This window comes from Epinephelus fuscoguttatus, linkage group LG14 (genome assembly GCF_011397635.1).
Source record: "Epinephelus fuscoguttatus linkage group LG14, E.fuscoguttatus.final_Chr_v1".
NCBI classification, from domain to species: Eukaryota; Metazoa; Chordata; class Actinopteri; order Perciformes; family Serranidae; genus Epinephelus; species Epinephelus fuscoguttatus.
The window spans coordinates 15751008-15895186 of record NC_064765.1 but is presented as its reverse complement, the minus strand read 5'-3'; the positions used below and the strand labels follow the sequence as shown (position 1 = coordinate 15895186).

At 41.1% G+C, this 144179-nt stretch overlaps 1 protein-coding gene across 1 annotated transcript; it reads right to left on the bottom strand.

The window, feature by feature from the left end:
• Positions 1–30708: 30708 nt before the first annotated feature.
• stxbp6 (syntaxin binding protein 6 (amisyn)) lies at positions 30709–125168 on the bottom strand. Its single transcript, XM_049595804.1, has 6 exons — positions 124877–125168; positions 108730–108949; positions 50994–51124; positions 49327–49492; positions 35448–35605; positions 30709–33752 (listed from the first exon to the last, which is right to left on the bottom strand). The coding sequence occupies exons 2-6, from the start codon at positions 108881–108883 to the stop codon at positions 33729–33731; spliced, it is 633 nt and encodes a 210-aa protein (XP_049451761.1). The 5' UTR covers positions 108884–108949; positions 124877–125168; the 3' UTR covers positions 30709–33728.
• Positions 125169–144179: the final 19011 nt, after the last annotated feature.

Here is a 144179-nt window from a genome sequence, read left to right as displayed (position 1 = left end):
TGTGAGCGTGTGAGCATATGTGGTGTGAGATCTATGTGTGTTCCTGTGTGTGTTTGTGACATCCTACCGGCCTCCCGGCATCAGACACAAATCCTCAAGGTCACAAATCAGGCCAGGTGGCCATTTGGAAAGATTAAGGACACATTCCTAAAAAGGAGACACCTTTGATTTATCATATCTCGCCGATAGCCATGGTGATCTCTGCTACAGGGGGGCAGCTGTTAGAGGTTATGAAGCGGGGCTTTCGGCAGACACCTGAGAGGTTTTAGACTAGACTCCTAAACCCTTCTACGTGTTACATCCCAAAATGATGGTGGTGAAAGCGAAGGAGGGGATACAGGGATGGGAGAGGGAAAGAGAAGGGGGGATGGAGTAGAGAGGCAGAGTGTAAGTGAGACGGAGACATTAAACCCCCACTAGTCCCCTCTGACAGATGCTAGCTAGGGCGGCATGCCAGGGAGGCGCAGTCTTAAGGTGACAGGCTCTGCCATAGTGAACAAAATTGATAATACCATGTGGCTAGAGAAGAGCGGCTGTGGATTCCAGTCACGAAGCCATGAACGAGGAATAATCCTCCTGCCGCTGTTGTAGGACATGGTTTTATTGCCCTGTGAGGCTGGAAGGAGGGGAGAGGAAGAGAAGAACAGGGAAAGAGATGAAGGAGGAGGGGCATGCTGCAGGGAAGGCCGCACTGATGACCCCCCTCCTCTCCTCCTCCTCTTGTTGAGTGCAACCCTCTCACTGAACAAGCAAAAACATCTCCTCACTGGCGGTTTCCTAGATAGTTACACAAGAGCTGACATAACTATTCCTTGCGTTACTAAAAATCGGATAGAAACGCGCTTGGATTTTACAAGAAAGGAAGGCGGCTGGCACTGAGCGCTGACACACACACACACTGCAGAGCAGCGATTGTGTATTGTCACAGTTGACACAGGCACTTTATAGAGATTGGAATTGTGCGAAATGCAGACTCACAGTTACCTTTTCCCCAGGTACACAGAGACACCAGAGGGGAGTTGGTGCGCCTATTCTGTGGCAAGAAGCAATTAATTTGGAATGTGCAGCACCGGGAGCAGGGAGGTTAGACTTAAATGGAGCACAGCCAGCTACAGAGACTAGGCTTAATTGTTTGATTGATTGGCCGCGACTGCAAGGCATATTTCTGAAGCCCCTCTGCGCCGATCAATGAGTCAATGAGCGCCTCGGCAAACCTCGCAGCTTCCCGGCCTCGCAATTCAATTACTGTGGAGGCCTTGGTGGCCCTTGCCTGCGATCGTGTTACAACCCTGGAGACAAACCTCTACTGCTCCCCCTCTTTGTTTCTCACTGAACTGGGAGCTTATTGCGGCAGATACAGGCTGGGAGGCAGGGTGTGTGGATGGGAGGAGGGGCTGGGATGAAGATGCAGAGGAGGCGGGGAGGCTGACTTTATTAGATTGGTAACAGACACTACATACTGCATCGGACACAAATCGAGTTAGCCTCCTAATCTGTCATTTAAACAAATTATCTTGGGGTGGTGATGCATCAGCAGTATCGCTCCTCTCCGGGGGGTTGAGGTGAGGGGTGGAGGAATGGAGAGGGGGAGCGGCAGTGATGGAGGGCCGGGACTAATAGAGACACAGGAGAGACTGACACTTTGTCAGGAGAGCAATCGAGGGAGGAAGAGATGGTGAAGGGTGACTGGGAGCAACACTTTAGAATTCAGGATACAATCTAGGGCCATTTTGAGAGTGCTGTTTGCATTCACCTCAGTCCTGATGAAAAAACATCCTAAATACTGTGATCGCTCGCGGCCTAAAATAATAAAGTACACACTATTTGCGTGCAGCAACTGTTAAACAAAATATCTGACAATCTAAAGAATAGCAGAATGTAGTAATGTAAAACATTGTCTTTAAAAAATTGTTACAGGAAATCACAATGTTAGAATAAGGTTTTAAATTTCCAATAATTGAATTTTCTGCACCGAGACATACTCTTTCAAGAGAGAACTGCCATGTATCTGAGGCAAACAAGAGGAAAGGAAAGAGGATTCTGAACAAAAGTGCATTCAGAAAAAAAGGGATAAATCATGAAAAAATGTATGTAGGGCGGAGAAGCTGAATAATTTTCCTTTTTCGAAACCATCTGAGTCCAAAGGAGAGAGAGGTTCAAGCTGGACTGGAGGTTGTGTGTGCTGTCTTTTAAAATGGCAGACAGCTCTGACATGACGTTTGGTCCGGGTCAGGGTCAAGGCTGAAGCAACCATTACTGAAGATTGACAGGTTCATTGAGGGGAAGACATACTGATAAAATAGACCAACAGAGACACCTGCGACTCAGGGGCTGTCACTGCATTACGTTCAATGTCTTGCAATGCAAACATGCATTAAGGTAGCTGCAGTCACAGTGACTATGTCTACATGCACAAAATATTCAGGTTTTGCCCTTATCCGAAAAAGACAGTACTCTTTCTAAGATATTTCCATGGCTAATGAAAATAAGTATTCCACTAATATTACCGTTTACATGCAGCCACGCAAACTTGGTTTGACGTGTCCGATTGAAGTGGAGCAGCTGGAGCTGCTTGCGCCATTTTGCTTCTTTGCATCAAGAAGAAACTTTTCTACTGGTGGCGGACCAGTTGCGCAAACACAGTCTCCCTCTTCAAAAGGTCAGCATGATTTTTGCACATATCCAAAAATGTTGATATCCAAGTCTTTCATAATGTTTAGAAGTAGGTGCCTTTCTTCTTCTGACCAGAAATGTTGGCGTTTCTTTTATGTATACATCTATACCCTAGTGTTGCAACAACCCGGTCTCACTCTGAAGTTGTCGAAATCGTGCACTTGGGCAATGACTTGCAGTATCAGAAACCGTTGAAAACCGTCAAAATGGTGGCGTCAGGGGGAAATGCAGTGGGACTAGAGCGAAAGTTAAGGCAGCGAAAGTCCAAGTGGGGTGGGCGATGGGTCCACCAAACATGGACTTTCACCCGGGAGAGTGGTGTTTGTGTCCTGTAAGATTCTAAAACCAAACCCTGTTCTTTTTTCCTAAACCGAACCACATGTTTTTGTTGCCAAAACACAACCAGGTGTGTTAGTTGTTGAAGGAAAACAACGTTATTTCCTAGTGCGTTTATTTTGAAAAAGACTGTATGTAAACTGATTTCCTGTGAAAACAGAAGTGTATTTTGAAAGAAGACAATGCATGTAACAGGCAGAACTTGACACGGTGTCCTCGGGCGTCAACATCCAATGCAGCCAGGGTACCTTGCACCTCGTATCTGGACGTGGAAAGTCCATGACCAAGCGTTGATATGTGTCAAGGTCTGAGTGAGAATGTGTTGGTTGCAAACTGCTGGCTAAGTGGTGTACGACGTATCCATGAAAACACAGAGCTAACCACAAACAGGCAAGAGGCAGTGGTAAAAACCCCAAATGAAACATATATTCCAAATGCACTATACATGTCCATAAAATGCTCCTAAAACCCAAATATCCTATGTGTCCTAATCAGAAAATGCTGCATTTGGAAAAATTCCTAATTTGGGATGTCCAAAGAGAATATGTCATATTTGAATGAATATTTATACTATAATATATTTGGAATAATGGTGGAATATTGCTGTGCATTTAAACATAGTCAGCACTGTGTATTATGTACATTACAAAAGAGAAAAACAATCTAATACTCTTGCCAAAACTCCAGCTACTGAGGTGGAAAAAAATAGAGTGCTATATTTTAATTATCTTTGCAAGACTTAAAAGGAAAGTAACCAACATTTGCACTGCTTCCAAGCTCATAATGACATTATAGACTGTAACAACAAGGGTTTGATAAGGTTGTTAATTGCAATTAGTTATTAAGCTCAGAAAAAAGATAAAAAGCTAGAACAAACATCCTGATGATACATTACTAAAAAGCATAATTCATAAACCAAATCCCCCGTTCATTACAGGATTTCTGATCTAATCAGCGCACCAGCTTCTGTTTGCTATGACAATTTCAAACCCTGGGAGCTCCAGGGGAGTGCGTGGGGTGACAGTGCTACAGGCTCAGATAAGTAAGGTGTAAACTGAAGTGAGTCGTGTGAGGTTACATCATTCCCTACTGGTTCCTGATAAGGGTCATAAATTACTGTAATACAAACTTAGGCATGCTGCACTTGTCAGGGTGAATGACATTCAGAATAACCAATGCAAATAATGCGTGCCTGTGCTCACTCTGGCACACGTCAGTGCATTTACACATTAGAGAAAAGTGCCATGTGGATAATGATTTACTTTAGGACTACATGCCCTGTTCTTTATGATAACTCCTGGCTCGATATACAAGATGTCAAATATACTTGAGAATGGTTAATGGAGCTTGCCAAGACCCGGAGGAAAATGTTCCTTAATCTGAATAATACTTCAGCAAGTACAAGAAATATGAAAGCTTATCAGAGGAGATTCATATACCTGCCAAGTTTTGCAATTCCCACCTAGATGTCTAGATTACAGTGTGTATATATAACAGGCTCTGCAGGTAGTGGTTACAATATTACTGATTACAGAAAATAATGTGTGTAGTGACCTGTGCATGTGAAGAGTCCAAAATAAATCTTCACATGGCATGTGGTAATAATCTGATATGATGCAACCTCCATTATTCTGATGCTTGTTTCACAATAATCTATGTTGTCTTCCCCATCAATTCATTCCACTAAAGCTACAGCCTAGTGCATTGCAAAAATGCTAACATGGGACAATCTGCTGATCAGAGAAGCGCACACACATCGCACCACAAAGTAAAGCGGTGTGAGAGCATTGACCACGAGATCAAGGCAGGTCTCAGGGGCCAACTGGCTCCCTTTGACCCTCCAACCTCTGCAGCTCCACTTAAAGAGTCCCAACTCCTCCCACATCCTACTGTACATCTCCTGCCCCCTCAGCTCCCTCTGTGCCCGGCCGCGGGATGCTGAGTGCACACTATCCGACTCTGATGACTCAGAGAGGCAACGGGTCAAGGTGCAGAGGTCAGCTTTAAATCTACGACCCATGCCATTTACACATGACACCAGCTTCCTCTGCAGAGCTTCGCCTCCTGCTGGCTTTTTCATCAAGTATTAATTCAAACAGCCCCTCAACTGTATTTTTCGCAGCGAGGTGCATTTGCTGTAACCTCATCTTCCTGTGCTGTACTGCGCCTCCCAGGGTGCGACATGTTATGTAAAACAAGAAACAAAGCCTTTTGCATAAAACGCATTTATACAGTGAATGTACACATGCACGCACACAATCATAAAGCAAAACCATGATTTACATTTACTGTGCCTTCAGTGTATTTTGTAGGGTTCCCTGCTAATAGTCGACTAAACGTTATTCGACCAGAAAGGTCATAAGTTGGCAAGATTTCATTGGTTGCTTAGTTGCAGAAAAAAACGTAAAACAATTTGCAGCTAGCACCCACCCATTTTTAGCACCCAGGCCACACAGGCTAGTTAATAACATGTCGGGCAGGAAATCCAAAGTGTGGGATCATTTTGAGAAGGTGAAGGATGAACCCAAGGTGATATGTAAACTCATCTTCATTGGTCGACTACAAACATGACGCATCATCTGAAACATGGAAGTAGCTACATGCCCATTAGCCATTAACAGGCCGCTTGCTCAGTGTGTGACGTACTATGAATTCAAAATTATTACAACCAAAAGGTGTCACATACACAGAAATTGAGTAAAGAGAAATGTATCTTCCTCTCAGTGAGATTTCCATGCTTTTTGCTTCAACATACAGGGACATGCACGCTCTGCAGTGACCTTTTTTTAACAAGAAGTTGCACCTGGGAGAGCTGTCCTCATTAGGGCTCCTACACTTACAATCTTTTTCAGTCGCACACTCACTCGCACATTCATGCAAACAAAGACACACTAATTGGCTGTTTGTGGAGGCTGGCCATGTTTCTCAGGTTCCTCTGAATCATAACCAGGAACTCAGGGAAACAGGTACTTACTGTACACAACACACGGTACTGAATTTGCACATGGGACCACTTACTGTGCCACATGTGTAGCTTTAGTGTCTGTCTTCTTTCTTTTGCTGTTCCTTGAAGTATGAATTACCCATCAGGCAACACTGACAATGTGTAATGCTATGGTAAAATTAAATTCTCAACATGATTCAATACATGGTTTTGTACTTTAACTTTCACTGGCGAGCATGTTCACAAACAGTAACCAACAATCCTCAAAACTGACCTCGTTAATCACTACCTCGCAGCCACTTTTATTTGTTATAGTGTACCGTGCTCCTGGCCCGTATTCTGAATTTTTATCTGAATTCTCAGAGTTTTTATCCAGTTTAGTTCTTAAATCAGATAAAGTTATTATTGTAGGCGATTTTAACATTCATGTCGACGTTGATAATGACTCCCTGGCTACCGCGTTTATCTCATTATTAGACTCCATTGGCTTCAGTCAGGGTGTACATGAACCTACTCATTGTTTTAACCATACCCTTGATCTAGTTCTGACGTATGGAATTGAAATTGATAACCTAAAAGTCTTTCCACAGAATCCCTCGCTATCGGATCATTATCTGATTACTTTTGATTTCTTTTTACTCGATTACACGCCACTCAGCAACAGTTACTATACTAGATGTTTATCAGATAGTGCTGTCGCAAAACTTAAGGAAAAGATTACTTCGTCGTTAAATTCAATACCAATACCTTCAGTAACAGAGGTTCCGACTTTAACCTCTCCCGAATTGATCATTTTGTTGATAGCACCGTAGGCTCGCTACGAACAACGCTCGACTCTGTAGCTCCTCTTAAAAAGAAGTTAAAAAAGCAAAGAAAGTTCGCTCCTTGGTATAACTCTCAAACCCGTAAGTTAAAACAAATATCGCGAAAATTTGAAAGGAATTGGCGATTAACCAAACTGGAAGAATCTCGTTTAATCTGGACAGACAGTCTCAAAACTTATAAGAGGGGCCTCCGCAATGCCAGAGCAAACTATTACTCAGCTCTAATAGAAGACAATAAGAACAACCCCAGGTTTCTTTTCAGCACTGTAGCCAGGCTGACTGAGAGTCAGAGCTCTATTGAGCCTCGTATTCCCTTAGCCCTTAGCAGTAATGATTTTATGAGCTTTTTTAATGACAAAATTCTAACTATTAGAGGCAAAATTCATGACCTCCTGCCCTCAGATAGTACCTATCTAACCTCAAACACAGCTGTAAAATCTAATATATATTTAGATTGCTTCTCCCCAATTTCTCTTCAAGAATTGACTGCAGTGATTTCTTCATCCAAATCATCAACGTGTCTCTTAGACCCCATCCCAACTAGGCTACTTAAGGAGGTCTTACCTATAGTTAACACTCATATATTAGATATGATCAATATATCCTTATTAACAGGTTATGTACCACAGTCTTTTAAGGTAGCTGTAATTAAACCTCTACTAAAAAAGCCCACCCTGGATCCAGAGGTGTTAGCCAACTATAGACCAATATCTAATCTTCCCTTTATGTCAAAGATCCTTGAGAAAGTAGTCGCAGACCAGCTGTGTGATTTTCTCCAGGATAATAATTTATTTGAGGAATTTCAGTCAGGATTTAGAGTGCATCATAGCACTGAGACAGCTCTAGTTAAAATTACAAATGACCTTCTGATTGCTTCAGACAAAGGACTCGTCTCTGTACTTGTTTTATTAGATCTTAGTGCGGCGTTTGACATAATTGACCATCAAATTCTGCTGCAGAGACTGGATCACTTAATTGGCTTAAAAGGTTCAGCACTAAGCTGGTTTAAATCTTATTTATCTGATCGTTTTCAATTTGTTGACGTTCGCAATGAACCATCCTTACGTACTAAAGTTTGTTTTGGAGTTCCGCAAGGTTCTGTGCTCGGACCAATCCTGTTTACTCTATATATGCTTCCGTTAGGTAACATCATTAGAAATCACTCTATAAATTTCCATTGTTATGCGGATGATACTCAGTTGTATTTATCAATGAAGCCAGAAGAAAGCAATCAATTAACTAAACTCCATAATTGCCTTAAAGACATAAAAACTTGGATGAGCACCAATTTCCTGATGTTAAATTCAGACAAAACTGAAGTTATTGTTCTTGGCCCCAAACAACTCAGAGACTCTTTATCTGATGACATAGTTTCTCTAGATGGCATTGCTCTGGCCCCTGCCACTACCGTAAGAAACCTCGGAGTAACATTTGATCAAGATTTGTCTTTTAATTCTCATTTAAAGCAAACCTCACGGACTGCATTTTTTCATCTGCGTAATATTGCGAAAATTAGGCCTATCCTGACCCGAAAAGATGCAGAAAAATTGGTCCACGCTTTTGTTACCTCAAGGCTGGATTATTGTAACTCTCTATTATCAGGTAGCTCTAGTAAGTCCTTAAAAACTCTCCAGCTAATTCAGAATGCAGCAGCACGTGTACTAACAGGAACTAATAAACGCGATCATATCTCTCCTGTTTTAGCTTCTCTGCACTGGCTCCCTGTAAAATCCAGAATTGAATTTAAAATCCTACTGTTAACTTATAAAGCTCTAAATGGTCAAGCTCCATCATATCTTAGAGAGCTCATAGTGCCATATTATCCCACCAGAACACTGCGCTCTGAGAACGCAGGGTTACTCGTGGTCCCTAAAGTCTCCAAAAGTAGATCAGGAGCCAGAGCCTTTAGCTATCAGGCTCCTCTCCTGTGGAATCATCTTCCTGTTACGGTCCGGGAGGCAGACACCGTCTCCACATTTAAGACTAGACTTAAGACTTTCCTCTTTGATAAAGCTTATAGTTAGGGCTGGCTCAGGCTTGTCCTGTACCAGCCCTTAGTTAGGCTGACTTAGGCCTAGTCTGCCGGAGGACCCCCTATAATACACCGGGCCCCTTCTCTCCTTCTCTCTCTCTCTCTCTCTCGTATCCTATTACTGCATCTAGCTAACCCGGCCATTCTGGATGTCACTAACTCGGCTTCTTCTCCGGAGCCTTTGTGCTCCACTGTCTCTCAGATTAACTCATATCACAGCGGTGCCTGGACAGCGTGACGTGTGTGGTTGTGCTGCTGCCGTGGTCCCGCCAGATGCCTCCTGCTGCTGCTGCCATCATTAGTCATTAGTCATACTTCTTCTGTTATTATACACATATGATTATTGTCACACATGTATACTGCCAGGTATTAATACATACTTTCAACATATTGTACCGCAGTAACCAGAACTATAACTATAATATTATTACTTCCATTAATGTTGTTGTAAGATACTGTCATTACCTGCATATCTCTCTCTCGCTCTCTCTCTCTCTCTCTCTCTCTCTCTCTCTCTCTCTCTCACTGTGTCATATGGATTACTGTTAATTTATCATGTTGATCTGTTCTGTACAACATCTATTGCACGTCTGTCCGTCCTGGAAGAGGGATCCCTCCTCAGTTGCTCTTCCTGAGGTTTCTACCGTTTTTTTTCCCCCGTTAAAAGGGTTTTTTTGGGGAGTTTTTCCTTATCCGCTGTGAGGGTCTTAAGGACAGAGGGATGTCGTATGCTGTAAAGCCCTGTGAGGCAAATTGTGATTTGTGATATTGGGCTTTATAAATAAAATTGATTGATTGATTGATTGACTACTGTATAAAACTTAGATTACTGTATTCAAATATCATGTTTCTGTTTGGAGAAATATACCAATACTTGCCTGTAAACAGAAACCGACCTAAAATAATTATACACTGAATAATTTCTGTGTCACTAAATTAATCATTTTGTCTATTAAGATAAACAGAAATAATTTGAATTACTGAATATTTAAAAAAGGAAAACTGATGTGTGGAGCAAAGACTGCATGACATTGCATCACAAGTATTGCTGACTATTTAAGTCATTTGCTACTTGTTATATTTTATTTTTAAGTAGACAAACCAATGTAGTTTTTTAATATTTATTTCCATGTTTCATTAAGTGGAAACTAATGGCTCCTTAATTTGAGGTTGGCTTCAGGTTAATAGGCTTAAATTATGGTTAATTAGTGGTGTGTGAATATCATTAAGCAATTTCACAGTTCCAACAGTAACTTTAATGGATTTTTTTTTCTTCAAATATGTGAACTGATGAATGTTAAATTAGGCAAAATGTGCAGTATAATAACTCAGTTCTCCAGTGTCTGCAAAATTGTTCCTTAAACTGATGGTTGACAGAGCAGGTGTTTCTAAAAATTATCCTTAATCCACTACCCTGAACCTGACTACAATGTATATACACTCACTGACCACTTTGTTAAGTTCACCTTGCTAGTACCAGGTTGGACCTTTTTGCCTTCAGAACTGCCTTAATTCTCGATGGCACAGATTCAACAAGGTGCTGGAAATATTCCTCAGAGATTTTGGTCCATATTGACATTACAGCATCACACAGTTGTTGCAGATTTGTCAGCTGCACATCCATGATGTGAATCTCCCGTCCCACCACATCCCAAAGGGGCTCTATTGGATTGAGATCTGGTGACTGTGGAGGCCATTGGAGTACAGTGAACCCATTGTCATGTCCAAGAAACCAGTTTGAGATGATTTGAGCTTTGTGACATGGTGCGTTATCCTGCTGGAAGTAGCCATCAGAAGATGGGTACACTGTGGTCATAAAGGGATGGACACGGTCAGCAACAATACTCAGGTAGGCTGTGGTGTTTAAACCATGCTCAGTTGGTACTAAGGGGCCCAAAGTGTGCCAAGAAAATATCCCCACACCATTACACCACCACCAGCAGCCTGAACCGCTGATACAAGGCAGGATGGATCCATGCTTTCATGTTGTTTACACCAAATTCTGACCCTACCATCTGAATGTGGCAGCAGAAATCCAGACTCATCAGACCAGGCAACGTTTTTCCAATCTTCTATTGTCCAGTTTTGGTGAGCCTGTGTGAACTGTAGCCTCAGTTTCCTGTTGTTAGCTGACAGGAGTGGCACCTGGTGTGGTCTCCTGCTGCTGTAGCCCATCTGCTTCAAGGTTGGACGTGTTGTTGGTTCAGAGATGGTCTTCTGCAGACCTTGGTTGTAACCAGTGGTTATTTGAGTTACTGTTGCCTTTCTGTCATCTTGAACCAGTATCATTTTCACTCAGAGAACTGCCGCTCACTGGATATTCTCTTTTTTGGACCATCCTCTGTACCATGCCTTATAAAAGGTAGGTTCAGACTACAATATATTCATTTTAACAGATGAGGAATACAGGCACACACGCAGACATATGGCAGCATGAATCACATCTTCTCATTGAATTTTACTCACTCTCATTTCCAGTAACACAGGGGCGATGGTTAATGAAAGTAAAAGGCTGAACATGTTACATCAACCACTGTGACGTTAATCCATACTGCAGGTTCACTGTAGTCGCTGTGACCAGCACCCAGTTCCAAGCTTACCAAAGACACCCAAGTGCACATTAACATCTCAGTTCACTGATAATAAACTGAGAAAAACAAATTATTTTCCTCAAGATATTTGACGCTTGGGACTCTTTTTTTTTCTGGCTGTGAGGGTGCCAGCACTTAAAAATAATCAGCTCCACAGCCGGAGCAATAAACTCTCCACACGAATGGGGAGATTTCATTTTCTCCTAATTGCTTCTGTGCATTGAATAAGTGAGTAGTTTTTAGGCATGCTGTGGCAGAGTGCATCTCGACTCTGAATATGACATTCAGCTTTTTTCATTCCTTCATCAAGTGGGTAAAAAAAACTGTGCTGAATAAAATTGAGGCTCATCGTAACACACAGACATAGCGTGAAATGGCGAGTGTGCGTTTGATGCGGAAGGACTCGTTTTCTAAGTGCTATGGTTAGTATTTATGTGTGCGTATATGTGCACAAGAGTGTGCCCCTCTCTCTAAGTCAGTCTCGGCCCAAGTGGCTGTTGAAATATGAATGCATGGTGTAACTGCCCTGCTATCCCACTTGCAGTACTTCTGCGGTCACTGTCTTATCGCAACGAGCTGTGACAAGGGAATTCAGGGGGAATGGGTGTGCTTCAAAAGCCACTTCTGCTGCCACTAATTGTCTGTCATCCTGAGCTGATGGCCAGCAGGACACTGACAGACAGCGCTGATCACTGAGACGGGACACAATTGGATTCTGTGAGAAGGAGTCCGTCTAAGTGCCTGGACTGAGTGAAAGTCGGACTTTCATTACACAAGATTTTTATATACGTCTACACCTAAAGCAAGTCATTGGCAGTGGTGAAAGAAGTATTCAGATGTTTTATTTAAGTATAATGAAAGTATCATAACGTATCATGAGGAAAATGTACTTTAAGATCAGAAAGTACTCACTATACAGAAAAAGGGCTCCTGTGACTGATATTTAAAATCAGAATATTGATACTGATGCATCACTGCATACTGTAAGTACTGTAAAAAAAAAAAAAAAAAAAAATTCGTTATAGCTTTCATCAACAAAATGAACACTGTCCTTATCTTATGGCATCAACCCAAAAACTGACTGCAACATGAGGTGTACAATACATAGAGCTGAAATAAATAGTCAGTTAACTGATTAGTTTAGTAGCAGAAAATTAATCTGCAGCTACTTTGACAACTGATGCTGAATTGAAGTCATTTTTCGATCTCTGGTTCCAACTCATCAAAGAATTTGCTGCAACGGTTTTTGCTATTTGAAGTCATCAACATGGAGTTACGTGTAGCTTTTCTGCATTGTTTTATGTAGAAACTAGGGCTGGGCAATATGGAGAAAATCAAATATGCCTACATTTTTTATCAAAAACCTCAAAATCGATATTGTGACAATATTGTAGGGTTGACTATTGGTGCATTCACAAAATATTTACACAATATTTTTGATAAATAATCATCAGTAATGTGGATATAATTACTAAGATGGGGAAAGCAAATAAATATAATGACATCGATATATCGATAAATTCTCCAGCTCTTTTAGAAACATTTTTCATCGCGCCCTTCAAATATGTAAAGACATGTCACACTACCACCGACATATGTTCACACATGCTTTGTTGTCCTGTCATTCCCGCCCCGTCTTTCCACCCTCTATATCCAGTCTGAGGTATGGATGACACAGTGGTCCCTGTGCATTTAACTTAACTCTAAAGCCCCAAAGTCAGGGTTATATTTACCTCTCTGACGCAGGGTGGGCATGGGATGACACTGATTCACCTGCTGTGCTGACGTGCATGGGGCCTGGCTGAGGTGTGAGAGCGATACTGAACAAAAGGATCACGCAGAATGGAAAACACCTGTCTTGGGTTGCTTACACAAACCACGGGAGGCTGAGTCGACACCGGGAGGCACTCAGGTCAGTGTGAGGCAGCTGGAAATACTGCAGACATGCCTAATGATAGCAGGTTCACATCCGGTGGAAAATGTGTGTGCTGTCAATACTATGAATAATTCTGTTTGGGAATATGAAGGTCTACCTTTAAAGCGGGTAGACTTATTACTTTAGTCCACTTTTTCTTTTTTATTTCTCACTCTCTGGTTCTTTTTATCTCTTGTTTTATCTCAGTCTCTCTGTAGTGGTGTACCCATGCTGAGACGAGAGCGACTAGTTTTTCTTCTCCCCGTCTTTGAGGATCTGTTGGCCAGGCAGATGGCCTGCCACTGTCGGCTCGGCCGGCCCAGCCCAGTCCAGATCCAGAAAGCACGGGGGACTCTTTTAGTCTCCACGCAGGCCTGGATGACAGGCCACCCTCCCTTTTGTCTGATCCTGGGAGTAAGACAGTCGCTGTTGTTTCAGCTGCATTGCAGTCATCCCGAACACGTCCATATTTCACTAGGGGGAAAGAATATAGATCGAAGAAGAGAAGGCAGCTGAGGACAGCGCTGGAGCTGAGGAAGATAAAGTACTGAGGAGAGATGACAAAAAGTAACAAGAAAGAGAACAGGACTGATGAACAAACTCAGTCTGAGGGTTTTTAACATGTCTGATCCATCCATGAGTCAGTAATGGGTCATGATACGTCTGAACTGCCATTACACACAGAGAGAACACATCAGGGTGCTGCTCATCTTCAATCAGCACTCACAAATTCAACAATTCACTCACTGACTCACTCAACTACTCATTAGATACCTCCCTCTTACTATTCATGACATTCAGAGTTCAGAGCCGCACAATTTACATCTCTGCAGTCCATCAGTTGAGCAGACAGCAGGCAGTAACTTACTGTAGTCCTGAGAACTGAGCTGCAGCAGGTAACTCATTTTCCTGACACCCCATTGGGAGGGAATTAAATAAGATGGACCTGAAATCGTCAGACAGTTGACCTATAAATCCACAAGTGGGCCACGTGTACCGAGGGGAACGGACAGGGAGAAACGGCTTAAGGAGGAGAGGGATAGAGAGGTAGGATCAAAAGTTAGGTCCGAAGAGAGGGTGGAAAAATACCAAGAGATAGAAGAGGGGAAAAAAAGGACAGACACATAAGAATATTATGTGCTTTTTTCCCTTCAGCTGTCAGGTAGGACAAACACATCCAGATGGTGAGATATGACACAAGGGTGCGTCCCGTTCGGCCCACTTTCCCCCAGCAGTTCCCGCGAATGTCTGGTTGGTCTGGCCCTAATCCTCTCTGTGAGACTGACACCGTTCCTGCTGCTGCATTTTTCTCCCCCCCCTCTCTCTTCTGTACTTTTTCATGATAACAGGTTAAGAAGAGGATTTTCCATGCGGATAAACACTTCATTCTTTTGACAATCACTGCAGAGATTTGCCGCAGCGAGGAGCCACGGATAGACGGGGGGAAAGTGAGTGAAAGGGGGAGACAAAGTAGAGTGGCAGCAGAGGAGCGTGATGAAACAAGTGGCGTTTGTGATGCTGAGAGCCAAGTGTTGAAACGGACAGCAAGATGCAAATAACACCGAGCTTATCTGTGAATGTGATTAAAAAGCGATTGTTGGGACACATAATGTTTAACCTACATACCCCATCTCCAGCGAGTTCCACCGCGAAAGTCCCTCTTATCTGCTAATAGACCTTGGTAATCCCTCAAACACGCATGTACTGCACACTAGCAGCTTCTAATGAATACTAAATGAGAGACGAGTCTGCTAGGAACCAAAAGATAGTTCATGCTGCTGTATGTGCAGCCTGTTAGACATCATGGAAAGACAAGCTTGCCTCAGTCAGGACTTACTATGGCAAATCAAATGGTTTATCAATGACTCCTTGCCATTGAAGAATACTGACAACACGGAAACAGATCTGAGCCTCAGGGTGCAGGACTGCTCTGGCCCAATCATATGCCTCCTTGCTCAATAACGGCTGACTTGCAAAATGTTGATTAAATCAGTTATCATCAGCAAACAAAGAGCAACATAAGGATGGATCATCCAGGGCTCGTTTCAAATCACCAAGAGGAGAGTCATGCATAATACAAACTAAATGTGAACCTACACGCTTACATATAATATTCAAGTTGTCAACTTAACTTTAATTGCATCTCCCCTTTAAAATGAGCCACTGATATCTTACTTTGTACACTCTCATCAGATCAAATTAGTGCCAATCAGTTACTTTTTTATTAGTAATGTGGAGGAGAAGTAGGAAAGCGCAGGCTCCGGGGGATTTGGGCAGAAAATCAGAGTGCGGAAAGAGAGATTGTAGAGGACCAGTAGTGGAGATCAGCAGTGTGACCATATCCAGAAAATTAGATTAACTGAATTAGAGGGATTAGATTGACTACAGCTGGATTGGACCTGATGCCTCTAAGAAAGGAGGAAGATAGAGCGAGTGAGGGAGCGCGGCGCACAACAGAGGAGGAAAGGAGGATCGCCGGAAGAGTAAGATATAAAGAAGTTTCTTTGGGAGTTGGGTGGAAAAAGTCGTATTGCGGTAGAGAGAGAGAGGAAGGAGGAGACAGCTCAGCAGATTTAGGTATCCTGGGTAACTTTTAGGCTGGCAGTGAAGTGAGCAGCCAACACTGTCGTGGCCGCCCCTCGCTCCTGAAAGGTTCAGCTGGGTTCTTGTGCTCCACAGGACTCTGCTTAAGCTGCAGTGCCCCTCAGTGGTTAAATATGGGCATGTATGCTCAGCAGGATACAGTCAAAAGAGGGCATGGAGAGGACAGGAGCCACAGAACTTAATAAAAGTGATATTACAGGTATCATCTTTGGCTTAAAATGTCAAAGCTATGTGGTGATTACTCTTCTCTGAATAGATAAAATGTCTCACTTCACATTTGTACATTTAAATTTTGATCATTTTCATATTTTGGTTGTTTGGTTACATTCTCTTCTTTTCATTATTTGGCCTGTTTTAACCTCCTCTAATGTAACAATGCTTGGAGAGTGATAAAAAGCCGTCATCAGCCCATTAACATGCACAGAACTAGTGTCATTTCTGAATAACAGGTTAGGTGTGTGTGTGTGTGTGTGTGTGTGTGTGTGTGTGGGAATGTGCAGCAGAGAAAGACAGAGCTCTAACCAGGGGAGATGAAGCCTAAATCAATGTGATTAATTCATGTTAATTGCTGCCCCCTGGTGTCAGTGCCGCAGTTGTTACTTTGCTGATACACACACTTTTGGGCGCCGCCTCTTTGCCCACAAGATAAATCTCCCACGTCGATGGAGAGACAGATACAAACTCCTGCTGCTTCACAGCTTCACACTGCGGTTACCTCTGGCCCAGACACAGCAAAAAAAAAAAAAAAAAAAAACTAGACTTACAATAACTCGCCTTGTTACACCCCCAGTCCTCAGGTGGACACTGGCGAATATTAACAAGGCTTCGCTGATGTATCATAGACAAACAGGAAGTGACAGATTTTGTTATGAATTCTCCCTCCTGCATATTCCACCGTGATTTAGAGGCTTCACGCAGCCTGCGCTGCAAAACTGTAGGGCGTTGTCTGCATACTGATGTCCTGCTCACTCCGAGGATCAGAGGCCTCCTACGAGCGTTTTAACAGGACCATCCGTCACACAGCAAACAGAGATGTTACAGGAAAACATTTTGCACATAAACATTCCCTTAAAAAGTAAACTGACCCATCAAAGGCACAATATCTGCAACACGCAGACTGAGACCGAGGCGAGGATTCAGGCTAGGATCAAATCAAGGGTGACCAAGTCTGAGCTGATTCTGCCCCCTCCTTTCAAAACAAACACACGCCACATGGGGTGTGAATTTGAATCAGCCCACAGCGCCTCTGGTCACAGATCAATGGAAAAGGAGACTAACCAGAGCTGATGATGTAAGGATGATTAATGGCCTGCAATCAGTCAAACCCAATGACTTTTATTACTCTGCTCAACCTCTTTCAGATACATGAGTTAAGCTTGGCTTCGATTAAACCCTCCAAAAAACCCAAAACCAAAGGCCTCATTCATTTAGTGTTTTGGGATCAATAGATAAACATTATATTACAATCATTTCATATGTGAGTCACTAAAAATTGCACAAAAATTATGCTTTGGCAGACAAAGTAGGAATCAAAATCAAATTTGTACAGTCAGGGCTTGGCATGATACAGTGTGTCAGTAACCAGATCAGCACAAACCCACAAGTTATGGACATTTTTAATATATATGTTTATCATCCTGTTTTTGTTTTTTTTTTCAAATTTAAAACACCGATTGATGCCATTTATTTTAACTCTGCAGAGATTTGCCGCAGTGAGGAGCCACGGATAGCTGAGCCAACTCAAACTTCAGTGAACTTCAGTTGTGTCTGGTCTATACTTTGCAAAAAGGTACAATAGCGATTCCATGTAAGGTTAAAAAAAAATGACTTGATGGGTTTCTGCCTCAGCTATAAAGTAAAGGTCCAGTGTATAAGATTTAGGGAAATTAAGGAGAGTTGTCTTGCTTTGGCCTGAATCAGAGACTAATTTTGTTACAAAGTTGTATAATTGCCTAGAGTTGGTTCGTGTTCTCACAGCAGCATTTACAAGCGGACCAGATCAAATGCCTTGCGTGAGAAAGCTGCTCTTGATTGGTCAGAATTCCCATGTGGGAAAAATCCAGGAAGTAAACAAAACGTTGAAGAAGAGTACACTTGCAAGATAAATGTGACACTTTCTAATGTCTCAATGGAGGGACAACTACGCAGGTTGATTTTAGCGCTGCTCATCGTGGACTATATTGCTGTCGTTCAGTTGTAACCGCACCAAGACCACCTCTTCAAGAAGGTCTCGGTCTGGTTGTTTTGGTGCTCACCTGAGTGCTATTGCTGTGTTCACACCTGCCCAAATGAACCACACTTAGGGTGCAAACGAACTTGAGTTTGTTTGAACTGAACCAAGTGCCCATCGTCCAAGGTTTTTACTGGCGGCCAAATTATCTGCAGAGGTCTCCTCCTCTCAAAAACAAGCAGACCAGGTGATTAAAACCAGTTAAAACACTGAATAAAGCAGTAAAGCAGCAGACGCAAATGGTCCTATCTAGAGTGTTTGGTTTGTGTGTTCTAGGCCACTGTTGAAACATGGCGATGTCCGAGGAGGACCCGCTCCCTATGTAGATATTAACCTCTAATAATGAGGTAATAAAAACACAAAGATTCTTCTTTTAAGGCGGTAATATACTAAGAAAATATACTTATTATATTATATTCCATTTCTGCCAATACATCCCACACTGACTCTTTAAATTTGATATTACAATCATTTTGTCAACGAGGTCCTGGTTCATTTTATGCTATTCTGAGGTCTACATGAATCTCCTTCTTAAGCTACCAGAGAGAAAGTATGAGAAGAAACCCAAATTCAGGGTTCATCGGGTCCACAGCTTCAGTGTAAAACAGCTGCATCTGCACTGAACCAGAGAAACACCCTGTTTGATGTATGTCTTCAAAAGGGGCAGACTGACTCACATGATCACCTCGTCCATGCGATGGTGCAAAGCACTGAGTGTTCCCAGAGGAGGGAAAGATTGCATGTCACTGCTTGTTTGAAGCCAATCTGTTTCTTCAGTCAAGTCAATATTGTAACAGCTGGATACACTGAAGGAGTGGGCTGCTAGATCAATAATGATGCCACTTCATACCATGAGACTCAGGCTTGGTATATGCACACACACACACACACACACACACACACACACACACACACACACACACACACAAACAAACAAACAAACAAGCAACTGCATACAAAAGCATTTCCTTTTTTTATACTGCATGTTCTCAAGGCTTAAAGCTGGTACAGACATCAATAGAGACCGTGTTCTCCAGGCTCTATCGCACACCAGCAGTACATTTGTTTCCTCTTTCAATTTCACATCAACAGCAAGCATCCCTAATGTTTTGTACCTTGTGTAACAACAACAATCCTGTGTTTTCTGTATTGTGAACATAAATGGCATAAAAGGTCCACAAGGAAGTGGGTCACTGCAGATCTTTTGCCTCCACCCCCATTTGTCTTCTGAAACTAGTCTCATTTCCAAGCAGGAGCTTAAGGTGGTATTTATACTCGGTAAGCAGAGAAGACGCATCTCTGCGCTTTTCCTTTCAGCTCAAAAATATCCCTTTAGGTTTATTAATAAACACAACAAACAATATTAGGTGTTTTTTCTCGCCTGGTGCAGAATTACACAAAGCTAAGCATAAAAAACAACTCGGCGTACAAAGGCAGTAAAGTTAGTAAATTCCTGACCCACTTCCACAAAGAGATGTCCAATACTAGAAAAGAGGAAGTGTGAGGGAAGAAGTGTGCGAGGTAGATACGTATCAGGATAATGAATGATGATTCCAACACGGCTGACATTGCACTCCACAGGAACTCAAAGGCAGAGGAGAGAATGGGAGGCCGGATTTAGAGCAAGCAGCTGTTGTGCACTTCGCCTCGCTACACATCTGCCAAGTCACTGTGGGCAGGGCGCTGAGGTGACTTCCTGAGCTCCAGCAGTCACTCTCTGCCTCTTCCTTACATAGAGCTCAAACTCTCTCTGTTAACACATGAACGTCATGAACACGCTGGTCATACCGCGGCGATTTGCATAATTGAGGGAGAGCACTGTTTATTAGCATGCCTGGACTGCAGTATGAAGAACGTTCTGACTCCTCCTTCTTCGCTGGGTTAGCTCAGGAAGCTGCATCACATGTGCTGACTCTGTGCCTGTCTGTGTGGCTCTTGCCTGTTGGTGCCATGTGACGACACATAGCTCAGCTCAGCCAAGGTAAACAGTGTGTCATTACTCTGCCTTAGTGGCTGCTACATTGCATGAAATGAAGCCGTGGTCTTTGCCGTGCTGCTATTTAACCTATCGTCTGTTTTAAACTGTGCTTTGCTATTGTTTTTGTATTTTAGTGTTTACAATTAATTTCAATATGGAAGCAACTGGTACTGTCATTGTCCTCCTGTGACTGTTGGTGTACACATGCAACAAACTATTTTCATCCTGTTTAATCTATTTATTGTATTTTTTGTTTGTTGTTTGTTTGATAATTAACTATTTAGTCAAAAAAATGTCAAAAAGTAATGGAAAATGCTTCTTCTTAAAACCTTTACCAAAGGTAATCAACTTATAGATATATCCACCTGAGACCCAAACTTTTGTTTGGTATACATTTTATAATTTCTCCTAGCTATTTAAGATCAGTGGGACCCAATAAGTATGAAAAACTAAACACTGTCAACAATAATAAAGTCCCAATGTCCTCAAACAAGTTCTAATTAACAGCGTCTTATCTTGTTACTGTTGCTAAAATTGGTCAAATGTGTTGCTACATCAAACTACAAACATTATTAATCATAAATAAACAAGTTTCAACCATAAAATGTGATCAGGTTTTGGACCTTGTCCACTTTTGTGTCGGGATCGACTGCAGACTGACTTGGCAGAGATGGCTGCCATCTTGTTTTTAAATGGATTAGTGTATTGTGCTCTTACTACCACTAGATGGCACAAAAAAGTGTCCACGAATGAGGACAACAGGTCTAAGCCCCAAATTCCATCAGATGCGTGGGGGTTGCATCTCCGCTCCGGAACAGCAGCGGAGCCGATACATTTCAATTCTAGTCAATGTGTGTGCTTCCACCGGCTGCGGCTGTACTGCGTTCCGGCTCCGTCACAGCTGTGGCACTCCGGAGCCCTCCGCAACAGATACACAGGACTTCTATTTTTGCCGGACGCCGGAGCACAACACAGCAATTCAGCACGGAGCAGATCGTGCAGGGCAAGAAGTCGTGCACAGAAACAAAATAAAACATCCGGTTAATTTTAAAATAAAATACACAGTGTTCACAGTGGATCATATTTCCCTGCACTAAACCTTGAAAACGTCATAATGGGCGGAGGCAGGCCTGAAGTCAACAGGTCAGAGGTTTTCAGACATCATTTCATCCCGTTGACACCACGGACGAGGAGATATTAATCATGGAGGTGCACCGAGATGTCTTCCTACTACTCCTCTGGTTTTGTGGTTCTGTTTATAGAAACTACATCTTGTTACATCGCGCGATTATGTATGAATTTGCGAGATCTCGTGGGTCCTCGTGACTCCGGTTGTCCGGCGGAGCTGCACCACTCTGCAGAGCAAACGCAGCCGGTTGGTGTTGACGGACGGCGAAGCACGCAGTGGATAACCAGCGCAGCCGTTCGCAATGGACATGCATCCAGTGGAATTCCGGCGTAAGTGCAGTACAAGGTTGAGTAAACCCGAAATGTGATGTCCTCATATGAGGACACAGGGTCTGAGGAGGATGTAAAACTGAAATGTTTCATTTCTTCACATTTGAGAAGCTGCAAACCGAATGTTTTGAGTTTTTCCCTAACAAATAACTAACAATCAATTATGAAAATTGTTTGGGTTTTTTTTTGATGATCAACTCTCAACTCAATTAATTGACTAACCATTTCAACAATGCATTGAAACAGTAACACTTGTTTGCTGTTGATTGCATGTTTGTTGGACACCTCCTTGTCTGTCTCTCCAAAGCGAGCTTGAATGTACTCTTTCACACCTCTTGGTTTATACAGTTTTGTTTTAATTTTTTCTTGATAACATCTCTTTTTATACCTATATGTAATTTTGAACATGCCTTCACATGTGGCACAGATTTATTACGCGTATATTTATATTTATACACGTGAATATAAAGAAAAATAGACTTACAGCAGACAGATATTTGGCTTTTAGCTTCTGACCTCGTCACTCCCAGTGCAATAATTTGGGTAGCTCAGATCCGATTTGTTTGTCTGGCTGTTCATATTACTTCTTAAATGTGGCCTATCAGATTCCAGCTTGAAATGGTCATGATCCTGAACTGATTTGCCTGTGGAAAATACCAATAACACAGACGTCACATGCAGCACGCTGTCATATGGAAGAAAACACAGCATTTACAGTTTCATTTATAAGCTGATGTGCAGTGGAAGCCAGTGAAATTGTGAGCATGTGATTAAAAGGACAAGGAGAAGAAGAAAGAGAGCCATATTTTTAATTCTGGCTTTTTGTAGAGCAATGGCTGCTACTTCTGTACTGAGGTGCGTGTGGATGCAAAGTTGGTGCCAGGAGTGGCGAGATCGTGATGTGAATGACTTCAATGAAGCAGATTTCATCCAAATTTCAGAAGGTCAAGGTCTTTCTTTAACTACACCTGTTAGCACCTCCCCACAGTGACATAAAAGTCACATTAATGCCATTATCACTGTTCAGATTGAGGCTTCATTGCAAAAATCAGACCTGTATGTGATTTAGGACCACATATGAAAATGGCCCAACAAGATTGAAAAGATCAGATTCCATGTGTCCAGCAGCACATCAGCAAGCGTTTGCAGCACCGTTAAAGTAGAACTGGCCAAAAAGTAAACTAATAGAATTCAATACTGTAAAAGCATCAAAATGCACATGCACTAGAACGACTAAAGATAAAAAATATGGACAGCCACTAGGCTACAAGAAAGAAATCAAATAAATATTGGACAAAGGCAAAAAGCAGCAGCAGCATAATAGCAGGAATTTCCAGCAGACACCACGTACCACATCAACCACAAACAGATCAGCAGGAGAGCAATGAAACAGCAGCTCCAGCAGCCTCATAATGTTAGCTTACTGTTATTGGCAAGCACAAAAATGCTTCCAAACCAGAGCAAAGACATCAAAAAACACTCTACTCCTGAGTTTAAGAACACACTGGAGAGTAACAGACAGGCATTTCTTCCACAAAGCCGACTTGAGGCGACATGATCAGAGAGTTGGCGTGTTAGCTTGCATATGAAATGTTACATGAGCAGAAGCAGTGTTTGAAGATGTGATACAGCTGAGTTGGCAAGTTAGCAGTGCAACAGCACAGCAGACCTTTAACAGTTTAAATAAAATGGCTTTTCAACAACGGGTGCAGTGGATGGACAGTGTGTTGCAGAGTATGTGTTGCTCTCAGACTTTGCTTCAGACTCCAGTTTTTAGTTTTTCCCATTACTGTATTACACCTAAATACACAAGTGCAAAGAGAAAATAGATGTCTTTAAATTGCATATTTTTTGCATACACTGATTAACTTAAAGGATTATTGGAAGGAATACTCTTATATTTTAACAATGGTTATACAGGTTTAATTTATCACATAGCACACACAGCCACACTGAGGGAGGGCTGTTCTTACCATGTGAAAAAGTTTTGTAGCACTTTCTCTTACAGTTTGTAGAACTCCTATCAACAAGCATTTCTCTGAATCTCAATTTCCAGAATACCCGAGGGACACAGGCAATATCCTGCTGCAGTTATTAAACTTTGACTTTGGGGTGAAATCCAGTGCTGACTAATAGGACTACTCAGGAATCATTGCAGAGATTTGTATGTGATAATGAGAAATAGAGGTGCAGTCCCAATTCATTCGGCCCTCTCACCTCTGGGTGTAACTTGTAATTACTCCAGTGGAGCATTGGGGAGGTTGACAGATTAAAAAGGAGTCGCCCCGAGGCTGGTTGGGCAGCCAGTCAGGTAGTCAGGCAGCCACTGAGCCTCTCCTGGAGTGACACCGGCTTTCTGGCTGACAGGAATGTCAGTGCACCTCTCAAGGTGACATCTGACCAGACACATTCTCCAGTTTGTGCTGAGATACTTCAAGAAATAAGTATCAATAGCATGTCACCCACACCAGTGTTTCCTCTGTGTGTGAAATAAATGATAAGTGTTCAGATAAATCTTAAAGTTGTAAAGTATAGTATGCAGTGGTGGATTGTAACTAAGGACATTAACCTGATAGTGTAAACCTTTTAGGTTTTTGTACTTAAAGTAATTTAAGCATTTCCAAATTTCCAAAATTTGCTCCACTTTAACCAGTTTGAACTTTACAACAATTTATACATCTTAAACAATATGATATACAAGCAATTAATGCTAATGTTAATGGTCTTCAGGTGCTCAAAAACATATGGAAATTTACATCTGATATGGGTCTGGCCACAAAATGGCTCTGTAGCGCCCCCTACAAAAGCTCTACGAAGCTGCCCCCGAATCTGGTTTCACTGACACAAAACTTGGTAGGAACATGTCACACCCCAAGACATACAAAAAAGTCTCTTGGAGCCATACCCTAAACCCAACAGGAAGTCAGCCATTTTGAATTAAAAGTGTAATTTTGTTGCATTTATTTTTTTGCCATATCCAGAGGTCACATTTTAACGAACTCCTCCTACAGTTTAGATCCGATTAACTTCAGGTTTTGTCTGTACCATCTAAAGACATTTCGCATCAAAAGTTGCTTAAAACTGGAGTGTTCGTCGAACCATGCAACCATGGCGAGACATCAAATTTACATGTGTCGCCACCAAACAGGAAGTAGTTTGTAACTCCAGAGTACAGTTCACGTTTTATAAGGCTCGAGGCCCAGAGCCAACAACATGCACAATGGGTGTCATGGAAGTTGCGCCACGTTCTGGCGACAGGAAGTACATCTTTTCAGACACTTATCTTTTGATTTACCTGATATGAACATAGTCTGGTCTACAACTGATTCACAGGAACATAACCTATAGTAAGTGAGCTCTGAAGAACCACATAGTGGACACAGAAAGTGGTACTAATTGTGAAATAGGTCATTTCAGCACCCACGCTTGAGAGGGATATACGATCTCATTCCTGCGTGCAGTGTCTGACTTTCACAGAAATGAACTGTGGCATCAGCCAGCATCCTGCCAGTACTTTTGGTTTTCATCTGTAATTTGTTAAATTTGTTTCCTTTTTCTACATGTTTTGTTCATGCAAGACGGGAAGATGGTTATGAAACAACAATGTTGTGTAATCCCATGTGGGATGGGCCTAAAAAAGGGCAAAGAAAGTGATCACAAAACACTGAGATGTATTTCTATGGAAAAGAAGGCAACTGAGAAATCTCTACTGTCAAAGCTGTTCCTGGTACAGTTTGTGTTGTGCTCCGTCTGCAGGTTGGGTAACTCATTGCTTAACTGCCCACTTGCTCTGTCCTGCTCTAACTCAAGCCCCTGTCAAGACAGTCACTGTAGCAATTACTGACATTGAACAGCTTTCAATCAGCCCCTAACTCACCCCTTCAACCTGCGATCAATGTGTACATTACACTGAAATCAGTTTTACTAATCAATAAGCCACTGGGCAATAAAACAAGCTGACAGAGGCGTTAGGTCTTTGTACGAGGCTAGTGCACCCTCCAGTGGTGAGCCAAGGTAACTTCACTGTGATTGTTAAGCATGTAAAAGAACATTTTTATTCCTAATCAGGTTGCAATCTCAGAGACAAAGAATCACATAGAGGTGTAGAGACATAAGCTGGGATGTGTGTGCTCAAGTGGAGGATAAAAGTAGACATTTTTTGGGACTTAGGTGTTGTTAAAGCTGGGAGGGAAAGAGAGAGGAGAGCTGAATGATTAGAGGTGGGTTTTAAGGTGGAGCCAGGAATGATTCACAGGAGTTGGCAGAGTGAGTAATGGCAACAGAGTCCTGCACCAGGGCGTTTATGAGGTACTTACTTCCTCCCCTCTGCAGTACTAAAATCTATAGATCATGTATTTCAGTGCTGCTGCCACGCTCACTATCCTTCCGCTTGTCAGACTGGTCCGCACCATTAATTGGGAGATTAAAACACTATTAGAGGTGGCGAGGAGGGAGAAGATAACATAGATGTTTTGATAAGATTGATTGCTGCTCACTTGACTGTGCTGTACCGGTGTTAAGTCTTTATCAACCATCAGGATTACATCTTTCTTCCATGAAAGCAGTGAATGGGTTCAGAGCTCAGGCTGCTTGTGACTAAGCTCTACAAAATGCATTATTTATGTGAGTCAGTGCCACATGTACAAGATTTTAATTGCTGGCTATGCTGGGGATGTGATCATATGATGGATTATCTTAGATATCTGTATCCTTATTGGCAAAAACAAATCAAAATAACAAGGACAAACTGATGCAGGGTGTTTTATCTAAGCCAGATGCATTAACCAAATCTGGCTTGAAACCTTAAAATGTTATCAGTGCCTATTTCTACCAATTTCTTATGACTACACTTCACTCATTGGTCCCAAGCTGCAAAACTCAACCTGAAATCAAACAAGATGTCAAAAAGCCACAGCTGTTAAATATATTTATTGGAAGCGGGGGGAAAAACAGGGAGACTCACTAGATTTTCCTCATAAAGGTCAGTTTACTGGCGACGCCAAGTACTACTCAGCCTATGAAAACAGTTGTTTAATGTCCTCTGTGGCTTTGGAGGAGAACCCTAGCGATACTATTAAGACTTTGATTTGGAAACTTCATGTTTTTAAAGTGTAACTTCACACCCAGGTCTGAGGATAACCCAAGTCTGGTTGACTCTGTCAGCATTGGCCTTGTGAGGTCCAGGGCTGATATAAAGCAGTAGATAACCTGTTGCCAGTTTTTTATAACTTTGGTAAGAAATCAATATCAACACCAGCATTATTGTGTTTTATCACAATAGTAAAATAATTTTGTTTACAGCCAGTGTCACGGTGTGTCTTAGCTGGTCTTTGTATCCATGTGCATTTTTATGGTTTATTTCTAGTATATATTAACATACGTTTTGGTTTTTCTGTGTAATAATCTTATTTGTGTTTTATATTGCTTGTTTTAAAGCTTTAAATTTTTATTCTATGTCTTTTGTCTGTAACTTATGTTGCTGCCTGTCTTGGCCAGGACACTTTTGTAAAGAGATTTTTAATCTCAAGAGGTTTTTCTGGTTAAATAAAGGTGAAAGAAATAAATATAGAGCTCAGTATACATGTTGAAGTGTGCAGTATCTCTTAAAAAGCTGGCATCACAAGGTGGGGACATGGAGGTTAGATGACACAGACAGCAAAAGAGAGATGTACAGTACTTGACAATGACAGCACTCTAAGACTATACTGTACCTGGTTATGGACACCGTCATGTATTTTAGATTTACACAACTTAGTGAAACAGCACAACTGGTTAGATACTCCTTACAATATAATGACAGGCTATTTTCCTGTCATTTTTACAAGCATCACTGACGGAGAAAAACTTATTTGTATCATAAAAAACTAAAATCCAGTCTTTCTTTAATGTTAATTTCATTTTTATTTAACCCATGTTTAACCAGGTAAGTCCCGTTTGGATCGACAACCTCTTTCACATGTGAGACCTGGCCAAGAAAGCAGCATACAAAATGTTACAGCCAAACAACCACACGATGAAAACATAAAAGATACACAGTAACTTGTAGAAAGAACACCTACGCACAATGACAAGATCTAACCGACTCATTCACCCCTGTACTTATGAGAGCTTTAAAATCGTGCAGAGATTAAAGGACCTCTTTGTGTTTAAGGACCTAACAATTAATGTGGGAGAGTAACAGGTTCTGATCCTTCGTTGTTGGTTTTTGTGGTGGGACACGGTACATGGTGCGTGATGGTGTGTCACTGGGGCTAAGGCAAAAGTGAATAGTAAGCTATCGAGACATACTGTTGCGCTGACATTGCCCTCTCCTGGGCAAACAGGACAATCTCATGTACAGCAGTGAGATGAGCGCAACTATGTGTTTCATTATGTTCTGAATATTTGTCAGTAAAACAAACGAGCCAAATGAGAGAAAAAAGTTTACTGTATGAGTAATTATTAATCGTGCAATTTACCTTTTTAGAGAGGAAATATCATCAGTGTTGGGGAAACAATATGCATGTTTATTACTTTTTTAGTGATAGTGTTCTCTTTAAAAAAATGTATTAATCTACAAAAAATTAATTTAATACACACGATGTAGAATCACTAACTTTACCAACATACTGCATCTTGTGCTCAACTCTTCTCTACTATAAACAAAATAGCCCCGACACACTATTTAATTCAACTGTAACTAAAACCTAAAAACACTGTAACTGACCCTCTGAGGCAGTGAAACCCTCAGCTGCCATATTAAGTAAAAACATATTCACGTCAATTTACAAACTGAGGTGAGACATTAAAGCAAAAGGCACAAACTAAAAAAACACTTTATTTTAATTGTGGATCGGACTTTATTTTACATCTTATAGTGCTGTAGAGAATTGAGATCACTGTGATAGAAGCGTTGTTGAGTTATGGAGTGAGACAGAGAAAATTACATAACAACCTCTTAGACACTTAAAAGGGGAACTACACTCTTTATTTAATAAAAAAAAAAAAAAAAAAAAAAAAGGTAGTTATTTTAATGGTCTAAGACAGTCCAAAAACATTAGTGAACATGAACAACTCTGATAAACAAAAACTGGAGTGCTAAAAATCAAATTTATGATGTCATCATGACTATAGTCTGGACTGCTCAACAGACAGTGAATTAGGAAAGACATTATACATGCCCACCAGAATGTTCTGAGTATAGACCAAATTACATTTGTTTTCAGTAACTTTCAGGTAAAAAAATCCCTGAGTTATGTGCCTTAAATGAAATGGCGCTGAGAAAATACTGCCTCAAATGAACTTGATTTTTTAGGTGGTGGCTACAACACAATTTGCTGTGTACTCCATCCAACGTGGTAGATTTGGTTTCTCAAAGACACTACTAAAGCAACATCGTGCATTACATTTGTTTCCTGTCTGTCACAGAATTCATTTTACAATTGCCTTATAGGTTTTTAAACCACTGAATGGTCTTGCCCCAAATTATCTGTCTAGCTTGGTCAACATATATGAGCCTCCAAGGTCCCTGAGATCATCTGACTCAAACCTTTTGATTGTTCCTGAGGTCAGAACTAAAGAGCACGGTGAGGAAGCCTTTATCTATCATGCCCCTAAACTCTGGAGCAGTTAACCTAGGGGGCTCTACAACAATAAAAAAATTTAAACGTAACCTTAAGACACATCTTTGTACCATTGAAATGTATTTTTAATTGACGGCTGTTTTATCTTAGCCTGTAATTTGAACTCATTTTATGCATGAATTGTAATATTCAAATAAAATTATTATTATTATTATTATTTAAAAAAAACACAGCAGGAAAGACAGATAGGTCAGAACACTGTGTTTAACTATACATCTTTAAACGTTACAGGTACAGCTGAAAATGACAACAGAAATTAACAAGCATGCTGATTTTACATACCTCCATAACTCAAATCATTTGGCAGTTGTCTACCTGGAAGTGAGTGAGCTAAGTGTTCTTAGTATGACGTCACTGCGATTCAGTCGATGTGGGGACATTTTCTGTTTTAAAACTGAGAATACTACAATAGAATAAAGCTAATTTGGGTATAGCAAAGAAAATAAACATTGTGGATTCACAAAATCAGGCTCCTATCCATTGTTGATGGAGCAGCTCCAGATATCAGGTAACAGACAGTTACATTTAACGCTTTTTATGACCTGTTGAAGACATCATTTAGCCAAATTTAGGGCAGATTTTGGACAAATCATGTTTCACTTATTTAAGCATCACAGGTAAACATTGCAGGCTAGTAGTATCTATGTAGTCTTGTGAGTCAGTGCACCTGACTCAGCAAAAAGGTCACAGTGACCTTTGATCTCTGACCACTAAAATCTAATCAGACCATTCTTGAGTTTATCTGGACATTTGTGCCTAATTCAATGAAACTCCCTCAAGGCGTTCTTGAGATACTGCTATCACGGGAAAGGGACAGACAAGGTCACCATGATCTTTGACCACCAAAATCTAATCAATTTAATCTTAGGTCCAATTGGGCGTTTGTGCCAAATTTGAAGAAAATATCCAAAACACAATGCCTCTAGTCATGGCTATCACTAGTGCAGTGGCCTAATGAATCAAAACAGGTCAGTGCAAATGTGAAAGAAAATGACAGTATTGTAGTTTTTTTTAAAGATTTGGACTTTTACATAGAGAGGCTTCACTCATTTTCACAAAAAGAAATTAAAAAATGGATAAATGAAATTTGATAAAATGTTTGTAGTAGTTAAGACCTCACAAATTCAAATCTAAGACTATTTAATGCCTTTTAAGGCCTTAGTGTTGTTACATTGGATTAAGGACATGCTAAGACATTTTAAAGACCTGTAGACACCCTGGTTATACTTGATGACACCACAAGTTTGAGACTTACTTCTCTGGTTTCTGGCTTTGAGAGAAACAGCTCATGTTCACTTTTATTGATTCAACTTTTCTAGGCCAAGGAAGTAACATTGGAATTCGTAATAATGGCTGTGTTTCCCTCTCAGCTTGTTTATGAGTAGAGAAAATCTATGTGAGTAAAACACACAAATATCACAATGATAAAGAACACCCCACAAAATAAATGAGTATCCTCTGACTGTTAAAGCTTGTCATAAAAAAGGACACTGACAAGAAGTTTTGTTATATATATTTCTTTATTAAAACAATAAACATCCAAAGTGTTAGAGAGAGGAATAAAAGCACACCAAGAGTTAGGCAACTGGAACGTTTCAGTATGAACTCAACAGTGCTCTGCGAGATAAGGTTATCAGTGCATTGTAACATTGTGAATTATAAAATTCAAAATACGAAAAGAATCAAATACATCTCGATTGTGAGGGCGATATCTGCCAGTGAGGAAGCCATAGTTACAGTCAGTGTGAGAGCACTGACACAAAATTTAAACTACTACACACTGCTGCTGCTATTTGAGACATTGTGTCCTTTATCTATCAGTATACACATCTTTATAATTAATGACCCAAATTATACAAAAAGCGTAAGGTATGACTACTAAATGTTCAAAGTTGAAATACAGCTGGGAGTCATTTTAAAACATCCCGTGTTAATGGGACAGATTAGCTCTACAGACACTGAGATAATAGTACTAGAAGAATTACATTTTGCTTTTTACAATGCAGAAGCTGGTTTACTGAATTTAACATAAATTATTATACTTAAAAAGCTTATTTTTAAAACAGAGTTCTTCAAGTACACTTCAAAAAATGTTGGCAACTGTATTCCATGTAGTTTTGGTTGTTTTTTAATGATAGACAAATCTAACAGAGGACTCAAATATTTCACGGTTGATATATATTGTGTCACACTAACCACTCTGTTCAGTCTCATATGCAGTTTATGAAATGATGTGCTGAAAACATTTTGACTAACACTGTTGGATACATTTTGAAATGATGGACAGAACAACAGACTGTAAGACTGCATGTCCAAGAATCAAAGGATGGAAACATTGAACTGAAACTTCTGGATTTATTGATGTTTAGGGGTAGAGATAAAGGGTTACTTGAGTATCTATCAACCTGGGGCCGTATTCACAAACACTCTCAGAGAGCTCCTAACTTAGATGAAAAATTTTTAGTATGGACTCCTAGCTTAGGAGTGATTTAGGAAAGCTCTTAGAGCAACTCGGAGCGAGGAAGGGACAGAAACTTTGAGGAGGTGTGGTTGACCCTGTTGCTAGGTGTGATGCATTCTTTTAACAGATGTGATTGGTTGTCACATACACACCCTTCTGTGATCCTGCAAGGTGTGGACACCCAGTGGAAATGAAATGAACTGCTGACTGTGAAAGTGTTCTCATTGTTAGTGCGATCACTTTGCTGATGGAAGGTTGAGACAGACTCAAGTCATCACTGCTGCACTGTTGCATTTTTCCAGTTTTCCAAATATCTTAGCGTTGTGATCATTTTATTTCTGGCATTAAAACGTTATGTGGGAAATACGTGCACAACGCTAATGACATCAACCACACATAATATCCCTGCATGATCTAATCTGTAACATTTACTCACTGTCATACAGTGTTTGGAGAATATTTCTCCGAACTCTTTGTGTTTCCACTATTTTCTCCTCTCATTCAGAAACTCTTTAGTTTCGTAAAAAGTCCCTCTCCCTGCTCCTAACAGTCCTTCATCTTAGGAGCTCTTTTAAGGGCTAACCTGCTCTGTGAGTAACTTGTATCTTAGAATTTCATCACTAGGAGCAACTCTTAGTACTAGGAAGCTTTGTGAATACGGCCCCTGGACCCTTGTTGTTTTGTGTCTAAGTGACTAATCAGATGAACAGTTTTTGAAACTGGTGTAGTTTTGAGCAAGACAGCTGCAGCCAGCAGTGACGACATAAGCTGCAATTTACAAACACTGAAAGTGCCTGTTATTGCCACTGACAGGCAGATTGTGATTTTAAGTGTCTGACAACATTATGGAGAGGATCCCTACAGAGATGGACCTTCTTGTTAAAGAGCAAGATCATTTTTGTTTAACCAGAAACAGCCCCAAATAGCTATCATCAAACCCACCAGACTCCATTTAAAAAAACAGCAGTTTTATAATCATAAAATACACTTCATTGAAACAAAACTCACAAAAGATGTCGTGGTTCATTTTTCCACTGTTCCAACAATCATCACCTCTATTCTATTTTGAATAAACCCTTAATTCACCCAGTAAGGTGTGAAGATATGCCGCCTCTATACACAGCAAAATTACTGTTTATTTAAATGGAGTCTGGTGTATTTGCTAATGGGATTTTGGGGCTGTTTCTGGTGAACAAAAAGATCCTACTCTTTAACAAAAATGTAAAGTTCTATAGTGACTCTTTCCATATGTTGTCAGACACACTTTTAATAACAATCTGAGCCTGTCAGTGACAAACACAAGCACTTTTAGTGGGCGTAAATTGGCGATGCTTAGTTGCTCCACTCCTGGCTGCAGCGCTGTCGCTCAGTACTGGATTAATTTAAAAAAAAAAAAAAAAAAAATCAGTCACATAGACACAAAAACATGGAAAAATAAGGTCCAGGTTAAAAAATACAAGGTACCCTTTAATGTTCTCCCCCTCAAACAAATGTGTTTCTAAAATATTTACCTGGGTAAATATCAGGTAAGAAAATCTTGGCCATCTTTACAATGCAAAGTCACACCTGTGAAACCTATGAGAGGCACCATCCCTCATAAATCAGACTGTTTAATCACTGCAGTGCTCATAAATAACTCTCCACAATTAATAACCGGCGAGACAAGCTGTTCCTTGTCTTGGAGTGATTGCTGATAATGACTTGTTGGCATGAGCACTCTCACATTAGTATCTGAGCATATGAAAAGTGTGTTGAGTGGTCGTGGTTATCTGATACCGTCATGGCTGTGTGGCTTGTGACTTTATTTTTTTGGCAAACAGAAGCATGAAACATTCTGCTGACAGTCTGAAGTAGCGTCGGTTACCTCTCTTCCCCCCCCGTGCTCGATGCGTCACCATCAGAGGATGCACCAGAATACAACAACTCAAAACATTAAAATGTTAACATTGTTAACAAATAGTAATCATATTAAATCTTTTAAAAAGAATAAAATCTGGAATCCTTCTCCTGTACAGCGACTGGTAACAACCCCCCCCAGCCCAGTTGGTTTTGGCAGTGGTCTAGCACTTGTGCTTCATGGCAAGCTGAAAAAAAATGGGGTGGGGGTTGCAGAATAATATCATGAGCATTTTGAAACCAATCATTGAAAATGCTATCTAATGAGAAACGAGAACTACAGATGCGGCACTACATGCAATAGCAAGATTAGGGAGTAAAATTAGTAAAGCAGAGATCTGACTACTTAAGTACTGTTCCACAAGGGAGGAAGAGCTCTTAGGGAAGGTTTATTATTCAAGTGGTGGCAGGCAGCCAGGGGTCATGGTGTTTTTTATTCAGGCAATGACAAGGCAACTTCATTTATCTCATTAACAAGGGTTCTAATGGGCTTGGCTGGAGGCTCGTTAAAGAGATGACCAGGGCCACCAATCAAGTACAAAGCTACGGGGTATGGAGATATGAGGATGAGAGACACACTTTTACACAAGCATGCGCGCAAACACACACACACACTGCAAACTGAGTATGTAGCTGTAGAATGAGGAGAACTGAATTCTACAGATTGAGCAAGTGGGGGCAGTAGAGCAGCGCACAGAATTTTAGAGTCATGCTTGAAACTGAGCAGCGAAATTGGCTGCTGTCACAAAGTGAGGTGTAGAAATGGGATTGCAGAAGTGAGCTAAGAGGAAGAAGACTCAAGGTGACCCTCTCGCAGCACTGCAGACGAGCTGCTAACAACACATGCAGATGGCTCGATCCTGACAAGCCATCGTGGAGCCATCGTCAGACAAAAAAATGTGATGGATAAAATGCAGACTGTCTTGTTAATCCTACCAGTAATGACTTCTTTATGCATCTGTAAAGCCACCGACAGAGGGCTTCTGACATGCAACATTATGAGCTCTGATAATAACGTGCAAGACAAATGATAAGTGATAACACACAAAAAAGCTAATGGCAGCGAGTGAAATGATAAACGCCAGCAAATGAGTGAGTCTTCACGGGGGTTCTACAGTCAATCTCTCCTGAAACCAGCAGAGCCAAGGCATTTTTCTTTGCTTATCACAGTTTTTGCAATACATCACGGTGGGGAAGCTCATCTGTGAGCAGTAAGAAGGCTCTTTAAATGTCTTTCAATTATCCCACCATCACCAGTATGGCTTTACGTATCGCTCAAAAAAGTCATTTCAATCGGCAATGGGTGGCTATACGATTAAAGTCATTGACATCAGCGAGGGCTATCTGCTAACAACATGACAGCGCAGAAGGGCCGCCTAATGTCACGCAAGAAGCCGAGCTGCGAGCCCAGGGGTGTGTGATATACTGTGTGCCATTAGGACGACAGCTATGATGATCATAATCAGGTGCGCTCGTTACAAAGCAATGCGGTTTTTCTTTTGTTTTGCAGTAAAAACAATCATATTATGTTAATAGCCTCATTAAAGAGCATGCAATTAGTTTTCCTGACAAACAAGAGATATGGGATAGATGGAGGATGAGGGAGAAGGCGCAACAAACGACAGAGTAAATGAGGGAGGAAGGAAAAGACTATTATCGTTGCAGAGCAGAGAGCAACACAGCTGAGAGTCACAGTGAGGCAACTCCTACAAATATCCTCAGGTTTAAGTAAAATGTTTGATCCTTTAGCTGGACTAATAATGACTTTAAAATGTCTAGATGTTTCATAACACATGAAGTCAGCTGTGTTAATATACATACAGTAAGCACACCCTGAGGTCATGCGTTGTAAAGTACAGTGTCTTGCTAACACGGTGCCTCACCTTGTGTGCAGTAACAGCGAACTGCTCAGCACTGTTCATCATGTCTGCAGTCCTCTCCTCGGCCCGACCTAATCGCTCGCCGCGCTCATTCAGAGCCTGGCTGGCCTTCTGTACAGCACTTGTCACACTGTCCGCAGCTGAGTGTAGTATACTGTTACCTGCAGATAAGGGAGGGAGTGACGAAGCGAGACAGAGCGGAGTGAAGTGAGGAAGAGAAGTAAAGTAAGACCCAAAAGAGGAGAGAAAGAAAGGGGAGAGAGATTATGATGTGCTTTGTTTAACACCAGAATTTAACAAATGAGATGCCTGTAGCTACATCAGTGACCCTGAGCGTTGGTGTTAATGCTGGGAGACAAACATGAACAAGTAAATGGCTTCCATCAGGTGCAACGTGGGAAGGTTGCTAATAAGATTCCCTCAAAGTTAATTTACTTCAAGGAAAAGATCAAGTGAAATTAACCTTTTCAGACTTCAAAGTATGCAACAGCAGATTTAATGTCTCTTTTTAGGAAGGCATGTCATTCCCGGTGACATTCTGCACTGCTTTTCTTCAATGTTGAACTTGCGGTGCCAGCTCTGTGATTGCTCTCCTCTCCTCTAAACTGTAGTGTAATAAAGAGAGGATATGTGCCCGGCTGCATCGGGCAGCCCCGGAGACCCAGTCATGGATATAAGACAGAGAACACATCTCACCGATAGCTGAGGCAGCCCTGCGGATGTTTCCTCTGACAAGCCATTAATCTACTGCACGTCAGGAGTGCTGCTGTTATGTGCTACGCTGGCATCCAGACTAAGAACAGCAATTGTCCTGCAGCTTTCTCTCTGTCGACAATACAGTTGCACTGTTGTGGGGTTTAATCTGTCACTTCTAGCAGTTTGGGAAATAATATGCATTGATTTTTGAAGTTGACGCTTATTGCCCATGAGAACATCTACCTTTGGTGGGTCAACAGACAAATTCAATCTGTGGTGGCAAGTCATTTTTATTCTAACACCGGAGCGAAAAACACAGGGTCCCAAATGTGACAAAAAATGACTAAGAGCATAAAATTCTGTCTAATAAAATATAAATCTTTGAAGAATTGATCTGGTGATGACCCAAGCCACTCCAGGAAAACCCACAACTACACGGTCAACTCCTTTACCTAACGTACAAAAACACAAAAAGAAAATCACCCAGAGAAAAGATAAGCTAGATTCGATTTTCCAGGGTCTATATCCTCGGATACACAGTAAATGAGTTTGAGGGGAAGGAACAGGCAGAGCAAAGCTAGAAGGTACCTGCTGTATTAAGACTTGACAAGCCCGATTCTATCTACTCCCACAGGAAACTGCAATATAGTGAGTGTATGTCCCGTGGCATCAAGGCAGGTAGGCTGAGTGACAGATAATTGGTACAGCTCTACTGCAGTGGGCTATATGACAGCCCAAAAGCAGACGGCGAGGCCAGCTGGTGTTCCTTCGGAAAGAAGTTAACTTGATAAAGTCAAAGCGGTTTATGTAAAGACAAGCCTGTGCCGCAGACACACAGATGGATGTATAGATGTTCATCCCCATGGCTACGCACACAAAAGGAAATGGAAACAGATGCATACACGAGGCTTTCCCTCAGTCAAGTTTCCACAGATTACAGTAAATGAAACACAGACTGCGGGCCACGTTGCACATGACAAATACATCTGGAACGGTGATGAAATAAGCTTCACACCTGTCGGGAGTCATTTTTCATTTAGTCAGAGGTTTAAATATTAGAATCTGTCCTCAGCACATATGGAATTCAGCGTAAAGCCACAAATATTTACTGTTTAACCAGGAATCCTGCAGCAATAATCAAAGCAAAGTTCATAGTTATCATACATTGCAAAAGTGGATTTTGATTTACATTAGGGTTGGGTACTGAACTCAGGACTCTATAGGGTATTGACCAAATTATGGCAGTGCTATGGAGTACAAATTCATGATAATGCCAGGGGTGTGCCATATCATCTTGCTCATGATAATACTGGTATAATTCTAACACTGGAGTCTGTGTTGTAAAGTGATTTTGTCATAAACCTTTGGTAATGTAAACCTACATGACGCTCGCGGCTCGACAAAAAACTACATAAATGTGAATGTGCGATAGTTGTGGTATCATAGCAGCCTGTCACAGGTTACAGCGTGATGATTAGAGGAGAAATGGCAGAGCATAAAGGTCCAGGTGGGAAAAAAATAACTCAATCATTTAGGATTTTGCTAAAAGAAGGAGATCACCTGTTGATTTATAGATATAGATCCAGGGGACATTTTTTGTATTTAGGAGCTGTTTAAATGTGTAATTTGTGGTAGATTTTATTTTGTAGAACTATTAATATTGTATACAGAATCTGATTCTCACTCTGAGTTACTGTTGATATTTACAAATTAAAGAAATGAGAGATAATGTTCTTTACTGAATATTTGAAGGCAGACTATTAGGTTAAAATATAAAACTATATCTAAATTAATAATATACATATTTATATATATATATATATATTTTAATAATTTGTCAAATCGTCAAGAATATTATCACAAAAATAGTTCTGCAAGTGGCTTCTGCGTTTTGAGGCACTCTGAAGCACAGAAGCTGGCCACAGAGCTCCGTCGGCAAAACACATTCATGCTCTGCTTCTATTTGGAAAAAATGAAAACGCTTTCTCTGGCAGCTTTAGGTCGTCACTAGAGAGGATAAGACCTTTTCACCTTCAGACAGATTCCTCTTAATCCGCTCCTCCTCGGGAAGAGCCCGGTCAGTAATACCACCATCATCCTCAATATCACCCCCACTCTCACAACCCCTCCACACCAGGCACGCAGAGAACATCTCCCTTCATTTGTCTGTGCACAATTTTCCTTTCTCTGGTGCCTTTCTTCTCCAGATCTCAGAGATGTGTGGCGGGCTGCAGCGTGGGCTCCCCCAGTGGAGAATGTAATTACAGTAAAAGGCAGGGTGGAGACATTCTGGAGAGCTTTATGAAAAGGCTCCAGCATCAGGAGCTGAATGAAAGATGTGTAGGAGTAGATTATGTTATGTGGTGCCATCGCTGTGAGCTTTAGAGTCTCTTAACTTAAAGAAGCTGATCAGCTCTGTTATCAGTGGGGATAACAGCGTCGCTTTTATATTACTTAGGACATTTACTGGTATTATTACAGTCATTTTAATGGTGCAGGAGTTTAAAGTTTTTTCTGTAATGACATTTTTGCACTAGTTATTTTAAATCTGTGACTATTTTGTCAACCTACACTGTTGATTAAGAATGAGCTGCAGTACGAGGCCAATCTTTGCTCCTCCCTAACACGCCTCTCTCAACAATGCAGGAGGAATTTTGTTGTTATACCCCATGATATCATGTCAAGCCAGGGTCTCTTTAACAATGGAGACTGAGCAAAAAGCCAAGTTGTTTTCTGGCAACAAAATATCCCAGAAAATACAAACTGTGAGCAAAGACAAACATAACAAGGAAGGGGAAAGATCATTCAAAGTCAGCCCCTCCTTTTCCATTTTTGCTGTAAGCTGGAGATTACAGGCTGCACTGCTGTGGTGCTGAAGAAAATAAGATGATGGTTATCAACAGGAATTTGTCAGATACACTTCACCCCGTTGACAGCCAAGTCACATTTCACTCGTTCTGCATTTGGGATTGATTAAATTGGAACTTCAAGAACAAACACACCTACGCATAAAAATCCTTTTAAACATGCTACAGCACCTTTAATATTTCCACTCTGGCAGCACACATGATCATGTTATCACTGTGCTAGCATAATGCTGTGGGGTATAATATGTGTGGGTGTTTGAAGGGAGAGAGTGTCTTACGATAATTTCTTTTAAGTATTAGCGAGCAGCACATACTTATCTGCACTTCACCAAGTTCCATCAGAAATTCTCCTTATTACCCTGATATTACCAGAGGGCTTTAGGCTGCTGTTATTCATCCAAAGAAATGCATAAAGTATTCTGTCAAGGATTTCTGTGAGTGATCCCAGCCCTACTCAGAGTTGTACCTACATATCCAGAGCCTCTTGACTCTGAAGTACTCAGTAATTGCTGTTATTTTCAACCTGGGCCTTATTTTCCGAGTTTATGCTGTTAGGAGACGGGCAAATTAAAACATCTCATCGCTAACTTTACCATAGAGATATGTACTTCCAGTTCACAGAGAGGACATACAACATGATTATTACTTTATAAGTGTTAAGTACAAGCACAAAAGCATGTCGATCTAAGGAGTAAGCAGCATAAAAAAACCCCACAAAAAATAGCTCTGAAATTCAAGTCAACAGTACTAAAAAAACAAAAGGGAAAATATCATATACAAATAAGGGTTGATTTTAAATAAATACACAATCACATCAAATGTGGCTGTTTCAGAGTGTTCGATATTAACAGTATTTTCAGCCTAAATCAACAAAGTCCGTTTTCCTGCTTCTAGAAGTTATCAGAAGACCTGCAGCCATGAAAATAAACAAAGTGTGCGAGGAATATTAAAACAGTTTCAAATATATTTCCATGTTATAACTGCTATTTTGTGATAAATTCCACCCAAACCACATCTGTATTTACAATTTGAGTGCTACTGTGATAGAATCACATCTTTTCATTTATCTTTGCTTTAATAGAAGTTTCTTTAGCTCTGTGTATGTGTGTGCGTGACAGCAGCACTTTCTGAAGTGGAGCTATGAAGCTCTAAAGTAAATAGCTGACAAGGGCTGAGCACAATAAATCATCATGATGGCATGAAGGCCAAGGCTGAAAAACTGTTTGAATAAAGCAAAGCATTCTTCCTAGATAGTTTTTTTTATTTTTTAAGTGAGGTTGTTTGAGGTATTTATCCATCGTCAGTGTACCTACAGTATATGACAGTCGGTATGCTCCCAGTTTGAAGCCACAGGAAGGAATGCAGCCACGGAGACTGAGCAATGTACTGCTGTGGACATGGCAGCAAAACATATTTTAGACACCAAAAAAATCAGTATCTGTACTTTTCATCTTGCTGGCAGACAGCCCTTTCCTATAGGGAACTGAAGCCGTTATCTGTGCTCTCTTCAAGCCATCAGTCTCCACTAGGGATGTCCTGATCCGACATTCGGATCGGTATCGGCCGCCGATATTAGCAAAAAACGGGCATCGGCATCGGATCGGACTGCATGGAAAAATGCTGATCCATGAACTCCGATCCAGTTTTTCACGGAATCCGTGCCAGTTTTTCCGGCCAGCCCAGCGCGCCGTGATTTAAGCAGTCCATTCCAGTGATCCGCTCCAGCTCTTACTATCAATCCACCAGGCCAGCATGCAGTCGCAGATACACAGAGGGTAGGAAGAGTAGCGGTCAATTTAGTTAACTGACTATTTGTTTTCTGCTCTGGTTTTTTGAGAGTTTGTCATCCCGTCAGTCCGTATTGAACTTGGCAAGAAGGTGTTCTCCTACGCTGCGCCTGCAACCTGGAACACGCTCCAGCAGAGGCTGAAGCTGTCCAGCTTTATTCCTTTAGGGGACTTCAAATTGCTTGTAGGAAGGCTGATGAGACAGTCTGTGGGGGTCTGCACATGTGCTTAACCAATCCTATTTTTCTTTGCACTTTGTAATTTGCACTATACTACTTTAATGTTTGTGTTTTGTGTTGTGTCTCCTGTATGTTCAGTTAGTCTGTAACTTTGTGTTCTGCTGCTGCCTACCTGGAACAGGTCTCTCTTGTAAATGAGACCCTGGGTCTCAATGAGATTTTACCTGTATAAATAAAGGTTAATAAATTTGGTTTACACTCTTACTGTTTAAAGTAAAGAGCACTAATGGCATTGTTTTGGGCACAATTAGTGAAACAGGAGCCATGGATGGACTACAAAAACACTACTAAAATAACTGAAAAGGAAAGGCTGCATTGTTTGTTAAATGCCAACAATGTCTTGTGGTGTTAATCTTTTTTTTATTTATTAGGGGGCCAAAGCACAAGTGTGTGGAGTCTTGCAGCTATTTTAATTTCACTGTTAGACATTTTAAAGATTTCTTGTGTTGATTCATTTTCTATTTATTAAGGGGCCAAAGCAGCCAAAGCAAACCAGCTATATTTTTTTTATTAAATGTTAATATTCAAGTTTAAAGTTTGTTTATTTAACCCTGTTAACAATAAACAGGTCAGTTTCTCATACCAACTGTTGTGGATCATTCTAACTAACCTGATTAAGTAGTTATCCTTTGCTTGATCAAACCTTTTCTAACATGACTGACAACAAAATAAGTGAATATGTATAGTACGCGCTTGGATCGGATCGGTATTGGCCAGAACTCAAGGCTGTAATATCGGTATGTGAAAAAGTGAAAAAGCCGGATTGGGACATCCCTAGTCTCCACTGTTTGACTTTGGTGAATCCAAACTAAGAAAGTAAAGATCAAGAAAGCACTTCAATTTGTATTTTTAATATTGCCACACTTTAAACCACAAAGTTACACAATATTTATTTATTTACTTATTAAAAGGATCCCCATTAGCTGCCACCTAGGTGACGAGCTAGCCTTCCTGGGGTAACATAAACAGACTAACTGTCCAAGACAGCAGTAGACCAGCAACTCCTGTTTTCTGCAAGGTAAAATTACTGTTTTAGTCACTGGAGTCTGGTGGCTTTAAAGAGAGCACTGATAACACAGCTTCAGTTCCCTGTTGGAAGGGCTGTCTGACAGCAAGGGTAAGGGCCTGTACACATGCAGCGTTGGGTGCTGGGCGCTACTTTTTTGAGCCAGCTTTCAAGAGCGCGGAGGCAGGCTGTGTCTACGGTTGCTAAGCAACCTTGACAAGCAACACATCGTAGCCTATTTACTTAAAATCCTGAGTGCAGAGCTGATATTCTTCCAGGCACTGTTAATAAGTGTGTAGGCCTATCGTCCGTGGGACAGGTGTAAAGGTCTGGCAGCTCTGCACCAAAATGATCAACTTTCCCACAACTATAACAGACTGATATTTATGGCAGAGGGGAAAGATATCAGTCAGCTGTAATTGGATGTCTTTCATCCACAGCCGTTCATGGCTTTGCTTCCTGTCTGCCTCTTCAAATTGGATGCATGCCGACTTCTATCTACTGTAGGTAAAACCCTGATGGATATAAAAGTACTTCATACAACCACACTTCAAAAAAACAGAACTATCCCTTTAATCTCTCTGTTGTTTTCCTAACTGACAAGATGAAAACAGAAATAACGGGAACAAAATGCTTCTTCTTTATCGTTCATATGTTGCTATTTTGCAAGAGTCAGTTTCCTAAACACTGAAAACTAGAAAGGCAAGTCAATAAATAAAGCAGAGGCTCAAGCACCGATGCTCCTCACCATTTCAAATAGATTATGCATAAAATAATGATGTATAAAATGAGAAAAAAATTCAACATGAAATGGCTAATGTAATCGTCATCTCGGGGCCTAAAGACACAGCTATGCAGCTCCTGCTACAAGATAAACCCCCGCTGCAGTTTCATTAATGCAAATCTTGACATTATCCGCAGCAGCATAATGAAACTATAGCAGAGGTTCAACCTGGAAGGGCACCTCCCTCCGGCACTCCTGACAGACACCTATTATTTTTCTATAACCTTTCATCCAGTCCCTTTTCTCCACAGTCTTCCTGCAGTTATTCCCCAAACAGTTAATTCTCTCTTTCCTCTCTTTTAATGGTCACTCCCAAACCTTTTATACAGGGTAGTTCTCCCTTTCTCTACGTCCTTCCCAAATCATTTATTTTTTTGTATTTATTTATTCATTATTCATTATTTATTATTATTTATTTTATGTACTTTTTTTCCCTGATACCACTCCCTCCTTGTGAAATATATACTGTCTATACACCCTACTGTATATGCCTATTATCATATAATTGTCTCCTAACCATCACAATGCTGCTCCTCCCTGTTCCAACCCTCACTGGCATCCAGGACCTCGACTTGCACCAGCAGTCACAAGCTATCTTCATTTCCACCTACATACACTCAATTGTGCTATCACTCAATTGTTATCCAGGGCTGAGGTTCACGACAAATGATCCTATACAGTCATTAGGACATTAATCTGTATTATCGTGTTTATTCCCATGTGCTTGAACTACATTTGATCCAGTTTAATGTCCATATTTATGCATCCTACAGATGCTCACTTTGAAGTGAGGAGGTGGATATATAGCCTGAATGACTCCTTCAACCCTTTGGTTAACCACTCAGAGAAGCAAGGATATCACTCAGACCCTGCCGTTCTTTCACGAGGGGAAAGGCTTGACCTTGCTTGCTCAGTCGGCCTTTAGTTTAGTCACTGTCATGCTGGTTAAAAAAGGCACTAAGATCACCTATGGGTACAAAAATGGTACAGTCTGCACTGAATGTACCACAGTCTCTAACAGCTACTAGGTATTCATGAACAGCCCATTCTCAGTGGCTTTAATCAGCAGATAAATGTCAGCATCACACAATGCATTAAACAGCCATAATTTCCATCATTATAATCTTGTCTGAGCTTAAATGTTAATTTGTGAAATGCTGTACAGAAGAACAGAGTACTGAGGAAGAAGCACTTCATCACTGTGCTGTCCTCATGTGTCAAATTGTGATGTACCTCTGCATCGTATTAGTCAGTGACTCTGCACACACAGTGTGACAGTGAGGGGCAAGGACAGTGAACATAACTCACATAACCTTAAACTTAAAATCCCTTTCAGCATGTAGTCAACACCCACAGTAACAACACAAACCCAGGACATTTTGACCTCGTGCTCACTGGGTGCATACAGAGGCAAGCTCTGTGTGTGTAAATGTTAACTACAGTAGATTCCTAAAAATGACAACACAGAGGTCGCTTCAGTCCCTGAGAGCCAAGAGCGGAGCCCTCAGTTTAAGAGGCAAAAGAGGACAGGCTTTATATTAAACTTTTTTAAAATCCAACTTTGCAGAATGACCCAATTTACTGTAGTCAGTAGTGTACTGTAGTTTTTTTGAGGCGTATCTGCCAACCAGTGCTCCTTTAGATGTAGATGGTTATTTAAAATTTGCTCACTGCAAGATAATGTTGGTGAAGTGGCCAATAAGGGCAAACATTCTACTATTTCCCAATACATTTCCTTTAGAAGAAGTGTGCTGCAGCTTTAGGAACGATGCCAGTTCAGAACTACATAAACCATCCATCTGTTTCCATCCACTTACCCAGGGCCAGGTCGCAGGATTATCAGGCTGAGCAAGGTACTCCAGATGCCCCTCTCCCCCGTAACACTTTCAACCTCCTCCTGAGGGATCCTGAGGTGTTCCCCTGCCAGATGAAATATCCCTCCAGCATATTCTGGGTCTACTCCGGGACTCCAGTTGGACGTGCCTGAAAGACCTCTACCAGGAGGCACCCAGGGGGCATCCTGATCAGATGCCAGAACCACCTGAAATGGACTCTTTCAATGCGAAGAAGTAGCAGCTCTACTCCAGGCTCCCTCTGGATATCCAAGCTCCTTATCCTATCTCTAAGGCTGAGCCCAGCCACCCCATGGAGAGAACTCATTTCATCTGCTTGTATCCATGATCTCATTCTTTCGGTCACTACCCAAAGCTCATGACCAAAGTTGAGGGTTGGCACGTAGATGGACTGGTTAATCAAGAGCGTTCCCTTCCAACTCAGCTCCATTTTACCCTCACCCATGAACAATACCCTGAGATCCTTGAACTTCTTCACTTGGGACAGTAACTCTTCCCAGCTTAGATGGGGGCAGTCCACTGAAAGTCCATATGAAAATCCAAAACAAAAACAACAGAAATGTATGGTAACTTACACAAATGCTGCATAAAGCCAAAACAAATACATTAATAGGCAGCACACTGCAAATACAGACACTATTCAAAGTCAAAATCACACAACACAACTCCAAAAACAACAACAATGCTACATATCCAGTCAACAACGACCCAAGTTCTCTAGTCCTCTAGGGGGAGCGTAAATATGCTGCTCTTCTATAACACTGTACAGCGAAATCTAAAACACAACACATACCTATTTATGTTGCTTCTTTACTCCGCTTTTCTTCTAGCTTCAAACACAAACACACTCTTTCATCTGGTGTCTCTCTCTTGGGTTGAAAATTAATCTATTCCACTCTGTGCTCCCCATGGAGGCCTGGAGAACTCCCATTGTGTTGACGAACATGCAGCGTTTTTATGTTGCATTTGTTTTTAGGGTCTGTATGTTTTTGACATTGCATTGTTGTGTGTTTGCAATGAATGTATTAGCTTTGGCTTTCTGCAGCATGTATTCCATTTGAAGCACATTTTTGTATGTGTTTTTGATTTGACATTACTTTTGAAGCTGCACCCATTTCTCCTAATGGAAATGTTTTGGGCTGTGGTAGCATGTTTGCTCTTGCTTGCCACTTTTTATTGGTCTCTTATCCAACCTGACCACTACTGGAACTCATAACTTGCAAGCAGGGGATTCACCTATCTAACAGAGACACCTTGTTCACCACCTTGATTTCGGTAAGGACACTTTTTAGTAAGAGATACAACTTCATAAATTTAGTTCAAGTAGGTATCACCGGCTTACCTCGTCTTAGTAGATGACCATGGTATGCAACAAACTCTTTCCTCTTTTTGTTCAAATAGACCTTGCAACGGAAAATGACTGAATCTACATCTTGGTCTTCTGTGATGAGAGAATATCAAATGTCATAGTCAGCTATGGTGTTAAAAACGTGACATAATTTTGAAATTAGTCAAAAGTGGTTACCGTTTTTTGATTATTCAATCACACGTTAGGTGTTGAGGGTTTGGTTGTAAATGTCATGCACCAAAACAAAACTGAAACTGGTTACTGTTTAATTATTAATCCAGCCACTAATTTTAAACCTCCCTGAGAGTAAACTTCACACGGAGCATTTAGCCAAAACTACTAGGAGACCAGTTTGTCTAATGCTGAGAGGTTGGAAGCATCCACTTAGCTTACTGATTTAACAATTCGTTTAGAATCAAGTCATGAATGTGTGCCAGTAAGACGGAAAAGCTCAGGTGGGAATTGGGGTATCGCAGAGTATATGAGTGTGGGCAGCCGCCCAAGTCGGCACTGATAACAAGGCAATCAGCAAATTAGCTGCTTTTATTTCTGGACCAATTACATGCCCAACCAAGGATCAAAAACAAGGCCTGTGCATCTAAGTCTTAAACTCTGCGGTATCACTTCACCTAGAGTTATACCAGCTATTAAGAGGGTACTGAACACTAGAGTGTTACTTCAATGGTTTTGCATCATGATATCAACTCTAATTAATTTTATATAGGTGCCTATCACATATTTAACATTGTGAGACTCGGGATGATACCGCCGTTTACAATATTACCTCATGGATGCAACGCATGGGTAAGCTGGCTGCTGGCTGCATTTTCAATGCCCAAGTGACAGGAGCTCTTGTTGTAGCATTATCAGCATGGGAGCAAGATTAAGCTCAAGTGGAAAAAAAGCTGCTGATGACATTGTGATGACAGCCCTAGCACACACATGGGAGAACTGACAACTAATATCATGTTCATTCACATGCTCCCTATCTTTGTATGGCAAAACATACTTGTCCATCAAGGGTACTTACTAACGGTGTCGATAGCGTTCACCCAGAATTATGTGCACTGACTATTTATATATTGTGTTTTCTGGAGGCTGCCATCTTGGAGGATTCTGCAGATAGTGTCTCCCACAGTTATGGTCCCACACCTGAGCAGCGTCATGATTTTTGTTTTGCACTGGTGTGAGACTTAAACTGGAGCAGACAGAGTTGGCAGCAGGCTGGCTTCCTCTCTGTTTGTCCTGTCACAATGTGCGTGGTGAACTGTCAACTTTTTAGTCTATCACACACAGTGTCCCGTACTCACTGAGAGTCAGGAGTTCATTATGAGATCATTGGCCAGATGGACTTACAGCGAGGTGTCAATAGCTCGACTGACACTGTAGCTGTCACTACAAAAACCACAGCACTGTTTTTTTCAAAAAGGACAGTAGAGTTGATTTTTGATTTTGCTAGTATGGTCCAGTGAAGGAGCTTAAACCAGTCTGACTTCATGCAAACCAGCTGAACCAGCATTTGTCATTATAAAACGTTCTGGCAGAATTAAACAGTAGCCCACATTAGTAACCTGTACTGTCAGCGTCACAGAGCTACATCCAACTTGCATTAGTAATAAGTAATATGACCTCGTGATTAACATAATATTGTATTTGTTTATAAATGGACTATCAGAGCCACTTTGTCTGACAGGCCATGCACAAATTATTGTGAGCCAAAGCAAGCAACATTAGGGGAAATCAAGTAGAGCTGGAAGAGGGAAAGATGCTCATGGTGCGCATTGTGTTTGTTAACTAGAAAATTCATGTCTTTTTTGGGGTGATGAGATGAGACTTTGCAGGTAAAAGGTCATGGGAGTCTCTACAGTCTCATTCATGGGCTCTTTCTTATGATATACCACTTGACAGCAGCTGGCCCAACCCTAGGACATGTAGTTTTTATGGGTACATTCATTTCTATTAAAAGCACATTATATATCAGGGGCAGCGCTACGTGTCTTATAATCATCCACAAGAACAATGCTACAGGGCTTCTTAGTGTAATTTTCAGATCTACTGGAGGCGTGTGGTTGATATTCAACATTTGCACTCCATAATCCATCCTACTCTAAAGACCTCCGTGTTCAGTGCTCTCGGGGACACCACTACCTTCCCCACCTACACATGCAGAGATTAGAATATGCACCAGGGTCAGTTTAAATGAGTTAAATATGGACATGGTTTCCAGAGTGGGAGGGAGGTCAAGGCAACCTAAGAGAATGTTGAAGAGAGCCGGCAGTTTTATAATCAATGAGTAGATAGTGGGTTCCCACACGCAAAGTGAGAAATTTGCCAGTAACTTTAATGTCTTTCTACGCATTTCACTTAGTCTCGCCTCTCTGTAATGCTCCAACATCTCTGTAAATATCAATCTCTGGTGATTGATTCTTGCTCACAAGGGGCAGATGGACATGCAGCAGGAGGCAGAATCAGGGTTGTGTTTCCATAAATAATTCCATGAATAATACAACAGGTTGAAAGAAGGAGAAAGAGTTTACCCCCAACCTCCAAAGATAAGGGTTGGGGGTAAAGAAATCAATAGCTGATTAAACTGCTCAGGATGCTGCATTGCCTACTGGGCATTTCTCTAAAGGAAAGCACCAGAACCCTTAACCTCATGTGCATCAAACACACAATTTGCGGCCAGGAAATAGCCAATTACGCCATTTTACACTCACTCTTTACATGTCTTAAACATTTGGGAATTAGTTGTGCTTTGACTTGTTTGATCAGCCTGTCTTCACATATTAGTTCTGCTGAAATTATTTTCAAAGGGGGTTGTTAGCTTTTAATTGACTGTTACAGCTCTCACTCTGATGTTTATTGTTATTCTGAATGGTTGGAAACCAAGTGAAAATAATAAGTCTCACACTTCTAGCACACAGTGAAATGTGTCAACATCACATAAATCAGGGGTAATTATTTTAGTGTTGCATCGAGTATTTCAATGTGCTTTAAACCAGTTGATCTGTGTCAGATGCTTTGAATCACAGCTGATGTATTTGGTTGGACGTTCTCATTGACCTCACTTCAGCAGAGCACTCGACAGATGCTGAGGAGGACGAGGACGAGGAATAAGCATGCATTTTCATACGCACCAGGTGCTGGTTGTCATCATACATAATCAGATTCAAACTGGCTTACAGCACAGTGTGACAGCAGTGAGTCTGGCGCAGCAGAGCCACTGTGTTCTGAACAGAAAGATTAAACAAAGGACGGTGAGTAGTGTTTTTTTGTTTTGTTTTGTTTTAAAGCTGTCTTACCCCCCAGCAGTTTGGACTGACAGTTGACGAACTCTGGTTTCCGCGCTGAGCTGTAGCGCTGGCAGGTGTGGTGAAGAATCTGGATGAAGGTGCACTTCTCTCCTGCTGAACCAGCCACCCACTGGTCGAATGCATTCTCAAACATCAGGTCAAACTCTGGACAGTCCTTGAAAGCAATGACAGTCAGAGGGATATATGTGTCAGGGAAAAGGAACAGCTTTCAGGAAAAGAAATGGTGAAAGGGGGCATGAATAGTTATTTCCCAGCAAACACTGAAATGTTAAATGACCATTGTTTGAACGTCCAATCGTAACGTCCTGTTATTGTTAAATAAATGGTTCCAAAATCAAAGTGGCACCAACATCTGGGACATTACTCAGCCCTCTGCTGGACATCCTTCCTGAGCATCCTAGCAACATCAAAAAATGACATTAACATGAACAAATAATAACCTACGATGACTCACACAGGTCTCTGGATGAAAATCTCGAGCTTTGCACATTCATCCACCACATCTGTCTATCTACGTGGACTTTGCCGCTCTTTATACTATGTCACCTGACTTTCTGGCAAAAAAACCCAGGAAGCAAACTTCTCAGAAGTGCGACCAAAGACAGCTTGGATTAAGCTTTCTGGCTCTTCCAAGCACGCCCGGTAATTTGTTTTAATTTATATAATTTATCATTTATATGAAGATGTACATAGCTAGCATGAACATGTTTTTCATATATAAAAAATGGACGTTGAGTCTTTATACTTGGAGTGGATGTCACAATGTGGCTGTCTGATTGCGACCATTTCACAACCAAACAAATAAATTGTCAATAGTCTATTAAATTATTTATTTTAAACAGCATTTTATTATCAAATGTTGTATTAAAAAAAAACGGAGAAACATGCTGTTTCATTGCAATCATATGATCAATATCTCCCAATTTGTACGTCAGTGTGAGAGTGGGCCATTACTGGAAGTGAAAACAGGCCCCCATTCTCACTCTGAAGTTGTCAAAGTCCGGCACTTGGGCAGTGACTCGCGGCATTAGAAACTAACAAAAAAGGCGTCCTTTAACGTCGGCATGAGTTGACGTTATATTTTACCGGCGCCCGGCAACATCAGGGGGAAACATTGCGGGACAAGGACGAAAGTTAAGGCAGTGAAAGTGCGATTGGGGCAGGCCAGAGGGGTAGTGGATGGGTTCAACAAACATTTCACCCAAGAGAGTGTTGTTCGCGTCCCGTAAGAGTCTAAAGCCTAACCTTGTTCTTTATTCCTAAATCTAACCACATGCTTTTGTTGCCTGAACCCAACCATGTGTTTGTTGTTGAAGGAAAAACAATGTCAATTTGCGGTGCTGTACCAACGTAGTGCTTTTATTTTGAAAGAGACTATATGTAAAGGTTAAATCTCCTGTGAAAACGGAAGTGTATCTGAAAGAAGACAATGCATGTAACGGGCAGAACTTGACACGGTGTCTCAAAATGTCAACAACCAATACAGCCAGGGTACCTTGCACTCCGTATGTGGACGTGGAAAGTCCATGACCAAACATCAATATGTGACAAGGTCAGAGTGAGAATGTGTTGGAAACACCGTCACCATCTAGTTGTCTAGCTCATAACTGTGTTGAGGCAAAGGCAATGATTGAAGGGGAATCTAAAGGACATACTTTGTTCGGGTCGATGCCGTTGACCTGCCGTAGCTGGTCGATTGTCCACTGCGACCTTTTTACGAAAGCGGACGATCCTTGGAACTGCTTCACCTTGGTGATGGATACATGGGAGGGTTTCTTATTCGTCACTGTAGAAACAAAAACAACAACACACATAAGATTTAACGCCAACATTAAATTCCAGTATATGAGTTTCCTGTCTATCTTGTAGCCCTGATGTTTATGGTATGGCTAGAGAGGTTTGGATTAGGATAAATGGACAGTTTGGGTCACAAGGTGAGGAGTATTAGAGTCAAGCATAAGTACAAGCTTCCTTCTGTGGGCGGCAGAAACAAAAGCATCCATTAACAATGGACATTTCACTTTTGGAGCCAAGAGCAACAGAGGCCCCGATAACATTTCCTATGAGAAGACAGCCTAACCATGAACAGACGAACCCTGCAAATGTGGATTTAGCTTTTAAATGAATCCTGCCAAATTGTGCACAGTAATGTATACAGTATAGTGTGCAGTGTGTTTCTGTTGCATTCCAGCTATATAAGGAACATTGTTTCCACACCACTGAGCAAAGAACATAAACACATAGTTATACTGTTCCTGTCAAAGCAGAAATTGCTGAGCATTTTTACACCGCGCTGGACACAACTCATTTCTCATGAAGAAAGTGATGTATTTCTTCTCTTGCACTGCTGACTAAATCTAATGGGTAACAAATTACACTGCGTTCAAGCATGGAGGTATTACCGTTTAAACAAGTCACAAGAGAAAAACGGACATAATGATAGCACAAATCAACAATGGCTTTACATTGTGCTCCCATTACAATCATTTCTGTAGGTGTTGTGGTGGTGCAATAACAATGATGCTTAGCTACACAACAATAAGGGTCCATAACATTTCAGATCCAGATAAAAAGTATGTTGCTTGCATATTCTAAGGCATTACCTGTGTAATTTGGGATATGATCCAATGAGCTTTTTCAGCATTCAGTAATACTTGCTCTGCTACCTGATACTTAGTCTGTTATCGACATGTTTTTCATTGCTATGCTGTTTTATGTCCGTACAGCAGTTTGTAACTTTTAATCAAAGATGTTAAATAGTCATTATTATCATTATTATTATAGTAACATTTGATAAAATGTAACATTTATGAATAATAGGGATGCGCATGATTAGTCAACTAGTCAATTAAAGGTTTCTACTCTTTCTAGCTGACCCCAGAAATACTGGTTGGTTAACCTTATTATTAAGATATCTACAATTCTGCAGCTGTCCCCAGACGTTCAGTGTGGAAAGTACAGTATGTCCAAGCCTCACACACACTTGCACTGGCGCTGGCTTGATATCTTCTTGCTAGGCTGAATGAGAAATGCTCTAGGGCACACTGGAGATCCTGAGAAGCCTCAGGTGTGTGTGTGTTTGTGTGCCAATTTGTGTGCACACTCATCCATGAGAGAGTTACTGCATGGGTGTGCATATGTTGAGCTTTTGGAAATGAGTCAGGATGTTAATTACTCAGTACATAAATAATATTTGTCCACTTTTAATTAATAAGATGTTTTGTTGGACAAGGTTCATACTGCACGGTGCAAAGTGCCACACATTTTAGCTGCATTTAAAATAGGATTTGGTTATTAAAAAAAATGTTATTAACAATTTCCAACAGCTCTTAATACACATGGTGTTTTTTGGACAATGTTAATTCACCCTACAGATTAAGTTGTCCCCAGTTTTGATTGTTTTCAGAGTGTTTTCTTACTTAGTCTAAGCTTAAACTTCCATTTAAATGTCAGGTGATTTAAGTCCTTTGCCCACTGAGACCATTTTTTTTTTAATCCGAAATTGTCGCACATCTAAAAATAAATAAAACCTCACACAGAGTTTGTCATTAAAAATTTGGAACAGGTTCGATTTTCTGCGTTTTTCACATCCGCCTTTAGAGACGTTTGACCAAGAATCAGGGAAGAAATGTGGCGGCAGGACACAGCTGCTACAAGATGGACGAACGGGGCGCACAGAATCATTTCGTAACTCAGACAACTCGCTGTCAACAGGTATTATAGTAATTTTCAGGTGGATGATGAAGAAGAGGAGGAGAATGTGGAGGACAGTTCCGCCCCTTCATGCAGCTGCAGTGCCAAATGCAAGAAAGAGAGGGAGTGATGTCAGCCAGATAGGTAACTCCAGTGGAGAGAGGCAAAGGAGGACATTTTCACAACGAACACAACAATAAAATGCATCGGACTCAGTGTGCAAGGTTTCTGAGCTTCACGATTTTTTGTGGGGATTAGACTCATTAGGAGTCATTAGGAGCATCCCTAATTAATAACTATGGTGTTTCATCATCATTATTTCCTCAGTTTAGCTCCACTTGCTCCAGCATTACAGTTCACACCTATTCCCACATATATGCGGTTTGACTCTTCCTGTAAAGAGATCAGCACAACCATATGTTTACAAATCACTGAAGCTCACAGTTCTATCATGTGTCTGAACTGCTGGATGTGTGTGTAGCTGGATAGTGAAATCCTTTTGTACTTCTGAGGGGCATCGTGTCCCGTGTTGCTTTTTTAACCCCAGCAGTGAACCTCTGCTTCCGCTTTCCTATGTTTGCCATTGTGTCATCTCAGAAAGAGGAGGAAGTGCTCGGGTGACTTTCACTGCTGTTGCTCTTTACTCTGCTTGTTATCGCTCCAAAAAACTGCCAGCATCCCTGCTGGCTGCCATGTGACATTCTGCCTTTTGTTCAGGGTTGTTTTGTGAAACATCTGACACGCCTTTCTCTGGGAAAGATTTTGAGAATATAGGTAGGGCTGGATGTTACATCAGGTGATACATGCAGTAAGTGAATTCCCCTGAGAGGAGGGATGTTTGGATACGTTTTGTGTATCCATTTAGACAGCTGCTGTTAATACTTGAGGCACTGACCTAAGGTTGCAGGGTGGGACAGAGAGAGACAGAGGCAGACAGATACAATACAGCCCGACTGGCAGTCATTTCTTTCTAATCTTCCTTTGACAATTTATTTTTATTCCAACAGACAGCCACAACCATGACAAACAGATGAAGTGAGTGATCAGATCTGTCTCGGGTCACACAGAGGGCTAATGGAAGCTCCAGAAAACAGAAAATTTCAGAAAGGAGACGACAGCTGGATGTAATGAACGTGCGTGTTGAGGGGTAGGAGTCTAGAAACTGAGGTCACCCAATTCGCAGCGAGAATAATTTGTCTCTGAGCTGCATTTGTGTCGGATGATACACTATAACACAGAAGCGCTACCTCCCCCAAACTGATGAAGTAGAGAAGAGGTTATATTGCTCTCACTTGAGAGCTGGTAGCTGAGAAATACAAGACTAGTAAAGTATCAATGCAGCTAGTAAAATCCATCATTCATTGTCATCTCCATCTAGCATAAACAGGCAAGAGCCATGTTTTACAAACAGTAAAATCCCCTATTGAGAAGCATACTGCAATGTGCTGTCTATATGTACAAAGACTGCTTCTAAAACTCGAACATATCAGCATATCACACATGTCTTTAATGGTAAAATGCTACATTCATGAAAAGACCCAATTCGGAAAACCAAAACAGGATATATGTTTACATACCCCGCATCAAATTCAGAATATTGTCATATACGGAGTAACAGTTGAATACTAGTGTGTATGTAGACGTAGTCAGTGATGGACAGTAGCAGAATATCCTCAGATTTCACTTGCGACAACCAGTGAATGTTTGGCATTTCCGTAGAATAAATTACTCATCCATCAATTGTTTCAGCTCAGTGCTCTGTGAAAAAAGTGTACCCTGCCTTCCAATCAAGCGGAATATGCCAAGCTGTGCACAAGCTCCAAATGTGTTTGCTTATCGCAAAATGTACTGTGACTCAAAGCAAAACAATCAGTCACCGCAGGGGGATGACAGATCACGAATCACATACAGAAAATACAGTAGTTTTACTCTGGCAACCACTCATAGGAAGAATCACCAGTTGTAGTCTTGGCGCCTACAGCACACTGTAAAACATGATAGATGGGAAACAAAGATGATTATGAATGAGTTTGACCCCCCGAGCTTGAGAGGCTTTGAGTGACACATTCCTACATTACAATATTCACTGTCATATCACCAGCTTTGTAGTGAGCGTTCTTTCAAAACAATCATGGTGACTCCAGGGTTAGAAAGACAGTTGCATACAGTAACACAAGAAATGCATAATAAATTATCTGTTCCTCACATGTGGAAGGAAATTTAGTCCATGTTAAGTCACAGTCTGGTCGGGCAGTTCGGCAACTTCTTTTTTTTTTTTTTTTTTTTTTTTTTTGTAGTTAAATCTCAAGGGTTTGAGTGACAGTAGCTCTGTCGATAGGGAACCAGAGGGTCGCTGGTCGACGTCCCCATACGGACTGGTAGCTGGAGAGATGCCTTGAGCAAAGCACTGAACCCCCAACTGCTCAGGGCGCCTGTCTAATGCAGCCCCCACACTCTCACTGACATCTCTCCATTTAATGCATGTATAGGTCCTGTTTGTGCGTGTGTGTATTTCGGGCCTGTGTATATATGACAACAGTGGAAAAAAATTGACTTTCCCCTCAGGGATTAATAAAGTATGTCTTCTTCTTCTTAACTGTCGCATTGCATCCCACAAAACCTCGTGTGGACAATCAGGCTTCTCTGTTAAAGGTGGAAAACCATGAAACTGAAAATGCAATATAATTTTAATGTTTTTAACTGAGGTATTAAATCATGGCTCAAGGAGAAACAACATTGTTATGTTTCAGTATTTTGTGTTTTATGGGGATGTATTTCTGTGCATGGATTCGTTGTTGTATCCATTAGGGCTGGGTGATATGTCTTGAAAATTAGATCCCAGTATTTTTAACGCTCTATCTTGATACACAATATATATATAGATAGATAGATAGATAGATAGATAGATAGATAGATAGATATTTGGCTGTCGGAATTACTATTGTTTTTTACAGAAAAATATTAACACAATGATATTTCTGATAAATAATCAGCAATAAAGCGGATTTAACGACTAAATAGGTGAAGGCAATAATTAAAACAAATAGAAAAGTCTGGTAAGTTGATACATTTACATCACTTAACTGTAATGCAGCCTTTAAAATCAGAGAAGAAAACACTATACGATATCCAAAATCTAAGATGATATATAGTCTTGTATCTCAACAACAATATAATATCTTCGTATTGCCCAGCCCTAGTATTCATGCAGATTTATTTGGGGTATTTGTGAATGTATTTTTGTGTATGTACTTGTGGATAAATTCTGATTTATTTCATTTTTTTTGTTTTTGCTATTTTACCTTTTAAAAGGCCTTCTGCAGACAGGTGTTGCAAATTGGTATTTTGCTGCAAACACTTAACACAACACACCTGTTTCTTAGGCATACATGTACAATTCCAATGTCCCAAGAACCAGTCCTTTATTCCCCATGCCATACAGGCAATGAAAACAGAATGACTGTATCAGGGAACACTACTACTTTTTATAAGACGTGCTCTCCCTTTCTATTTATATAACTTATTGCTCCTACCTGCACTATTGTGTCTCATATATACTGTTAAAGTCTATGTTATACTGGTGTACTGTGTTAGTTGTCTGTATGTACTTTTGATTTTTGAGAGAAGCCAAAGACAAATTTCCACTGAGGTGGACAATGAAGTTATCTGTCTATCCACCTACCCATCTATTCATCTGACTGTGATGTCCATAAAAAAACAAACTACACCAAATTAAAACTATGACATGACACTGAGAGCTAGCAGCTGAATGCATCAGTGAATCTGTGAAAGAGACAAGCCGTCTCAAGGCCACCGAGCTAAATCATCAGCACATCACAACACTGAGGTCTTAATCAAACTGCCAGACACCTTTGAGCCTCTCAAATCAATTTCATATTCAGCTGTTGACTCCCATCTTGTCTGAGTTGCTCCCCTGCATATTAAACAATTACTGAAAGTTGGAGTAGATGGCTTTATTCAAACAGCAATCAGGGAGATGACCGTGGAAAAATGTGTGCTCAAGTTCATCTGCTAAAACCGCGAGTTGATCTCATGATCAGTCCAAAGAGTGAGTGATAGTGTGTGTGTGGAGAAAAACTGAATTTAGAGAAGTCAAAGTAACGACAGGAGCAAGCTGGGATACAACCACTGATGACAGGGGAGTAAGATATTTGTTTCACATCATTAAACAGGCTGACATTGTACTTCATTTTAACAGTGTTTACAACCAGTGACACAGTAGGCTTCCATTTTAGATTGTATCTTGTCATGCTGTTTATGTAGACTACCGTTAAGCCAGACAACAACACCCCGACCACCACTGCTCCATGTATCATTTTAATATGAGTGGTCATGATGCTGACAAGCTTCACGTTGAGATTAAGATTCACAGGCCAAAGTTCACTGAGCTTGAACTCCTGCACAGAGAGACAAAGATACTAAGACCCTTCCTGTACATGAGCGGAAGTGGATCAAATGTGAAACTGAAATGTGACACACTTTCCTGACTTGTTTCACATTTACAAAGCAAACATAACAATCGCAATCGCTCCCCGAACACAATGTTAATGCATAATAAACTTTATGAGAATGAGCGAACACCACTTGGCCACATAATACATCTCGAAAGGAGGAAAAGCCCACAACCACTGAGAGGCTGCCAAAGCCATTGTTTCCATGTGGGCTGTCAGAGGAAGGCCACGGAAGGGGTTCCTGTCCTGCTCCTTTCTCATGCTCTGATGGTGACATCCTCTCACTTCCTCCAGTGGATCAGTCCCTTGTTGTGCTTGGCTATGCTCGAGTGCTTGCGGCCTGAGAGAAAACTCGTAATGTACTAGTCACAGATATCGCAGAGGAAACCTTTTTGGAATCAGCTTTGCCTAAAAGAAATATTATCACAGTTGTGGTTGTTCAGAGAGAAATCTGAGCACCAGCGAAAGCAGTAATGACACGAATGATCATGTGAGAACTGCAGGTTGTCGATTATTTGTGGAAATGTTTAATAGTGCAGTATGGAAACAAATCCAGTCAAACCAATGCTATAGGAACAACTATGGGATTCAAACATTAGAGCTTGCCAATGAAACCACGAGAGCTAACAGAATATAAGGACCACCCGAAAAGGCATAACATTAATACCCTCCTATCCCTGATATAATACAATCTTAATCCTCAAGTCAACACTGATGCTTATCAAAAGTCTCCATCCACAAGCCAGAAATATGATACACGTCAGCATTTTGGGCCATCCGAGTAGAGATATGAAAATCCAAAACCACAGGATAACAAAAGATCACATCAGATATGGAAGATAGTGTGTAACTGTGCAGTCAGGGAGGCACCATGTTGTCCTTGGAATGACTCAGTTGTTCCAAAACCCATCTGCTAAGAAGAAGTAATTCACAAAATGAAAGTGCAGAGGATTATACAATATACACCAGGGCAGTCATTTTTTTCTCAAACTTGATTAAACAAGTTTGAAATGAAATTGAAAACGCACACTAAATTGATACTCCAAACATAATTCTCCAGTTCCTGAGTCTGAAATTCGGTGAGCTGTTACTGTCTCACAAGCATGTGTGGCCTGTGATGTCCATCCATCTATAGAAAGAGCAAGTGTCTTATCCTTTAGTAAAGTCTTTATGTTTTCCCGTGCGGTGTCATACAGATACATTTTGATCGTCTGATGCCATTTGGAATTTAATGTCATGGCTCCAGGGATCCTGACACCATCTACTGAAACAATTCCAATGGGCCAAATATCCTTAATCTTGCTGCCTTAGCAGTGATGTTCTTTTTAGAGGAGGGGGGCCTGCTGAAGTGTGACTCCTACCTTTAGTAGGTGAGTCCGCAGATTTGTTGATGTAGTAGAGTCAGACAGATGCATTCAAGTCCCATCTTTAGTGGAGAACCCAAAATACTTCCACACACTGCTCCTGAGTTGCTTTGGTGTCATAACTGCCCGCTCAGGATGGCTTTGCCTGCTAATATCCTTCATTTTCCGAGCAAACCACAGCTTCACTAGCTAAAGTTTTGTTGACTGATAGGTCAAGAGGGCATGCAACAGGTCCAGTTGACAGTAAAAAAATTTGAGCACCCCCTGCTGGATCACATGCCAACCTACTTCAAAGGGTCTGCTGGTTTATAGACTGTATATTTTGAATTTGAAAAGGTCATTACAGTTCAACTTAGGGATGCACAACAATATTGGCACATTATCGATATCGGCTGATATTGGCTTTGAAGTGAACTATCAGAATCGGCCAACATGCATTTTCTTTTTTTGCACAATGTATGACTATTACATACATTGAAAAGCATTCAGTTTCACGTCTCCATCTGCTGCTGGGCTATCATTAGAAGAGCATGCATACATAATATGATGTTAATTCCACTACAGAAGACTTGATGATCACTAAAATTAGGTGGGGAAAAAGTGGATATATCAATATTGGTATCGGTTATCTGCGAAATAAGTTGTCATAAATCGGCATTATCGATTGTCGGCACAAAATCCAAGTTCATCTATTAAAAGCATTCAAACCAGTGGTTGAATCCTAAACACAAAGTGACAACCTTAATAAACACACTACACATGTACACACACAACAACTGCACAGCTTACATGTCAAGCCAACATAAGCTGACATCTTGGAAATCACAGGTATAGTGCATGCAGTTTGTGTGTGTGGTCAGTACTGCAGCTTCTACTAGCGTTACCCAACAATCCACTAACTGCTTTTCAAAATATAAATTCACTTATTCCCGTGTGCCACAAGATACCTAGGAGCAAGACTTATCTTACTTCAGGTGTCTTGAAAAGCAAATACGAAAACTTTACCAAACTTTGTATTGGCAATCTGTGATTGTGTTGCTCAACAGATTTTCATGTTTGTATTACAATTTTACAGTTTGAGGATACTCTGTTAGTCAAGCTTAAAAGATGAAAGTATGTTTTTTAATCGTCTGATTCCCATCTGTCCTACTTCAAAGAAGCATTTCACAGCCTCTATCTCAACCAGGTGGGCTGAGGATCTCTTGACAAATCAGACCCCCTCAGTTAGCAGTCAACTGGCTCTGTGCTCCCGTGGTAAGTAGACACCGTTGCCATGGCAATCTCATTTGCATGGCACAAGAGACACCTGAGAAGAAGGGGCTGGCACCTGGCCAGGTTCATACAAGGACAGCGAGCTAGGACAGTGAGCTTGGACGGTTTACACGCGATTTTGACTCCAGGCTGGATTATAATTATCGGAAACTCAAAGTCATTTGGATATCATTAAGACAGTAGGAAGTGCTCATAAAGTGCTAGGCTACAAAGAACTGTGTACTGCTGTTTGTTTGGCTTGGCTGGGGGCCAGAAATGACCTAAAGGGATCATATGTGTATGGACAAATTAAATGGCTGAGTCCATATGAATTGCAATCATTATCAGTCTAATGCAACAAATGCTTCTAAAATGCAGGCAAACTCAAATGTTAGAATTAAAATATGAAGAGGGGAACAAATAAAACAAATCTCAAGCTTAGGTGGGATCTAGTTTTTCATACCAAACTAAGAATTTTCCTAGATGACCAAAAGTCGTCATTTAGGGCCAATGGTTTGAGTTGAAGGTGTGAGAAAGAATAGTATCAGTAACATTGTTAACACTGTGCTACATTACAGAGAAATACAAAACCGTACTAATGAACCTTCATTAATATAGGCCTATATTTTATCTACAAGTGCACGTCACATACTGAGCGAGCCACCTGTTAATGACCCTGTCGGCAAAGCAGTAATGATTGTGCTAAGTGGCTAATGGGCATGTAGCTACTTCCATGTTTCAGATGATACATCATGTTTGTAGTCGACCAGTGAAGATGAGTTTACATATCACCTTGGGTTCGTCCTTCACCTTCTCAAAATGATCCCACACTTTGGATTTCCTGCCCGACATATTATTAACTAGCCTGTGGAATAACCGCAGGTACCAGCCCTGGAAATTAGGGGCCATACACATGCCGTGTCTTTACTTGTCTGGAAAACACGAGGCCGGGCTCTTAGCACTAGTCTTGTGCCTTTTTTGTGCCAGCTTTCAAGAGCGCCGCTGGAAGCAACGGCCTATTGTCCGTTGGACAGGTGTAAAGCTCTGGGTAGCCCTGCACTAAAATCATCAACTTGTATTTATTTTTATCATCAACACGTATTTATCAGACTGAATATTTACAGAAGAAGGGAAAGATATCTGTCAGTCTGTCTGACTGCTGAGCGTGGCCTCTTCCTGTGCCTGTCCTTTCAAATTTAGGTTTTCATTTATTTTGACAAGGGGCAGCTTCTAATAGAGTATCACTTTTTTTTGTTTGTTTGTTTATTTGCTGACTAATGACCTTTCTGGTCGACTAACATCTGGTCAACTATTAGGGGCCAGCCCTAATTAAAAATCATACCACTGGGATTTCTAAATACCCTGGCAAAGCCTTATACCATAACATCGCCCAAGCCTAATGCTGCATTTACATGAAATCAGGCAGATGGTAAACAGCAGACGGACAACACCTTCTGGACGACACGGGAAAAACAAACAGTCTGACAGAATGGCAGGACAGAAAATGAAAGTAGAACATGAGTGGAACGCTATAGCTTCATAAGCATTTCTCTGTTATGTAGATGATGTTTCAGCCCTCAGGCCTTCTATGATCAACAATCATACATGGCAGTAAAAAGAAACAACACAAATGGTGATACTGTACTGTTTTTACAAAGAATGGAATAAAATATGTTAAATCAAATTATTTTGTGTTGTGTGCCCAACAATTGTTCAGATTGCCTGTGTTTTTTTACCATGTGTGAATGAGCTACACAAGATTAGGCTGTAAAATTCCATTGCAGAGGACGGCATGAAAGGTAAAATATCTTAACTTTGAATGACAATGCCATCCACCATTACTGTTGCCAGTATTCTCTGCTGGCCTCATCTAATTTTACCATCCTGTTCTCATCCACTAAAATGATATCCAGTTTGCCATTTACCGTCTGCCTGATTCCATGTGAAAGCAGCATAATAAACATTTATGCCAGTACCCAACTGGACTTTAACTTTAGGAAGTTATCTTCTGCTTATTACAAAACAAGAAACCGTAAATGACACAGTGGTTTTAGGAAAGATCAGATGAGTTCATGTGATTTAGGAAAAGATTATGCAGAATGCTTTTATCATTTTATCCAAAAGCCTGTGTTAAATGAGTCAGACTTCACAGATGACATACTGCCTACTTCATGGCCCCATCTCTTGAGGTAAAAAAACAACAACCACCTGAAATGATATCCTGCTATATTTATTGGTTCGAGAATGCTTTAGTATCTTAGTAACAAGGACACTGTCGTGCAAGGTAAACATTCAAACAGTTTGCCTTGCAGGTTGAATTTTGCGGCGTGTTATTAGAGCCGACGTCTGAGGGCACGTCTAACACTTTTCACTGTCTGGGTCTATGATTACAGGTCTATTTTAAAGCTGCCCCCACTCTGCTTGAGCTGGAACACACTGTTATCTTCAGAAAGAAGCTGTCACTGCAATGAACCACTGGCACTGGCTAGACTCGCAACAACACCCCAGAACAAAAGCCTCTACAGTCTATTCATGGGGTCGAAAACACAGTGGCTGCTGTGTACGGGGCCTCGTCAGATAGGATGGTGCCCATGCAGTGGCAAGGCACTGATAGTAAAGGGGAGTGCATATGCCATGGTGGATAATAACTGCAGAATAAAGATCAGTCTCGTGCAACCCATGGGAGGAACAAGTTGCTCACACAACAGATACTATTAGCTTAACACACCAACACCAACAATGGAGTAGGGCATTGTACGTCCTCATGCAACAATGGAACATTTACTAAAGACCATGACAAAGCAGCTGTAGTAAATCTTACAATAAAACTTAGTATTATCAACTTTGTTTGATTTTCATCATGTTCACATTAATCCTTAATGCCGAAAGATCTTTATTCCATCAAAGAGTTTTAATCAGTGAGCAGCAGACTTTTACTTTAATCACTAAATGACAGGTTTTGCAAATTCTCAATAGAACAAAACCTTCAGAATATTTGACAAATTAAGTTGTCTGTCACAGGCTGGCTGACAATTGTGCAAGATTATACAAGGAAAAGTTCCTTATGCAGTTTTTTGTTTGTGTAATGCCACCTTGGAGTGTGTTGTCATTTGATTAAAGCCACCGTAGTTTTGAATTTAGTGACTAACAGCCCTAAAAACAACAATCATGCACAGCTGCTAATAGCTGTAAACCCTCACAGTGGTAATATGCATAGGGTACTGCTGAAATGACTTAAACACCAGGAGACTAGGAATTACTGCGGAAAAAGAAATGTCATTTTCACATTAAATAAAACCAAACTTGCATCTTTGCATTTTAATTAACCGAACACTGACTGACACAGCGCTGATATAACCTCATGCTCGCATCATTTTCTAACCATATGTTCAGCATAAAACCAGTCTGTCTGTTTAAAAGTCAAGTCCCTCCTTTCATCCGAGCGCCCCTAAACAGTAAAGATTCAAAACCCAAATGAGCTTTTTAAAACATAGCTGTCTTTTGCCTCCAGTCACATCTGTTATCCATCCAATTATAACACTCACCCAAGGACAACACATTAAAAGGATTCTGGAGGCTTGACAAATCATGTGCGTCAGCTGTCCAAAATGAAGACTCTCATTTAAAGCTCTAAATCTTCTTTAAGTTAAGTTCAAATCAAAGCCACTCAGAAATTATTTAATTAAAGAGTGGCTGAACTGAAATGTTTTTGTTATCTACTCTGCTTTTTGTTATTAGGCAAATAGTTTCTGATTATCTCATTACATTTGTGGCAATACCATATATTGTAAATCTCAATATATGTATTTAAATCTAAGCTATCTAAGTTTCTCTCTTATAGAGATCACAGTTACACTGATCTTGACTTTAAATCATAAAACTTTAATCACAGCAGCTTAACTGTAACGTGGTAAGACAGCAACACTTTGGTTATAGGGTGATGAGATGCCCTGTTGACAGCTTGTATGATACAGTGCAAACACGCTACTGATCACTGTGACATTTCCCCTTGATGTCTGATGTGTGGAGTGCAGGCTTGAGGAGTTGATTAATGAAGTAACATGAGGAGTAAAGTTATCACAGAGTAAAATGTTTAGAGCAGCAATTAGTGAGAAGATGAAAGAGGAAAACTGAAGATGAAGGTCAGGTGGGAGATAAGGTTAAGAGCGTTAGAGGCAGTTGGAAGAGCAGGCTCAATGAATGGTGAGAGCTGTTAAACCTGTTAGCTCACTCAAAGGTTTCAACCTCCCAACAGTAGTTTATAGGGTCAACACGAGACTGCATAATGACAAGTTAAATAAAGTAGTTATAATACAGTTAAATAATATACTCTTACAATTAAGTTAAAAAAGTGTTATAATAACAAAGTTAAATGTTCACAAGAATGAGACAGATGAGGTCACACAGACCTTGACCCTTCATCCTTGACCAAAGAAATCCAAAAAGTTCATTGTTGAGTCCGCGTGAACATTTCTTCCAAATTTGAAGAAATTCCTCCAAGGCATTCTTAAGATATCGCGTTCACGAGAATAAGACAGACAAGGTCACAGTGACCTTGACCACCAAAAACTAATCAGTTCACTGGTGAGTCTAAGTGAACGTTTGTGCCAAATTTGAAGGAATTTCCTCAAGCTGTTCTTGAGATACTGCATTCACGAGAATAACACAGACAAGGTGACAGTGACCTTGACCTTTGACCACAAAAAACTAATCAATTCATCCTCAAGTCCAAGTCAACCTTATGCCAAATTTGAAGAAACTCCCTCAAAGCATCCTTGAGATATCGCATTCACGAGAACAGACAAGGTCACAGTGATCTTGACCTTTGATCTATGGCCACGAAAAAATAATCCATTCTTCTTTGAGTCCAAGTGGACGTTCGTGCCAAATTTGAAGAATTTCCTCTTGAGGCATACTTGAGATACTGTGTTCACAAGATTTGATGGACGGATCGACAGAAGGACAACCCAAAAACTTAATGCCTCCAGCCACAGCTATCACCGACGCGGAGGGATGAAAACCCACGCCTCACCTGCTGACACACTATCACTATCACCCAGTGGTCTGGGTGGGTGGAGGAGTGCATGTGGCGAATCATGTTTGTAAGACTTTTTTTTTCTTTTTGTGTCTGACAGAGGGAGAAGGCTATATTAGAGAGTAAGAGATCCAAAATACTAAAGCTAGTGTCATGCCTGCATCTTCAAAATGTGTCATGACTATTTATGTGCACAATATAGTCATTTCATACATCCTTCGTGGAACAAGAAGGGATACACTGACTATAAGTGATATATCGCCCGCCCCTTGTTTCATTTCTTGGAAAGCATCGTCATCGAATAACATGGTAAAGGAACCGGTCACACTTTCCAAGAAGCGGCTCTTTGTGTTTCTCTTTCTTATCTTGCTTTCTGCTCCTGTGCACATCCAGGAAGGAAACACAAGGTCTCTTGTGAGAGGCCTGTATTCCACATTATGACCCCCTGAGCTCGTTCATCATCCAGTGCTCCGTGGACCACTTAATAACCCAGCTATTCAGGCTAAGCCCCAGCCCACATTGTAGACATTCTTCTACAGCCAGACCAAATGGATACAAGGAAATATTTAATTACAAAGGGGCACCAACCTGAGACTCTCCCCTCCCATCAGCCTATCATAGCTCCCTGCTGGTCTTATAAAACCTGAATCGATTGTCTTTCCACATGACCCCAACAGGCTTAAAGGGTAACTTCGGTATTTTTCAACCTGGGCCCTATTTCCCCATGTGTATGTGTGCGTATGATTCATAGGTACAACTCGTTCAAAAACTGGTTCAGTATTGAGGGAGGCGGATGCAGCCGGGAGCCGCGAAACGAGCTAAAACGGTAACGGGGGCAAATGCATCCCATTTAAGTTTATGCATTAAAAGTGCTTTTTTTCGCCACTGACTGGTTCAGATCACCAGTGCTATCTCTGTAAATAGCATGCTAAACATTTCCCTTGCCCTTCACCTGCTCTGGGCTGTGACGTCATCTCGCGAGAGCTTTGCTTGTTGCCGGAAGAAAACAGAGGAGCCATGCAGAGCGCCGCTCCGAGTGGCGCTGGTTGTCCCGGAGTACAGCTGAGAGTTTTACTGCATCGATTGAAAACAATGGTTCGTGTTTGTGCTTATCCGAACTGCAAGAACAGGATGTCGTGCAACACCCCGTACAGCTTTCATAGGCTGCCTTTGTCGGATGGCGAGATGCTGAAGTTGTGGCTAGTTGTGCTACAAATGGATGCTAACACTCCTGTCCAGACACTGCGCCTTGCAGACCATCAGGTCTGCAGTGCTCACTTCTCCCAAGATGACTACTGCCAGCCAAAGAAGAGAAGACATTCAATCCCGAAACACCTCTTCCTCCTGCCCCACGAGTAGAGAGAGCTACAGACACAGTGGAGCAAAGCTCTCGCGAGATGACATCACACACAGCCCAGAGGTAAGGGAAACATTTAGTATGCTATTTACAGAGATAACACTGGCGATCTGAACCAGTCATTGGCGAAAAAAAAAGCACTTTTAATGCGCAAACTTATACGGGACGCATTTGCCCCCCTTACCGTTTTAGCTCCTTTCGCAGCTCCCAGCTGCATCCACCTCCCTCAATACTGAACCAATTTTAGAATGAGTTGTACCAAATGAATCATACACACACATACACATGGGGAAATAGGGCCCAGGTTGAAAAATACCGAAGTTATCCTTTAAAGCTGAAGGTTACATTTTCATGAGTGTTTGTTGGCTGGTATTTCTTCATTTGAAAAAGAGGTAATAAATAAACACGAGGAAAGGTAAACGCAGCTATGTTGGAAAGATAACATGGAGATTAAATACAGAGTGGGGGATGAAGACAAAAAACTGAAAGTATGTAGTGTCAGATCATTACATTCTGCAGCACAAACTCACAGCTTGCTGTGGAAAGAGATAAAACACATCCAAAACCTTTTACAAGTGCCAAAACTCTGGTGAGTGTTAATAAACGAAGACCTCATAACAACCTAATCTGGATACAATCACGCAACAGCGTGTGCCGGTATTTCAAACAGTCAAAACAAAGTGCATTCCTCAACACTTACTTCTTCAGGATGACCTAAACCGATGTGCCTCGAACAGGACTCTTTAAACCAAAAACAACCTCTGTGTCAAACCTTGGTCACAAAGTACTAGAAAGAAATGATTAGAGATAACCTGTTTGTGAGCACATGATGAATGGTGCTGTTAGAACATTCAGATAAAGTCCAATATGTTGTTCATCACAGGAGCAAGACTGTACACTCCCTGTCTTACCAAAACCCTGAAACATCTCAATATCAATATTTCAAAACACCCTGTTCATTATGTCATTTTTCTTTTCAACTAAATCCAACTTGCTGTAATTGTATCCTGCTAATAAACCTCATTATTCATGGTTATTTTGAAGATCCAGCAGTATCGGTTTCTTGTCTGGGTGGTCTGGCTTTTGGATGTGTGATGTTAGCAATCTAGGAATTCTACTACACTACTAATGTATCTATTAAACCAATATCTTTAATTGTTCTGAGCTATTACTGAAACATGTGATGGAGCTGGACTGGACACCGGTGAGTCATTCCATTGAATTCTACCTTAAGCCCTCAAAAGTGAAATCAAATGATGAATCAAAGCATTACAGCACAGGCTTGTTTCCAGATCTCATTTCCTCGCCCATCTGTTCTCTTTTAGACAAGGTTTAGTGAAGCACCGTCTGTATCTAATATCGAAGGGAAGACATGGAGATTAATATTGCACAACCCACTTCAAATATTCAAGAATACACACTGCTTTTAAGAAAGAAAACAGACAAGTTTCCCTGTCATGGTTCTGATAGATAAAATTATGACAAAGATATTTTTTGGCACTACAGCAGCATTAGACATTTTCTGAATAGCGAAGAAAATGATTGCAGCATGTAGATGCTGCAGGGCACTTTGTTCTTTCACCATCGACACACTGTCGACTTTTCATAAGATTACGGCTAAAAAAAGCATTGGCATTTGTTTGTTGTTTCAGTTTCAAAGGACGTGCTGTCACTTTTGTCGAAGGGGATCTTGTTATGTATTGAAAAACACAGATCTTATAGTTAAGACAGAGAGAGACAGAGTGTGTGTGCGTGTGTACAACTGTGTGTGGTTAACGTACGCCAGGGATTGGGTGAAGGTTGCGTTCAAATTTCCTACCACGTACTGTATGAAGACAGGATTAGAGCACCACCTGAAATGCTTTCCCAGGATTATAGGGTGAGGTCAATATTTCATGTGGAGTAAATACAATTCGCACAGTAGAGAATCTAAATTTATATCAAGTCCTTGGGTTACCTCTCATGCATATTTATGACAATGTCGGTCAGGATTTTTTCCTAAGTGTTTTATTCCCCTTTAAGAATGAATAAAAAACAAACATATTTTTAAAACAGGCATTTTTCAAGGTTTTTTTTTCATAAATATGTATTTAACAAACCTTAAATGCCCTTAAACTAATTCAAATATTAATATTCATATGTGATCATAATACAGTTCAAGCGTCAGCATCTTCTGCTCCCTCGGCTCTGCTGTCACTGCTGCTAGCATTTGCTAATCCTTCGTTTTCTGGCAGCCATTCATCATCACTGCCACCAGCATCATCTTCACTTGACTCAGATGGTACTCACTCCACTTTCCTGTAGGCCATTCTTTCATAGGGATAGTAGGGATACCCTGACTGTGAATTTTTTGGCCGTTGTCAATACTTAAAATAACAATTTGGTCGATAGCTCAAAATTGATGTTTTATTTTGTTTTTTGTTTCAGCAGCTGGGTGTATGCTAGCTACTACTGTCCCAGGTCTACCGCAAGGAACCAACAAAACATTCAGCTTTCAAGAAATCAATGTGACACGACACATAAACATCAGCCACCACCATCAGTGAATGTAATCTTATTTGCTGAAGGTAGTCAACGAGACAGATGCCTCGGCCAATAAATCAGTGCATCCCTACAGCCAATAAGTTAACGCAGATGAGAAGTTTTCAAGGAAAACAAAGTTGCAGTAACAGTATTAATTGTAGTAGTTGTAGTAATGCAGGAATGGTATTGATTGAAATATAGCCAATGATCCAGTTGAGATCATTAATTGTTATTTCCTTCCATCATGATATAAATACAAGAATAGCAAGAAGGACTGCCAAAATATTCCTGAGCTGCTCTGCTTGTCTGGCCTTCTGTCCACCATCTTGGTTTTTAGAGATCTGTGTTGCACTTACAACAGCTGGCCAGTTGGTGGCACTGTATGGGATAATACACTAGTGTCCACTGTGGTGGTTGATGTGCAACTGTACCATCAAAGCCCATGCATATATAACAAAAAAGCTTTTGAATAGCTGTCAACTATAGCAGCCACTATGCATAAAAGGCACGTTGCCATGGTTAGGTTAGGACCCCTTTTCCATTAGCATCAGGGACGAATAAGGTAATGTGGAAAAACAACCTCCAGTTCATCCTTTATGATAAAAGATCAAACAGGCTAAAAACCTGAAAGCTCAGCTCTAGGCAAGTAGAAGAACTTCACTGCTATACCTGCCAACAACACACACAGCAGCAGAAACTGTTTAAGCTTTTGACTCATGCAAACTTTTGGGGTACATGATAAATGTGGCATGTCACCAGGAAGGGCTGGACAGTAATGAGCATCCATCAGTCTTCCTCACCCATGACAGGCTCCACGAGAACTCCTCAGCAAGAACCTCCTCCACAAATCCAGACTAAAGTATGGTCAAGGTCATGAAGACAATCGACGGATCCTCAAATGACATTTACAAAAACACCCCTTCACACAGAACAGAAGGCTGCATTATGTATGCTCCTTAAGGAACAACAACAAACCCCAGAAGCTGTTATAATAGCACTTTAATTTCCAGCAACATGGACTGTTTCCGTTGCACCAACTGCTACACAGCTAGAATGATGACTATAACAGGAGCCCAAGGGACGTCATTTGATGCGTCTGCTGGATAGCTTTCTCCCCTCATTGTAGCCCCACACAGAATTTGCTATCCACATTCAGAACAGTGATCTCAAAGATAATACCGTTGACATAACCTGATCTCCAAAAGTGACGCAATGGTGACAGATGTGTGCAATTAAAGGGTTTGTAAGAAACATGTGTGCCGCATTAAAGTGGAAATTGATGATTAACTGAGGGGTAGTTCCCGAAATGATTTGTTCAGTAGTAAAAATCTAGTGAATCATGGAAGGTTATCCCAAACATGAGGGTCACACAGTTCACTTCATTTACAATATTATGAACACTGTACTGCACCAGGATATTCATCTCCTTTTGTCTTCACTGTTGTTTTAGTCCATTAGTCCTGTTCTCAGAAACATTCATCAACATCGTCAAAGTGAAGAGGAAGATGAATAATTCAACGCTCATTACAAAGGGTCACGGGAAGGAATAAAGAGACGGTGATCCGGCCACATAAAACATATACAATTCTACATTAGGAACACGTTTGTGCAATGACATATGAAACAAGGGTTTAGTGTGACACGTGGCTCTGTTAAACAATGACGTGTCTCATGGACTTTATGATCACTGTCACAGCAGATGTCTCTAAAGAATAACTGCAGTCTAGGGCCTGTATCAGTGACCACACAGGGCTGTAAATCTAAAGGAGGACATCACCGTAAATAGTCTCATTTTGTCACACACTGATTAATGTAGCATGTGATCTTGTGTGGTGTAGTGAGGTATGGTTTTGAGCTATTAAAGAATGAGAGTATGAAAATTAGAGCTAAGCAGAATCACTGTGTGTAGTTGGTGCAGGTACATTAAAGAGATAAAAAGAATGACCTTAAAATAGGTGAAATATTGGAAAAGCTCAACAATGTCAACAACAACAACAAACCTGAAATCCAGATCAATACTTTCTTCAAGTATCCAATTAGGCCTGCTGGCTCACTCACTGGATTTTTATATTGGTTTTCAGTCACCCCCCTCAGTGGGGACACCTGTGAGGCTGATTTACCAAACTTTTAATTCATCAACAACTTTAGCTCAAAGTAGTGGGAAACAAAATGATGTATTCATTCTGAGATCACATCTTAAAGACAAAGTTCTTAAAGTCCTCCCCTAGAGATGTTAAATATGTACACAAATATTTTGTTTAACATTGTTTTCTCACATAATAGTTAAAAAAAAAACAAAAAAAAAACTCTTGAAAGAGGCAAGACGCAGATCTCCTCTTTCTCTACAGATTCTAGATTTGGTCTCCGCCCTGCCCGCCACCACTGCACATAACAGGATTTGCTTTCAATTGCGCTTTCTGCATCCAGAACAGACATAACTAAAGTTGGATTTCTACTTATAAAGCAATGCCATAGCCTCGGCACGTGCCTACACCTCCAAAACACTAGCCGATATTTGGATTACTGTGAAGTGCTGTAAAGTCAAGATGACTCAAAACTCTCCCAAAACACACATTTAACATGGCTTAATAGCAACAATTTCAAATTTCTAAGTGCACAAATCAGCTTCACTATAACTCGCAGCATTCACAGACAAAGCACTTGTCTTTATCTGGACACATTTTCCGAACGAAAACAACATGCTGCTGTTTTTAGCACAAGCCTAAGGCATTTTACATTGTATAAATTAGCATAGCCACTAGCAGACTTTTCCTCCACTGATATGAAACGAGGGACAACAGCAACATTTAACAAAGGTAATGTTAAAAAATTTGGCTCCATTACAACTCACAAGGTTCACCGACAAAACAAGTGTTTTATTCTACACGTTTCCAAACAAATATAACTTGCTAATGTTATTAGCACAAGCCTATGGCATCTTACATGGTATAAATTAGTGTAGCAATGAGCGGGCATTTCCTTTGGAAGCTTTGTTTCCACTGGTTTCAGCTTACAAAAATAGACCGGAGGTCTGTATCGCTACGATGTGTAGTCACATTTCTGGGGAGGTGAATGTCAGGCTACAGCGTAGGTTACGGCATCAGTTCGACACAGAAGTATAAATCCCACTTCAGTATAGTCAATGTCAGACGTTTTTGGGGACATAAACAAAAGAAAAGACATTTTTTAATGGAGGGGGACTTTAAGTTCTTGGGGTAGCTGCTTACCTGCTACTTCCTTGAGCTAAACAGAGCAGCACACATCTCTGTCTGCAAGCACAGAAATTAAACTGATCTTGATCCTCACATCTGAGTGAAAGTTAAAGGAGTTTTCCCGTAATGTGCCATACCCTGAGCTTAAACCCATCTCTCATGGATCAGAAGGAGTTACAGTGTAATGACTGTATCTCCGCGGTCCAGAGTACTGAGTGAGAAAAGACAGCGAATATGTCCCCCAGGGGGCCTGTCACACACAACCACACATGCATAAAAACAGTGTCATTGAAGGGCACAGATTGTCACTCTGCCAGGATGGATCACGAACATGCAGGAAGTTTCATTTGTTCCCTCAGTCATCGGGTTTCCATCTGGCCTTTCCATGGATGATGTTCCATGTGGCAGGAAAACAGCTGGGGGTTGTGAGAATGATATTAAACTATGATATCATTCTTCCTTTCCTTCCTACTTTAGCGTAGTATTAAGCGGGCAACAGAAAAAATGAGAACCTCAATACTTTTGGCTTCAGTTCAGTTCAGTTCAGAAGTTCAGTTCGTAAAACTCACCAACAAATGAGATGAGCAATTTCCAGCAGCTCAAGTAAAAAGAAAAGTGTTTGAAAATATCCTCAGTTGTTTTGACACCATCTTCCAAATGCATGAATCAAAGATGTCCAATAGATAGACGTTTTTCTTTATGAGTGTGCTTGGCATCCAACCAGTACACAGCGTGTACCGATACAGCACAGTCGGGGAGCCTGCAGGGGTGCTAAGCCATGCCCTTAATGTGAACTATCAGAGCAGAGCCCACCTGGCGCCTGACAGAGGAAGTCTCAACAGTGGACCTCTAGAGTCCCTGCAGTCTGCTGTCACCGGGCTGTTCAGCCACACAGCTGCCTGCAGAGAGTGAGATGCCAACGTGCCACTCCACATCCTATCTAACCTTTAAATACTAATGAGCACTAAACTTTAAGTTGTCTGACTACCTGGTGCGGCCTCAACACTTCTTGTGAAAAGTTCTGTGCAGAGATCTGAGCTTAAATTTTTAGCTGTCATTCAATTTGCAGTGTTGGGGATGAGCGTCATTGTACATGCCCATTTTTCACTGCAAAGTTTGTGCTGAAGTGAGTGTGCCGAGGTAAGGAGGAATTGAAAATAGCATGGACATAACGAAAAGAGGGGATAATGAGTGGAAGTGAGGAACAAAGAGTCCTTGAAGCTGAAGAGGAGTTTACGTTATCCTCAAAAATGGACAAAATCGTGGCTCAAAAAGGTTAAATAACCTTTATTAAGTAGTCAAATAAGTGATTTGACTATTTGAAAAGTGATTATGCACGGACGAAGACGGTCTCCAAAATACGTCGTTGGTTGGTGCCAACCAGGACTGGAAACACAACAAGCCCTTTCAATTACCTGAAAAGGTGGCATCCCAGCCACTACACTGAGAGCATGAAAATCCGGGCCAAAACGGCAGTAAGTCCACCAACAAGTGTCCAACAGCCTAGCACTTCTGCTGCTATCGGCAGTGCTAGAGGGGCTGCACCAAAACAGCAATCAATAGTGTCCTCTTTTTGCCGCCGTAACCAAGCATGAGAAGCGACTGAAAAGGAGCAAAGGTACAACAGACACAGTGTCATACTTTCTAGCCAAACATGTGATGCCCATGAGCACCATGGCGAAAGACAGGTTCAAGAAATTAAAGTGCTAGACTGCAGGTACAAGCTCCCAGGCAGGAAATAATTTTCTCAAACGTCTCTGCCCCAGCTTTACGATGAGTGTTGTGGGAAGCTGGAAAATCATTTGGTTTCTTCAGGTGTCAGAAATTATCAGGGTACTTTTCAAACTTGCAGCGTTATCAAATTATATATGGTGATAAATATCGATAGATCAATATGGGAAAAAGTATTGTGATAATATTTTTTGCCATATCACCCAGCCCTACTGGAAAGGTTTCGATACTACTTGGTACTGGGTTATTTCACTTGATACCTTACAGGTATAGAGTACAGATACCCAGCCCTAGTCATGTGCAGCTTTTATGGGGCATTCTCTACAAACCCTGCAGTGCATCAGCAGCTATTTATGAAGATTAAGACATTACTGTACTGGAATTATCAGTACAACTACTTCTGATACTGTATGTCCTATAGCCTGTTTGCCACAAGGGGTCTTCATATGTTAGTAGCATTGCCTTTGGTTACATACTTTATGACATGTTTTTACACAGCAACTTCTTCCCGCCATTCCCGCTACCATTCCCTCCTTTCTACCTGCTGTTCCCCCTTCTCAGTCATTCTCAGTATTCACCCTGCCCTCTGTCTCTGAAATTGCTGACCTCATCAAAAAATCCAAAACCTCCACCTGTCAACTGGACCCCCTTCCAACGGCTCTTGTTAAAGCTGCTGCTCCTTCTCTGGCCCCTCTCATCACACACATAACCCACTCTTCCCTCACCACTGGTATTGTCCCCTCACCCCTTAAAACAGCTGCTGTCACTCCCACACTCAAAAAACCTGGTGCTGACCCCAACAACCTCAATAACCTCCGTCCTATCTCTAATCTTCCTTTTCTTTCCAAAATCCTTGAAAAAACTGTTGCCAATCAACTTCACTCTCATCTGCTCCACAACGATCTATACGAACAATTTCAATCTGGTTTCCGTCCCCTTCACTCCACTGAAACAGCCCTCCTAAAAATAACCAGTGATCTCCTCCTTGCTGCTGATTCTGGTCTTTTATCCATACTCATCCTGCTTGATCTGAGTGCGGCCTTTGACACCATCTCCCACACCATCCTCCTGGACAGACTTTGCACTACTGGCATCACCCACACCCCCCTCACCTGGTTTAAATCATACCTCTCTGGCCGCACTCAGTTCATTCAGCTCAAATCATTCACTTCCCACCCCCTCCCAGTCACCACAGGTGTGCCCCAGGGCTCAGTCCTGGGGCCCCTGCTCTTCATCATTTACATCCTCCCACTTGGTCACATCATCCGTAAGCACAATGTACAGTTCCACTGCTACGCGGATGACACCCAGCTCTACATCTCCTCCAAACCGGACTCCATCCTCCCACCTTCCTCCCTCACCAACTGTCTCCTTGAAATAAAGTCCTGGTTCACATTCAATTTCCTCAAATTAAACAGTGACAAAACGGAAATGTTAATAATTGGCTCTAAATCCACTCTCAATAAATCCAATAACTTCACCATTCCATTCGACCACTCCTCCATCTCCCCTTCCCCTCAGGTAAAGAGTCTGGGTGTCATCCTCGACAGCACACTCTCCTTCACAGCACACATTAACAACATAACCCGGTCTGCCTACTTCCACCTTCGAAACATCAACCGCCTCCGCCCCTCTCTCACCCCTCACACCACCGCCATTCTGGTTCACAGTTTAGTCACCTCCAGACTTGACTATTGTAATTCCCTTCTGTTTGGCCTCCCCCAGAAAACCCTCCATAAACTTCAACTGGTACAGAATTCAGCAGCTCGCATCATTTCAAGAACACCATCCACTCACCACATCACACCCATCCTGCAGCAGCTCCACTGGCTCCCCATCACATACCGCATTCGATACAAAATCCTACTCCATACATACAGAGCCATCCACAGTCTTGCCCCTCCATACCTCTCTGATCTCATTAATATCTCTGTACCTACCCGTACCCTCCGATCCTCTTCCTCCATTCATCTCTCTGTCCCCTCTGCTCGCCTCATCACCATGGGGGGCCGAGCATTCAGCCGCTCGGCTCCCCAGTTTTGGAACTCCCTCCCCCCTGACCTCTGCAACACGGACTCCTTACCCCTCTTTAAAACCAGACTGTGCATCCTTGCACTGTGCATTGTATTTTATTGTTTCTTTTTATCCCTGTTTTTATGCACTTCTGTACTTTTGTAAGGTGACCTTGAGTGCCATGAAAGGCACCCTTAAATAAAATGTATTATTATTATTATTATTAAATGCTCACTTTGTATAAGGTGACAGAGCTGCACTTGATTTGATCTCAAAACTATGGTATGTCTCAAGGACTGATCAGCAGTGAGGAGGTTCTGTAGCCCCTAAAATACACCAATCATACATAATCCAAATAGAAATTAACATAAAACCTCTGTTGGTATTCAGTAATTAAAATGTACACAATCCTAATTGTAAAGGCTTAAGGCCACTACCAATTACAGGTTTGAAGGGAGTGCAAACTTTGGGAGCGTTCAACTATAAGCTCAATCATTAACAAACTAATGTACCAAATGATTGATTTTCCTTTGCATTTCTTGACAGAAATTCTGCACGAGGCTCTGAACCTTTCTGATCTTTCCTCAACTGCTGCGATAGAAATTTAATAAAAATCTGAAAAAACATTTTGCCCAGCTGTTTTCCATTGGCAGGATTCCCACACACTGCTGCAGAGCACTGCTGCCCAGTAAATCCAGGCATCTCAGAGTTTCATGATTTTTGCCTTTTCAGATTAGGTAGAAGGATTACAGGTTGAGGAAATTCTTCAAAATCTAAGGCTCATAAAAGTGCTTCGAAATCCTTTGGATTATCTCAAAAAAATGTATTGTCACCTTGCTCAAAACAAAGCTGTTTTTCTCATTTTGTGAAAAGTTGGCATTTTGGAGATAAATGGTTTTGAACCAGACAGCAACAGGAGGCAACTAAGCGAACTATAATGGATGGGCGACAAACACAGTTGCTCCCCTGGCTTTGTGGTCTGAGAAAACAGGTGGAGGGAGTCAGGAGTTGCATTAAAATGAGGACAGACAAGACAAGGTGCTGGTCTTTGGGTAAAAATTGAGTCTTAAATGCTCAAAGAGAATAATACAAGAACATCCCAAGGTCACAAACACAACTCCTCTGGGATGTTTAAGTTGCTGTTTTTGCCGGACAGCAATTATGCTGAAAGTGCTGTAGCCATGCCAGCTTAAAGTTGAGTATCTCAGTGTTTCTTTAAGTTAATTTCCACCAACTATTGATCAAAATTCACTTCATGCAACTTGACAGGTCTGTCTCTCTTGATTCTAGTTTGGACATCAGACCAAGTAGTATCTCACATATCTTGCATGGCTCTGGGCTCTGTGATTGAATTTCTCAGCAGCAGCCCTGGAAAGGTGTGAGGTGGTGGGTGGGGAGCATATGGTGTTTTTCGGTGTCCTGGTGAGGTTCACGCCAGGCAGCAACTTCCCTACAGGGAGTGTTGTAGATACAAAGAAGGACTCCAGCTGCTCCTCTGGGTGACCTTCATTACCACAATTAACATGCATGCCAGTCACAGGCCCGCTAGGCTGGGGTGAGGGCTGCACTATAGGCATGGGCAGAGAGGAGATGGGCGAGGGGCATGACACAACTGGCCAGTGAGTTAAGAGAAGGATGTTTAAGAAATGGGTTCATCCAAAAATATAAAGAATGAATCAAACAAATAAAAAGATTTGTTTTTATGTTAAATACTAAGTCATGGATTTACTGGGGACATGTAGATACTACACACAACAACTGCCACAGCCAAATTAACTAATACTATATGCAATCAGAGGTTAATAAAAGTTACCATGCAGATAGAAACAGTAGAAGATCAGGACCCACTGTCACTAATCTGTAAGACTACAAGACAGGCAGATATATTTTCCACTTGCGCACTTGAGCTTTCAGGGTGAGTGAGTCATTGGGGTTATCAACTGGGCACATCCCCACCAATGTTTTGTTGCATGAGAGACCCATAAAACCCAAAGAAGACTAAATTGCACAACTGTATTGACTTTTTAATGTTCTTGCGATATGAATTTCTACAATAAAGATATTGCAAAGGGCAACCGTACCAATGCAGAGGCTCATAAAGCTGACAACTCCTGGTCCCTCTCTGCCTGCTGCGCTAGAGTTGTAATAAAGTCCAGCTCTCAATCCCAAACCTAACGGCCAACAAAAGATACACTGAGAGATGGAATAATAAAGACGTTGACCGACTTTTATCAAGTGACAAAAGAAACCCCTCTTTATTTCTGGAGAAAGCCAGACATGAACCATAGAGGTATAGCTTAAAAGATTTTGTAATGATGCAGTTGTAGGTTTGTCACGTACACAAAATTTCTTGTTAGCCTGGAATGATACAATAACTTTAATAGGCTGTTTACGTTGGGCACGTCAGCCGTGTTTTTCATATACATCCACAGTTTCACTTGCTATTGCAGCTTCCAACTAAGTTAAAAAATAGTCACTCATGGACACCAAAATGGGAGCTATGATAAACTTGCTGTCTTTGGTTTCATTTTACTCACTGTTTGATGATCCAGGGTGCTTCGGTTGGTTTAAGAGTTGATTGATTTGCAGGATGTATAGAGAGTTGCAAGATGATGCAATGAACTCAAATCCCCAAATTAACATTCCCCAAATTAAAAAAGGCCTTTACAAAAACACATTTCAAATCAATGGAGTATTAAACAACTTCATCAAACAATAAAAAACCAAGATTAACCAAATAGGCAGCGAGTTTATCTTATCTCCCATTATGGCGTCTATGGGCAGCTATTTTTGAACTTATTCGGAAGCTGCAATAAACAAGATTCTATACTCCACACTCACTTCAGCACACCTGCCTTTAATTAAAGGTTCCCGAGATATCAGGTCAGGTGCCGCATTAAAGTGACTCAAAAAATAACAGGAAACTAGGACTTGCAGGAAATGGAACACTTGGACTTTAGGGTCATGAAGTCTATTTGTCTTTTGTGGGTACACACTGATTGTGTATTGGGTTTTGAATTTTGCCAGAATGTGTCTTGTAAGCATGTTTTCTCAACAATTGGTAATAGGTTATCATTAAACGCAAAATAGTCATCTACTATCTGGTAACAAGTTGATATTTGATTTTATGACACAACCAGTTCTGTCAACAATCTAAATTTACAGCACATACAATTAATTCCTCTGATTCACTATCGTTAAAAACCTGCTTTATTGACTCTTTTGTGCCGTCAATAACTGCTGACTCCTCACTCTACTTAACTAGCCAGTAGGGGCCTTGATTTTTCTTCAACTTTGCTTGGACGAAAACGTCAAGCCTCATAGTATGTTGCAGGCCACATTTTGGCCTTTTTCTGGGCTCAAAATGGTCATCCATAGAAAAGTTTGGTCTCATTTTATACCAGAGCATCTGCAGATTAATTCCATACCAGAGACGTTATGATCTACTAACATTAGGCACAGTACAAGATGAATATATCCCCATCTTGGCTGCCATCTTGACTGTACGGGAGTCAGGAGGGACAATTACACTAGGCACAACAGTGCCATGTTTGGGTTGCCATGGCTGTCAACCAGCTCTGTTCCTTCGCTGGGAGTGTTTCAAAAGCTGAGCATTCTGCCTGCTCGATTTTGCAGATTTGGTCATTTTTGCTTGATATTTGTGCCTCTACCCAACATAAGCGGTTAAATGGTTTCTATTTTTCATCAGTAGTAATTGTGTTTATTGTTGTTAACTGCTATTTTGCTGTGCTGTAGCTGACAGACAAGATTAATCCTTTTAAAAGTCTAGTTATGAATGACATGGATCAAAGATTTGAGGCTTCGTTTAAGTTATTAAGAATACATTCATCCTCGTTATAATATTTATCTTTTCTTCATACAGTTCCTGTTGGCAGGAAAACTCGATCTCTATCAAAAAAAGACAAGGCGCATACTTTTATTCGCTTCTCGGACACTTCTGAAACATGCTGCCCTGCTGGAATTACAAGAACTGTCAAGAGCTGCCGTGATCAACCTGGGCAGCTGCTTGGTTGCCTCCAATAAGTGCACTTTTCTTGCTTGTACTGTAAATCTTTAAGTAACATGTTGGATATTGTGATGGTAAAATGGATAAACAAACTTATAAATTTTGTGGTCAACAGCCCTTATAAATGCAGCTTTTTCAGACAACGAAATGAGTGTACACTCTTTGTCCTTCGAACAAATGAGGCGAGCCATTTTGTTGAGCTACGGAGCCATTACGGATATGCGTTTACTTCACTGACATCAAGCATCACTTCACATGTCCACAAATCTGTCTCCACTCAACAATCTGATGAAGCCCAGGCTTTCACAGAAAGTTAGATCGTCTTAACGGCCTACGTGTACAATCTTCATTACAAACACTCTATTTGTCAAAAACTCTGACTATAAAAAATCAATACAGGCAAACAATCAGCTTATTGCACAACAGCTAATGGCCACTTTATTCAAGAACTTTTGTTTGTTATTCTAAAGCTAATCGATGAAAGAACACAAAGGCCAAGCGAAGTGAACACAGAGACCATTACCGCCTACTTTTCCACTGCTTCTCAACACAGAGCCAGTCATTTACATGCCTGATCAGGTCCCTCGGTACAGGAGCATGGCCAGCAAAAACACTGTTTAATTGGTCAGAGAAAGGTTCTGATTTGTAATGATAGAGGAGCAGAACAGTATCAGACTGCTGTGCTGTTTGGACAGAAAACCTCCCACATTTGTTGTTGAGCTGCTTGTCTGATGGTTAATGATTTTAGAGGAAGCTAATCAAGACGGGTCTGTATGAGAGTATGGTTACTACATGTGAAAAATGTGCTGTTCAAAGTGTTGATCTTCAAAACAAAACTAATCTGCAGCAAATATTTGAGATCTAAGGGCGTTATTCAGAACTTTATCAACATAACTTTTCACTTATCAGAAGCTCATGCAGAGCAAATATGAAAACTTGGAGTAAAATGGTGAAAAATAGTTAATTTACATAGTATTACAATGTCGAATTATTCATTGCAAATGTATGCTTGTAGTTTGCACACTACACGTATGCAGATTGTGATTGATTTTTTGATGGAGAACTTTATTAATTTATTAATAATTATTTATTAAGTACTGACAGAAGGTCAGATGATACACTCTTTCAACACACTGTTAGTTAATATTCTACTGGCCGCTGCCCCAAACCCGTAGACTTTTATTGACATGCAACTAGCAGCAAACCAAAGTGAAACTGCAGCGGCGTTATTATCTGACGTGAGACTTGGCTTCCTATCAACAAGACCACTTAAAAGTCCAAAGAGCTTAACACCCCCATGGTTTCTATATACAGCCGTATAGTAAATGACACACGAGCCAGCACCTCAGGTCAAATCATTACTGAAGCATTGAGCATAAACCCTTCAGTTCTTCACTGAAAACAAAGCAACACTAAAAAAATATTCATGTATTGACATATAGGAGAGAAACAGCCTGTTCTTTCTAAAACTATCTATGAAACCCACATTATTTGCTATAAATGAACAGACTTTAAAGTGCTTGTGCCACGTTGTCTCCTCTGAATCCAAAATATTGCCAGACAGCTGACATGCTATTTTTCAGGCACCACTTCCTCTCTAGCATTCACACTTGGGTCTGCACACATCTTGCAACACTTTCATCCTTCAACCATGCAGAGAAGCACGGCAGCACTAGTCTATCAAACCTCACTCGCATGCCGAGATGACACCTAACGGCGAGGACTCTGTCTGCTTGGCTAGCATGGTGCATATCAGACAAAGTAGCGCCTAGAGACAGAATGTAATTTAATATGTTGTCACAATGTTCACAGTGCAATATCACAGTCTTTTGCAATGCATTTCCTGCGCAAGTTGACTTCATGATGACCAAACAAACATACGGGCCAGCCATTATCACAACTCACTGGTGATTTCGCTGGGCCTCTAAAGGGGGACAGCATCTGTCTTCATCAGCTTAAAATCCAAAAACTCAACATTACAACAGATAAGAACCAAACTGAGGAAGTGCTGTAAGGAGATGTGGGAGATGAAGACCAACAGATTGAATATAACGAGGAGAAGGTCAAAGATATGAAAGTAGGGGGGAGATGGAGGAACAGATAAAAGAGCCATCACAGGAAAGGACAGGGAAAGATGAAGAGATTAAAGTTATGGGCAGGAATACTCATATCTCTTTAGCCCCCAGTTGTTCCATTAGAGTTATTGGTTGCATGGGAGGAGGGAGTAATGGAAAGTCAACTCCATCTTAACTTTCAGCAGTGTATTCAAAGGTCACAGAGCAGGGAAAAAAGGTCAGAATAAAGCCTCTCCACAGCTGGGCGGACTCCATCTCATCATCTGCTCTGGAAAAAGTGTTATCACAGTTCCTTGAATTCATTCCTCAACGGCGCGAGTGCATATAAAAACAAAAAATCAGCATGATGTCATTAACTTGTTAATCAAAAAGCATTTGTGCAACCGTATTATTTTGGAGGGTAGATGTGCATTTGATACAGAGCAGTCTTTTGTTGTTTTTCTGGGATTGTAATCAAAAAACGCTTTGATTATTTCATTTCATCGTCTTGATAAGTTTATCAGAAAAGGCCAAATTGAATTTCGTGTTCTTTCTTTTGGCGAGACCTTCAGCCTGTCGGTTTGTTTCATGACCATCGTGAAATGCCTTGATTAAATAACATCGTGTTCGGAAAAAAAAGCACAGCATAACTGATTGTGTTAAACAGAAATGCTAACGCCTGCCAGGTATGAGGAGGAGAACGGACAGAAATGTTTCCCTTTTCGTATTTTAAAAAACTTTGCAAGTTTAAGACTCAAACTATAAATGTGATTAAAGAAACTTCGGTTTTCAAGCTTTCACATTTTATTAAAATACAAAGACAGTGTTCCAGATGCTTTCCAGCCCGTAGCAACTTAAATTATTTGGTTAAAAGGAACAACAAGGAGCCAAGACGGGGATTTAGATTCAATAGCAGGGGTTTTCCTGGCTCAGAATGGGTCTCTGGGGGTGACTAGGCACGATAGCATGTTTGTATTACCATATTTGACAGAAATCTACGCATTTTTCTGTAATTTCTGACCATTTGATAAGCAGAAATGTCTATTGTACTTGAGTAAATAAAACCCCAATTATTTAAACAGGTTAAAAATAATATTTTTACAACATTGGAAGGGGTGTGGGGTTAGTGTGGCAGAGAGAGGTGTGGGGTTACAGGTCTGGAAAGTTTTCAGAGTTGCACTTTCATACACAACAGAAGAGTGTGATGTCAGTTGTGCTTTCACCTGTTGGAAATACTTAGTTGAGGGGTTGCAAGAGGCAGGACATGCTGCAAAAAGACACAGTGACTTTCACTTTATAAGATGTTCCAGGAAGATCTTTCTTCCATTAGCACTAGGTTCATGGCGGAGAGTTCAGGCCCAGTCAAAACAACACATTTTAGCTGGCTTATCCAGCATCTAAATTGTTATTAAACACATTCGCAGAGGATCTGAATTGCTGTTTTTATTCCTAATTATCATCATGTTGGCAATGGTGATTTCCCTTTGGCACTGGCCAAAACCTCTTTAGGGGGCACCAAAAATTCCTCTCTGCAGAAAAAACCCAGAAAAGAAATTTCAAACTAGAAGCCTGGGGGTAAACACATGGGTCAGGAAATTGTACAGTCACTGTGTTCCCTCTGAAGATACTGTAAAACAGATCTACTACACAGGGAGGTATGTCAACACTTGACCCTTACACAAATTATTACAGCTTCTCAACTTCTGACCTAATCTTTGCATCATAAAGACACACCTAAACACACATATACTGCATAAAGATATTCACAAAAATAATTCTTAAAACTTAAAACTAGAGGAAAACTTCAGTGTTTCTGTGCTGCAGACTGTATCTGTTTGATCTATTCTACATTCCACATCTGGAGATGTGCAGTATCTTCTGTAGATCAAACTACTCCTCATCCTGCGTCCTTGCATGAGTTACAGGCCGACATGGTTTTGTCTGTTTTTTCAAGCGTCCCAGTGCAACAGCTTGTGATCTAGACGTCTGAATACAACGATAAAGAGCAAAGCAAACCTGGAGCCCTTTCTGCACAAGGCACAGGTTAAGTGAACTGCACTGCGGACTTTGAGCGAACCGTTTTGGTTTGGTTCAGAAGGGTCTGAGTTATCTTGGAGTGTTAACATATGCGCAAAAAATGCTGAGTCACCACTCTGAGTCTGCTTAGAGGGCTGAATAAGACCAAGTGTGAAAACACCCTTAAATACTTCCCTTTAAACTATGATCTGTCCAAACGTTAAATGTGATGATGCACTTCTGTTCCAAATAAGGTTACTGCAAGGTTTCTTTTCAAAAAATTTAGTCAGTCACATAAAAGAAATAAGACCAAGTGTTTTTTGGGGTTCTGCAAGAGTTGCAGATCACCTATGTTTAAAAAAAATAAGGTCAGTTCAGAGATTTCAGACCATCTAACATGCTTCTGTCAAATGTTGCACTGGGGTGAAAGTTACCATTGGAAACTGTTAGCCAGAGTGTGTTTTCCATTCTGTGCACTCCTCCTTAGTCAGACTGTGTCTTATCTGAGTGATCTCTCTCTCTGAGTACCTGACTGGAGTCTGACTTGACCTCGGTGATGTTCACTATTTGTTACTGGCAGAGAGGAAAATCTTTTTCCAAAAAAGCAATTTATTCTAATCTCACAACAGGCGAGCCTTAATCTGATAACTGTGACAACAAGTGATATTATGGGAAGCAGTGTGTGCATGTGTATATGTGTGCATGGGTGGGAGCGATATCGTGAGCATGTGTATTTTCCAAAAGTGGGTCTGATGTTCCCCACAAGGTCCAATTACTCAGGCTCAGTAGATTCACTGCTGTCTGTTTGCATCAAAGATGATCCTCATCTAATGGCCTGATCCAACCAAACACACAGGGCCGCATTCATGAACAAACAAATAAACAAACGCACTCCCACCACCCAAACAAAACTGCTATCTGTAAAGGACCACCGTCAGCTGTTCCACACGTCGCCTCCACGCCTGGTCTCTGGCTTGCCTGCCAGACATGACACCGTGACACAAGTGTCCTGTCTCTTGGTGCTGTCTGAGCTCTGCACTGGGTGACTCCTCCAGCAGCTCTACACTGTCACTCACTCTCTCCAGTCTTACTTTCAGTTCTCCCTCATGCTCCGTCACTCAGTCACTCGCTTGCTTGTGGCCTCTAAGGGGTAAAGGATTAGAAAATGACTAGGTCAGGGATCTAGGAGACTGTCTTGGACCTTGTGCCAATTGCTGGCATAAGCACCATGCACTGCTAAGCAGTAAAGTTGGCTCGTGTAGATTTGTCTTGAGTGCATGTTGCTCAGGGAGCACAAATCAGTCACAGTGTTAACTGGTGTAAAAATAATGTTTTTTCAGATTTGTTAATTAAAACAGTTGCTCCCTACACGTCATTTCCAACACTGCTACTTACACTGTTCTTCAATACTGAAAAATTATGTGCAAAAAAAAATCAAATCCCACCCTCTGCACCTCGTCTTGCAGACTGCAGCCAGACTGGAGATCTGCTTGGAAGGCAGAATTCCCATCCATTTTGGAGCAATAGATAAATCCACTCTCCCTTTAAAGAGACTGATAGAGTTAATTCCAGATACACTGGCTTAGCAAATCCATGTGCTCCACTTAAAAATCGATACTAGCTGCTTTAAAATGATATAAGAATCGGCCTCAGCCGGCATGTAACCGTGGAATCAGATACGGCTCTGAATTCATTACTTCTGATGGTATCAATCCTGCTATGCCTTATTAGAGCCCCTCACAGAGAAGCTTTTCTTATTACGCTCCTTTTAAATCTTCCTCGTTCTCCCTCGGACAGCTGTAGTCTGACAGCGTGCAGAACAGAGGCAGAGAACATTTCTGCCAAGTCTAAGAGGTAGAAACTGAAAATCGACAGGGGTACATCACACGACTAAGTGAATAATGAATGGAGCCTCAGAAAAAAGTCACCTGCAGCCGGCTTTGAAAAGTCAAGTCTATTAAAGTGAATTTTCATCTATCATTTTTTATCATTTAATAAAATAATTTTACACATCATCTGTCAGTATGTATAGCATGCCATATTTATGAAATTCAGCCTTACTGTATTGCTGCCAGAATGTATGGGGATTATTACACTATCCTCCATTCACAGCCTATAACAAGTGCCACAAGGCTTCTAGATGCATTCAATTAAACTATTCCATAAGACATAAGCTTTGCTCAAAGCCTGCAGGGCAGAGGGAGAATGCATCTTTAATTTATCATGCACTGAAAAGATAAATTAGAAGCAACTGTGCATCAGGTGAGAGCACTGAGAGGCTGCATGTTTGAGGAAATTCACCTCTATAATATGGCATGTACCAGCATCCTCAACTTCCTGTTGTGATTGTCAAGCTTGCAAATAGATTATGCGTCCTACAACGCAGGATTTCCACTGGACCTGTGTCCGTTGCGGAACGGCAGCGCTGGTTATCCACTGCGTGGTCCGCCGTCCATCAATACCCACCGGCTGCGTTTGCTGTGCGGAGCGGACATCTCGGTGCACTGCCATGATTAATATCTCCTCGTCCATGGTGTTCACGGGGTGAAATGACGTCTGAAAACCTCTGACCTGTTGACTTCAGGCCTGCCTCTGCCCATTATGTAGTTTTCAAGGTGTAGTGCAGGGAAATATGATCCGCGTGAACACTGTATTATGTTTTGAAAATTAACTGGATGTTTTATTGTGTTTCTATGCACGACTTCCTGCCCCGCACGATCTGCTCTGTGCTGAATTGCTGCGTTGTGCTCTGGCGTCCGGCAAAAATAGAAGTCCTGCGTATCTGTTGCGGAGGGCTCTGGACTGCCGGAGCTGTGACGGAGCCGGAACACAGCACAGCCGCAGCAAGTGGAAACACACACATTGACTAGAATTGAATCCTATCGGCTCCGCTGCCGTGCCGGAGCGGAGACGCAACCAACACGCAGCTGGTGGAAATAGGCCGTAATACAATAAAGTAATATAAATGATCTAGATGCATCTTGCAATTCATGAGAAATGAGACAGCAATAGGGTCCTGCTGAAGTTTCAGTTTGTGACATGACTTATGAATCAAGAAAAAACAAGTATAGCTGTATCTCGGCCAAATCGCATAGTTGGAATAGATCTGCAGTTCTACTTGGCCTCTATATTTATAAGTAGAGGTGGTGGGGTACTCATTATTAAATGTTTGCTTAGTGTAATTCAACATATGCAGTCTGGATTGTTCTCTAACCTCCGGGCTGGAAGGGAGAGAGCCAAACAAATATTTACTGTGAGTGCTGCGAGGGATTTTCTGCAGAAGAGCCCAATCAATAATTCGCAGCTCTTGCCTCAATCACTTACAGGCAGTTAACAAGCCACTTCCCCTCTCTGAGCAATGGAAACTCAATTTTATAGCACAGACTTGGGGGTTTAAAAAGTATGATGATGTCATTTTTATTTCTCCTGCTTTATACTTTCATAGAGAATGAAAGGGGGGGAGGGGGTGAAATTGGGGACAATACTAAAGGGAGAGTCAACCCCAAAATCAAAAAGACATTCTGTTCCTCTTACTGTAGTGCTATTGATCAATCTAGATTGTTTTGGTGCGAGAAATCGGCTGTAGAGATGTCTGCCTTCTCTCCAATATAATCAAACTAGATGGCACTCAGCTCGTGGTGCTCAAAGTGTCCAAAAAATACATTTGAAAAACTCAACAGCAATGTCTCTTTCCAGAAATCATGACCCAGTTACTCAAGATAATCCACAGTCTGTGTTGTGAGCAGTCTGTGTTGTGAGCAGTCTACGTTGTTTGGTAGAAATAAATAGTTCTTACATGTAGGAATTATTTTCTTTCTACCAAACAATGTCCACCAACCATATTACTGCACAGAAGGAAGCGTGCATCTACTGCTAGCTCACTTAGCACCCCTAAGCTAGCTTACATCGCAGCTCAACCATTAATGTTTACATCTCATGCCTCTTGTGAGGTTCGTGCTCACAACAGCACGAGATGTAAACATTAATGGCGATGTAAACATCCGCCTTGGCTGAGCTGCAAAGTTACCTAGCGTAGGGGTGCTGGGTGAGCTAGCAGTAGATGCTCCAACACTCGGTAACTCACGCCAAAAGAATCTTGACTGATAAATAGCACTGCAAGTAAGAGGACAAATATTTAATTTCAATTTTGGGGTGACTGTTCCTTTAACGCCTGGTTGACGACTTAAGATCCTCTCACAGGGTTTTCCACAAGAATTATTTAGCACAGGTGGTAAGCCAATCAGATTCTGATACACCATATATAGTGATCACTTCCATTAGTAAACTACACACTAAACAACGACCATGGTATTTAACTACAGACTGCATTTGCTGTGTATTTTGCACTACAGTGTAAACATGAATGAAATTATATTTAATTAGGCATTTAGTGATCCAAAAAGACGTAAATCATTACTTGCCAACACTGTAATTCTAATGTGCCATGGATAAGCCACATTCATTTCCCAAAATCCTGAACTCAGCCAATATCTCTGCCGGAGAGATGGTGACAGTATTGCGTTCACATTATGAAACACACACAGCCTCTTGCACCAGCTACTACACAGTTAAGATATTCAAATGGGAGATAATTGGACAGCTAGAGAGAGCAGTCCTGCCGAAGGAGAAAAGAATAGCATGTTTCTCTAAAGTTTTCCAGCCAGGCAGATGGGTCTCCAAGGTTATTGCATAGAGTTTTTTAGCTTTTTGTATGCAAGTGTTTGTGGTGTTGGCTCAGATACAGTATGCCTTCAGCTTTATTAGCCCCATAATACAGGTTTACATGGAGCTGACAAGAGAGACAGAGACATCTCGGTGCTGGGTGAGTAAAGAAAGGATGAGTAATGGTGTATAATAACTGTTCTATTTTCTCCTCACAATATCTCCCTTGAAAAACTTTGAGAAAGGACGAAAAGTGAGGCAGACACAGAGCACTGGGTGTGTATGTCTGTGTGCAGACATGGACAAAGGAGAAGCTGACAGTTTCCAAAGGACATGCATAAATTGATCAGCTCCTTTGGTCCAGGCAGATATTTTATTTATGCAGCACTTGAGGTATTAGACACCTTTCTGGCCATCAAAGGAATTGTAAATCAAGGCAAGACACGCATCAACACCAGGAGGGTGCAAAAGAAATGTGTCTTTTAACCTCAATAATATATGACTCTGGAGATATAGAAAGTGTTCAAGGAGAAATAGGCTATTCACCATGGATAATATGTGTGGGGCAAAAAAAATCGATTCTCAGATGCATCACGGTGCAGACATGGATGACTCAGCATCCATTCACAAATGTCAAAAAAAAAAAAAAAAAATTGTCAAAAATGATTATTTAAATGTTAACAGTGTGATATGAATGAAACTAAAGATGTTGAATGCACCCAAGAGAGGTGTGCAGCACCCTAACAGTCTACAGTGCGCACAGGCTAGAGTTAGCCTATCTTGTAATTCTTCTCCACTATAGGCACCATATAGGGCTGTAAGCAACCAAAGAAAACCTTGGTCGACTCAAATTCTGCCTGCTCTTCAACCAATCAACTGGTCGTTTTGGAGGAAAAAAATGTGCACATTTTCTCGAGATTGACTAAATCACCACAGTTTATAAGATAATGTTACTAACATTAAATATCGCTGCATGCAAGAGAGAGCCTTACTTATTTTAACCCAGACACCAACGTTAGCCATACTGCTGCTCCAACAAGGGCTCTGGTGTCATCCTATCCTTTTCAGAAGCTTTGAAATCCAGGCTTGAACTGCTGTGACTTTTTGGAGACTTCGTAAAATAAATCCACAATAAAAATCTGACACTGGATATCTTATGTGATTCTTTAACTGTTTTTGATTAAAATTACGAGTTGAAAAGTGTGAAACTCTTGGTAAAACACTGAAATCGTCACTGTCCCAACCAACAATCACGGTGGAGAAGGGGTGGGACAAATAACGCAAAGACCAACCATCACAGTGGACTCTACAAGTGATGAATAACAACTACAGCTCTTTCAGCTGAGAAAAGAAATGCACCAGTGGACACATTGCCTTATGAGGAGATGATGTTGCAGCAGAGAAGCTGCTTTCCACTGCTGGAGATGCAACGTTCATAACAACATAGTCGAATCTCCCCCTCATTTTGTTATTATCATACAGGCAGGTAAGGTGCTTTTAAATCAATGAAATAACAAGGCTGCACACCATTTATCTTAATTGTCAGGAATATTTCATGTTGTATTTCAGTGTTATAAGGACACTAGTGGATGGTTTGGCAAACAGTATTTAATACGCTTAAACAAAACCCTATGTCAGCATTGATGGATTACCATAGGGCCTGCCCAGGGGCCCCGAAGCCTTTGCCTGCAAAATGTCACTGAAATTAATATGTACCAACCAGTAGGACATTCAAAATGAACCCAAAGAGACAAAAAAGACCACATAGAGATGTAAAGGAACGCAAAATAACAACAAAAAGAGGGGGAACAACCACAAAGAGACACGTAATGACCAAAAAGGACACAAAATTACTTCAAAGAGAGGCAAAACAACAACAAAAAAGAGGAAAACCCACCACAAAGTCTGTATGTCTCGCTCAAATGAGGTGGTTGGGCCATTTATAGTATGTGCCAAGAGGCCCATTGTCACATAATACAGTCATGTACGCAAGATTGTTTAGCATGTCTGAAACCTTATTTTATAACAGCATTGTAGCCCTCTGAATCAAATCAAATCATAAGGTGCCTAAAGACTCCCACCCCTAATAGATAATATATTTCCATTATCTTGTTGTAAGTCTTTCCATTCCACATCACAAGAAAAAAGCATTTCTGACATGTTGCATTTCAAAAACTCAAGCGTGGTAGATTAGTAACAGTAATAGCTTCCTAACTCCCACTTTCCATTTCAAACCCTCCTTATTTCCAGTAAAGTCTATCAGGGACTAGGACCCTTGAGATCTTTCCCTCCCTTTCTCCAACATCTCTGTCTCTTCCACTACGCACAGCTCCTCCCTGTCTCTTCCTATCCCAGTCTGAGTGGGTACATAATGTAAATTGTACTGAATAATCCTCCTTTCCTTCTGGCTGATAGCTTCATATATCTCAGACAGTCTCTAATAATCAGTCTTTCATGACAAGCAGAGTCACAGAGGGGCCCTTAACTGAACAGATTTACAGGCTGCACCTGTAGATTAACACAAGCAAGTGAAGCCAAACACAAGTTTGTCATTCCCACCATTAAAATTAATTACTTTTATTCATGGATATACAGTAGATCAGAGAAGTCAAGGCCTTCCACTGCAATTGCAAATCATGTAATTATTTGCATAAAAAAAAAAATCAAAGATGCATAAGTAGTTGAATAAAATCTTGTGATGGGTAATTATTCCAGCACACATCACTGATTTGTTTTGTACATTTTTTGTAAACAGCTTACTGTACCTCAAATATGCCATCTGGCAGCATTTTAGCCATACGCACTTCACACAGCTGGATGCTTTTTGCAGATGTACCAAAGTTTTGTCAGCCAAAGTGATGATGAATTGTACTGGAGGCTCAAAGCCAGGATGATTGTGTAGTGTCAATTTTCAAGCCAAAACTCACTTTGGTAAGTCCCTGTATGCGGATTTTCGTCCAACAGACAGCAGGTTGAACTGTTGAGTTAAGGTCAAAATAATATGTATTCCCTTTCAACTACAAAACATTTTCAAAATCGTAGCTACTGTTAGGTATAAGCTGCTACTGTTAGCATGACCACCTCCTCCTATCCCCCTACAATGCTTCTTCCTGCACTCCCTTCCTTCCATTCCTGACCTATTCTCTTTTTATCTCCACTCCCCTGCTTGCAAACAAACAAATGACCCAGTCAAGTACACTAAAGTTATTGCAGTCAAACAGAGACAGGTATATAAATTACTTGAATACACAAAGCATTCTTTGTAAAGGCTTGAAAGACGGATGGCATTAGTCGCTGGGAAAAACATTACCAAGGTCCATGTTTTGAAGAGTTTTCTTTGGGGAGTGCTGTGGCTCGTGAGACAAAATGTGTTTTCTTCTGCAGCAAGAAATGTTTTGCAACTGCAGCTGGCAAACACCTAAGACAACTCAACAGCTCAATGTCTGTAAGTGAACTCCTGCCAGTGAATGCTTTGCCTTATTTGAGCGGCTGGCCTAAATATTTCAGCGAAACCACAAACTGCAGCAGTCCCAAACCTTAAAAGTCCACTACAAGTGAGTTAGTAAAATGAATGTGAATAAGGATACGGCTAATTTAGACCAAATACGTGTTTCATTCATACCCTATTTCATTCATACTCTGATTCTCCAAGTCTGCGCAAGCCATATGAGGCAAAAAGAAGTCCTGTTTGTTCAATTACTGCTTTAAAAGGAATATTTCACACACAAAATGACCATTTGTAAATCAGTTAGTCATGCTGTGTTGCCTTGAATTCGAGAATTAAACTTTTCTTGCATGCCTCCAAGGACCATGCTTAACAACAACAAAACTATATCAAAACATCAATTTACAAACTCTCACAGAAGTCACACTGTACAATATTAATGTCATTTATCCACTCGTACCCTCAGCACTTCCTAAACACATGCTTTTTTCTAGAAAGCCTTATGATGCCTTCACATGAAATCAGGCAGATGGTAGACGGCAGACAGAAAACAGCTTCTAGACAGCACAAGAAAAACAAACAGTTTAAAGGACTGGCAGGACAGTTCCAAAACACATGTAATGATGTGTGTGTGATAAATACACTAAATAAAATTCTTTATTGTCTATTATTTTATGTAATTATTCTTGTAATGTCCACTAACTGTCCAGATTACCCATGTTTTCACCTTGTGTGAGGGAGCTACATTCATCTGGTTGTAAATTCAGTAGTGGAGGACAGCCAAAAGTTAAATTTTAACTTTGGATGGCAGTAACGCCTGCTCTTATCGTCGTCAGTATTCACTGCGGGCCTCATCTTATTTTACCATCCTGCTCTCGTCCACTAAAACCAAATCCAGTATCCAATCTACTGTCTACCTAATTCTATATGAAAACAGTGTTAGTATTGAAGTTTGGCTTTAAAGACAGCTTAGATACGTTTCTTTTTCAGTTCAGTTTAAATAGAAAGATCTAGAGAAAATGCATGTGTTCGGGAAGTACTGAGCAACTGACTGGATAAATGAGACTTGGATTATACTGCATGAGTTGTGTGAAAGTTTGTAGATGGAAGTTTTGATATAGTTTTGCCCCCAATCAATCAAAAAATCAATATGTTTACCGTGTTTCTTGGAGGCATGCGAGAACAGTCCATTGCAGAGAAAAGAAACAGTGGAGAGAATGTATGTCAGCTGAATGGGAAGTATTATTATCCATCTTGCAAACATCTTAGAAGTTGACAGAGGAGAGTTATCGGAGAGAGAAAGCACTCCAGAACATTGCCTTTGACTTCACTGTTGTGATGGCCAAAGTTTGCCTCTTCAAGTCTTCATCAAATGCAGTTGTTGAACGAGGGCCAAGTGCAGCAAAGAGGATCCAGACAAGATTGTGGACGTAAATTAATGGGTTCAAGACACGGCCTCAAGAGTGCTAAGGACACAATCTATGAGTGTTGATTCCCAGGCCTAAAAACAAATGAGAGCAACTAGTTTCCTCAGTTTCTGTCATTTGTCCTGAGATTACTGCATATGTAAAGTAAATCATAACAAATCACACTCACATTAATCTTGGTATAAGACCTTGAAAGCACCAGCTCACCTTACACATGGCAGCAGGTGGCTACTTTTTTCCATTTATCCTTTTCTCCATTTATCTCCATGACCTAAAAGAGGACTGTTATTGCCTCCAAATTGCTGTGACAGACTGAGAAATTAGAAATTAAAATGTCTAGAATTCTACTGCTCTGCCAGGACATTTTGTAATAATCAAGGAATGTCAATACATTGAGAAATAAGGACGAACTCTGTTGGAAGAAGCCTTATTTTTCAACCCAGACACAGATCATAAAAATATTTTTCTTCATATGAGCCATTTCAATATCTTCAGAGACAGTTTTAGTAAAGCCAAATGAAATGTGTTGGAAAGTCAGTTGGATTGAGTAACTAAAGTTGGTTATTAAATGTTTCGTTGTGAAGTCTCCAAGTTTGACAAGAGCAGAGCATCAGCTAATTATATGGATGGCTGACTTTTATAAAGCCGGGGCTGTTTGCTCTTTTATTACAGCTCACTCTCCTTTCCTCCTCTCCTCCCCTTTTTCCCTTCACTTCACACTGCACAGATGAAAGGAAGGGTCTGGGGTACAAGCTTTGTTTGCACAACACCGCGAAGATGACTTCTCCCAGGTATGCAGGGAATTGTGTTGACACAGTCTTTGCTCTATTAGTGAGCCAATAAATATGGTCAGAGTACACAGTATCAAAAACATGTGTGGTGTGGTCCTCTTCTCGAATAATTACCTCCCAAATGGTCCCTAAGTGGCCACATCACCTCATCTCCCTGGGCCATTCCCTGCCGTCGTGTGCCATCAACACTTTCACAACATTCAGAACAACAACAACGGTAAACCCCAGGAAGGAGGCCAGAAACTAAACCTCATCACTCCAGACACTTCTGTCAAAACAAGAGAGAAACGTCATGAACTCTTCAAGTCAAGAGGAACCATGCCCAGTTGTGTTAAGTTGTGTAATGACCAGCTGGAACTGTGATACCCCTTTCCCACCAAAATAGCTTTGGTTCTTGAACCTGGTCTGCTCAGAACTCTTGGAACCTTGATGCCATCTAGCAAACCAGCCCACGTTTCCACCAGTTTTGATCGGAACAATTATAATCAAGGATGCCTCATCAATGGAGGGCCTTGCGCAATGGAAGTTAACAGCAGTAGCAAGATGGCAGACTGCATTGATTGGCCTACCTGTGCACTTTTGTCCTTTTGCCACAGATTTTTGTTTTCATCCAAACACAAGCATGGACCAACTATTGATGATAATTTCGCACTCAACGTCTCTCTTATGGCTTTCTCCATGACTTCATAGTTCGCACTTCAGGTTAAGAAAAACCTGCTCTTTTTTGGTTCTAGCTTGGCACCGACTTTGCGGTTCTAAACCAATTTATTTTTGGTCAAAATGGTAGGTTTTCGGGGTAGGGATGTCCCGATCCAGCTTTTTCACTTCCGATCCGATACCGATATTACAGCCTTGAGTTTTAGCCGATACCGATACGATCCGATCCAAGCGCGTATTATACATATTCACTTATTTTGTTGTCAGTCATATTAGAAAAGGTTTGATCAAGCGATATTACTCTAACAAGAACAACTACTTAATCGGGTTTGTTAGAATGATCCACAACATTTGGTATAGAAACATAGAAACATTTGGTGGAGAAACTGACCTGTTTATTGTTAACAGGGTTAAATAAACAAACTTTAAACTACAACATTAACATTTAATAAAAAATATAGCTGGTTTGCTTTGGCTGTTTTGGCCCCTTAATAAATAGAAAATAAATCAACACAAGAAATCTTTAAAATGTCTAACATTGAAATTAAAATAGCAGCAAGACTCCACAGGCTTGTGCTTTGGCCCCCTAATAAATAAAAAACAGATTAACACCACAAGACACCGTTGACATTTAACAAACAATGCAGCCTTTCCTTTTCAGTTATTTTCGTAGTGTCAGTGCCAGCCTGGTGCTTCTGTTTCCTGTGTGTCTGCATGCTGGCCTGGTGGATTGATAGTAAGTGCTGGAGCGGATCACTGGAATGGACTGCTTGAATCGTGGCACGCTGGGCTGGCCGGAAAACCTGGATCGGACTATATGAAAAACTGAATCGGAGTTCTGGATCTGCATTTTTCCATGCAGTCTGATCCGATGCCAATGCACGTTTTTTCCTAATATCGGCGGCTGATACCGATCCGAATATCGGATCGGGACATCCCTAGTTCGGGGTATTTAGGGGTAATTAGGTGCCGGAAACCAGAACGGAACCCATACCAGGTTAATGGAAATGGGGTATCGGTGGACCCCCAACTGGGAACCTCCTCCACTTTAAAGTCAGATCAGATTCTTCTTACAGTTGGATGTCTTTGTTTATCACTTCTATGCATTAAACTGTGTGCTGCAATACATCACACCCAAATGACTCAGGCTCATTTTGAAAACAAGACCCATTTCCCTTGAGATTACCTTAATTTAGGAATATATAAGGACCGGAAATCTATTGTTACACCACAACAACTAGAAACAACAAATTGGCTGCAAACCACGGCTAACCACAAATAACTCCCTGAAGTCAGAAATATCCTCTAAGCATGAAAGCTAAAACAGAATACCCCCGTTCCCTTGCTTTATTTCATCATTTCCATCTCCCATCTCTTGTGTGTCTCCAGTGTAAGCAGGAACCCTCCTGTTCTAAACAGAGAGTCGTAAAAAAAAGAAGTGGAGCTGCACCAAAAGCAACCAGAGAGTGAATGAGGAGTTAGAGGGAGCTGAGGGGAGTCTTCCAAACTAACAACCATGCACTCCACCACACCAATCATCAGATTCCTGCTAAAAAGAAAGCACCCTACTGTTTCTCCTGGAAAACAACACACACACACGCACACACACACACTCAACGACAAAGCAATGGCAGCTGAAACTCTCACAGGACTGTGGTTGATTTGTGAGGAGATCGTGAGGCAAGATTGCAGATTTGTTCCGTGAACCAAAGTGCTGTTTGGAAAGAAGAAACGCAGACTGAGTTGGACACTAAAGGACAGAGGAGGAGCTGATGCAGGAGGATGACAGACAGTTTGGCTTCGGTATAGAAAAGCGCTGTGAAGTGAGCTGTCAGAACCACTGGGGCATGTACTGATTTGAACACACACACATTCATTCTCTGTGGACTGGATGAAACATGCTGGCCGTCTCTACGGAGAGAGGTTTTTGTATGCACAACAACACACACGCCTCAGTCCACCTGCAGAGCACCTGACCCTTTCATCTATCCCGCTCCACCTGCTGTATGCTTGTCTGTGTGCATGTGTGTGTGTGTGCTTGCTGAGTGAGCAAGTGAAAGAAATATCAGAGACCACGCATACTGGATTGTGCAATGGCCTAACTGCATGTCTGTCAGTGGGACTCTCTCATAGATGTTTTCATGCTTTTCATCTTAACGTGTTAAATTGGATAAAAGAAAAAAAAAACCTACGTCGAAATGTAGGTAAATTCAATTTGAGCTCACATATTATACTGCAGCCTTACAACTATCACAAAAAAATGTGTTAATGCCACAAGAGAGGACACAAATGCCCCAAACACCTGAAATGGATGAGTGCCTTGGAACCATAATTGGATACTGGAGTGCCATAGGAGAGTGATAGGCATGGATACAACCCAATATCTGCAGGCATTCGAGCGTCAAGGCCAGGTATGTTGTAGCAGGATTTCTGTTAGCTATGTTTTTCTAGTGGGCCAAAAGTAGTGCTCAGATATTTTGTATGCTCATCTAATACCCATCCATGTGTATTATAGGACTGGCATGTTCCAGAAATTCTAGTTTGATGCATTATTGAAGTTAATTCAAATGTTACCCATATAGCCTATTTTTTACAAGCTTCTGCCAAAGGGTATACTTAAGGATGAAGGTGGAAAAAAAGTAGGCAGTCAGATGAAATTATTGACACTGCTCCACTCATTTTGGTTGCCATTGTTGTATCCCGGCATTGTGAATTATTCTAGAACCCCTCAGTTCCTTTTCAATTTCCACAGGACAGTACAAAGACTAAAATGCCTCTGGATCGATCTATCTATCCATCTATCTATCTATCTATCTATCTATCTATCTATCCATCTATCCATCCATCCATCCATCCACCTACCTACCTACCTATCTATCTATCTATCTTTTTCAAGCAGGAACAAAACGGTGGCCTAGTCACCATCTTTCTCAAATAACAGCTAAACAGTACAGTAAAATATGTTTCTCAAAACATGAACAGTAGCAGAATCTTGATTCATATTTAACCAGCACTGCCTAGTTTGACAGTCTGATTTAAGTTTTATGAGCCTGGTGCATTGTGCTGGATGAAGGAAACTGGATGCAATTACAACCAATCAGAGCAGCAAAATGTGTTCCATGTGACTTTTCAAATTTGGACCTGTGACGCTCTGTCCATCATCATATCAAACCCGCCCCATATCAGATAAATGGTTGTGACTGGCCCGGCCCAGGCCAGGAAGGCTGGTTATTGTCTGAATGGAAGGGGGACCAGATGCATCTGCCAGAGCAAATGAAACGTGAGCTCACAGATTCATCTGGTTCCCAGGCTACCATCTTAGGCGTAGAACCCAAAATATTTCCACACACTGCTTGTCAGATGCTTCAGTGTGTTGAGTGGCTAATCACAGCTGTTCTGCTCTTTAGTGTAAATAATGGTGTAATACATTTAGTTTCATTTGTCAAAATGATAGAATTTTGAATAAAAAGTGACAGCCCTAGCATACATTGTCATCTTTTCCTGCATACTGTTTCAAAGTTTCCCAAAAAGAAATGAAATTCCACCTTTTAAATAGTTTCATTTTGCCACCTGCCCTTCACTTCTCTTTCCTTTTACTTTCTGTCTTAGCTCTCCTCTCCTAAGCTAAGCTCAGGTCACTCAAGCATTGAACACCCTCATTTTAGCCGAGAGGAGATTGGAGGCGAGGGGTTGAGGGGGAGGCTGTCATGATAAGAGGGGGCGAGGGTGAAGGGTGGAGACAGTTCATGTTTTAAAGAGCAGTCTGGCACAAAAATAAGCTGAGCTGCTGCAGCAACCTAATTAGTCTAGATAAAGACTGCCATAGCCCACTGATACAAAGAGGTTTTGGTATGGATGGCAAGCACACTCGGCTTCATGCACATACACACGCGCATACCTTAACGAGGAATGTGGTATTAGTGTCATGCTGATGTATTTGGTCCTGTGTGAGTGGGCTGTATGTCTCTGCTCTCAGTAAATACTGGAAGGCCAGCATCAGTCACTGGCCTTGTGAGAAACCCACAGAAGGCAGCATTCTTCACAACAGAGCACAGACCACCCGCACACCCACGCCTGGCTAAACCTCGTTAACAAACATTTGTCCAGACTCCCTGAGATTTTTTGAAAAAGTTCAGTTCGATGCAACATGAGAGAAAAAAAAAAAAAAAAAATCAGAAAATGCTGAAACAAATGTGGCCCAACACTACCAGCACTTCTGGTAGGAGGATTTTATCTTGTTTGTTCAACACATACAAAAACCAAAGTGTAAAAATGACAAGTTGCAGGTTGGGGGGGGGGGGGGGGGGGCTAGACATTTCCCTGTTTCGTTTCCCAAAATGTCGAACTTTTCTTTAAGCCTTAGTCAGTTTAACCACAACTTAACATTAACAGGCTGAACGATACTTTTTTGAGTGTGACTCATCTTCTGAATATATTTTGGGGGTGGGAAATTGGTTTACTCACCATGACACTATTGTATTCATGCTCTTCTATCAGTCCAGGACACAGTCAATGATGTAACATGTTAAGATATCATTAACGCATGTTGCTTACCCTAAAATAATAGGGCTCCCTTTTGTTGCTCCCCTCCTGTTCCTCGCTCTTTTTCAGGTTGTAGTCGGTAAGTGGTGGGGCATGCTTTAGTTTAGTATATCAGACAGATTTCTCTAGTACATTAACATTAGTGTTAACATTACCATTTTAGTCTTGCAACTCAGACCTGCAACTGGGAGACCTCTCGTTTCTTTTGGTAACCTCAATTAGCTTTAGTCTTGCTCAGAATGGTCAGGAAATGATGTCCTGATAACGCTGCATGTGACGGGTGCTTTATTCTTTTTCAAAACACTCCTTTTGATAGTCATTTGAGAGGATCGTCAATTCTCAAAAAAAATGAATAAAAGATTTCAGTGTGAAACATTCATGTATTTTCTCACCCTGAACCTCTTCCCCCTCTGCATATCTCTAAAAGAAACATGAAATCTGTTTGGTGATGCAGTGGTAACACCTCCCTGATCCTTAAAAATGTGTTCATGGTCTCTCATTTCTGTTTCCATTTATAATGATGGACTAACCTTGGTAAACACACCCACAACCTCATATGCATGTATATGAATATAGAAAGTCAGAGTGATGTGTTCTTGAACTGAGTAACCAAGGTCACAACTTATCTGACTTTCTAAGCAGCTTAATATACCAGTGAGCTACACGACCTGCTTGCCCATCCATCTCACCATGTAATCAATAGCCACGAGGCCGCTGATGATGAATGGAGTGAAGTGGAAAGTGCAATACACAAACTGGTGTGGTAAGTGTGGAATCTATATTCTACATGGCCTTGGAGAAAACAATGATACTGGGCTTTGTTACTGAATGTGTTTCTTTGACAGAAAGTAAGAGATCTTTGTCCCACCAATGACGACACATGGGTGCAAGATAGATGGCAGTGATTGTAATGTATACAGTTGTCATAAATCACAGGTCTCGACTAAGGATATTAACAATAAATCCCTGTGTAATATATGATTGAGTAGATCTTTTCTACTTTATGTAGAGCTTAAGCTGATGAGGTGTGGTAAGGAAGAAGCTTACACATCCAAACCAAACAAGATAAAAACAAACACTGCATCTAACCACACACAAAAACAGATGCACACTCACCAAGACACCAGCATGAGATTCTCAGCATATCACATACGTAAGACACAGCCTACGCATAACATTAAACATGGATCAGCCCACAAAATAACATGCCTGCATAAATACTGTGCATGAATCCACCCTTACAACATGGATGCCTACAAGCTTCCCACATAAAATCCACACATTAACATAAAGCAGCCCTGAGTGTGTTTACATACGCACAAGTATCCTTGTTATGATCAAGTGGCCAAGTTATGTGTTCATATGTAAACATCATATCCTGGGTTCAGAAACCTGAATGTGCTATCTGGAGTACTCCAAGATACAGCTGCAGACAATTTATCAGAAACCTGGATACTGTTTCTCATGATTCATATACACATCACATATTTTAATAAGGGATGTCAATGGTTGACTATTAATCGAGCGGAGAATATTTTTGACCGGTTATGCATGTTGGTGTGTAGGCCAATTTTGCTACCCGTCAGTTTAATGCACTGTGCACCATCCAGGTCTAGTGGGAGCTAGCTTGCAGCGCCGCTCATTCGGCAATGACTGCTTGTAACACAGTCCAGACCTAAAAGCATAGCTGTGGAAACATCGTGCTGACCCTTCAGTCTTCCCCCAGGTCGCCCCAGTACATGAGCAGCTTCATTTTGAGCCACAGACCCCCTTTAGCATTTTGAAATATCACCGTTAGCTCTGTTAGCAAAGCTAGCAGCGTCAGTACAGGTAGTGGTGCTAATATAGTTAACTATGCTAATCAGTAGAAGATCACTAGCTAAGTAGAGCGACTGAGGGGGAGACCGGAGGGCAGCCACATTTCCCAAGCAACTTTGTTGGTTGGTCCCACCACCCAGACTAACTGCCGCTGCTAGCCAAGGATAGCTCCCATCCAATCTGGGTGGTTCACAGTGCAAAACAGCCAAGGCTAATGTTATCTAAACAGTGGAAGCCACAAGGTGGGAAGTGGGCACAATGTGTCCGCATAGTAACATGGCTAGCCGGCTGTCTGTGAGCACAGCCAACATTCATTCATTTTCTGTGACCGCTTATCCTGTTAGGGGTCACTGGGGGGCTGGAGCCTATCCCAGCTGACATTGGGCGAGAGGCGAGGTACGTGCCCTGGACAAGTCGACAGACTATCGCAGGGCTAACACATAGAGACAATAGGCTCGTTCGAGATGAACTGCACCTAGCCTGGAAATTAGATAAGAGCAGGCAACTGCAGCGGGGGGCGGTGACAAAAAGCTGCGGTGAAGTTGGATAGTTTCCCGACAGTTTCCAGCAGCCTTTAGTCCATACAGGAAGTCACAGACACACTCACATCCTGTCTGGAATGATGTCAATTCATTAAAAAAGTGATCAGACCCATATATCAGTTTGTTTTCAGTCTCCAGTTGTTTTAATTATGATAGAGTCATTTAAAATAAACCTTCAAATCAGACAAATACAATCTTAAACTCTAACAAAAATGAATAGTTTATCTAAAACGTCATATTGTTGAGTCAACATCTAAACCAATCAGCTGTTAGATCAGGTGAGAGCTAGGCGCTGCAGTCGGTGGAGAGCAACTGCAGCGCCTAGCTCTAAAAACTGCGGCCGCCTTGCTCTCGCGGTTTTATCGCCGTCCACTTTTGTAATATGTCAGAGCAAGTCGGGATGAAGTCAGACACAAAACTAACCGGCATGCATTGTGCGCCAATCGCCGGTGATCGAATCTGTGTAGGCCTGGCTCATCTCGAACGAGCCTAATCATTCACACTCAAATCTGTGCCGCCAATTTAGAGTCACCAATTAACAATTTGGACTGTGGGAGGAAGCCGGAGTACCCACAGAAAACCCATGCTGACATGGGAAGGACATGCAAACTCCGCACAGAAGGGTCTCCCCCAGTTCGGACCAGGAACCCTCTTGCTGTGAGTCAACAATGCTAACCAGTGCACCACTGCGACGTAAGGCAAGACATTCACAACACAAAATATTCAAATTTCATGGTGCTTTGGAATGTGGTGCTCAAGGTCACTAGTCAATGGAGCGCCAGACTAAAAGGCAATTTCACATTTTGTTTTCTTAAAAATAAACGGGTTAGTTACCGTTTAATGGGTGTCTGGCTACTGAACACAAATCACTGAAACTGACAACCCTAACCCCAACAGGATCAAAACCAGGACATGGCTCAAAACTGGGATACTAGTGTGCATAAAAACACACTCACTGTAGCCAAACACACAAAGCACGTATTAGTGACACACAACTGGGAGTAGGGTGTTGGCTTATATCAATCAAACAGAGTTAGGTAGTTGAAATGAAAAGGATGAAATTCCCTAAAATGATTTAGAAACAAACAGATGGCTGCTCATTTCTCTAACTAAACCCCCGAAGCTGGCAACATGTAGGCTAGCAGTTAAACATATAAACACACAGACATGTAAACAACAAGGGCAAAAAGAGGTGTGTAAACCATGAGGAAAGCTCGAAGGAGAAATGGGATGGGAAAGGCAGAAAATATGTTTTCCTCTCAGATCAGAAAAAATAGAACCGTGTAGACTAATAGGCTACTCCAGTGAACTTTCACAGTGTCTTATCTAGCTCAACTGGCCTCACATCTCTCCTGCCAAACATTCTGTGGGCGGTCCAATGTTTCAGCCCTGAGGTCCAGCCATAAAGGCACCGCGTGAAGCCCAGTGATCAAAGAAAAAGCTCACTAACCAACTTGGTCCATGTTGAGCTTCTGGCTTCGCTCCAGCACACTCCTATGTCATCAAGACCCCTGATGCTGTTGTGAAAGCGCTAACATACGTTTCTGTGTGTAGCTGAGCAGCTCTGTTTGAATGTGTATGTGTATATAAGATCAAAGGCATCATAGAAATTGCCTCACAGCACAGGCTAGGAGCATCTAGCGGTCACAGGGGTGAAGAGAAGCCAGAGCAAGACAGCAGAGTTTAGTTTTGTACCACTTCTGGTAAAATAAATCAGTCAAAATGTACGATAAATGATACGCAAACCATTTAAATGCATGTTGCATTATAGTTCTAGTGTGCTTTAGGTTCACACTGGCTTCTGACAAACAAGTCATGCACTTCCATTAACTGTGCTCCAAGGCTTTTTCTCCTCCGGGGGTCATGCTGAGCTTACAAATCTCACATTGTTTGATAATGACAGCTAGAAAAATAGCAAGGAAATCAAACATCCTGACTCCATACTGCAGCACTACGTTTAAAAATGGAGCAAAGGAATCAAGAACACCAGTTTAGTTTAGCTTTAAATTCTTATTGCACACATCATATAATCTTGTAAATGGTTGTGTTCTCAACATGAGCCACACCAGATTTTACTTTAAAGCAGACTAAGGGTATGTTCACATTACAGGGCTTAATGCTCAGATCGAATCTTTCTGCATCGATGGTTCACATTCATATTTGAAGTGACCCATATCAGACATTAGTGTGAATGAAGCTTTGCCCTGAAATGTCTCACATATATGCAATTAGGTCACTCACATGCGCATTGTAACGACAACAAAAAACATCACATTTGCGAAACAAGCTTTTGGGAAAAAATTATGATGTGGTCTACGTGTTCATCTCCCAGATGATTTGCTGCAGAGGTCGGATGACAATTCCTCATTAAGAAGGAGGCTGCCCACTGTTTGGAAGGGCTGTTTCTCTGGCCGCAGACTAACAAACAGAAGCACATGGCTCACTATCATGCAGAATAACATAATCTGACCAACGTTTGTTTTCGGGCTGTCTTAAATTGGGACATTTTTCAAACCATTGAGACTTTGTGGAGAAATGGCATGAGGGTGAGAAGGAACACACAAGCCATAGCTCTATTTACAGCTACTGCTGGCAGTTCTGTGGAAAGAGAGGTGTGGGTGCAGAGGAAGCAGAGCGGTGGAGCCAGATGCCCCCAGAGAGTCAGGGATTCAAATCATCAGTCAGAGACCCTTAACTCCTAATAACGCTCCTGCTTTTAAGTGGTGAATTTACCACTCACAGCAACTTAATACAACACAGTCTCTGGCTTTTGTTTAATACCTAGCATCAGTAAAAAATGCTGTTGCACATTTCCAATCCTTCATTAGCACAATTCAAACCATTCAAACTTTAAAAACTTTATATGTTTAATAAAAAAATATTCGTGTTCAACCACCACATCTGTTTTGACTGACATAATTCTGAGTCTTGTTCAGCCTTAGTCCACACTATGAAAAATCAGATCTTTGTCTTTGAGAGCAATACAACATCAGATTTTGGCCACATTTGTGTGTAATCTGAGCATAGGCTAAGATCCAGACCCAGACTGGAACCTGCCAGACTGTGATACCAAACTGCAACGCAAAGTAGATAAAATGCTCCTGTTTGTCAAAACTGAACAGGTTAGAACATGATCATGGGCTTAAGAATGCACACTGTATAATTATGTAATATTCCATACTACGGATTTAGGCCTTGTGGACAAGAAGCCTCCTCTAATGGAAATCACTTTATTGCTACAGGTAATTTCACAATATTATTGTGTTGCTTTGCTGACGTACAAGTGATTTCCAAGATTTAACCCTGAAGCCAAACAACAGTTAGCAATGTGTGCAAAACCGGTCTTGTTTTCCTGGAGCCATAGTAATTCTGAAACAAGAATCACTTTTCTTCAAGTGGCAGCTGTCCAGGCCTAGTTGTTCCACTGATAGATGCAGTGCTCTACCTAAGACAAAAAGCCATGTGTTCAGCCAATTCAAAGACTCAGACTCACCCACACTGAAAATACAGCTCAGACTGGCTGCTGCGGTTACAGGGTCAATTGCATAACATCCATATTACATGCGTCTGAAGGCTGTGATTTATTCCAAACAGATAATAAACTGCAAGTAATTTTTTGTATTTCCAGTACAAGTCATAGGAGGTGAAAACATCATGTTTTTCTTGTCTCCAGTCAGATCTTATGACAATATTGTAGCATATGATCCTGGAGTTAGAGCAGCAGTGACGGCCTGGTGTTTCATCCTGGCACACTGCTTGAGAGTGGAGCGCCCGCGGCTGTCTCTACAGTACAGCTCCTCATGCTGTACGATTCCTTTAGCCGTGACATACGACAGATTACATAACTCTGCCACTGTATGGCCCTCATTCCTTAACTATCTGCTACTGTAGCCATGAGACTGTCAGCAACCCCCTTCCCCCACCCTTTTAAACACACATAGTGCTTCCATATAGTCACACAGAACACTCAAAGTCACACACACACACACACACACACACCAGCCTTGTTTCTCTGGAAGGCACAGGCTGGTCTCACACTTATGGTTTGGCTATACAGTACACCCAAGGGATGCACACACACAGACACAACTCAGAACAATACTTGGCTGGCTTAGAGAAATGCCACATGACCAAGTGAACCACATAACAGTGCTTGCCTTCACTGCTGTGCTCCAACATGTGACACAAAACAGCAGCTCAGTCAGGAGACAGTGCAGAGCAGACGGCAAAGAAGTTTTAATAATCTAACTAACTCAAGACATAAGCTTGGGTTGACTGTGGCGATGCCAGTTGTGGTAAACATTATGTAACGTCCATTTTCACATACAGCACATTGTAATTCAAAAGATAATACGATACAAAACATTCCTCCTTTAACACCAAACAAATCAACAAAAGGCTTTTCAGTAGAGGGATGAAATAGTCTGATGTCTCTGCTCATAATAAGAAGAGGTGGCAGTCAATGAATGGAAGTTAGTTTTCTCAATCCTACATAAAAAAAGAGACCTTGACTCCCACTTACATTCCCCATAGACCAAAACAGAAAACACACCTATTTAGCTGGGTTATATAAAAAGTAAGTAAGAATGCAACAGCCCACGGTCCCTTTAGTCACACAATCCAACATGAGGCCTCTCCATCCTCACAGCAAGGTTGACCTGTGGCAAACTTATCTTGCTCCCACCAGGCGATGCAGAGATCTGGGCTATAAATCCTCCCCTGATGGCAATTTTAAGGCAGTTTAAATTGGCTACCCTTCGACGCATTACCGAGGATTTAAGACTGACCCTGGCTCAGTCGTTCTGTCTCTCTCCGCAGGTTACACTGACACACACACACACACACACACACACACACACACAGACAGACAATAAACTGCCTGGCATCACCACAGCTTTGCAGCGTTGAAGAATGAGCAGTCCCACTGACACACTCTGGGGTTATGTGTTTAATTACTGTATAAAAGGCGGTTCTAAATAAATACCTAGTTTGCCTGATTAGATTATGTTTGTATGTCAAAGTTGAGTTCAATAACATTAATCATATTGCGTGGGCATTTTTTGCCTTAATTAAAAACTTAAGAGTAGAGTGATGTCAGAGAATGAGTAGCAAAATAGGGAATAACATCCAAGAAAAGTCCCTGGCCACACACAGACACTGCACACACATTGTGATTCATGGTCAGCTCCGTTAAGGAATACTCTACCCTATTGTTTGCAACGAATGGAATAAAATGTATTAAATAAAATAATTTAGTGGTTATTACTTTATGTAACTATCCTAGTGATTGTACAGTATTTATCCAGATCATGTGTGTTTTCTCCTTGTCTGAAGGAGCTACGTAACATCTGGTCGTAAATTCCATTGCGGAGGACAGCGAAAAGTTTTATATATATATACATACAGAACATTGGGAGCAATTTAGAGCTCAGTATCTTGCCCAAGGATACTTCGACATACAGACTGGAGGAGCCAGGCTTTGAACAGCAATGTTGTCAACGGTTACCATTACCAAGAACATTTTCTTTCAGCCTCCCCAAATTAACTATCCTGCTCTCATCTACTAAAATGATATCCAGTTTGCCATCTGCTGTCTTCAATTGAATTGAATTCAACACAAGTCTTTTAAAGACATCTCTTTGGGCTGTGGGGAATTACGAAATCACAAATAGACAAAACAATTAATCAAGAGCCACATTTGGGATTCTAACTATCAGCTTTCCACTCCAGACCAGTCTCTAGTCCATCCACGTGTCATGTATTCTGCTGTTATCATTTTTTTTTAAAAAATTTAAGGAAGCTACAAGATCAGATAATTTATGCATTTTAATTATGCCATGCAGCCTGAGCTGTTAGGATATCCAGTGACTTTAATAGATTTTGGAGCTGCAGAGCTTAAACAGGGCGCAGAGGTGAAGGCTGTTGCTCTGGACGTGATGAGACTGGCATAACAACAAGTGAATATCAAGCAACACTCATTTCCACATCACAGGAGAAATGACTCATCATAAACCCCTCTGACAACAGTGTCCGCTTTCAGAAACCTGTGGTTAATTGTGACTTGCGCTTGACACAAATGGCTTTTATGTGTTTGTGCCTGAGAGTGTAAACACAGAAACTAGACGGCTGGGAGACAAACTTGAATTTGAATCCGCGCCAAGAGTCTGCGCCAGCCTGTTCTCTGCACTGATATACTTTAAATTCTCATCAAAATGAAGTAACTTTGAACTTTCAGTGATGAGATCTGCTGCTGCCAAAGCAGAGTTTAATACACATTTAAATGGTGGGATTAAGAAATGTCATTGATCTTCATAAGCAGTTCTGCTGGCACCGAAATTAATATGCTCTAGCTATTCTCCTTGTGAATAATATGCATGGCTAATTCAATTAACAAGCAATATCTCAGCTAACATTCAAAGAGGGGGAAAAGCAAAATAATTAAAACCTCGATTTCCGGTGAAACAATTATTCACTTTCTGCGTAAATCTAATCTATTAAAAAAGGATTGACCTAAAGCCCAGCAGTAAATTGATTTAGCGTGTCATTCTACTGGCAGAGGAAACGCAAACATGCTCATCAGTGTGAACATTAGTGGGAGAATTAGGAGAGACATGCTGAAATGAGACTTTGGGTTGCAACAGCACAACCGACACACAGAACAAACGAATACATAAGGAGAGAAGAGAAGAGAAGAGAAGAGAAGAGAAGAGAAGAGAAGAGAAGAGAAGAGAAGAGAAGAGATTTTTTTAACCAACTTACCTGAGACGCAGATGAAGGTCATGTAGTCTCCCTGACCACCCGTGGCCAGGAAGGGTATCTTCTTCTTGGTCCTCCGCTTCACCTGCACGGCAGCAAGCATCTTCTCATCATGGGGTGTGAAGACCTCCTTGTTGATGGCTGACTTGGCACTCATCTTTGAAGTGGGCAGGAGTGAACAGCTGGCAAGCAGTTTAAGTGGAGGGGATGAGATCCACTCTTCCTGAAGAGGAAAAGAAAATGGCTAATTTCATGAGCATAAATGATGGACCAGACGGACTACTTGGAGATCACAAAAGTTCACTTTTTCACTCTCTAGAAGTCTCCCATCTTACAAAGAAACATTTACTTATTCATTCGCCTCTACTGGTATCTTGCTATCAGGATAGTTTGGGTTTTATTTGTCAGGTTTTGAGATATACAACTTTTTAATCCAATGAAAAAGTCCCTATGAAAACTGTTGACAGTGTGTTCTGTGGATTATCTACAATAGCAAGGACACCAATTCACAATGAGATGTAACATCAGTTTTTGAGCATAGTATCTACACTGCGTTGGAGTGAAGACAGAAGTCTCAAAGATGGATAACTCAAAACCTAAGCAAATAAAACAAAACTACCCGCATGGACAAAGAGCACTTGAGCACTGGTTCCCAACCTGAAGGCAGCCCAACAGTTATGTTGAGAAATCTGCAGCCTCCAGTTTGAAAGGAGGCACACCAGAACGCAGTGCCATTACACCCGGCCATCCACTGTTTACCTTAACTAAAATACATCCAAACGACCCCAGGCTGCTATACAATAACACACACTTCACACACACCAGACTGGACAGTTATAGCTCGGTGTTCTGCCTGTTTATGCAGGAGACTCAGATTACTGGAGCGTGCGTGTCACAGCCTTCTATCCCATGTTAAAGCAAAACAATTTAATCTATGCATTACAGTGCAAACGTTGTGAATGCACTGTCGCATTTTAAGGCAGTGGTTCTTAAACTGTTTCCTTCACAAGCTGGACAAAACGTTTATGCACTCCCACCACACAATTTTTTATCAATCATTGATAATAAATGGGGGAACATCTAATAAAAAAATGATCCATGTTTCATTTTAGTGAAATAAAGGTGAGCATGATAGCACCGAAAAACTTGTTTGCTTATTTTCCCAACATAAATCATATTCAATCAATGTTGTTTCACTCCATACTTTCCCCCTGGTTATCCACACCTCACCTGCCGTGGCTCTATGCCCTCCCATGAAGGCCTGCCCCACATTATAAGAGCCACTAATGTAATGATATCAAAGATGTGGCATTGATTGATGTGATCATCATATAAGCTGCTTCACCGAGCTTTTTTTTTTTTAATCATTTGTCTCTATCATCATCACTGTGATAGGCACAGCTGTCCTGAAGCAGTGAGACCAGTGATGTGACTGGCAGAGAGGACATCTATTGATCACCACACTCTCTGATCTGTACTCCAATTCAGTGAGCCCTTTTGTACTTTGCGCTGCTGTACAAACATGAGGCTAAATAGCCGGGGCGCTTTGAGACATTCACACACAGTCCCTGCGGCCAAGGCCTGTCGCTTTGCTCTTGCATAGTTACAATAAAGCTCAGTGCCATGTGTACTTGCAACTCGTCGTCAGTAGTGAGTAGTTTAAGGCCTGATGATGAAACTATACAGTATTTTACAGGGAAAGCAAAAAGCAAAGAGAAATTGGACAAAAGTTTAACAAAATAAAACCTTCAGTAGCACAATGTGATTTTTTTTTCCGTTTCTTTATCAACCCTACTATAAAGACAACCACAGAGAGACTGCACTGACATGAAGTGAACAGAAGTCATTCTGTTAAAGAACAGTTAGAACTTTTAAAGCTCATGTCACATCCTCAGCCTCAGGCCAATCACTCCCCTCGGTCTACAAAAGTACACACAACCAATCTAAATTTATACACTCTCTACTGCTCACAGTGTATAGCACGTTAAAGTAATGACATAGGGAGTTAAAGGGTTCCAAAATGGAGAATGGTTGCGTCTCTCTGTGCTGCAGCCAGTCTCCACGCTCCATCTCTTTAAATGCTTTGCCAATGTTCTTCTTGGAAGCACCGCCATTCGTAGAAATGAAATGGCTTCAGCTGAAGCTGTTAAGAGTGCTGGTAAGTCTCACTGATACAGAGCAGCAATCATGTTTCTATTATTACGAGCCAATGTCTACCAGGGAATGCATTTTTTAGTGACTGGGAATATACCACAAGAGACACAGCACACAGTGTGTCTGATGGTGTCAGGGAAAACTGTGCTTAGTTGACCTAACTGTGTTTAAATGCTGGATACAGTCATAAAGAACTGGGTTAATTAGGTCCAAAAGCTCTCTTGAGGACGATAGAGCTTAATCATTTTCTCAGCCACACATATTCACTCGAGACACACAAGCACTCAGAGCCACGTTCCACACAGGCCACCCGGAGGAACCCATCTATCTGTCAGTCTCAACCAGTCGATGAATTACTTTACTGCGAGGCAAAGCAAGCCAGACTGCAAAAAAAAAAAAAAAAAATGCCTTCATCACACTCACTTGCTAATAAATAACAGACCACAAACACTACTTTGTTTAACAGAGCAGCAAGCTTTAAAATGAGTGCTCAGCAGCTGGGGAGAAGCAAGCGGAGTCAGAGTTTCATTCACTGATTTTCATAAAAGCGAAACCTGCAGGGGTACAAGATTTACATGAACAGTTGGAAAGTGAACAAGCCAACTTCTCCACCCCCAAACTAAGTAACTGAAAGGCTGCCATTGTTGACTGGTGGTCATTGTGAAAGTAGGATTACGTCAGGCTAGACGGAACACTTCATCAGCAGTGGAACATAATAGCTTGGGACATACTACAAAGGCTAGAGTACAATGCAATCTAGCCCTTGCAATAAGTAGTACTTTCATGAAGCTATTATTGCTTATTTTTGTTGAGTGTTAGGTGCATTTACATGGACCCTTATGTTCCACTAATAATCACAATAGTAGCTGAATCAGAATCAAAATGCCTCATACTACCTTGACTAGAAGAGATTGTTAGTTTCTCTCTGGTTGGAATAAATTTATTTCAGTCAGGACCACTTTAGTCAAAGAAAACCTTATTTCCATTAGCAGTATTATATTTGGCAGTATGGCTCTGTTCTGGAGCCTCTCTCCCTTTTCTCGCGCCTACACAGAAAGCCTAAGGTGGCAAGAGCACACCTCTCTGCCCTTCCACGCACCTACGTAGAAAGCCTAAGGTGGAGAGAGCACACTTCTCTGCCCTTCTGCGTGCCTATGTGGAACACCTATTGTAGGGAGAGCACACCTCTCCGCCCTTTCACACGTCTACGTGGAAAGTCATAAGGCAGAGAGAGCACACCTCTCTGCCCTTCCATGCACAAATGAGGAAGCCTGAGGCAGAGAAAACCAACCTCCCTGCCCTTCCATGCGCCTACATGGAAGGCCTAAGCCAGGGAGAGCAGCAGAAAAGACCCAAGGGAACAGAACAGAGCATCAATGACAAAGCACTGATAGGTCAGACACAACATGAAAAGGAGGAGCTGGGGTGGAGGCGGGTTGCAAGCTGGCTTGCAGAGGAGGCAGCAACAGTAGGAAGGCCGGAGCAGACTAAATAGGGCGGCCTGAATGAGATTTGCCAAATGGCTGCATAGAAAGGAATCATGTGATCTATCAGCTGACTCCCTTCCATCAATCAGCTGCTCCATCAGTTGATTGGGCTGTTTTAAATCAGCTGATGTAGCTGGGATGTGAACTGAGCTTGACATCATGTCCTGCCTGAACTAACACTATGCTCAATTCTCTCTGAGCATGTTTGCCCAATGTGGGGATAAAATTTGGTGATGCTGCCACAACTGTTTCTACATGCCTACTTCCTCTGATTTTGTCAGAAAATTGCTCTTTAATTCAAAAAATATTTAGCGCTTGGCTAGTGCTAGTTCTTCTGCTGTACTTCATGTTTTAAATTATTTGAATTTTCTCAATAAAGTTGGGAAAAACATCTCCTGTTATATCTCTAGTAGATGAAGTGCTTCACAGCAGGTGAAACCACCACTGTGCAAATCTACTAAACTGCAGTGTAGGCAAAGATAACGTGTTAAAAAAAGAAGTTAAATCATCACTTCAAATTTTACAGTATGAGTTTAAAAAGGGTAAAAGGTATTGCAAGGTCACTGTATTAATACTGCATTATGTTGTACAGAATGTTAAAGTAACATCTCCTATGAAAGGCCCAGATAAACATATAAAGGGCTCAGTGCATTACTTCTACATTTACAAATTTTGTTTTGCATACTTGTTTGTTTTAAGCACTTTACGATCCGATTGAATATCCCCTCTTCCTATCCATCTCTCTTCCTCTCTGCTCTTTCAGCAGTGCGAGACTTCACAGTAAACAAAAACGCGGGCCAAGATCTTGTGGAAAGTAATTAGAGAGGTTAATAAATAAGCCTTGGGAATTTAAAGGATGTCCAGCATCCCAACGTTTCGGTTAGGAAACAGATCTAAACTCTCCTATAAAAAATTCAACACCCTTGATCACAAGCACAAAGTTGTTTTGTGACTCAACCTTCTGTCAAAAGCAGGAAAGCTGTTTGAGTGAGGGCCTTTGAAGTGAACCAGGCGTCATGTAAACACTGCAAAACTGAGCTTTGAGCTGTGTGTTTGTGTCAAACTGAGCTCTGATAAAGACGGTGAGACCTGTGCTGTGTCAGTCCAACCTCAAAGTCCACAAACAGTACAGCTTTCACAAGACTTGGACATCATGTCCTCTGGAAAAAACTTATTCTGAGATCAGCTCTGAATGTTTCCAGCACCCGGCAAGGATGGTGGTTTAAACTCTGGTGTGTTTCACAGCTTTCAACACGTCTACACAATCTGAAGTCAACAGACTGATGGTTGTGTTTTTCTGATTAGGATTCTATATTCTTGTTGAGAGGGAAAACAGCTGCACAGCTGTGAGATTCCTCATTATATCATGCATGAAACAACCTACATATGCATAATACTGTACACATCTGTATTCACACTCATTTACATATGAACAGTAAATGCCCTAAATGAGCTCACCCCTTCCCCTTGGTATCTATCCTTTAATACCTCCTTCCCTTCTCAGTTATGGAATGATACAAAGAGGAAAACAAAACCAGAAAACCAAGGTTAATTGCTGAAAAGCCACTCGTCTTGTTGCTCTCTAGAACAAATCAGCCCAGCGGTGTTCCTCGGTAGAACCCCTAATCCGTAACATTTCCTCTCCTCTCCTCTCCTCTCCTCGTAGCTCTTCCAGCAGAGAAGGAAGGCTGCCCACATCTCCCTGCAAGCTGTCACCAGGCAAAGAGGGAGCGTATATCCCCCCTCAGGTGGCCCGCTGAAGCATGACGAGAAGGAGGGGATAAAGGGATGGGGGATGCGAGGAAGAAAACAAGAAGGAGAAAGAGGAGGAGGAGGCAGACAGGAGCCTCAAGACACTGAAATGCAGCCAGCTACAATACATAGCTTATGGTTTGACTTTGAGCATTTTTATGCAATGCTCACAACGCAAGCCTGAGGAGACATGTTGGAGACAGCCAATGAGGATGTACATATATTTTACGAATGCTTATCACCCCATTTTCAAGCAAAAACACTTCATTAGCTGTGGCTGTGTATTGCCACGCAGTCAAGGGAGCAGCACTGTTCCCTTTCTCCCCTCTTGCCCAGCGTCTTAATGTAAAATCTGTTCAGTCAGTGCTCCAGGCTCTCTTGGGAACTCATTGGAGTGGGGTCTTTGAGTTAGCTGCACAGCCAATTCTTAAAGCATCGACACAGACCTGCTCTCCAGCTTGCACTTACAGATCCAGTGGAGCCTGCCACTGATGCAGAAGCTGCAGGAGCGAAGGAGAGGGGCCCAAAAGACACGTGGATGACAAGGCCTTATCATGTTTTTAATTTCCTTTGAGGAGACACAAAAACTCAGTTGCGTCAGTTGTCACAGGCTAAAAAAAATCCATCTAGGGAGGAATCACCAAGTATATTTACTCTTTTGCTCGTGTAATTAAAATTCTGGCAGCTAGCGTGAGAATTATTTAGATAGCGAGGCCTTAGAAATCGATCACAGAGATACGAAATAATGAGCTACAGTATGGATGTGGACTTGTCAGTAGGGCTGATGCAGTGAAGGAATTTCCCTTGCAGTGATTAAGGGTGGCTCAACAGCCGGATATGAAGTATGACCACAATTTTTTGTTGTTTTTGACAACTATCACTTAATTTATCCTGATTTTAGTGCTTTATAAATGAGCTTTAGGCTATTCTTAGGTGTATTGTTGCTTTTAAATGACAAAGATGACAGTTTTAAAACAAATGAGACACTTGTTCATTGTTAAATGCAGAACACAGAGGGGAAATGAGGTGCATTAAAAAGGTTTTTAGTGCAGCTGGTTGCTTTGACACAACATATCCACAGAAGCAAAAATGTTGGCACAAGGTAGAGTACTTGTTCTGGATTAAGGTAGGGCTGAAGCACATAGGGAGAGAGAAGAATCAGGCTCCCAGGAACACTGCTCAGCCTTGCTTCCAATATTTTCCAGTAGCCACTCCAATATTGCAGTGAAAAAAATCCACTGGGAAGCAAACAGCATTTTCCCGATAGACTATCACTATAAAAGAGAGGTCTGTAAAATTGTTGACAGGACACCTTGAACTGCAATCAAGGTTAATTATGACTCTGATGAATGGAGGTTTTATATTTTCCTTAAAGGGCCAGTGTGTAATATTTGGCCTAGTTTATTATCAAATCTGAATCTTCTACCCATTAATATGTTTATATAAGTGTACAATCGCTATAAAATAAAATTTGTTTGGTTTTCGTAGCCTTATAAATATGCTTTTATACATATATATATATATATATATACACATACACAGTACAGGCCAAAAGTTTGGACACACCTTCTCATTCAATGCGTTTTCTTTATTTTCATGACTATTTACATTGTAGATTATATATATATATATATATATATATATATATATATATATATATATATATATATATATATAGCAAGGGCCTTGCTATATATATATATATATATATATATATATATATATATATAGACAATCCAGACAATCCAGCCAGCCAGAGAATGCGTTTCACGTGTATAAATAAACCAACAAATACAGTGGAAGGAAGGAAGAAGGAGGAGGAAACAGCAGAGAGTGTTAGTAGTCCGTAGATAGACAGTAGTGAAAAGGTTTTTTAGTTATAAAGTTTGCGAATGGACCACACTTACCACGCAACAGGAGAGAATGAACCCGAACCGTCATCTGCGAGGAACAGAAAACGCAACTTCACTCCTTGTGATGCACTCTCTGCAGCACTTTCCTCCTGATGATATATCTCCCCAACAATGGTAGCACCGAATCCCATTCTGTGCAGCCAAATGTGAGCGGAGGATTCAGCCTCTCTTCTCGCCCGCTCAGCATCCAAGTTCCTCATCTGTATGCTCCGGCTCAAACAGGTATGGCTCTGGGTCTGTATCCGCTACAAGAAACTCTTCAAAATCGCGTTCAAAGTTGTCCATTGCAGCTACTATAGTCCAGAGATATTGCTAGGCTAAATAAACAGCTGAGCTCTGTTTACAGGCTACGCTGTCAGTCAGTGTGCGGGCTGGAGATTGGTGGAGCAGAGAGGGGAGGGTGTCCCCGCTAGGTATTGTAAACGAGTATGTGTGTACGGAGTGTGTGTGTGTTACGCTAGAAGAGTCAGAGTTTGGGACGGAGTCTTTTACCCCCTGGAGTGTTACCAGAGTATTTGGAGTGCTCAAATAAACGGGCCTTTTTCCCGAACGCTACTCTGGTCTCCTGCTCGTGAGGGATTCATTACAATATCGTAACATGGCTTAGATTACTAAATAAACATTCACCTCGTCGCTAGATAGCCCTACTCCTGAAAAACACTTGTCTGCGCAAGGCTTTTTGTCCCTACGAGGCCACCGTCATTGACCCGATGGGAGGGGTGAGCAAGTGAGCCCTGCAATCTAGAATTTGACCACTGATGTCACTGTTTTCAATGGTTTTCAACCCATTTTACACAGTGGCCCTTTAAAACAAGAAAATGTATTTAAAAATTTGTGACATCATCAAATTATGAAGTCTACGAGCACAGTGGCAACCCGAGGGCAGAGCCTGCTAGAGAAACAGTACTGCGAATATTCAATGGGCCACATACTGCAGAAAGAAACCTGGAAGCTAGAAACTTTTCCTTTCCTTTTTTTTTTTCGGAGTATGCACTAGACGAGGAATTGCATTGGACTAAATAGGCGCCATCTTGGGTCCATCTATGGGATGGACCTGTCTGTCTATGTGGGCTCAGTATTCATTTCTCCTTCATTTTGTTGTTGTTGTTCAGCGATGAGACGATTGGTCTATATGGTAGGCAATTAGTCCCACCCTTCCTCCACCGTGATTGATCGCGGAGAGCAGAAAAAAATGGCAAACAAGCAGATCTTGGCTCAGAATAAATGCTCAGTGCCTTGTCATGTTGTTAGCATTTGTAGCATAGAGTAAATACGTGGTCCCATGAAAAAATAAAAACATGAACATAACTGCTTTGGTATTTGCTTTCCATCCCCAGCGGTTGGCTTGTCAATATCGCAACAGCCCTACATGAGCCCAGGCAGACTGATGAACAACTGAAACCTACTGTGACAACAATGTTTTGTATGTGATTGAGCTTTCACTAGCTTTGAGAGGATTCATTCGTTTAAAAACCACGAGTGAGAGCAGAATTAGGTTCAGGTTATTGCAAGGGCAGGGGTTAGGCACATAGACGTGCATGTGTGCACAAGCATCAGGAAGAGTGATAAGCATAAAAAACACATATTTGTGCCTTATCTTAACGTCTTAGTGAACACCCACCCCTGAATGGGAATGATAACTCATTCCTTAACTTTGTGTATATAAGATTTTTCCTTTTAGATTCCGACAGCTTCGACTACAGAAAAGCTCCAAAATCTATTTTCTGTGCACAGCCTGCATTGTAGAGCACTGCTCAAACAAGAACAGCTGTCTGACTAATGTTAAGAAAACAGTCAGTTAAAACAGCAGAGGTTATTTTGCTTCTGGGAATTGACTGTTTGCCTAACTATTTAAGCAAACGTTAAGAGTAATCTATCACCAATATCTAAAAAACATTCTTGTAATTCAGAGTATACTCCAGAGCAGACAGCAGGAATGGTATGCTTGAAATTTGCACGTTCAGCAAACACACACAGGTGAACTGCACTGGTGTGTCAACAAGCATTTTCCCTTGCAAGTAAGACAGCAACAAGACGAGGAATTACAATTCCTAGCAGAGAATCAGTTGGAGTGTACACTGAACCTCAGCTGAATGAATGTGATGTGAAAAGGAGGATTTTGGAACATAATGATATCTGGAAAGATAACCAACTCAAACAGATAATATAATCCTCCTCTAGAAGCAATTCATCCCCTGTATCTACTCCTCCCACTCACATTTGACTGACTTTGGCAACTTTCAAAGACAAAGTAGTTTCTTTCATTCCACACACTGCGCTCTCAAAGACGTCTGAAAGAAATAAAACACTTCGCCTCATCTGCAGCTTCTCATGCAAGTCTTTCATGTTGACGCATGGCTCTCTGTGCAAGGCCTAGATTTTACAGAAAAACCTCCCATCGTGCACACATCTTCATAGATTGCATCTTTAGGGAGTGATGTCACATGACGGTGTCAGTTTGAATGAGCGGTATCCAGTGTCGCCACGTGAACAGATGGCGAATGTTACCTCTCGTAAAATAACTGAGAGATTACACTGTCTACCCTGCTGTTTTCCTGGTGTCAACGCCAGCCTGTGATGTATTGAAATCTAATCTTACAGTACGTTATAGTGCAGCGTAGTGCTACAAATAACAGACAAAACTCAAGCCTTGACATGCGCAGTAAAAACATTTCAGTCAGGTCACTTACAAGGATCATACTGGATCTTAAGAGCCAATAACACCAAGAATTATTATGTTGTACAACCTCACATTCCAGATCGTGCTGAGGGAAAAACTCTCACTGGTATTTCATAAGACATGAAAGTCAGTGAATGAGTCAGTCAAAGAAAGCTCATAATTTTTGCAGTAGTTCTACCATGTACTACTCCAAAACTGCACTTTGGGAATTAAACTGCACCCTCTCTCTGTGGTAGCTCGACTTTGAGGCTGGATTGTGAAACATTACATCAAATTATTATTTTGTCTGAAATAACCTTGCACAGAGTGCACAATAGTTCAGTAGTTGTAATTTTTTTTTTGCTAATACTAACTTGAAAACAAGCACAAAGGGAAGAAGGCTTATTCAAGCTGTGTAGCACTTCAGGCCTGAATTAGCCGTCCAAGTTTTGAGATCTAAGACCAAATCCCTCCATAAGAACCAACTCAGTGTGCATGCCAGTCAGCAAAGCTCATTAACACAGTTTCTCTGCCATCGGAAATCTTCAAATATGCCTAATTCAGTCAAATCTGCTATGATTTTAGTATGTAAAGACGGGGTCTGAAAACAACCGCATCTGAAAACAGCCATGCTTGAAAACATTTCTGATATCAGTATCAGAAATGCCCCAGATAGTGTCTAAAATGAAGGATCAGATATCTGCAAGTATGCAAGTCTATGCACTGATCAAATACCGCGCAATTTATCTCTAAACTGTCAAGCAGTTTCACATCCAGATAAAATGGCACTTCTTTTAGAAATCAGTTCTTCTTTGCTTCTTCTAAAGAAGTACGTTACACAGCAGGTTGCGCTGTGCAGCCACTAGCAACTAGCAAACTGTGGCTCAGGAGGTTGAACAAGAGAACAAGAAGAGCAGTGGCTTGATCCCCAGCTCCTCCAGTCAGCATGTTGAAGTATCCTTGGGCTACTTGATACTAAGATACTGAAACCCAAAGTGCTCCCAGTGGCTGTGCAATCAGTGTGTGAGTGTCTGAAAACTGAGCAGCAGTTGGCACCTTGTACAATAGCCTCAGCCACCATTGTGTGTGAATGAATGAATGTGAATCATAGTGTAAAAACATTTTGAGTGGCTGGAAGACTAGAAAGGCGTTATACAAGTGCAAATCCATACACCAACTACTGTTTTAGAATGGCAAAGAACAATCGATTACATAGTGTGGTGTTAGCTGTTAGCAAAATGTTAGCAATTTGGTAATATTTACATTGGAGAGTCCTACCAGTAAAAGGCAGCATGTTCAGTGTGCAAAGCTTTAGTTTCAAGGGGTGGCACTAGAGTTGGCAATTTCAGCACCGCCACTAGGGCTGGGTATCGCCACTGGTTTCTTGAATCGATTTGATTTCTGATTCAATTAGATATCGATTCTATATTGATTCTACTGGGGATGTTTCAGTTACAACATCAACTTTTGCTGGTATGTGAAAGATTCTGAGAGAGCTAATAATGTGAATTTTACAAAGAATTGTTTTAAAAAATAATAAATTCAGAACAGGAATAAAACAGAGTATTTTGTAACTAAATGTTTCTAGAGCAGCAACAGTTATACTGAAAGAGCAAAGTCACAATATAAACTCAATCTCTCACTAGAAACATTTCTAAAATGTCAGCATATAAATCATATTACTGACATCACAGTACTGAGTGAAGTTTAGACAGAATAAAGAACACAGACATCAGTCAGTATCAGTCCTGCTGCCACCTCTGCTCCTCCCTCTGCTGCTGAGGAGAGTCACTGTCTGCAGGTAACATTATTGTTGGTAAGTTTTAAGATACGTGGCAAACAAAGCCAAACCACATAAGCAGTTGTTGTTGTTTCAGCTTGTTATTAACAATTTGCTATTGGATGGAAAGCGCTCTGTGCTTGTTTAAAACATATATTAGTGGCAGTGGATGAGAGACTGCAGACAGAACAGATTGAAATATCACTTTTCTACATGTTTAGATGTTGCTCAACAGGTGTATTGATAAAGTCCGGACTTTTTCCAGGAGGTTTTTTTGCATTTACAGTAACAAGCATTAACTCTATGATCTCCATCACCACATCTGCTGCAGCATAATACTAAATTACACCAAATCATATACACGTAAGCTAACAGTTACCGATAAAACGGTTGTCAATAATTTAGCACTGTGGCCCGTTTACTACTGGCAAGATTAACAAGGTTAAAGCTTCACACAAAAGCGAATATTCAAAGATCGATTTCAGATTTTATGAAGCGATATTAGGTCAAATGGACATCAATTTGAATCAGATGAATGTGTTTTAATCAATTTTAACACAGCCCTAACCACCATCATGTTTTACAAAGGTTTGCCCTCTGCCATGCCATACAACAATGATAGCAATCACTTCACATCCATACAGGATTGGTAGTTTACAAGTATTAAAGATTATCTCCAACACAATGGTATCAGATTGGTACTAAATTTCGGTCAATATGCAAGTTCAGGTATTGGAATCAGGAGCTGAAGGGAAAAAATTCAATTGGAACATCTCTAAATTGGAGTCCACGCTTTATTCTTGAGGGAACATTGCAGCAGTTTGTCTGAAATGCTCTCAGAGAGGGAAGCACGAAGCACGAGGGAGGAGAGGATCAAAACCATTTCTGGCTTAGGATCCTTCTCATAATTTCATCATGTGAAGGATCTTATCTATATCTGTATTTTTCATCCTGCCGTAGTAATTTGTGTCTTTAACGTAGGTCGTATCTTTTCTCTTTTTACGATATGTGAGGAAAACAGTGCACAGTGTGGGATAAAAAGTAAATGTACACAAGAACAGATAATGCACATCCTGCTGATGTCTATTTCCTGTCACAATAATGGAAACCATTGATCAAGAGAAAAAAAAAAGAACAGCTCTCCATCAAAGCAGCAGGTTGAAAAGGGCCTTGCTCTTTTCCCCTCAAAAAGAAAAGATATGGAAGGACCATCCATTTTCCTCAGCTGCTAGTGAAGGTTATGCGGTGCCAGGGAGGCATGGGCTAACCATGAATCAAAGAATGACATGCCAGGCCCCCAAATGAGCTCATTCTTTATAGCCCAGCACCTTATGGCAATAAAACATTTGGGAGGGACTGAACGGTGGAAGGTGAATGGAAAAGCAAACATAGAGTACTTACCAATAGATGTCTCAAACACAACTGCAGGGATCATAACCACAATGACTCATGTATATACTTGGGCAATGGCTTGATGCATTCACATTACACAAGTGAATTAATTAGTTTGCATAAGGATAAGCTGAAAGCAACAGCACTGTGTCAGTGTACACAGGCAGAGTAACAGATATGGATAATATACTTCCGACATAAACAGACACTAAACACATAAGAACCAGCTTTGTGTTTAGATTTACGACTTCTCCATTTTTTTCAAAACTGAGCTGATGCTGATGATCACAGCAAAGGGAGCACGCAGGGAGGAAAACCACAGTCTCAGTGATTCAGATTCCTCAAGGAGTCCAAATCTTTGTGTCATTTTGTCAGAAATACTGAAAGCATGTTTTTTTTTCTTCCCCTTCTCATTATATGACCCACTAAGGCAACAAGGCTCTTTGTGTTTTAACGTCTGCCATCGAGGATATCTGTCCTCGTTGGCAACAGAACCAGCTGAGGTGGTGGTGGACACACAGAGAGGGAGCCAGCTCCACAGTTTACATTATGCTGACTGTAACTGGACACTGAAGTACGGGGGAAAGGTATAATCTTATCTTTATGGCGTGCCAGAGCAAATTAAGCCCTGAACTCCTGCATAGGAAGAAGCAATATTTTAATGTAAGTGGGGAGGTTAAAGCCACTGGGAGGCACAAGGGGAGGATGAGGAGACTTACAACTAATCTGAACCAAACGTCCCTCTAGGTCCCAACCTGCCACGGAGATACAGAGGTGGAGACATGTGGTAATTAGTCTGGCTAACAGGATGTAGACTGTGGGTATAAGCCTGCCAGTGGCCGCCTATTTCAGAGAGAATTCTCGTTGCATTACCATTTACAAAGTCCCCATTGCTTTGTCAAACTAGCCAGACGTATCTCCAGACTTTGTTCTAGCACTGTGCATGAAACAACAACCAAAAAGCTAGCAACCAACATCCTTAAACATCTTTAATGTATTATCTTTTGCCTGGATTTAGCCATTGTAATGCCAGGGATCTCCTCCTCACGTGTTCCACCAAAACAATTTCCTCCCAAAACCATTTTGCAACAGTACCACCACTGCATCCTAGGCTTAGCGCCGCCCAAGACGACTTTGTGTTTAAAGAACTACAAATAACCCAGAGCATTTTTCCCTTAGTGTGGAATTATGATGGGTTTAGCCAGACCTTTCTGCAGCACTGGCACAGCATGAGATAGGTCTGGCTATGCAAGACTGTGTGGTTACTTGTGTTCGGAAATACAGGCTTTCAAATGAAACTCTTTCTTCTATCTTTGGTTTCAGCAAAGAGCAACCCCAAGCAGTTTCGGAGCCTATAAACCTGACAAAATGAGTGAAAAATGGCAACGCGGTCTGTTTATGTAACAAAAAAATAAAAGAAAAGCATGTTTTAAACAAAGTACAGGCTTGCACGTTTGGTTGTTGTGAAGAGTTGAGCCCTATTTTTCTAGTTTGGGTGACATTCAAATATTTTTCAAAGGAGCCTTTGAATAATAGTGTCGAAAAACGCAGCCAAAATAAGAATGTTTATGAAAAACTTGACATTTTGGAAATGCAAGGGTTTCACCTGAGAACATGAATTTGTACTTAAGTAGTTTTGAGCCCCCCTCGGTGGCCCTTAGGGGCCCTAAGCAGCCTTGGGCCAGCTCTGCTTTAGTACACAGAAGCACACCAAACATTTATCTCAAAACACAGCACCAAAACACATTTTCAGAGATGCTTTGCTGAAAAAAAGCAACCGGCAATGATAATCCAACTGATAGCATTTAATGAAATGTGATTGACCTGGTGTTTTCTACAGCATCAGGGATGATCATGTCTTTAAAGAAGAAACAATGGAAGCCAGAAACCAAAGAAGCAAGTCTCAAACTTATGATGTCATCAAGTATACAGTCTGGAGCTGCTCTGCAGACAATGAATGGGAATTTGTGAACCCACAGAATGAGCTATAAAAACTGTCCTTTATTCTAGTGTAGTGATCTCAGCTCTGACACAGCAAATGTACCCTATACTCAAAATACTCTCCTGGGTGCTCTAAGTGTCATCTACCTTTGCCAGTTCATTGTCTATGAAGCAGTTTCAGACTTCAAACTAGAGTTTTTGCACTCTGGTGTTTGGATTTTGCAGAAAATTGCTCATGTTAACTACGATTTTTTTGACTGTTTTTGACCACATGTATAGTTCCCCTTTATCACTTCAGTCCATATGCACCAGCACAAACCATCACCACCATCATGTTTTTAAGAGCCTTAATAAAATGTGACCATAATGTTTTGAGACATCAAGTGAGAACTGTGTGATCCCTTGATTATCGTGATCTCATGAATGAGCAAACAGACGCATGACACAGAAGCACATCCTACAATCACAATACTGAGCAGTTCCAGGTGGACTACACCCAAATTCACTTGTCAGGGCTGACAGGGAATTTCACTGGAATATTTGCACTTCCAAATAAGTTACATGTAAAAAGGGGGCAAACTTGCCCAGATCAAATATTGGACTATTTAAGGCTTGACACAAGAATGTGAGCTTTTTACTTTTCCTCTCAACACACCGTCACCACAGCCTCAGTTTATAGAGACAGCTGCCTAACAGGGAGGCGCGGCTCACCTCCGTCAACACTGTAAAACACCAAAATGGCACTTCTACAGAAAATTAACTTGAATTATTTTAATTTTGTCTTCAGCGCTTAATAGTTAATAAAATCTTTAAAAATAAACTACGCTGCGGTAAGTTTGACAGTAGCTACACCAGCGCGTGCACAAACAGTTAATGAGCTACACGCTCGCGCGCACTTGTTCTGATACCAACGGTAGAGCAGTTAAACGGCGGTTGACGCAGTATAAATGCTAACTGCTAATTAATAACACGAAAACAACATATCAATTAAACTTTTTCCACACTGAAACCCATTCATAAGTGAATTAAATTCCCTACAACAGAAGTACAGTGTGGAGTTAACGTCACTTACCGATGTGTTTCAGCGGTGCCTTCCACGTGCGGTCCACAAATCCTTGGGTTAATGTCTCCAGCTGCTGTCACAGTTGAGCCACTTTGAGCAGCCTCTTCCTCGTTGTTAGCTGTCTCCTCACACTCAACGGTGGCATTTCGTGTTTAACATCGCGTCGACTTCACTTCTACGACAGTTGCTGGTTTGGAAGCGGCGGGAGGAGAGTTTTGTTTTCCCTGCCTGCCGTTTGCTGCGCAGAGACCGTCTGTCTGACTGCGGCTCTGTAGGTGCGTGTGTGTGTTTGGATGGGAAACCAGTAGCAGGTTCCCAGACACACAAACTCCCCCGCCAATCACGTACAGTGTCACACTATCACGTAAGCAGGCAGTTCACATCTGCATGTCATGATTCTTTGAAGTGTATACAATGCACGAGCTGGTTAATTCTTATAAATGGAGGCTTTGAGTGGATGTTTATGGGCTATAGTTAAGTCCTAAAACATTTTTAGCACCATTTTCCATCTAACCAGTCTGGTTAAAGTTTTTAGTCTCAAAACTCAAAGACAGTCCTTCCCAGAAGATTTTTTCTTCATGAAAAAAGCAGAGGCCATTAACAAGGACACTATACAAACATCACATAGCCCTAAGCTACATTAGCCTGCAACTGTAAGTGGCAATAGGCACATACAAAGATAAAGATATGACCTTTTAAATAAGGTTACTGTTTGCTAACTAACAGGTTATATTAACAGTGACAGTTTAAAGGGACAGCATGCCACCAAATCAGTAATAATAATAGCTAGTCCATACCCATTGAGTGCACAGTTGCCCACGTACAGTTTGACATGGTGTGTGTTTGGGATACAGGTCATAGGAAATTGCAGATTAAATAGTCAACTGAACCCATTAAGAAGAGCAATGTATTCAGACAGTTTTGTTAATTTGATAGTACGATTGCAGCCACAGCGATCTATCGCATTTTAGCCATTTTTCTGTTGTTATAGCGCCACCCAGTTGCCAATTAAAGGTAAATTTCTCCAGTCCTTGTCTGATGAAGGGCAGGGGCCCGAAACGTAACACATGAATAAATTGTTTAAGGAGCAGCTTCTGGTGTGCGGACTTTATCTTTTATTCCATACTTACCTTTTGGTCCAGCACCCAGCATTAAGTTTTTTGGGATGTGCGTGCTACTTTTACCTGTTATTAAATTTCTCCAGTCACCTTGAGGTGTCCTGTATCTGCTATATCATATCTACTAAGTTTAGTAAAAATCGATATAGCGGTTAGGCCTAGATAAGAAATTAGCTCTCTAGCGCCCCCATTTTGTTTGATGGGGTCAATAATGGAGGGGTCCCCTCAGATTATGTGTGGTCATATGCCTACAAAGTTGCGTGGTGATGGGTGAAACCCTTGAGATGTTCTACACCTTTATGTGATGAGCCACACCCTCCGCAATATTCATTGCCTTATAGAAGCTCAGTTTTGGCCAATTGATGTAATATTGCTTTATTCGCATCCTCCCATGACCCTCTACCACTGTGCCAAATTTCATATGGATTGATCAAGTCAGTGAGGAGAAAAACGTGGAACAGACACACACACAGACACAGTGTTTTTGTTAGTAAGATAATGCATTTTATTTATAGGTGCCTTTCAAAGCACTCAAGGACACCTTACAAGGATACATTTAAAAAAAGAAAAAACTCACAAATCTATGTATCCATAGATCATAAAATCAAACAATTCCATAATATAAAATAAAAGTTAATAAATGACAAGACAAAATCGTATTATAAATATTAAAAAAAAAATCATCATCATCATAAAGTCATCATATGTGTGTCTCTATCACATCAGACCAAATATGCCAGCTTGAAGCTGAGTGTTTTCAGATGGGATTTGAAGGTGGAAAGGGAGTCAATATTGCGAATGGCAGGGAGAGAGTTCTAGACGTAGTCAAGTAGTCAGGTAGTCAAGCAGGCAGATGGCAATTTGAGTTGGATTGCAGAAGAGGATCTAAGAGTATGGGAGGGCGTGTAGATACATATGTAAATACATGTTTTCCTCTTACCTGTAGTGCTATTTATCAATCTAGATTGCTTTGGTGTGAGTTGCCAAAGTTTGGAGATAGGCAATCGGCTGTAGAGATGTCTGCCTTATCTCCAGTGGTGTAGTGGAGGGTATACGCAGGTATACAGGGTGGGAATCACAAGAGAATGAACAGAATACTTACGGTACAAGATTACTGTGATTTTAAATATGTTGCGATACGCTGAGTATTGCGGTATCCTCCCGAGACCCTGTGTCCTCATATGTGGACATCACATTTTGGGTTTACTTGACCTTATACTTTATTCTTCTTAACTTAGACCTGTTGTCCTTGTTCATGGACACTTTTTTGTGCCATCTAATGGTAGTAAGAGCACAATACACTAATCTATGTAAAAGCAAGATGGCAGCCAACTCTTATGATTTCTCTATTATGTTTGTAGTTTGATATGGCAACAAATTTGACCAATTTAAGCTACAGCAACAAGCTAAGACACTGTTAATTAGTAAGTACTCATTTGAGGGCATTGGGACTTGATTATCATTGACAATGTTAAGGTTTTTGTACATTTCTGGTCCTACTGATGCCAAATAGGAGAAATTTAAAATGCATACCAAACAAAAGTTAGGTCCTCAAGAGGATATACTGTGGTGAATTACCTTTTTTCAACTGTAAATTATGATTATGTCACCAGAAGAAAACATTGTCAACATCTGTTCTATCTAATAAGGTTAAGCTAGCTAACGTTACAGCTCAGCCAAGGAGGATGCCATTAATGTTTTCATTTAGCGCTGTAACTCGTCCATGACTAGATGCACACTACTGTCTACGCAATGATATGTTAGGTGGGTTAAGCTTGGTAGAAAATACATAGTTCCTAGAAACTGAACAAGAAACTGCTCACAACAACACTGGACAACTCATACAAACATAATCCATACTGACACAGAAATGAGGGAAAACATGTATTTTTTATTTTGGGGTGAAGTGTTCCTTAAAGTTTCTATGGGAATATTAGGTACTGGACTAAAATGGTAGCAAAAATATATTTTTTATTTTTTTTATTACCTAGTCTCTGTGACTCAAACCTTTAATAGCTCTGATTATAGTGGGCGTCAATGACCATGTTCAGTAGCGAGGGCATTCCCAAAGGTCACCATTAAATAAAAGTTGTGTAACTTTTCTGAATTACTTGTTTCAACAGTTCTGCACTTCCAAGGACTCATAAGAAAGACACTCTGAGTCCTTATAGGGGTATTGCAGGATGACATTGGTGAAAAGTACTTGATGAGATCAGTGGCTACTAAACAGTGACTTTAAGTCCGTAGAAGGATATACTGTAATAGGACTGTTAAAGGTAATGTTTAATCGTTGTTACCACCCCGTCTCTGTGACTCAACCCTTAAATATCTGTGATTTTAGTAGGCAGCTTCCCACATTATGAGTGGGAAGAGTACTAGAGCATTCCCCAAGGTCACCATAAAAAGTAGCTTAACTTCTCTGAATTACTTGTTTAGACAGGCCTACACGAGCAGCACATTTTCCAATAGCTCACTGTGGTAGGTATCAGTGTTCACTCTGTCCTGAACTGCCAGCAGCAGTTTACTACCATCTTTTGTTTCTTTAGCCATGCCAACAGAAATTTGCTCCCTGGGAATTCACACACACAGAGGCAGTGGAATCGTGTCTGTATAATGTTTTGCTTGGCTGGTTGCAAGTCATCCAAATTCCCCCCGTCTAATTCCTCTCCTGGTAGATTTGGCTTCTTTCATAAGCTCTGTCTTCATTTTGAGCAGACTTGGACACCGTCGCTGCCTCATCTGAGATAGTTCAAGTTTTATGTGCTTCTGTTTCTTTGCCTCTGGGTCCCTGCAGCTGATCATTAACATGTTGCAGAGGGGAAATGATGAGCATTTAAGCCATCATTATTTGTCATGTTCAGCAAAGGGCCGGTTGTACTGCAGCAGATGTCCATGATATTAAATGCATGATAAAGGATAAACAAATCCACTTGTGGCTTACAAACAGCAGCCCTGTAATCAAATATGAATGTTTCTGATTTCCTTCAAAAATCTCATTCAAAACACTCTGCAGGAGTTTGTCTGGCGTTGTATTTCCGTGCTATAGTAATCTGTTGCAACACCAAAGTAATTGTAAGGTGTCATTGTGGGCCCATAAGACCAGCTGTATTAATTAACTGCAGATGTCACTCAGTTTTTCACTTATGAATAAATTAGTTTACCAGCGAAAGCTCCTAGATAAAATATTCCCAAACAGAATCTCACTTGGCAGTTGGCACACCGATAATCAAGTATGGAAGTTCTTTATTCCTGCAGCCCCTTGACGCTTCCTCTGGATCATATTACCATTTGTCTGGCTTTGTGATTCCATGCTACAACAATCTGCCCAACCATCTGCTAGAGCATGTGGAAATAGTTCATTTCAAGAATTTAGATTTGAAAAATGTTTGCTGAGTCTTCTGAGACTTTTCCTTTACACTTACCTTCAGACAATCCGCTTTGATTTACACACTTCTGTCGAGATTAAATTTGGACATGGAGTGTTTTGCTGCTATGGCTGCAACACCGCTGGGACAGCAACAGGAGAGTATTGGATACTATGACAGTGTAGAAATACTGAACTGTACCTTTGCACTCCCCCCCACATGAGCAAAGACTTTTACTGCTGTAATGAGTCACTTTTTCCAGGTTGAGGGAAAAGCAGACAGTGGATAAAGGGGAAAAAATAATGCATACACACACACACACATGCAACCACATAGGAGCACACAAGCAGAGAGGGTTAAAAGGGCATTTGCTGTTTCCTGCTGGAGAGTTTGGGAATTCAGGCAGCTGGGTCTCTCTCGGGAAAAGTGGGTCTGATGAAAGAAGTGAAACACGGAACCCAGTCAAGGTTTTGTACTATGTGGTACTACCAGTCTCAATAACCGTCTGAAGAATGATTGCCCAACAGATATGTTGAAAGCTTGACACTCGTTGCTCAATTTAATGCTGAGGTTAGATTTTGGATGCATGACACACCACAGAGGCTGTAGCATCACTCAGGTTTTGTACACGTGGCATGAAGTTTCCGCGTTGTGTTATAGGACTGGAATCTGAGGGAAGGAAATTGTGGTGGAAAAATAACCAGCTGCAGCTATTCTGGTAGAATTTGCTTGAATATCTTATACAGTACTCATACTGTATGTTTACTGCACTTTTGCAGGGGCGCACCATCAAGACAGGCAAACCAGGCAAATGTTTGGGCCTTCCCCCACCCCCAAAAAAATATGGGAAATGGGGCCCATGATGGCCAACTATAAACACAGGCAGATTATGAAACAATGGGCCCCTGGGCACAGACATGCAGAGGGCCCCACCACCTTTCCTTACTAAGAGCAAGACACATAGACTTTATAGCGGTCTAGTTTTGTCTCTTTGTTATATTTTGTGTCTTTTAGTGGTCTGTTGAGTCTCTTTGTAGTTGCTTTGGTTCACTTTGTGGTTGTTTTACCTGTTTTCGCAGTCATTGTGAGTCTCTCTGTGTCTCTGTGCAGCTGTTTTGCATTTTTTTTTTTTTTGGTCTTTTTGTGTCTCTTTGTAGTTTTTTGATGCTTCCTGGCATGTGTGCATGGACAGGAGGGCCTGACATTTTGGGCCCTCGGGCATGTGCTTGGTAGGCTCATACAGTAATCTATCCATGCTCTTAAACCTCCCATATAGGCACCTAACAGTGCATTGCCACTGCAGTAAAAAAAAACAAAACAAAAAAAAAAACACCCAAGGCTCTGATCAGACAGAGCGCGTTTTAGCAGCCTGGGGTGGCTTTTTGCAATTGTTCTCAATGAGAGTGAAGCATTTTGCTTGCTACTTTTGTGTCTCGCTTTTTTCCACTCTATGCGCCTCGTGTTTTTGCAGGAACGTCCAGAATGCCTGAAGTTGGGAAAAAACTTCAAAAGAGCAAAAAAAAAAAAAAAAAAGCACTCAACATCATTGCAGATTTTTATCATTGTCCAATCAGATGAATTAAGAGGCAGGATGAGATTCAGCAGCTCCAAATCTGAGGCCATGGTTCCGGCCTCAGATTTGATGTCTGTGGATTGCCCCCTCCGAGTTGGGAGGGAGTTACTGCCTCAAGCGAGGGAGTACCAGTATCTTGGAGTCTTGTTCATGAATGAGGGTAGAATGGAGCGAGAGACTGATTTGTGGTTTGGTGCGGCTTGTGCAGTGATGCAGGCGCTGTGCCAGACCGTCGTGGTGACAAGGGAGCTGAGCCAGAAGGCAAGGCTATCGATTTACTAGTCCATCTATGTCCCAACCCTCACCTATGGTCATGAGTAGTGACTGAAAGAAGGAGGTTGCGGATACAAGCGGCTGAAATGAGTTTCCTCAGAAGAGTGGCTGGACTCAACGTTGGAGATAGGGTAAGGAGCACAGACTTCCAGAGAGAACTGCCGCTGCTCCAATGCTCGGAACGGGGTCAGTTGAGGTGGTTCGGCATCTGATCAGGATGCCTCCTGGCGCCTCCTGTTAGAGGTGTTCCAAGCATGTCCAACAGGTTGGACCCCCAGGAGAAGCTGGAAAGCATCGCCGGGGTGAGGGACGTTTGGGGTGCTTTGCACGGCCTGCTGCCCCTGCAACCCAGCCCTGGATAAACGGATGAAAATGGATGGATGGATGCCTTTTGTAGTGGCAAGTGGTACACGGTTTGTGTTAAGCTAATGCAAGCTCACTTTCAGTGTCACCCTAGGCAAGCTGCAAATTTAAACAAATTGTATCCCCAACTTCTAATAATTTAACAACCATAATTAACCCTGACTACAGACAACAGATTGTTAAACTGACCCTGACTCATCCTCAAACCAGCCATCACCCAGGTGAGGCTCCTGGACCACCTAGTGTTACTCCCTTTGATTGAGATTCTTTCTGTACCCACGCAGATCTCTGTTTCTGTGTCCAGTCCCAAATTGCCCCCCACTATCTATTTTATATGCAGATTTGAATGTACAGATCTGTGAGTTTACGTCACAGCAAAATAGCGGGTAAACTAAGGACAGGTGATTCATGTGGTAGCCTAGCAACAACAATAAAGACAACAAAGACGCAGCAGGCTGCAAAAAGCACTCCTTATGATCGAGGACTAATTGGGGCTCCTTATAGCTACTGTATGACTGCTGCATACTGCTAGTTACAGCAGTCAGCTAGCTGCCTACAATTGTCAGACCTCAATGGGCTTCTTTGCCTGGGACCCGCAGAGTTTCAGCTCGCCACTGCACTTTTGGAATCTAAAAGGAGTCATTTGTTTAGTTTTACATGAGTAATTATCTGGAGCAGCTGTGCTTCACTGATCTGAGTGCAGTTACCCACTTAAAACTAATGTTCCTAATATTCCAATCAGATTTTCCATTAAGTAGCATTAGAGAATTTCCATGCTATTGCTTCATCGCTCACATATTAAGATCAATATTCAAATAAGTTAGATTTTTTTAGGCTCTGCTGCACCATTATATAAAGAGGAGTCATTTGAATGACTTGTGCAACATCCACATTTTTGTGGATGACATATTTCAACCTCACAGTCAGAGAAATATTTATATCCAAGATTCCTCTTTTTACAGCCGCTGCCTTTACATAAACTGGAAAATCACAGATGCCTTCTGCATCACTTTATACATTTCCTTGTAACTCTGTATGAAGTATGGCATCACTCAAAACTTTGGAATCTTGTCTGGAATTTACAATTAGCTCGTGTGGGCTTGAGTAAAGATTGCTCCCATCACATGACCTTGATGGACCTGCTGAAAAATCCTCAGAGTTGAGACGTTGAAGCAGGGGAAGGCAGAAATCTAGAACAGACAAGACATTAGCAGAATATGAAAATACAAACTCCTACTGCAGTTCTCCCCTCTCTGTCATAAGCTCCTCCCACTAGACGACCACAGGCATTTACACATGCTTCACACAGTAACCCAGTGTTTCCCATACAATTATTTATGTGATCACATTTTATTGCAAAGTTGCACACGGTGCATTCACCCACCCCCTCCTTGCCCTGCTCTCTGTTTAGTTTATCAGACTGCAAATGAGACAAGAATTAGCAAGCTGTTAGCCATCACACAGTCCCTTCACCACACTTGCCACGGTGGACTGCATCGCCAGGAGGAAAGAAGGGAGCAGCTTCAGAGATGAACCTTCATCCAGCTGTAGTAGCTAGAACTTGGAAGATCCTGTGGGTAGTCTGGACTGACTGGTTCCCTAGGAGCTGGGGTTTGGGTTGGCTGGATTTATTTTGCTCCCAAGTGTTGGTCTGTAGCAGTAGGGAGTAAAACGGGATTTATACTTGTATGTGAACTATATGCCAACCTTACTCACGTGACCTACTCTGTTGTGAGCATATATAATTTTGTGGTGGTGTGTCTGTGTTGCTCTACAGTTACACCTCCAAAACTCAAGTTTGTGACTGGGTTTCTGTGAAGTGCTGTAAAGTGTAGTCGAATCAAAACACACATTAAACACACATTAAAGATAGCTTAACAGCAACATTTGCAATCACAAGTACACAAATCAGCTTCACTATAACTCGCAGCATTAACAGACAAACACTTGTCTTTATCTGGACACATTTTCCCCACGAATACAACATGCTAATGTTCTTAGCACAATCCTATGGTATTTTGCATTGTATAAATTAGCCTAGCAGCTAGCTTTTCCTCTACTCATATGAAGCCAGGGACAACAGCAACATTTAACAAAGGCAACGTTACAAAATTTGGCTCCATTACAACTCACAAGGTTCACTGACAAAAAAACTTTCTTACACTAAGCACGTTTCCAAACATATGTGGGTGATTCTCTGAATCCGGTGCCTTTTGGCTCTCGACATTTTTGAAAAAATATCCTCAAATAATTGTATTTCTGATCACTACATCTGATAGTAGACTGGTTAAACCTTTGAGAAAATATATTTTCCCACCTCAGACAAAAAAGGCTAATCATTATTCTGCATTTCTTTACAACTGAAAGTCGCTTTGAGTTCAACCCCGTCACAGACAACTTGGACCCTGTGTGAACAGGATTTTAAAGACTGTTCAAGTAAATTTTTGTAGAGCCTTAATAATGAGATGTCCCTTGTTTAAAATCACTAATTCTAAATATGATGATTATTTTTAAATACTAAAATTTGACTCTTACAGCAGGTCATGTGAACTTTATCTAAAATTCGCCCTCATATTTTATCAAAAATATGCATCAATGTTTGATGCTGATCAGACTTTTATATTATTTCTTATTTTCCAGTAAATTGTATACACAGTTCAACAAACATTAACCTCATATTTCCTGTTATCATCAAAATATTGACAAAAACTCATCATGTGACAGGGTTGAACTGTGTGACGGGGTTGAAAACGATAACAGGGTTGAACAGACGATCAATATTGCAATACCATATTGATTAATTTACCTGTGAAATTGAATTTTATTAAAACCTACAGAGGACAATAATCACATTTTTCAACTGTAATGAAAAACCATGAAACAAACATTTTATTAAGTATTTAAACTCAACATTTAACATCGAATCAAAAACATTAAGTATAAATTCATAAGATGTTAATGAAATGGATCTGTCCAAAAAACTGCCTTTCTGAAATTTCATTTTAAATAAACTTAAATAAAACTTTTCTTTAAGTGTTTTCTCCCTTTTGAGAGCATGTTTAAGTTCCTCTATTTCTTTGTACAGTTTGTATCTTGCTTGTCTGGCTCGTTTCTTGCCCTCCAAATGCTGCCTAAAACAAAAACACACAACAAATAATTACTAAACTGCAGACAACATAAAAATTTCTCATGGACAAACACATATACACACCTATATAGATAGTATATGTAGACTCACACACTCACTCACACATGCGTGTTGACATAGGTCACTTGGGGTTGACCCTAACCCTAACCCCTAATGCCAGACTGACATTCTTTTCCAAGAGAGTTATCCTAACCCTTACCACTACTGGCCTAATTCTGACCCTTACCCTACCCATATCTGCAACCAAAAATCTGCTTTTGTCCAGAAGTAGGCTAAGTCGGAAACGGAAACACACACACACCGGAAACACACACACACTCTCTCTCTCTCTCTCTCTCTCTCTCTCTCACTCACTCACTCACTCACTCACTCATGAAATAGCCTAACAACCCCTAAGAACTGACCTTGAGGACCCAGATCTGGGTTGCTCTGCATCAGGACTTTCTGGGGGGGTGTTGATATTGCTCAACAAAGCTTCCCTTTTCTTCTGTCTTTTTTTCGCATTCCTCCACATCTTGCGCTTATGCCGTTTAGCTCTTTCACTTAAATTATTGATACTTTTCTTTTTCCCTGCTTCAGTGTCCCTTTTCCATCTCTCACGCTCACTCCTGAGATATTTTTCCCTTTTTGCTGGGTCTGCATCCCTCCTTGTCCTGTACTCTCTTTGCCTCTCTGCTGCTGTTTTTGCCATAGTGATGTCTGAAAATATTGGAACATAAGATAGCAGAAACAATTATTTTGGATAAAAGTATAAAACTGTGTCATCTACATAGATGTGTCACATCAGACATTCAACCCTGTCACAATAATTCAACCCCGTTACAATCAAAAATGTGACGGGGTTGAATGTGACGGGGTTGAAGTTTTTGGCTAATATTAGCCATAGCTCCATATTTAGCTAAAAATTAGCACCACATGGCATTTAGGACATCAAAAATAGTAATATTTTGCAACACAACTGTTATTTTTTTCATAAAAACCTGTGTACTACCATCAAGTCTCATAACAGAGTTGAACTGTTGAGCCCAACAATCTCAATGTGACAATAAAAACAATGAAATATTGATGAAAAAAGACACAGACACTTGCCTTTCTTTGCAGCATCTTCTCCAAAAGACTTACGTGATGTCACTTCCTGAATGTTGATGTCACTTGGAATGATCCATTATTTTTATAGGGGGTAAATGGCATAGTGTGACGTTGAAAACAAACTGAGAGACGTGTATAAATATTGCAGAATCATGGGTAATTCATGTATTTTTTCAGAAAAAATATATGTTTAGTTAAAGTAGACAAACAAATTACTATATTAGCATCAAAATTTTGGTTTACATCGTATTATTTATTTGTTTTTAATTCAATGAAAATGTAAAGATTGTCAGTGGGGACATGCATATATGTTTGTCATCTACTATTAGACAGCCCATTACTTAATAATAAAATAAAAAATATTTATATTTTGTTTTGCATCATAGTACAAAAACACCTTGTTTTATTAATTGGTGGCTTAAAATGTCTTTTTTGTGGGTTCCTTTGATTGAAAATGTTTGAGTAAGTCTGGGGGACTTAAAGGGCACCGGATTCAGAGAATCACCCATGTAACATGCTAACGTTATTACCACAAGCCTATGGCATTTCACATGGTACAAATTAGCATACCGACGAATGGACATTTCCTCCACTCTTATGAAGCCAGGATAAATCACACACAAGATTTAAAATGCTATTTTTGTGGAGGCTTTATTGTCTTCACAATTTATTGTTTCTTGTCTGTGAAATTCAAGTAAATAAAAACTTCATTTACACGGGAAACGGTTTCAGCTTATAAAAATAGACAGGAGGTCTGCGTCGCCGCAATGTAGTTACATTTCTGGGAAGGTGCACACTGGGATACGACATAGGTTACGACATACATAGGGTCCGGTGTCGATTCGATGCCGAAGTATAAATCCCCCTTGAGGCAGAGGACACATTGTGATTTCAGGCTCTAGCTAATGTTAGCTAGGCCTACATAGGCTTAACGTGACCATGAGGCAGCAGTCATGAGCTTTTAGCTCTGGTTAGCAGACGGCTAAACTATCAGCAACATTTTTTCTCTGTCTCTAAAATACTTTGCTGATATTGACACGTGTTTGCTTTAATTTATTGTCAGACTCTCTTTCAGACTCTCTTTTTGATACGTCCGCCTTCATTTTTTGGGTTACTTTGTAGTGTTGGGAGTTGTTGCCAAGGCTGGAGTCACAACTCCATCTCTGCAGGATTCTCCACAATTGAATCAGGCTTGCACTGAGGGGATGTGCATGAGCATCTGCATTTGTAGAACAGCAGATAGAAAAGCTCTCTCTCTGACAGACAGGTAAGCTTTCCAGTCATTTCACTCAGCCTAAAAATAATTGCTGGATGGCTTTTTTACAGGCCTGTGACAGCCACAGATACCAGATTGTTTGTTTGTTTCCGGGCATTTAATATACTGATTGTTAACGTGATGAAAGGAGAATTTCAACAAAAATAACAAAAACCGCTTCTAAATTAAATTGCTTGCACTAGCTTTAATTGATGACTCCTTGAAAACAATCAGTACTTTATCCATTGAAAGCACTCCCACAGGAGGCAGGAGCTTCTGTCACAGCTCTACCTGGCATTCCTCCTCCCTTGGCTCCATCCCCTTCCCCCTGTCCTCTCCCTCTGCACTCCCTCTCTCCCCCCTCCCAAAAAATCCTGGAAAACATAAACATCCTTCCAGCCTGTGATGTCAGACAAGGAGCTGAACAGGCTGGCTGGATTAGGGAGAACGAGGAGCCTCAGTCCCCGTGGTGCACAGGGTAAACATGGAGATCTGACGATAGAGGAATGGAACGGTGCGAGGGACCCTTTGCTCCGACCACCGGCTGCCTCTCATCTCCCCACACAGCCAGATGGCTGCTACACACAGTCCCCAATACTCTCTCTATTAGTCTCTATATTTTTTCTTTCTCTGTCTCGCTGCAGCACTAATCAAACACTGAATTCATGTGGTTTGTTGTTTACTCTTCACAGCGTGAGGCATGAAACACACACATCAGACGCTGGTTACAGAGCTGCATGAGAGCTCACTAGAGAGAAAAACATGTCTCATTGTGGTCGAGCCGACATCCATACGTTACTTCAAAAAGCATACGCGTGTTTTCACAGTGGGGGAGCTGTTGCAAGCTTTCATTTGAGATTCTATGTATGTTTCAGTCGCAGAATATCAGAGCGTACATGTTTGACTTTCTTTCATCAGAGTTGTTTGGTGATTCTCGGAAACTTTGGTGGACTGGCCAAATTTAGGGAGTTGGACTGTGTGTTTATTTGAGGATGGGGTGTCTGAGACGTCTTGTTTAGGTTTAACTCGTCAACATGGGCAGATTCTGAGACAGTGGGCCCCTGAGCAGGGATATGCAAAGGGCCCCAACATCTCTCAGAGAGCAAGACGTACAGACTGTGTGGTGATTTCACATCTCTTTGTGGGTGCACTGCATCCTTTTGTGGTCATTTTGTGTTTCCTTGAGGTTGTTTTGCATCTTTTAAGGTTATTTTGTGTCCTCTTTACTTTTTTGGTGTCTCCATCTGGCTCTTTCGTGTCACTTTGTAGTCATTTTGTGTCTCCTTATAGTTGTTTTGTGTCTCCTTGTGGTTGTTTTATCGGTTTTTGTAGTTATTTTTAGTGTCCTTATAGTTGTTTTGTGTCTCTTTGTAGTTGTTTTAAGTCTCAGTGTAGTTGTTTTGTGTCTCTTTGTGGTTGTTTTGTGTGTCCTTGTAGTTGTTTTGTGTCTCTTTGTAGTCATGTTGTGTCCTCGTAGTTGTTTTGTGTCTCTTTGTGGTTGTTTTGTGTTTCCTTTTTGTGTCGTTGTAGTTGTTTTGTGTCGCTTTGTGGTTGTTTTAAGTGTCGATGTAGTTGTTTTGTGTCTCTTTGTTGTCCTTTTGTGTCTCTTTGTAGTCATTTTGTGTCTGCATGTAATTAAGTTGTCTCCTTGTAATAGTTTTGTTTCACTTTGTGGTTGTTTTATGTCTCTTTGTAGTAATTTTGAGTGTCCTTGTGGTTGTTTTGTATCTCTTCTCAGTCATTCTGTCTCCTTATCATGATTTTGTGTCTTTTGTTGTCATTGTGTATCTCTTTGTGGTTGTTTTGCCTATTTTTGAGAATATTTGCTGTCTCTTTGTGGTCTTGTAGGCCCATTCAGTAATGCATTCATTCTTGTTGAGTGAGGAATAAGCACATGTGTGCATGTACGCGTGTGTGCACATTTCACATTACAGAACCAGGTCAAGTGTAACAATCCACTTTGATCATCTTTAAGTAGTGTGAAATAAGAAAATATTTAGACCTCGGATCTGGTATTGATTTTACCTGCTAGTGCCTGATGGAGTATCTCGCACATCTGGCCTCTAACCAATCACATTAGATACACAAGAAAGCAATTTGTGTCATGATGTCATGTTTGTCAGACTTTTTTTTGTTTTTGAATTACTGTTTTGTATTTCCACTTTCCCAGAGAACTCCCTGTCAAGCAGAACCACTTTTCTTGCTATTTCTTTCTTTCTCAGGCATATCTCTTTTTACAATGAGTCACTCCAGGACAATGGCTGTCAAAAGGCTTGATCTGATCTGTCAGATTATAGGAATTATTCCTCTGACCTTTCAGGCACTTATGAAACAGAAAGACCTGTCATTTCTTTAAAATGATCCTAACAACTATTCATACAACGGCTCACACTGACATCACTTTTGACAACGCTTTTACTTTTCTAAGCGTGAATTTTGGAACCAGTCATTGGAATATTCCTTTGCCAAAGACAGCCACTTTAATTAGATTTCATCATCTGAATGCCCGGCCAGCCACAAGTAATGACTTTCATGCTCAGATCAATCATAGCTGCTTTGTCGCTTTATGAAACAGCAAAGAAATTTACTTTGAATCCCTGTTCTGTATTCTGCATCACTAATATAAAGCTGGTTGTTCGATCAATGACACATTTAGTTTTAATATTAAAAGAATCAATATGTAATTAGATTCAGACTGTAGGTTTGGGGGGGAAAGACGGAGGTCTCACTAATCTTGCAATAATTTACCTTTAACAGCCTCCACTTTTTTAAACCAGAACACATGCCAGAGGTATAATTATCTTCATTTTGCGTTTCAAATTGGCATTAAAATATGAAATCAGTGCCGGTGCGTTAACATCACATCAAAATTCCTGATTGTAATTGCTAATTTTCTACATCTGGGGAGTACAAAGGAAACACAATGTGGAATGCAAAACAATGTGACTCACTGTAGCTGTGAGATGTCTTCCTGTCAGTCTTCTCTGTTTTACCCCTCGCCTGCTATCATCGTGCCAACACTGGAGAAACATTTAATCTCGCTGTGCCCACAGGCAGCAGCTTAACTCAGGAGTGAAAACAGGATTTTCAGAAGGAGGACGCATCCTGAATCAAAGTTAATACTCTGGGGTGTGCTGAAGTCAGATTTCGGAGCAAAAGACTCTGTAATGGAGCCACGCACCATTAAACACCACAAACTACATCCATCTCCATCATGGCAGTCAGACAGTTGAATGATAGCTGTGTGGAGCGTGTGCATTGTGTGTGGTATTCTTCAATAAGCCAAGTCACATCTGTTATTATCAACAATCCAGGCACCTGAAAGCCTCACTGGAGTCTCTCAATCATATTATATAGAAGAGGTCCTTCAGTATGACCCCGTATGTCTCATATATCCTGAAACCCTGTGTCCTCGAATGAAGACATCACATTTTGAGTTTTCTTGACCGTAGTCTTCATTCTACTTAACTTATACCTGTTGTCCTTGTTTATGGACACTTTTTTGTGCCATCTAGTGGTAGTAAGAGCACACTACACTAATCCATGTAAAAACAAGATGGCAGCCATCTCTGCCAAGTCAGTCTGCAGCTGATCCTGACGCAAAAGTTGACAAGGTCTAAAACCTGATCACATTTTATGGTTGTAACTTGTTTATTCGTGATCAATAATGTTTATAGTTTGACCAATTTTAGCAACAGTAACAAGATAAGATGCTGTTATTATGGAAGTATTCGTCTGAAGACATTAGGACTTCATTATTGTCTCATTTGAGGACATTGGGACTAAAATGTCGCTCCATTTGAGGACATTGGGGCTTAATTATTGTTGACAATGTTTAGTTTGTTATACTTATCAGGTCCTACTGGTCCCAAATAGCTAGTAGAAATTTAAAATCCAAACCAAACAAAAGTTCTCAGGAGGGTATACGAGGGTGTAGATTTTGGGGTGAACGCAGGGGGCACATACCCCTTAATATTTTGTGCCTTTGTCCGGAGCAACACATTCTCACTCACTCTCATCACATACTGACACTTGGTCATGGACTTTCCATGTCCACATACAACGTGCAAGGTACCCTGGCTGCGTTGGTTAAAGTTAAAGTTAAAGTTCTCGGACACCGTGTCAGCTTCTGCCTGTTACATTCATCGTCTTCTTTTAAAATACACTTCCGTTTTCACAGGAAATTTACCATTTACATACAGTGTCTTTCAAAATAAACGCACTACGTCAGTATGACACCCCAAATTGACATTTTTTGTCCTTCAACAACCAACACACGAGGTTAGGTTTAGGAAAAAAGAACAAGGTTTGGCTTTATAATCTTATGGGATGCGACACCTCTCTCTTGGGTGAAAGTCAGTGTTTGTTGGACCCATCCATCACCCCTCCCAACCGCCCCACACAGACTTGCCAATTTAACTTCTTTTAAAATACACTTCCGTTTTCACAGGGGTGCTGTTTAACTATAACAGCAACCGGCTGCACATCATGCCAACGTTAAAGGATTCCTTTTTTCGTTGGTTTCTGATGCTGGAAGTCACTGACCAAGCACCAGATTTCAGCTTCTTGGGAGTGAGACCAGGCTCTCGAGAGAACTTTTATTTTGACAAATTTAAAGACACCATAATTGGTGCACAAAATTTACTCTAATGCAGAAACTGTTTGATGCCCCCCAAACCCCCCTTTTCGTATGTTTCCTCCCAATGTTGAAACAAAACCTACACCCTTGCTTGCATATCAGTTAACACATTTGATAATGGTTGTACGATCTAAGTTTGGTTTAAGGTTTCATTTAGTTTGTCAGAACCCCAAGTTTCTGTCTGTCTGAGTCATCTCCCCTCTGTCCTCTGTCCCTCCCTGATTCTAACCCACTCAGTTAAAAGCTGCTAATTTAGCCGATCAATGAGCAAAGCCCTCTGGGTAACACAAAGAGCCAAAGATCCAATTTCATTTTGCAAGTTCAATTTGGTCTTTATTGTCGGCAGGACAAGTGGTGTCACTCTGAGATGCTGTCATGGCCATAACGCCACAGGAACATAATGTGGAGATACATGGACACAGGGGGCAGTGACTGACTTATATCTTACTATGTCTTGATATCTGAGAACAATTGAGGGCAAACAGGCAATAAAAAGGAGGATAAAATAGAGGGAGATGGCACGAATGAGGTCCAAGGAGGTGATGGTGTACAGCCCGTTTTAATACTATCGATCCAGGGGGATTGATTTGAAAAGATCTCAATATGTTACACTGAGGCCTTGTTCATACTAAATAAATGCCTTTATTGAAGAGCAATCTGTCCCTAGTGTCCCATTTACACCTCTCTATTCAACTTATTTTGTAAGTTTGCCCCTTTTGTTTTTTCAAAAGCAAGATTCCTATTGATTCTTGCAGCGTTATGATTTTGGCAAAATATCTCCCAGGATACCTCTGTTTCTACCTTGTCAGACAAGTCAGCAGGCAAGCTCCCATCATGCCCCAGGCAAAGACAGGTTCTTCCACTACCATGGAGAGGAGAGAGAGAGAGAGAGAGAAAAAAAAAAGCAATCTGACACTTGTCTGTTTGTCCCAAACGTATTCCCTAACAACGACAGCCTTTTAAATTGCATTAACTCATCTGAAAAACAAGATTTAGCTCAAACAAAACAGGTCTTACTGAGCGAAGCCATGCAAATTAACCAATTTTGTGCAACAGTGCTTAAAGCCAAAAGGTCCCCGGGGAGAAGTGGATTGCTTTAGAAAGGACTCCAACAGCAAATAGCCTAAGAGAAGATTCAACTTGAAATGTTACGTGAGCCGGAATACACAACATCTGTAGCTTTAGCTCTAATTTGTTACACACAATTCGTGTATACTTGTGTACTGTATGTATGCATGACCATAAAATTCTTGCGTGCTGCAGAAAGTGATGATGCAAGCGCCTTGGCTCACAACAGGCTCATCTCATCTCTATAAACACCATGTGACATGACCTCATCAGCTGAGAGGACACCCTCCGGATCAGCTCTGAGACTTTAATGACATGCTTATAATTTCTGCAACTGCACGCGTTATGTCTCGGACTTCAAGGCAAGACTAACAAGGTGGATGACCTAAGGCTTCCAGTAATCATCCAACAGCTGAGATGTAGTGCTGTCAGATGTTGTTTATGGATAACAAGGCTTTTATGGTTCTATCAAGACAAGGAGAGAGGATGGATAACGTCTTTTGCAGCAATAAATGAGAAGACTTCTCGCGTGCGAGTCAGCGACAAAGACCTCAGCACAATGACCGACCTTCTTTCCCTTAAATAGAATCCCCCCCAAGGTATCTGAAAGGCCTGTTACATCTGTTAACAGCTGGAATACACCAATACTAATCTGACAAACTGCTTAATTAATGGCAAAAAATGAATTTTCCAAGCTTATAGATTTGATGTTTTAGCCTTTGAACAATGAAAAGCCTTGACCTGAACATGTGTTTTCTGGAGCCTTTAAACTTGGTTTAGCAGCTCCAGAGTGTAATTGATGACATCAAGATAAGAGTCTTGGCACCTTTCAGTGTTTAGCCCAGACCGGGGCTTTTCCATGGAAACCTATCTAGACTAAACTGTCCAAGGTAATGGGAATAACATATGTGAGTTCTTTTAGGGTGGACTTTTTTTTTTTTGCTTTAATATGTGAACCCAAGAGGTCAAGCATATAAACCCATAAAGCCCATAAACCATGTTTAGTGATGCTGCATGGCAAATTGAATGTATAATAAATGGAAAGGGACTGGAAAAAGTAATGAATCCTACATTGTTTACTTGCCGTTTGCCTTATAAGGAGAAGGATTTTTCTTCATCCTGAGTATTACGTTAATTTTTCCAGCAGAGAGGAAAAAATAGTGTTGCTGTGCTCTGCAGGCTTCCAAAATGGTTTGGCTTGCAATAATCACATAAGGGAATTAATGCAGCACACACACTGGAAACACATCAGACTACTTAGTGATTAAAGTTTATGCCATTTGTTGTTGATTTACAAAGCAAAATATCCAAGGCCCTCAATTATGCTGAAAAAACATTTGCTTTGCCAAGTTATGGCATTGATTAAAAAGTATAAAGCTAAAGTTTGTTATTTTATATCCAAAGCAAATTAAAGAGAAATT

What these genes read in the sequence shown, in the direction of transcription:
- stxbp6 (XM_049595804.1), bottom strand. Translation starts at nt 108,883, where the DNA reads ATGAGTGCCAAGTCAGCCATCAACAAGGAGGTCTTCACACCCCATGAT. An exon ending in GACCTTCATCTGCGTCTCAG is followed by an intron (nt 51,125 to 108,729) that starts GTAAGTTGGTTA and finishes TTGTTTCTACAG; the next exon opens with TGACGAATAAGAAACCCTCC. An exon ending in TCGCTGTTACTGCACACAAG is followed by an intron (nt 33,753 to 35,447) that starts GTGAGGCACCGT and finishes ATTTTTTTTCAG; the next exon opens with CTTGCCATGAAGCACAAGTG.